We start from the raw sequence: 125,602 nt of genomic DNA, 5'->3' as shown, positions 1-125,602 counted from the left end.
TGGGGTTTGCTTTCTGCATCAAATTTGTTTCTGATTTTATATTTATCTTAATTTATTATTTAGAGCTTATTATCATTGGTAGATTTGTTTATTGATTTGGTTGTTCTCTTCCCTTTTTTTTAATATATATAAATGCATATATGTTTTTTCCTTTTCCTCTTTTTGTGAGTGTGTATGCATATGCTTCTTTGTGTGATTTTTGTCTGTATAGCTTTGCTTTTACCATTTGTCCTAGGGTTCTGTCTATCCTTTTTTTTTTTTTTTTTAGTATAGTTTTTAGTGCTTGTTATCATTGGTAGATTTGTTTTTTGGTTTGGTTGCCCTCTTCTTTTTTCTTTCTTTTTTTAAATTACTTTTCTATTTCTTTTAATCTTCAATAACATATATTTTAAAATTATGTTATTTTATTTATTTTTTTCTTTCTTTCTTTCTTTTTTTCTCCTTTTTCTTCAGAACTGTGTGGCTGACAGGGTCTTGGTGCTCCGGCCGGGTGTCAGGCCTGAGCCTCTTTGGTGGAAGACCCGAGTTCAGGACATTGGTCCACCAGAGACCTCCCGGCCCCACATAATATCAAATGGCAAGAGCTTTCCCGTAGATCCCCATCTCAACGCTAAGACCCAGCTCCACTCAACGACCAGCAAGCTACAGTGCTGGACACCCTATGTCAAACAACTAGTAAGACAGGAACACAACCCCATTCATTAGCAGAGAGGCTGCCTAAAATCATAGTAAGTTCACAAACACCCCATAACACACCACCGGACGTGGTCCTGCCCACCAGAAAGACAAGATCCAGCCTCATCGACCAGAACACAGGCACCAGTCCTCTCCACCAGGAAGCCTACACAACACAATGAAAAAACCTTACCCACTGGAGGCAGACACCAAAAATAACGGGAACTATGAACCTTCAGCCTGTGAAAAGGAGATCCCAGACACAGTAAGTTAAGCAAAATGAGAAGACAGAGAAATACACAGCAGATGAAGAAGCAAGGTAATAACCCACCAGAACAAACAAATGAAGAGGAAATAGGCAATCTACCTGAAAAATAATTCAGAGTAATGATAGTAAAGATGATCCAAAATCCTGGAAATAGAATGGAGAAAATACAAGACACGTTTAACACGGACCGAGAAGAACTAAAGAGCACACAAACAATGATGAACAACACAATAAATGAAATCAAAAATCTCTAGAAGGAAACAATAGCGGAATAACTGAGGCAGAGGAATGTATAAGTGACCTAGAAGATAAAATAGTAGAAATAACTACTGCAGAGCAGAATAAAGAAAAAAGAATGAAAAGAATTGAGGACAGTCTCAGAGACCTCTGGGACAACATTAAACGCACCAACATTCAAATTATAGGGGTCCCAGAAGAAGAAGAGGAAAAAAATAAGGGACTGAGAAAATATTTGAAGAGATTATAGTTGAAAACTTCCCTAATATGGGAAAGGAAATTGTCAATCAAGTCAGGAAGTGCAGAGAGTCCCATACAGGATAAATTCAAGGAGAAACATGCCAAGACAATTTTAATCAAACTATCAAAAATTAAAACAAAGAAAAAATATTAAAAGCAGTAGGGGAAAAGCAACAAATAATATACAAGGGAATCTCCATAGGGCTAACAGCTGATCTTTCAGCAGAAACTCTGCAAGCCAGAAGGGAGTGGCAGGACATATTTAAAGTGATGAAAGAGGAAAACCTACAACCAAGATTACTCTACCCAGCAAGGATCTCATTCAGATTCGAAGGAGAAATAAAAAGCTTTACAGACAAGCAAAAGCTGAGAGAATTCAGCACCACCAAAGCAGCTTTACAACAAATGCTAAAGGAGCTTCTCTAGGCAGGAAACACAAGAGAAGGAAAAGACCTTCAAAAACAAACCCAAAACAATTAAGAAAATGATAATAGGAACATACATATTGGTAACTACCTTAAATGTAAATGGATTAAATGCTCAAACCAAAAGACAAAGACTGGTAGAATGAATACAAAAACAAAACCCATATGTATACTGTGTACAACAGACCCACTTCAGACCTAGGGACACATACAGACTGAAAGTGAGAGGATGGAAAGATATATTCCATGCAAATGGAAATCAAAAGAAAGCTGGAGTAGCAATTCTCATATCAGAAAAAATAGACTTTAAAATAAAGACTATTACAAGAGGTGGGATGGGGAGGGTGGGAGGGAGACACAAGAGGGAGGAGATATGGGTATATATGTAAATGTATAGCTGATTCACTGTGTTATAAAGCAGAAACTAACAAACCATTGTAAAGCAATTATATTCCAATATAGATTTTAAAAAAAATAAAATTGAAGAAAGAAAAAAAGACTATTTCAAGAGACAAAGAAGGACATTACATAATGATCAAGGGATCAATCCAAGAAGAAGATATAACAATTTTAAATATTTATGCACCCAACATAGGAACACCTCAATACAGAAGGCAAAAGCTAACAGCCATAAAACGGGAAATCAACAGTAACACAATAATAGTAGGGGACTTTGACACCCCACTTTCACCTATGGACAGATCATCCAAAATGAAAATAAATAAGGAAACACAAGCTTTAAATGACACATTAAACAAGATGGACTTAATTGACAGGACATTCCATCCAAAAACAACAGAATACACTTTCTTCTCAAGGGCTCACGGAACTTTCTCCAGGATAGATCATATCCTGGGTGAAAAATCTAACCTTGGTAAATTTAAGAAAATTGAAATCATATCAAGTAACTTTTCTGACCACAACACTATGAGAGTAGATATCAATTACAGGAAAAAAACAGTAAAAAATACAAACAAATGGAGGCTAAACAATACACTACTAAATAAACAAGAGTTCACTGAAGAAATCAAACAGGAAATCAAAAAATACCTAGAAATAAATGACAATGAAAACACGATAGCCCAAAACCTATGGGATGCAGCAAAAGCAGTTCTAAGAGAAAGGTTTATAGCAATACAATCCTACCTCAAGAAACAAGAAACATCTCAAATAAACAACCTAACCTTACACCTAAAGCAATTAGAGAAAGAAGAACAAAAAAACCCCAAAGTTAGCAGAAGGAAAGAAATCATAAAAATCAGATCAGAAATAAATGAAAAAGAAATGAAGGAAACAATAGCAAAGATCAATAAAACCAAAAGCTGGTTCTTCGAGAAGATAAACAAAATTGATAAACCATAGCCAGACTCATCAAGAAAAAAAGGGTTAAGACTCAAATCAACAGAATTGGAAATCAAAAAGGAGGAGTAACAACTGACACTGCAGAAATACAAAGGATCATGAGAGATTACTATAAGCAACTATATGCCAATTAAATGGACAACCTGGAAAAAATGGAGAAATTCTTAGAAAAGCACAACCTGAACCAGGAAAAATACAAAATATAAACAGACCAATCACAAGTCATGAAATTGAAACTGTGATTAAAGATTTTCCAACGAACAAAAGCCCAGGACCAGATGGATTCACAGGCAAATTCTATCAAACATTTACAAAAGAGCTAACACCGATCCTTCTCAAAACTCTTCCAAAATATAGCAGAGGGAGGAACACTCCCCAACTCATTCTACAAGGCCACCATCACCCTAATACCAAAACCAGACAAAGATGTCACAAGGAAAGAAGACTACAAGCCAATATCACTGATGAACACAGATGCAAAAATCCTCAACAAAATACTAGCAAACAGAATCCAACAACACATTAAAAGGATCATACACCATGATCAAGTGGGGTTTATCCCAGGAATGCAAGGATTCTTCAATACATGCAATCAATCACTGTGATACAAAATATTAACAAATTGAAGGAGAAAAACCATATGATCATCTCAACAGATGCAGATAAAGCTTTCGACAAAATTCAACACCCATTTATGATAAAAACCCTCCAGAACGTAGGCATAAGGGAACTTACCTCAACATAATAAAGGCCATATATGACAAACCCACAGCCAACATCATTCTCAATGGTGAAAAACTGAAACCATTTCCACTAAGAACAGGAACAAGACAAGGTTGCCCACTCTCACCACTATTATTCAACATAGTTTTGGAAGTTTTAGCCACAGCAATCAGAGAAGAAAAAGAAATAAAAGGAATCCAAATCAGAAAAGAAGAAGTAAAACTGTCACTGTTTTCTGATGACATGATACTCTACATAGAGAATCCTAATGATGCTACCAGAAAATTACTAGGACTAATCAGTGAATTTGGTAAAGTAGCAGGATACAAAATTAATGCACAGAAATCTCTCACATTCCTATACACTCATTATGAAAAATCTGAAAGAGAAATTAAGGAAACACTCCCATTTACCATTGCAACAAAAAGAATCAAATACCTAGGAATAAACCTACCTAAGGAGACAAAAGATCTGTATGCAGAAAACTATGACACTGATGAAAACAATTAAAGATGATACAAATAGATGGAGAGATATACCATGTCCTTGGATTGGAAGAATCAACATTGTGAAAATGACTATACTACCCAAAGCAATCTACAGATTCAGTGCAATCCATCTCAAACTACCAATGGCATTTTTCACAAAACTAGAACAAAAAAATTCACAGTTCGTATGGAAACACAAAAGATTCCCAATAGCGAAAGCAATCTTGAGAAAGAAAAACAGAGCTGGAAAAATCATACTCTCTGGCTTCAGACAATACTACAAAGCTATAGTAATCAAGACAGTATGGTACTGGCACAAAAACAGAAATATAGATCAATGGAACAGGATAGAAAGCCCAGAGATAAACACACGCACATATGGTCACCTTATCTTTGATATAGGAGGCAAGCATATACAATGGAGAAAAGACAGCCTCTTCAATAAGTGGTGCTGGGAAAACTGGACAGGTACATGTAAAAGTATGAAATTAGAACACTCCCTAACACCATACACAAAAATAAACTCAAAATGGATTAAAGACCTAAATGTAAGGCCAGACATGATAAAACTCTTAGAGGAAAACATAGGCAGAACACTCTATGACATAAATCCCAGCAAGATCCTTTTTGACCCACCTCCTAGAGAAATGGAAATAAAAACAAAAATAAACAAATGGAACCTAATGAAACTTAAAATCTTTTGCACAGCAAAGGAAACCATAAGATGAAAAGACAACCCTCAGAATGGGAGAAAATATTTGTAAATGAAGCAACTGACAAGGGATTAATCTCCTAAATTTACAACCAGCTCATGCAGCTCAGTATCAAAAAAACAAACAACCCAATCCAAAAATGGGCAGAAGACCTAAATAGACATTTCTCCAAAGAAGATATACAGATTTCCAACAAACACATGAAAGGATGTTCAACATCACTAATCATTAGAGAAATACAAATCAAAACTGTAATGAGGTATCAACTCACACCAGTCAGAATGGCCATCAACAAAAAATCCACAAACAACAGATGCTGGAGAGGGTGTGGAGAAAAGGGAACACTCTTGCACTGTGGGTGGGAATGTAAATTGATACAACCACTATGGAGAACAGTATGGAGGTTCCTTAAAAAACTAAAAATATAACTACCATACTACCCAGCAATCCCACTACTGGGCATACACCCTGAGAAAACCATAATTCAAAAAGTGTCATGTACCTCAATATTCATTGTAGCTCTATTTTCAATAGCTAGGACATGGAAGCAACCTAAGTGTCCATCGACAGATGAATGGATAAAGAAGATGTGGCACATATGACTGTTACTCAGTCATAAAAAGAAACAAAGTTGAGTTATTTGTAGTGAGGTGGATGGACCTAGAGACTGTCATATAGAGTGAAGTCAGAAAGAGAAAAACAAATACCACATGTTAACACAGATGTATGGAATGTTAAAAAAAAAAAAAAGTTTCTGCAGAACCTAGGGGCAGGACAGGAATAAAGACGCAGACACAGAGAATGGACTTGAGGACATGGGGAGGGGGAACGGTAAGATGGGACATAGTGAGAGAGTGGCATGGACATATATACACTACCAAATGTAAGACAGATAACTAGTGGGAAGCAGTTGCGTAACACAGGGAGGGCTGAGATAGGGAGGGTGGGAGGGAGAGGCAAGAGGGAGGAGATATGGGGATGTATGTATATGTATAGCTGATTCACTTTGTTATACAGCAGAAACTAACATACCATTGTAAAGCAATTATACCCCAATAAAGATGTTAAAAAAAAAAATGAACCATGCTGACTACAGAAATGTATCAAGGCATTCTGCCCCTTGCAATTCTTTCTAATAGGAAAAGATTTAAAGGAAATGTTAAAGAAATACTTTCTTTCAAAAAAAAAAGACAAAAGTAATAAGGCTGTCAAAGTAATATCAAAAAGAATACTGAAGTACATTTTACATGGAATATGCAGGATATATTGAAACTACATTAGGGATTAAAAACTATGGGTGTCTTATGCCTTAATTATCAGTTAGTCTTAAATTGTTCTTTTTTGTTTCTTTTGTTTTGCTTTCTGGTTTGCTGCTTAGTTTATTTTTTTCAGTGGCATGATACCATGCAAGAGAAACTGTTTCTAGATTGTTAAAATTTTATAATACCTTACATGTAATTAAAAGTGGAAAATGTAAATAAAATTAATAGAGCAAAAACTAAAAAATGAAAAATAATATTTTATGGTTCGTGTTACACCGAAATTAATATTAACCGAAAACATCATAACCTAGCACTGTTAGCTAGCAGACTTATTAAGATTCAGGGCAGTAACTAGCCTAGAAAAAGTACTTACATTGGCTTTCCACAAAACTAAAGCAGGTCTACCTGATGTGTTAAGAATAGTAATGATATATTTTAGAATATTATAGCTTTAAATAAATTCTTCTCTTGTAATACAAGAAAAAAGTTTTTAGATGTATGAATTACAAAAGGTAAAGTATTGTGAAAAAAATTTGGCAAATCAACAGGCAGAAATCCATCTAATACTCAGAATACAGAGGCTAATTAAAAGTAAGTTCTTAAGAGACTGAATTCTTATAGTATTTTCACACAGAAAACAATGTTTCACAGTTACAGGCTGTAATGATAAGCATGAGCCGCCATCTCTTGAGTCACACAGTGGAAGAGATTTTAGAATGTGAATGATACCTCAACATAGGTGTATATTGCAGGCTATTCACAATTAAGTTTTAAAAACATTATTTTCAATAATTATAATTCACTAAAACCTTCAAAAATTGGTTTTTTCCCTCCATTTAGGGACTACTTTGAATAAAAATTTCCAACTGTTTTTGAACAAAATGTCATCAAAATTTAGAGGACTTGCTTATAAAAATGTTCAATAACAATGTAGGACAAACAGACTGATTTATAAAGTAATTCTTAAAGGACTCAAATGTTCATGAAATTCAATTAAGGAAAGGCAGCAAAGAGAGAAAGCTTTTAATGATATGCTGAAGTATTCTTTTTGTATTCAACATTAGTATTGTCTCAAAAACACTGTAATTCAGTTACATTAACTGTGCATATATAAAATTGTTTGAAACTGTGACAACTGCAGCTTCTGTTTGGTAAAATATAAAGCCTCTTTGGATGCAACTATGAAATATATGTAAACCACAACCAATTCCAGGTATATCTTGGCTACATAGGTGCATAATTTAGTAAGAACCCTGTTTTACCCATGATGCTATGATACATCAAATTTGTATTCATATTATTACTGCAGAAGTAATTTTATCTTTAATGTTCTTCAGTTCCATGTGTCAAATTACTGTCTGCAGCTATAATCGCCTTAAAATAACTACTATATCTGAAAGTAAATCCTGATGCTTTTCAGTAGGTTTGTGGCTTCAGATTTTCATGTGGTCAATGACATAACCATGAGAGATGATAAATGTTGGCACACATCTTGTACACAAGTTACAGATTCACATCAACTTAACTGAAAAACAAAATATCAGAACTTAATTTATCATTAAGTATTTATTTTTCTTTATTTGAGCTCCCTGCTGCCAAAAAGATTACAAAAGCATTACCAAAAAATAGAAAAAAAGAAAATAATTGTTGGCAAAACCACTATAGCAGCAACAGTCCTACTACTCTTTGTATGTTCTATCACAGGACTGAAAGGCCCCAATTCCTTATAGATATTTCACTGACACCTAATCTAAAATTTCCCAACCCCAACCATGGTGGCTGGACAAATCTCTCCGACCTTAGCATGCAATGGCACAACTAGCTGGTACAACAAGCAGCCAGCAAGGATAGCAGCATTAAATACTTCCCACCCAATGCAGCAAGTTAGTTGCCCCAAGCTGCTCATGTCCCAGCACACTTAATTTTATCAGCAAGTGCTGATAAAATAAACAGCAAGGTCCTACTGTATAGCACAGGAAACTATATTCAATATCCTATAATAAACCACAATGGAAAAGAATATGAAAAAGAATATGTGTGTGTATATATATGTGTGTAACTGAATCATCACTTTGCTGTACACCAGAAACTAACACAACATTGTAAATTAACTATACTTCAATTAAAAATTGATACAGCCACTATGGAGAACAGTATGGAGGTTCCTTAAAAAACTACAACTAGAACTACCATACGACCCAGCAATCCCACTACTGGGCATATACCCTGAGAAAACCATAGTTCAAAAAGAGTCATGCACCAAAATGTTCATTGCAGCTCTATTTACAATAGCCAGGACATGGAAGCAACCTAAATGTCCATCGACAGATGAATGGATAAAGAAGATGTGGCACATATATACAATGGAATATTACTCAGCCATAAAAAGAAATGAAATGGAGGTATTTGTAATGAGGTGGATGGAGTTAGAGTGTGTCATACAGAGTGAAGTAAGTCAGAAAGAGAAAAACAAATACAGTATGCTAACACATATATACGGAATCTAAGGGAAAAAAAAAAAATGGCCATGAAGAACCTAGTGGCAAGACGGGAATAAAGACACAGACCTACTAGAGAATGGACTTGAGGATATGGGGAGGGGGTGGGGTGAGATGTGACAGGGTGAGAGAGTGTCATGGACATATATACACTACCAAATGTAAAATAGATAGCTAGTGGGAAGCAGCCGCATAGCACAGGGAGATCAGCTCGGTGCTTTGTGACCACCTAGAGGGGTGGGATGGGGAGGGTGGGAGGGAGGGCGATGCAAGAGGGAAGAGATATGGGAACATATTGTATATGTATAACTGATTCACTTTGTTATAAAACAGAAGCTAACACACCATTGTAAGGCAATTATACTTCAATAAAGTTGTTTAAAAAAAAAATTTATGATGGACACATGCAAAAAAAAAAAATAATGAATGAGATAAAAATTTGTTAAATAAAATCTTTGACATGTATCTATTTAAAAAAAATAAAAAATAAAACCAAAACAAAACAAAAAAACTCCAAGACCAAAGCTGAACTGGGCATGCCACCAGGACCACAGGCATAAACCATGACTGTCCCAAGCAACTGAGATGATGTTCACTGTACATTTAAGTATTATCCCCATTTAACAGATGAAGAAAGAGTTGTATAGAGACAGAGGCTAATTTACTGTGAAGACAATTTATTGTAAAGCTTAAGCTTCAGGGCACTTCACCTGAATATGCATGCCCTTTCCAAGCCCTGTACATAATTTTGTAGTCACAATTTTGTATTCTTTTTCCATAAAGAGGGCTCCTTACAACGTGGATCTGCCCCTGTACAGAGGTTTAGTAATTAACCCAAATTCACATAGCCCACAGTACCTAAAATGAGTTAGCACTGGTATTGATTTGATTTGGAGAATATACAGTCATATCAGAAAATGAAAAATTAGTATTAGTTGTTTCCCCCCCCCTCCCCCAAGCAGAATCCTAACTAGTATTCCTATCTTGGAGTCTTTCCCTGCTATATCCCAACCTACACACCACTAATATCACAAATAGTCATAAAATACCACTTTCATTGCATTACTTCTAAATTTGAATGAGTCCTCAATAACAGATCAAATTTCAACTTCTCAGTCTGTCTTTCAACCTGTCAAGCAAATACCACACACATTTAAAAATATTTAAATATATAATCTTATCTCCAATTACTTATGTAATGTTTATTTTCTTCTTTGTCTTTCTCCATCTGAACTTTCTTTCATACTTGTTTCTGATTTGCCAAACCCTATCTAAAACTATCCTATGTTCTACTATTATTCACAGTATCTATTTTTTAAACCACATATTTTGGCCTCTGACCTTAAACATTTTCAAGCTTAATAGCATGTCATATTCCCCCTCCCCCCGATAAACTGTAAATCTATCAGAAAGAGACTAAATTTCGGTTATTTTGTACCTCGACCTGGCACAGCACCTGGTGCATAGCATTCAACAAATGTTTTGCACAGGTGAACATTTTAGGCCTACATTTACAAATGCAAACCTCTAGCTCACCTAAATTTAAACAAGATTTTAATCTGTGTCTTTCTTATGACACTGGTCACATACTTCAATCTAAGCTATAAAAAGGTGATCTCATTCTGAATAGCATATTCTGGCCCAAAGACTGGTTACATCTTTATATTCTACTTCCTCTCCTCTATCCTACCACCCTCATTTCTGAGGTGGCTATGAATTTGGTGAAACAAGTCACCAATCAATAAATAAGGAAAATAAAAGAGAACCTTTTCCAAATTTTAAAAAATCAGTGCTTATACCTGACCTCTCTCAAATTTACACCTTAACCTGACTAGGAAAATACAGGGTCTCAGCGGTGACTTGTAAAAAGTATAAAACAAAAATTAGAGTTCTAGGTCAATGATTCCCAAATAAAAATAATTTTTTTAATTGGTAAGACTGACAAATTACTGATATTTTAATTTTGTCAAGAGAGGACTTAAAGGGGGAGAGGCACTTTAAAATCAAAAAAAGTAAGAGGAATATAATTTCAGAACAGTCCTTAAATTGAAAAACCTGACATTATCACTGATTAGCAAGTTTCAGGGACAGTAGATTGGGAACTGCTATCAGAGATGTATAAATTAGTTTCAGCTTAGATCAAATATCTTTACCCTAAATGAGACTTTGTTTGAAATGAAATGTTATGACATCTTGCAAAGATGTCCACAAACCATAACACTAAAGGCAAACCAAGTTAAGTAATTTAAAAAGAAAAATAAGGGAAGCTTACTTCTTCCCTAGCCCTTTCCCTCACAAAAGACATTTTATGTATAACTGGTAGGGTCCCTAAACTGAAGAGCAGCAAAAATCAAATGCCAAGAAAAACTGTAGAGACCTTTGGAACTATAAAGATGCTCCTATTAGATGATTCTGTAATTAAACTTAACATACATCAGGTTCCTATAATATACAAGAATACTCTCCTTCAGTTTAATGTATACAATCAAGTTGTTATGACCGAAATGTAAACTTGCTATAGCCTGCTTCATTCATTCCCTTGACAAAAATGTATAGTCCCTTAAGTGTTTTCCTGTCCTTATGCAGACCCCCCCACCACACTGTCTGCAAAATAATCCTTTCAAGTTCTTTAATACCTCCCCTCCCAATCCATCTCTTCTAAGAACTCTTCCTAAAGGTTAGGTCTCCAACTTGATCAATTATTTATTTCACATCCTTTTCAACTTTTAAGAACCTGTATTTCATTGCTTCTCTGTGGTGTTTGTTCTGCTATCCTTCAAGGCTTAACATAATTTCCTGTTTCTCAATTCTCTAAATATCCGCAGCCCTTTATTTATCCACAGGCCACTTTCACAATACACGTTTCTATATAGCACTGTGTAGTGGTTAAGCACATTGTTCTCTAATCCTCTGTCACTGATTAGCTAGGTGACCTTGGGTGAGTCATTTAACGTTAATGGTTTCCCCACCAGTAAAATAGGGATAACATCTGTACATACCTCATAGGGTTCTTGTTAAGAGTAAATGAGCTAATAATATACAAAAAGCACTTAGAACAGTGAAACAGTGAAGCACTTAGAACAGTGCTTGTTATATATTAAGTGCTATTTATCTAGTATTATAGTCATTTACCTAATTCTAATCTCACCATTCTACCATATATTCTTTTTGTGGGCCAAAATTATATCTTTTTACTTCTGAATCCCCCCATACAGCTTAACAATGTCCTAAACATGTAGGCATGTAAAAACATACTTGTTGAATCCTTAATGTTGAATGTTATAAGGGAGCAGTTGTTCTGAGGGGACTCTGTAAATGTTCTCCAGTTATTTCACTTGTCTATATTTTAAGTTCCTAACAGTTCCCAAAATTTTCAACCACAAAACCATCCTAACATCAGAGGGGAAGAAACAAGTACTCCACCAGGATGGTCTGGGATAAGAATTAAATTTCTATTCTATAGTAGCTCCAATCAGCTGCTAGTGATTACTAAGCATTGTCTGGGATTCTGAGGCCCTTTAGGGTCTCATGATCAGATGCCATGATCAACTAATCTTGCCAACTGTTACAGTAGAAAGTGGAGGTACTCATCTTTTCATTACAAATCTGCAGTTTGACCCTAAGGAGCCCATTCACCCCCCTGCACCCCCACCATACACAAGAAAATTTATTTTAAATTACATATTGTATCTTAAAATTTCACAAGAGTTTTGTATTTTTCTCTATAATGTATCCATGTTAGTTTAAATTTTAAAATATATTTTTCTCTGATCTCCGAGGAGATCTGATGCTCCAAGGAGATGTGTCATGTTTCTTCTGTGGTTTCTTAAGCCCCCTGGTACCTAATACCTCCAGGTACAGCACTACCTCACTTTGAGAAACACAGTCTTTGACTACATGTTTCCTGTGGTTTACTGCTTTTACATCCTCCCAATAGCAACTAAAATATTACTCCCTGAATAACCAGAAGTTTGAGATATATAACAGAATAAGAATAGCACTTTTACATTTTCATGCTTAAAATGTAACACATTAAATGCTTAAGCATTTGTAAAATGACTTCATAACTCATTTAATATTCACATTTTAGAAAATATTATAATCAAATTGTATGAAATTATAATCATATATCAACTAAATCTTGTGAAGCCTGTAAATGAATTTTCACTTTTCTCCAAAGTGGAAGTTTGATGGTAGAACACTAGCCAGGAATAATCAAGATAAATTTCTAAAATAAAATGCTAACATATTCTTCAACAGGATAAATGTGCCTGCTAAAATTATTGGGCATAGTTACAATATTTGGTGAATACAAAAATTGTCTTTCCTCTTACAAATTCGTTAGAATTTAAATGTGTTATATTCTAACCATATACCACTCTCCTGGGTCTACTTGTGAAAAAAATTGTATTTAATGGCTTAGAGTTTCAATCAAAACAATTTTTTTCATCAAGGAATTTGATCAAATGAAATTACAGGCCCACATGATTTCCATCCTAATGGACTCCAAGGTCAATAGCAATGAATAGGTTATATAAAACTAAATTGCCAACCCATTATGTTTTATGTGATTACTCCTAAATACAAAGTACATTGTAAATTCTCTGTAAGTTATTAAAGTAAAAACTATTTATTTTACCTCACTTTAAAACAAACTATATTGGATTTTTATGGTTGATAGTGCCCACCCCCATCAATGTATTTAAGGGCCTCAAGGAATGTCCTCTTCCATAATACTTCGCAAATTCATGCAAAGATTATATATTGACCTAAAAGAAACCCCTCCCAAGAAAGAGGGGCAGGGCGGGAAGAAGGCAGAAAAGGGCTCAGGTGCTCATTAGAGGAGGACGCGGGACACACGGTGAGCAGAGAACCGTAGCATGGAAAGTAACCCCACCCGTGAAGCCTTTGGAAACACAGCGGGAAGAAGCTGGATTGCTTCTGGTTTAGGAATAGAGACTTGGTGCTAGGATCTCCCATCTTAGATAACGATTGAAAGACGCACTCCTGACAAGTTCTTTCCAGCTAAGTCTGTGCACTCCCCTCCAGGGCTAACGGAAGAGGCGCCATTACGGGAATGAATGTCCAGGGACTCAAATGCTACAGTCTCAGTCTCCAGCAGTACAACTCACCGGGATCCCCCGACCCAATTCATCTCCTCAAAACTTCGGAGCAAGAAGACACCGGGGTCGCGACAGGCTGTTGCTCTGACTTCTTTGTCTTGGGCTGAGCAACAGGTTCTTACGCCTCAGATGGCCCCTTCTCGGCTCCAGAGAGTATGACCCACCTCCCGACAGCCTCTGCGGCCTGGGGTAGGCTGCTTCCGGGCCTCCCGACAGCCTCTGCGGTTTCTGCGGAGAACGTATCCTGACAGAGCCGCAAGCGAAGCTCTGGGAAAGCAGTCAGCCCGCCTCAAGGAGAAAGAGCACAGATTTTACAGCTCAGGCAAGGGAAACCTAAGTAAATGAAATACCGGATTGTGGCCACAGGGTTAGTGTTTCAAACCACCTGCACCATAATTTTATTTAGTTCTGTATTGGTTTCAGCCTCTTCTTTCAGGTCAAAGACCAGACTTGGTGGAGAAAAAGGACAACGTTATAGATCTATAATCCTAAAGATAATATTTCCTTTCCCACTTACCACTCTTTCTCCAAATCCTTTAAAATCTTTCACTTGTAGTTTTAATATTCAGTAAACAGTTGTCTATTAGAAACATTGCACTATAGTAATTGATTATTCTGTATATTTTGTTATTTTTTGAGAGAACTTCATCAAAACTTAATTTAGCTGTAAAGGCCCAAAGACTTTAAACTTCTTACTGAAAAAAAACCTCAAAACAAAAATTGGGTTTTGCTGTTCATATCCGTGTTATGTTTGTATATCCTTACAAAAATTTATCTTACAAAGTGTTCTATGATATTTTGATTAGAAACTAGGAATCTCTTATCCCAAACAAATGCACAAAATACTTTTTTTTCCCCAATTGTCATTATTGTTTTCCACATTTTAACCTGGGGAATATCTCATAATTTCAAATATAATACATTTTCTGTTGTCATTAGGAAATAGTACCTAAAATAGGATTATGCCCCAGGATAGACATCTTGTGTAATCATATAAATACTGATTTTTATAACAAAAATTCAGTGAAGTACTAAAAAATTAGACTAGTTATTAGGTAGTTATTTGTAACAGCTGAAATGTTGACCTAAGATCTCATCATCAATGTTATGCCTCACATGAATAAGGCTAGCATGACTGATAGATAATAAGAGTCAAAGACTGAGCTGTTTTAGGGCCAGAGGGCAATTAGGTAACCTCTTGGGTCAGGAAACTGTTCAAGAAAGAAATACAGCACTGATAAAATATTATTTAGCATTTGTTGAAAAGGAAATCCATCCAAAATTCTTAAACCTTAATTTATCTTTATTACTAAAAATTATTTACTTTCTGGTGATTTACTATCTAAACACACAAGCTTATATTATCTACATGTTATATATTTTTATTTACATACCTGTATATGTAGATCTCTTTATTATAAAAAATTACTTACGTTTTATAGTTTATAAATCATATAGTTTTCCTAATATATGTAAATATATGTATATGTTCTCTAACATATATAAAATGTATTTAATCCTACTCTTCCATGGACATTGGTAGTATCCACTTTGACACAGACGTTGAGAGTATCTCACTTGAGAACAGAGTAATTTAATAATTATTGCTTATTTTTAATTTTTATTTACTTTCAATATCTTTGTCTAAGATTATTTCTCCCCTCTTAAGAAAATTTTAATACTTCCCCATATAAAAACATGTAAACTTGACAAGCTTGAGTGGAAATTAGACTGAACTATGTTTACTATAGTAAGCAGTGATTTTTTTTTTTCCACCTCCCTTTTCTCTAGTTTGGAACTCAAATTAACATTATCGTTGCTTTAATTGCATCATGCCAGTATAAAAAAATGAAAGAAGTACTTTGACATTCATAGTTTCTTATTTAAATGGCATATATTTCCAACTGGAATTACCTATCTGGTTTTCTATCGTCTCTGCCTTTCCTGAAGGCTTGAGCCTAGTCTCAGATGCTCAAATCAATCCTGACCCTTGGGGGCAGGGTGGGATGAAGGGTGGGAGTGGAATTTAAGTGCTGATAGTTAGGCCTGTACTTTAGTGGCTTAACAACAAGTTAAATCTTATATTGACCTTTTCCCTTGTTCTAGTAACTGGACTTCAACCTTCCTTCTTCCACATTTCTGGCAACCAAATTTCTCTTCTTGATCATTTTCTTTATACCCAGTTCCTCAGTCTAACAAGGCTTTCACTCCAGGCTTTAAAAGCTTTTTCCTGTACCCCAGCTTCATTACCAGTTGGTAAACTGACCTGCCTACATATTTAGGCCTGCATATTTAGGTCTCTAATTTTCTTTGCTTCTAGATTTCCCACTGCCCTGCTCCTCCCCTGATCTTGTTGTCCTATGCCAGTGATGCAGGCCACTTCCCTTGACTGCCAGCTGCTTTCTGACCCATGCATCCCTCTGTGTATCATGTTCTGCCAACTGAACATCCTCCTATCACCCCCAGTTAAGTTTATCCTGACCCTCCACATGTCCTATCATAGTCAGGAGATGTGACATAAAGAATTAAAATTTATACATGTAAGGCAGCCCTATTTTGACACATGAGAAGCATGAGATTAGGAACAAAAATTTTTTTGAAAATAACCACTATGACACTATGATCTCTATGTACAGACTTAGAAAGTCTTGATGGAATGATAGATTACTGTGCTAATACGGCCAGCTATCAAAGAATCTTGCATGAATTTGCTACTCATGTATTAGTAAATCTGCTGAATTGAATGCAAACAAATGAAAAGAGATCTGTGATGATTCTTGGAACTCATATAGGTACCTGGAAAAGAAGGAGTTTGGAAAGTTTAAGAATATGGTTACTAATTAAAGTGAGGGTAGTTCTTTATTCAACGTAAACTGAATAATGAAGATCACAACACTGAGGCAAGTTTTATATTCTAGCACAGGGTTTGGCAAACTTCTCCAGAGGCCAGATAATGAATACTTTGGGCTCTATTTCATCTACCCAGTTCTGCCACTGTGGCTTGAAAGCCAAGAAGTAAATAAATGGGTGTGGCTTGAAAGACAATAAGTAAATAAGTGGGTATGGCTGTGTTCCAATAAAACTTCATTTATGGACACTGAAATAAAAATTTCATATAATTTTCACATGTCACAAAATATTATTCTTCTTTTGATATATTTTCAGCCATATTTTGAATATAAAAACTATTCTTAGCTCATGGGCTATATAAAAATAGGTGGTGGGACAAATGTGGCCCACTGGTTGGGTTGTAATTTGCCAACCTCTGTTCTAGTTTAATGCATATCTTCCCAGGCTTCCAACTGACTAGAAATGTGTGTGTATGTTGTGTATGGGGGAACGGGGGCAGTGGAGAAACAAAAATGTTTTTGCATTTTTGAGAATAACTCATCTTTGCCTAAAAACATGCCTTTTACATTTTTTAAAATATAAAAATTTTGCTTGACTGTTTAGCAGTTAAATTCTCCATTAGGGATGTAGAGAATTTTTTTAAACACTTTTGATTTTTATCAAATAATCAAAATGGAAATGGGAAGTAGCCAGTAGATTATCTGTAAACCTAAACAAAACAAACAAAGCAAAAGCTTACAAAAGACAAGAAACTCTTGCAAAATGACGTAAGATCCTGAAGCTATTTCTACCATCTAACTCCTGTTTGATTCCCAAATGGTTAACTTTTGATTATAAAGTAACATACCTCCTAGTAACAACTCTAAAGGACACAAGGGGGTGGTAGAAGTGAAACACTGCTCTCATTTATTTAATAGTTACCTTGTAAATAATCACCAATGCATCAGATCTCTATTGCTAAAAATAGCAGTTATGGGGCTGGAAGGTTTTCATTATAAGGACAAGTAAACTTTGGAATGGACGCATAGCAAAGAATTATTTTCTATTATACAGAAGACTTATCTCCTATTTATTTACAAAAAAAATAGGCTCAACTTGTCTGATAGGTTCTGGGACTTCATGTGAAATTACAGAGAAGGAAAAAAAAATTTAATGGGGGAGGGAGGAGTGCCGAAAAACAGATCCAAGTACTTGATACTTTGTTTTTTTCCAGTGCCCCTCCCATTTGTCACTTTCATCTCTCTCCCTTTCAGATTCATTCCATACCCTTTTCATTATATGTTGATCTTCGTGTCCCTCTTCTCTCATCTCCCCAGTTCCTCCTCCCTCATTCGTTTTTTAGCTCTTAGAAATCTCACTTTCTTTTTGCTCTTCCTCTGTGGTATCTACTAAAACCTTAGAGAAGTGATGTATTTTCTGAAACTTCTGTGGGTTTCTAAGTGACGCTGAGCATGCTCAGTCGCTAGGGCAGGTTTTGTCGCCAGCAGCTGCCCTGATTCGACCTCTCCAAAAATAGACATTTAACTCTCTGAACTGTTTAAGGATGTAATTCGTTTTGCTCTCTCTTCATTTTCAAGGTTCAAAGGAAAGCAGCGAGGATTCCAGGGGTCCCGTCGCCCCTACAGCCAATGAGGGGCCTGAGAGGGAGGAGCTTGGGGCTGCTTGGTGCAGCTTGAGCTTCTGAGGGAATCATCCCCAGTAGACGCAGTGGAGTCTGTGCTGTGCTGCATGTCACACAACAAAATCTTAAAAAATAAAAACAAAAAACAGAAGAGGAGAAACGCTGCAGAGTATGGAACGCTGTAGAACTTCCTGAAACATTTGCTTGGGATTCCCGGGGAGCATGATCTTTTAAAACCAATTCTTTCTGAAGCCGGTTTGGGTAACTGGGAAAATGATACATATGCTAAATGCAGCAGCTGATCGAGTGAAATGGACCAGATCGAGGACTGCTAAAAGGGCTGCCTGCGTGGTGGCTGCAGCCTATGCTCTGAAAACCCTCTGTCCCATCATTGGCAAGCGTTTAAAGCAATCTGGCCACTGGAAGAAAAAAGAAGCTTACCCGGCTGCAGAGAACAGAGAAATACTGCATTGCACCGAGGCCACTTGTAAAAAACCTTCGCCTGGAGTGAATGCAGATTTTTTCAAACAGCTACTAGAACTTCGGAAAATTCTCTTCCCAAAACTTGTGACCACTGAGACAGGATGGCTCTGCCTCCACTCAGTAGCTCTAATCTCAAGAACCTTTCTGTCTATCTATGTAGCTGGTTTGGATGGAAAAATCGTGAAAAGCATTGTGGAAAAGAAGCCTCGGACTTTCATCATCAAATTAATCAAGTGGCTTATGATAGCCATCCCTGCCACCTTTGTCAACAGTGCAATAAGGTACCTAGAGGGCAAATTGGCCTTGGCCTTCAGAACTCGCCTAGTCGACCATGCCTATGAAACCTATTTTACAAATCAGACTTATTATAAGGTGATCAATATGGATGGGAGGCTGGCAAACCCTGACCAGTCTCTTACTGAGGATATTATGATGTTCTCTCAGTCTGTGGCTCACTTGTATTCCAATCTGACCAAACCTATTTTAGATGTAATCCTGACTTCCTATACACTCATCAAGACTGCTACATCCAGAGGAGCAAGCCCAATTGGGCCCACCCTTTTAGCAGGCCTTGTGGTATATGCCACTGCTAAAGTGTTAAAAGCCTGCTCTCCCAAATTTGGTAAATTGGTGGCTGAAGAAGCTCATAGGAAAGGCTATTTGCGGTATGTGCACTCCAGAATTATAGCCAATGTTGAAGAAATTGCCTTCTACAGAGGACATAAGGTAAGAAAGAAATTAAGGTGACGGGTGAAATGTGAGACTGTTCAAGCTGCCACTGCAGTGCTAGATACCATCTGTTGTACTGTTGATGGACCCACTTCTTTAGGGTTTTAGATTCTTATGACATTCAAACCTGTATTAAAATATATGCTTCATTACCCTTTTTAATCACAAGCTGTTAAAGAATTATATGTAGAGTGCAAACTTTTCTAAAGTTTCATGAAAATAACATTTTCAGCATTCTAAAAAAGTCTACTTAGTCTCAGTTATCCAAATATGCTCAGAATTATCTCTAAAGCATTTTCTTAAAACTGAAATCCTAAGTAGATGGTCCTAGAACATTGAAGAAAATATATGTTTGGAAACTAAGTAAACATACTTCCACTGAGATGGAAAATTTAGGATGGCATTGTTTGTTTGTTTGTTTTTCAAGGGAAAAAAAAGTGCTTTCGTATGAAAGACAGGTGTGACAATTTTGCATGCCTGGTCCATGATGGAGTTCCTCAGTTCTAAGAAGTGCAGGAGAGTGGCTTACAAATGGCATTTCCATTACTCTTAATGTTCAGTACCATATTTTGACACAAATAAAAAAAGGTAGTGAAATAAAATTTTGTCTAGCTTAGAGGGAAAAGCTAAGATTAGAGATGAAGAGGAAAAAAGGAGTTCCAGAATGTTATTTTTAAATATTAAAGATTTTCAACATTAAACAGGTCCCTTAAATAGTTAACCTGATTACATAAACTTGCAGTACATTAAAGACTTTTTAAGGTGATGCATCTGAAATCGTAATACAAATGACTTGGCAAATGAAATAGTAAGTTATTCTAAAGTTGAAATGGTATTATAATTACGAAGCAGAATTATTTAATTTTGAAACGTCATCAATAACAACAAAAAAAGAAATTTTATAGTAGTACCAATCTGAAAAAGAAAATTTAAAGCAAATTTAGGACTTCTATTCCCACTTGAAAATTGGCTTAATATGTTGTAGTAATCATATTTATGTCATTCTTGAATCACTGAGCTCAGTGATATAAATTATAGCATGTGGTAGGCTTCTTGCATTTAAGACAAAACCTAGTAAATTGAGTTAGTTCAAAAGTGGAGTCTAATTACACATATACATGTCATGTGTTTATTTTCAGATATTTTTGCTGTAATCAAAAAGGATAAGGTTCTGTTTATTCATGTCTTACGGAATATCATTTAATTTTAACATCTTATACATATAAATTTGAAAACATAAGTATAAATCACTTGTATATATGTATATTTAACATTATATTTACTGAATATCAGACATTTAAAAAATAATACAGGTGTGATTACAACTAAATAATGACTAATTCTGACATTAATCTGTATTTACTGATTGTTAGAATCACAGATAATAGTATACTAAGTAAAACAAAATAATATGTAATTATCTTTAAAGAAAGTTCTCAAGCATACGTTATTTATTTTTATAGTTCATACTAGGTTAATTCTTATCTCTTTTTCTCTCCATAGGTAGAAATGAAGCAACTCCAGAAAAGTTACAAAGCTTTAGCAAATCAGATGAACCTCATTTTATCCAAACGTTTGTGGTACATCATGATAGAGCAGTTCTTGATGAAGTATGTTTGGAGCAGCAGTGGACTAATTATGGTGGCTCTACCTATTATCACTGCAACTGGCTTTGCAGATGGTGGTAATGGCATTTATGCTTAATATTAAATATATGTTTCTGATTATTTCTCTTTAAGGTGTCACTGCTGGAGTTATGTCAGTGAATTGTGTAGCCATCATTCTGTAGTCCTTAATGGTCAGAAACAATGGCAGACTTTGCAACATCCAGTAATAAGACCAGCAGTATGAAAGAAGTGACTCAAAAGACCTTTCCAGTTCTGTGATATTTCAGAAATCTCTGATGTAGTGTTTTTGGGAGTTGATCGTGAGCAATTTTAATTATACTGCCTAATATAGAATGATTCTCTAGTTTACAGTTCAACTCAACACAAATTAATACCTTCAAAAAGAGTATAATAGAAAGTCTCCCCATGTGTTGTAAATTTCAGTTCTGCACATAGCATGCATTTAGTCTATAAATATTCTATAACTAGATCTGCCCTGATTTGTGATTTGAATAGTTGGTTGACTACATTAGACAATTAATAATACTGTTTCAGGGAGAGCTTCATGCCATGGAACAAGGTCTCCTCTACTTGTAGGTAATATAGAAAACCTCCTATTTGGTGGTATTGTGAGGATAGGGGTTGTAAAGTTGCAGGTGTCTAATTCTATCCTATCACTGTCCCAGTGGTTTTTTTTTATCAACATTTTTCATCCTTTGGAACAACTAAGAAAGATAAAGACAAGGAGGACAATATTAAAATGTTATGTAATACTTGAGATGGGAGTTTGGGTCTTAATTGGCAGGACAGAGGGGGATTAATTAAAAGAAGCAGCATTTTCCTCTCTTTTTCCGAAGTAAAATATTCCCCCTCCTCTTTAAAAACGACTTGACCAAAATTGGTCTTAGTGTTGAAGGAGCTAGACAAAAACATGGGCTTTGTGGTGAGACAGAGCTTTGCTCAACTCTGCTTTCCCTCTTTCTGTCTGTGTCCTTTTAGTCATGTTAATTAAACTGTCTAAATCTCAGTTTCCTCATCTGTAAAATGAGAATCAGAAAGGCTACTTCAGAGTGGGGTGGTGAGGATTTAGTAGAATAATGTATCAAGAGCATGTATCAAGAACATTGACATGGTGACAATTATTGCCTAGAAAACAAAAGGCAACACTAAGAAAAATGTAACAGAATTCACACTATTTTACGGTTATTTTTGGTGTAGAATTAAGTATTAATAGTTATTTGTTTGAAGTCATCCAATAAAAAGTAAAAAATTACCATATGCTTTAATATTTAAAACAGTGCTTTAATGCTTTACCAATTCTCACAAAAACACCTGTCAAATTTGAGTCATTCTTAACCTAAAATTGTTCATTTTGGCAAAGTAGGATTTGTCAATCCCTTGTGGTAAGTGCTATACATATACCAAATGTACTCTGCAGCTCAACTGTCTAATAGTGTATTTAGACCACTAGGAAAACTGAATTTTATCTGTTTATTTAATGTTTTCAAAATTCGTTTTAATCATTTTAAAAAGCTTCTATTGAAAAAGGCATTGTTAGTATTTTTAGATTTAATCCTTTCATAATGAAATAAAATAAATTGCTTTTTCAAAAGGGTATTAGAGAAAAAAAAGACAAAAATGTATGGTCTTAAGATTAGTTTTACTAAGAAATTTAACAAAATTGTCAGATATTCATAGTGAATATCTATCCATCAGTTTATGGATATTTTAAAAGTTTCATGTATAATGTATATTAGAAACTACCCCAATGACAAAATTATGGTGTTGTTCTGTTAGTCTTTGGAAGAACTGGTCTTATTAGAAAACCCTGGAGTATTCAACATAGAACAGAGAAAATGCAGCTATTAATGGTGACAAATTAACCCCACAGAGACCAGTAAGAAGTAAACAATGTATGCAAACAATCTAACAATCTTCTGTAGGTGATGTAATAAGATATTTAAAAATAAATCCTACAAATCTTGAAAATACAATAGTAAATTAAAGAAACAGCATTAAAATTTTAGATTGAAATTGTGCTAATAATCACATTGATGCAAGTGAAACAAAATAATTCTTAAAGCTTCTTTTCAAAAGAAAATTTTATAAAAAGAAAAGCAATATAAGAATTTCATAGAAGAATAAAATGAATTCATATGATAATATTAAGAGAGTATGCTTCAATATCTTCTGTAATTTCTAAGGTTACTGTGATGATGATGACATACCACATGAAAACATTAAGTTATCATTTTACTCAGACAAAATAATTGATTTTTTTTTTAGATAATGATATTATCTTTGAGGCTTTAGGTCTTGGAATTAAATACTATCTATCCTAATCTAGTCTTCAATCTTAATTTATACTTACGCCCTGAGTTGTCTCTTACATTAGAGATAAATTAAGCACATGATAGTACATATTTTAATGCAAAAATAGATGGAAAGAAATGGATGAGTAAGAGAGGGATGGCAAAGAGAAAAGGGAGAAAAAGCAGAAAAGAGGAAAGAAAGAGAAGAGTAAAGGAAGAAACAGGCCACTGTTCAAATCTTGACTCTGCTAGTTAGTAGTTATCCATCCTTAAGAAAGTTACAGAAACTTTATATGCCTCAGTTTTCCTTTCTTAACTATAGGAATATATATTCCTATATATACTATAGGAATGTATATATTTTACAGAATTTTACAGAATTGTTATGAAATTATAAATAATGTATTTAATGTGCCTTGAAACAGTCCATGGCAAATAGTAAGAATTTAGGTGGAAGCAACGGTTAATATTTATTACATTCTTACTATGTGGGCTCTGGTATCAGATTGCCTGGGTTCAAATGCTGACTCTTTTGCTTACTGGGCTGTGACTTTGGACAAATCATTTAACCTTTTTGTACTTCAGTTTCCCCATTTCCAAGATGGGGGAAATTATAGCAGGGTTGTTATGAAGATTAAGGAAGATCCCATGTGTAGAATTTAGAGCAATGCCTGCATCATAGGAAATGCTCAATAGATGTTTGCTGGCCTGATTATTGTTAAAAGACCAAGGCATTTGAAAGTGATTAGGAAGTTGGAGGTAAAGATGCAAATAGGAGGAATAGCCTACATAAATTGTTTGAATATTTGTTTGAATATTTATATTCAAGTTCACATTACAAAACTGCATATGGTATCATGTCATTTTCACGTCAGAAGAGGAGCTTACAGGTGATCTAGTCTGCAGCCCCAGGTCTGCCTAAGGTCACACAAATGGTTAGTGGAAGCACTAAGGATAGAAGACATTATGTAATTCCTTGTGCATTGCTTTTTTTCCCTTCACTATGCTGCCTCTATATTAGCTGTATTGGAACTTATTCTATAAGGGACTTAACTTATTTGAGACCAAGTAATCATGGGACCAAATGGTTGAAAAAGGTATTGAAATGGTTAATTTTGTATCATCTCTATTATCTTTATAGAGGACATTACCCCATTATTTGCTTCGTATTAAGAGAAAGACTGAAATTATGTGAAGAAAATAGTTACTTGGGAGCTATAATCTCAGTTGTTTAATGTTATAGGCCACTTCCACTTTTCTTCTCTTTATATCAAGAGCAGTTCTGGGCAAGGCCAGGGAAAGCTACTTATAGGTCTCTCCCGCCAGACCTTATTACAGACACCTAACGAGTAGGGAAGAGAGCAGCTAAGCCACTGGCACTGCCAGTGTTGGTAATCTGCTAGTGTGAGGTGGCACATCAGAAGTAGCAACTGAGTGATACTGTTCTTAGGAATAGAACTATATTCTACCCATCACCCTAGTAACATGGGTGATGTTTGTATTCTCAAAATGTACCTGCAACAAGATTAGATCCATAGCTCCTGCTGCATTAGTATGTCTCATATTCCAATGTCAAATTATTCAAATAAAATGTTATATTATAGGTCAGTTTAGATATGATTACTCTCCTGTCGACCAATAACAGTAATTATCAATATATATCAAAGACATACTTTTAGCTGTAAGTAGCTATGCATATATGTAGTTATGATTTTTAAAGTATAACACATATGTGAACAAGACACAATCATTAGTGCACCACTCAACCAATTGTCAGCAAGTTAAGACATATACATAATTACAACTCAGAAGAAATAGAACCTTACCTTCATCCCAGAAGCCTCCATACCCCTTCCCAGTCCTATCCTCATCATTAGCCCCCCACCCCAACTCCACTTACTCCTGCCCTTGCCATGCCACAGCAAAGATAATTATTTTACTGACCATTCATTAATATTTGCTGGTTTTTGAATCTTCTATAAATAGTATCGTATAGTACGCATGAGCATTCTAGTCGCTCCACATCTTTGTCAATGTTTGGCGTCAGTCTTTTTCGTTTAGGCATTTTTCATCTTAGGCATATGGTGAGTGTATAGTGGTACTTTACTGTGGTCTTAGTTTTCATTTCTTTGATGGCTAATGAGATTAAGCACTTTTTATTCAATTATTGGCCATTTGGATAGCTGTTCTTATGAAGTGCTGATAATTTTTTTGATTAATTTTAAATTAGCTTATCTTTTTTTTCTAATTGATTTGTGAGAGCTGTTGTGTATTCTGTAATAAGTCTTTTGTCAGACACACACACAAAAAATCTCAAATATCTTTTCCCACTTGATTCTTCCTTTTTCAGTCTCTTAACAGTGTCCAAGAGAAGTTATCATTTTAATATAGTTCAATTTATCAATCATTTTCTTTGTGGTTAATGGCTTTATGTCCTGTTTAAGAAACATTTGTCTAACCCAAGGTCATAAAGATACTCTCCAATTTTATCTTTTAGAAATTTATTGGTTTTTCATTTCACATTGATATCATCAATCTATTTAGAGTTGATATTTATATATGGTATGAAGTAGAGTAAGGCTATAGTTTTTGCTAAGATTTGTCAAGATGACAAAGGTAACATGTAAATGAAATTAAATAAACTCAGATTATAAAAGCAAAGGATAAAAGTACAAAAGAATAGCCTACTTTTTTTAACTTTTAAAAATTAATAGACTTAAACCTGAGTTATAAAATTCTTTCTCATCTTTTCAGTGAAATAGCAACGGATGTGACTATGTTTCAATACATACTTATTATTAGCAGTGATGAAAACTAGCAGTAAAATGAGCAGATATGTTAACTATTAAATCCTTAAATGTGGAACTTTTGAAAAAATATTTTAAATATTTGGTGAGGAAAATGAAATGTGTTTACCTAGGATACAAAATAGGCGAGTGCTTTAGGTCATGAATTTATATCTCTGACACTAAGGAATCTTGCCTTGTCATAGAAGTTATTTGCTAATGTGTGCATGACAAAATACTCTTGCACTGTTCTCAAACTACCTGCCAAAGAAAAACCAGTAGAATAAGTCAAATGAAGTCTTTCCAGAGCTATTTGTAATTTTGTTACAAATTCATAATTTTAAAAGCATGGAGAAAGCGCAGTAGATAATAATCTGCCAAAGCAACATAGAAGTTACCATGCCATACAGAACACCAGTCCATCTGTGCTAGTGTTATTTCTTTTTTTAAATTTTATTTTATTTATTTATTTTTATACAGCAGGTTCTTATTAGTTATCTGTTTTCTACATATTAGTGTATATATGTCAATCCCAATCTCCGAATTCATCCCACCACAACCCCTGGGCTTTCCCCCCATGGTGCCCATAAGTTTGTTCTCTACACCTGTGTCTATTTCTTCCTTGCAAACCGGTTCGTCTGTACCATTTTTCTAGATTCCACATACATACATTAATAGACGATATTTGTTTTTCTCTTTTTGACTTGCTTCACTGTGTATGACAGTCTCTAGGTTCATCCATGTCTCTACAAATGACCCATTTTCGTTCCTTTTGTGGCTGAGTAACATTCCATTGTATATGTGTACCACATCTTCTTTATTCATTCATCTATCAATGGGCATTTAGGTTGCTTCCATGACCTGGCTATTGTAAAGAGTGCTGCAATGAACACTGGGGTGCATGTGTCTTTTTGAATTATGGTTTTTTCTGGGTATATGCCCAGCAGTGGGATTGCTGGATCGTATGGTAGTTCTAGTTTTAGTTTTTTAAGGAACCTCCATACTGTTCTCCATAGTGGCTGTATCAATTTACGTTCCCACCAACAGTGCAAGCCGGTCCCCTTTTCTCAACACCCACTCCAGCATTTATCGTTTGGATTTTTTGACGATGGCCATTCTAACCAGTGTGAGGTTGATACCTCATTGTAGTTTTGATTTGCATTTCTCTAATAATTAGTGATGTTGAGCAGCTTTTCATGTGCCTCTTGGCCATCTGTATGTCTTCTTTAGAGAAATGTCTGTTTAGGTCTTCTGCCCACTTTTTGATTGTGTTGTTTCTCTTTTTAATATTGAGCTGCATGAGCTGTTTATATATTTTGGAGATTAATCCTTTGTCCATTGATTTGTTTGCAAATATATTCTCCCATTCTGAGGGTTGTCTTTTTGTCTTGTTTATAGTTTCCTTTTCTTTGCAAAAGCTTTTAAGTTTCAGTAGGTCTCACTTGTTTATTTTTGGGTTTTTTCCATTACTCTACGTGGTGGGTCAAAAAAGATCCTGCTGTGATTTATGTCAAAGAGTGTTCTTCCTATGTTTTCCTCTAAGAGTTCTCTAGCGTCTGGCTTTACATTTAGGTCTTTAATCCATTTTGACTTTATTTCTGTGTATGGTGTTAGGAGGTGTTCTAGTTTCATTCTTTTACATGTAGCTGTCCAGTTTTCCCAGCACCACTTATTAAAGAGACAGTCTTTTCTCCATTGTATATCCTTGCCTCCTTTGTCATAGATTAGTTGACCATATGTGCATGGGTTTATCTCTGGGCTTTCTATCCTTTTCTGATCTATATTTCTGTTTTTGTGCCAGTACCATACTGTCTTGATTACTGTAGCTTTGTAGTATAGTCTGAAGTCAGGGAGCCTGATTCCTCCAGCTCTGTTTTTCTTTCTCAAGATTGCTTTCACTATTGGGGATCTTTTGTGTTTCCATACAAATTGTGAAATTTTTTGTTCTAGTTCTGTGAAAAATGCCACTGGTAATTTGATAGGGATTGCATTGAATCTGTAGGTTGCTTTGGGTACTATAGTCATTTTCACGATATTGAGTCTTCCAGTCCAAGAACATGGTATATCTCTCCATCTGTTTGTGTCATCTTTTTTTTTTTAACACCTTTATTAGAGTATAATTGCTTTACAATGGTGTGTTAGTTTCTGCTTTATAACACAGTGAATCAGCTATACATATACATATGTCCCCATATCTCCTCCCTCTATGTCTACTTCCCACCCTCCCTATCCCACCCCTGTAGGTGGTCACAAAGCACCGAACTGATCTCCCTGTGCTATGCGGCTGCTTCCCACTAGCTATTTTACATTTGGTAGTGTATATATGTCCACTTTGATTTGTTTCATCAATGTTTTATAGTTTTCTGAGTACAGATCTTTAACTCCTTAGGTAGGTTTATTCCCAGGTATTTTATTCTTTTTGTTGCAATGGTGAATGGGATTGTTTCCTTAATTTCTCTTTCTGATCTTTCATTGTTAGTGTGTAAGAATGCAAGAGATTTCTGTGTGTTAATTTTGTATCCTGAAACTTTACCAAATTTATTGATTAGCTCTAGTAGTTTTCTGGTGGCATCTTTACGATTCTCTATGTATAGTATCATGTCATCTGCAAACAGTGACAGTTTTACTTCTTCTTTTCCAATTTGTATTTCTTTTATTTCTTTTTCTTCTCTGATTGCTGTGGCTAGGACTTCCAAAACTATGTTGAATAATAGTGGACATCCTTGTCTTTTTCCAGATCTTAGTGGAAATGCTTTCAGTTTTTCACCATTGAGAATGATGTTTGCTCTGGGTTTGTCATATACGGCCTTTGTTATGTTGAGGTAGGTTCCCTCTCAGCCCACTTTCTGTAGAGTTTTTATCATAAATGGGTGTTGAATTATGTCAAAAGCATTTTCTGCATCTATTGAAATGATCATATGGTGTTTATTCTTCAGTTTGTTAATATGGTGTATCACATTGATTGATTTGTGTATATTTAAGAATCCTTGCATTCCTGGGATAAATCCCACTTGATCATGGTGTATGATCCTTTTAATGTGTTTTTCTATTCTGTTTGATAGTATTTTGTTGAGGATATTTGCATCTATGTTCATCAGTGATATTGGTCTGTAATTTTCTTTTATTGTAGTGTCTTTGTCTGGTTTTGGTATCAGGGTGATTGTGGCCTCATAGAGTGAGTTTGGGAGTGTTCCTTCCTCTGCAATTTTTGGAAGAGTTTGAGAAGCATGGGTGTTACCTCTTCTCTAAATGTTTGATAGAATTCACCTGTGAAGCCATCGGGTCCTGGACTTTTGTTTGTTGGAAGATTTGTAATCATAGTTTCAATTTCATTACTTGTGATTGATCTGTTCATATTTTCTTTTCCTTCCTGGTTCAGTCTTGGAAGGTTATACCTTTCTAGGAGTTTGTCCATTTCTTCCAGGTTGTCCATTTTATTGGCATAGAGTTGCTTGTAGTAGTCTCTTAGGATGCTTTGTATTTCTGCAGTGTCCGTTGTAACTTCTCCTTTTACATTTTTAATTTTATTGATTTGAGTCCTCTCCCTCTTTTTCTTGATGAGTCTGGCTAAAGATTTATCAAGTGTGTTTATCTTCTCAAAGAACCAGCTTTTAGTTTTATTGATCTTTGCTATTGTTTTCTTTGTTTCTATTTCATTTATTTCTGATCTGATCTTTATGATTTCTTTCCTTCTACTAACTTTGGGTTTTGTTTGTTCTTTCTCTAGTTCCTTAGGTGTAAAGTTAGATTGTTTATTTGAGATTGTTCTTGTTTCCTGAGGTAGTCTTGTATTGCTATAAACTTCCCTCTTAGGGAAGTTGTAATTTGTCTCTAGGTAATTTTTGATTTCCTCTTTGATTTCTTCAGTGATCTCTTTGTCATTTAGTAACATATGGTTTGGCCTCCTTGTGTTTGTGTTTTTTACGTTTTTTTTCCCTGTAATTCATTTCTAATCTCATAGCATTGTGGTCAGAAAAGATGCTTGATATGATTTCAAATTTCTTAGATTTACCAAGGCTTGATTTGTGACCCAAAGTGTGATCTATCCTTGAGAATGTTCTGTGTGCACTTGAGAAGAAAGTGTAATCTGCTGTTTTTGGATGGAATGTCCTATAAATATCAATTAAAGCTATCTGGTCTATTGTGTCATTTAAAGCTTCTGTTTCCTTATTTATTTTCATTTTGGATGATCTGTCCTTTGGTGTAAGTAAGGTGTTAAAGTCCCCCACTATTATTGTGTTACTGTTGATTTCCTCTATTATAGTCATTAGCATTTGCCTTATGTATTGAAGTGCTCCTGTTTTGGGTGCATATATATTTATAATTGTTTTATCTTCTTCTTGGTTTGATCCCTTGATCATTATGTAGTGTCCTTCCTTGTCTCTTGTAACACTATTTTAAAGTCTATTTTATCTGATATGAGCATAGGTACTCCAACTTTCTTTTGATTACTATTTGCATGGACTATCTTTTTGCATCCCCTCACTTTCCATCTGTATGTGTCCCTAGGTCTGAAGTCGGTCTCTTGTAGACAGCATATATATGGGTCTTGTTTTTGTATCCATTCAGTGAGCCTGTGTCTTTTGGTTGGAACTTTAATCCATTCTCATTTAAGGTAATTATCAATATGTATGTTCCTATTACCATTTTCTTAATTATTTTGGGTGTGTTTTTGTAGGTCCTTTTCTTCTCTTGTGTTTTCTGCTTAGAGAAGTTTCTTTAGCATTTGTTGTAGAGCTGGTTTGGTGGTGCTGAATTCTCTTAGCTTTTGCGTGTCTGTAAAGCTTTTGCTTTCTCTGTCAAATCTGAATGAGATCCTTGCCAGGTAGAGTAGTCTTGGTTGTAGGTTCTTCCCTTTCATTACTTTAAATACATCATGCTACTCCCTTCTGGCTTGGAGAGTTTCTGCTGAGAAATCAGCTGTTAACCTTATGGGAGTTCCCTTGTATGTTAGTTGTCATTTTTCCCTTGTAGCTTTTAATAATTTTTCTTTGTCTTTAATTTTTTTCAATTTGGTGACTATGTGTTCAGCGTTTTTCTCCTTGGGGTTTTCCTGACTGAGACTGTCTATGCTTCCTGGACTCGGGTGGCTATTTCCTTTTCCATGTTAGGGAAGTTTTCAACTATAATCTCTTCAAATATTTTCTTGGGTCCTTTCTCTCTGTCTTCTCCTTCTGGTACCCCTATAATGCGACTGTTGTTGCGTTTAATGTTGTCCCAGAGGTCTCTTAGGTTGTCTTCATTTCTTTCCATTCTTTTTTCTTTTTTCTGTTCCGTGGCAGTTAATTTCAGCATTCTGTCTTCCAGGTCACTTATCCATTCTTCTGCCTCAGTTATTCTGCTATTGATTCCTTCTAGTGTATTTTTCATTTAAGTTATTGTACTATTCATCTCTGTTTGTTTGTTCTTTAGTTCTTCTAGGTGTTTGTTCTTTAATTCTTCTAGGTCTTTGTTAAACATTTCTTGTATCTTCTCGATCTTTGCCTCCATTCTTTTCCAAGGTCCTGGATCATCTTCACTGTCATTATTCTGAATTCTTTTTCTGGTAGGTTGCCTATCTCCACTTCATTTAGTTGTTTTTCTGGGGTTTTATCTTGTTCCTTCATCTGGTACATGGTCCTCTGCCTTTTCATTTTGTCTGTCTTTCTGTGAATGTGGTTTTTGTTTCGCAAGCTGCAGTATTGTAGTTCTTCTTGCTTATGATCAGTGTTATTTCTTCTTAACAGAGGCTATCAGTGAAAGCTATTATTCAAACCCCTTTTAACCCAAATTCATAAAATCCCATAATTATTTTAGATCATCAGCCAGATTCTCTGAGCCAAAACTATTCTTAGCACTTTAACTGATACCGCAATCACCATTTTGGTAGCTTGCTGAGAATCCTTTGTTAATTTTTTGTGGCTATCTAAATTTTTCACACATTTAAATGTGTTTAAGAATATCTACATTCTGTTCCCAGCCTATTTAGCCATTCAGGTCTTTCTCTCATCACTTATACTAACACTCAAAGCCTTTCTTTTTTCATTCTTCAAGGAAACAGACTAACTTCAAGGGAACTAAAGATAGTTCTCTGGAGCAGTACTTAACTCTCGAGCTAGGAGGTCCCCATGAACTCATGGTTTTTCTGATACTTGAGTAAAATCAGTGCTTAACACCAACCCATACTGTAACTTGACCAGGTTATTATTCAATTGGCATTGCTTGAAATTTCCCTTCTTTGAGACATTGCTTATGCTGTACTTGTGATCTTTTAAAATTGTATGCAGTCTTCAAGGCCTCACTCTCAGTCTACTCCTCCATGAAGCATTTCTTGTCTCTTGCAGCAAGAAATTATTTTTGCATCCTTCAAATGTGTCATATTAACTCTCCTCATAGGCTGCCCTGCATTGTTATTTGGGAACTTGTCTTCTTTCTCCTATCAAACTGTAAGCTTCCTAAGGAAAGAATCTGAAAATTACATTTAATCCTTGCATATCCGGTAACACCTTGCCTAATTTCTTGTAAATCCAGCTGTTCAGTAAATATCTGCTGAGTGAATTTTACCTTATATTATGCATGGATCCCTTTCAAACTCAGCTGAGCTGTCTATGAGCAAGTAAAGGTGAAAGTATCTGGTAGTTATAGCAGGGCACATGTTAAATATTTGCATGTCATGGAGAAAAAAAAAAAACCCTTTTCACTGAGATAAATCCAAGCAAAATAAATAGCAAAGTGGGCCCATGGCTATTTATATTATTCTAATTTCTTCATTAATTTGCAGCTTTCAATTTAGAATTTTGGTGATAGTCCATAGAAATACCGGATAGAGAATCAAATTGATGCCAAGATTAAAGTAATGACCTGGAGAGAATAATTTTGAAGAATAATACTAAATGGAGTAGATATGCAATAATAACAATAACACTTAGAGAAAATAATAACACCTAACATTTAAGAACAATTATTATAAACCATGGATTAGGCTAACACTTTGTTTGTATTTCCCCTTTAAATCTCACAACAACCCTCTGAGATAGAATTGTTTGAGATAGTACTATTATTTCCCTCATTTACACATGAGAAAGTAGCATGGAGAAGATTAGTGGCTTGCTCTACTAACCTTACTACTTGCCAATAAGTAGTAGAGTCTGGACTCTAACCTAGTCTGACTTCTGGCTCTTAACCATAATTCTGCATTGACAGCAATTTAGGATATTTATCTATCTATCCATCCATCCATTCAATACACAGTAAGGAGTACTGTGTTCTAGACACTCTGATGAGTACTAGGAATAATGAATAAAATACAGTCTTGCCCCTTAAAGAACTTATAGTCCACTGGAAAAGCCAGACAAGGGTTTCCAGGGAAACCTGTACTAAAGAGCTAACTCTTTAAGAAAGAGCTTGGCAAAAAAGAAAGTATATTAAGGTCAGAAAATATTATATATGCAAATACCAGAGAATAAGCAGAATATTGCATGGTTGGGGTGTTGCTAAACTGTAGGGTGAAAATTGAAACAGGTAGACAGAGCTAGTATGAGGGTCAGCTACTTTGCATTTCTATTAAAGAAATCACACTAGAAATATTTGCTTAGATTCTAGTTAATGGTATTTTATTGACTGAATCAGTAGTATTTTATTACCTAGCTCTAATAAGGGCAGGACGTTGACTTTGGTAAGGGTTGAAAGAATGCTAAATGAAAATAGTCTTAATTCTTATAGATTTAATTCTTCTAACTCTCCTTCTAGAAAAATAATAAGACAAAGGAAAATTTAAATAAAATCTGGTACAAACACTATTTTTTAAATAATTCATTAATTCCTAGGAAATTGCTGATACTAATGAAAAGTTTTCATACGGTTGTTTTAGTCACAGTCTCATAGTACAAAACAAAACACTTAGTTACTTAAAAAATTCCACAGTTTTGTAATTTGCTTTTAGATTTAGAGGATGATCGAAAGCAAGCTATGGTTAGTGAGCGGACAGAAGCGTTTACCACTGCTCGAAATTTATTGGCCTCTGGAGCTGATGCTATTGAAAGGATTATGTCTTCATACAAAGAGGTACTTGCATTTCTTGTTATCAATTTGATTAAAATAAGATATATGAAAATCACGCAAAAATGTAAATTACCACATATGTTTATTATTTTGGAAACATCTTTTCTCTACCAAAATTTGCTAAGAGTATAATCAAGATAAAGGACAATAACTCCCAAGTCTATTGCTGCTAATACCTTTCAATTTTTATACTCTCAATTGTCAACTCCTTTTCCTGTCTATAGTACGACATATTTGCTCTTAAATTTTACTAACAGGCCCTTTGGTATGGATTTTGGAGCCAGAGTGCCTAAATTTAAATTCTTGCTCCAGTATTTACAAATTATATGAACTTGACCTGTTTGTGTCTGTTTCTTGATCTGTAAAATGGGGATAATGATAGTGATGACTTTGTTGAGTTGTTGTGATCATAAGCACTTTAATAAGTGTTAGCCAATAATATTACTTATATACCTTGCAAACTTTTACTTATACTTCAGGACAAGTCAAGCCTTACCAACCACGTATAAAAAACCATCTTGTGATTCCACTTTCTTTCTGACTTCCCTGCAGAGTCTGGGTCTTCCTTCTCTGTGTTCATAGTACATCTGGTGCTTTACCACATTATAATTGTCTATCTTTTGCATAAGACCCTGAGTGGAAAGCAGGAACTATCTTATTCATCTTTACATTCCTAATATCTATTTTAATGCTTGGAACATTGTATATGGTCAGTAAATATTTGCTGAGAGAATGGTAATAAGACCTACAGATAGCACAGGGTTAATATTAAAAATCACTTTATTCAATTCAGATATTAAATAATATTCCCATGGACAGTCATTCTCACTATTAATTACTCTTGTGGCTTTTGCATCAATATAAATTGCCAGAGCATCATTATAAATTTAGCTACCTATTAAATTATCCTTGAATAAATTATATTAAATAGTTGCAAAGTTTGTGATTTGCTGACAAAACTTTTCAATCTCATTTAACAACTGATTTATTGAATTGGTTTTTTTTTTTAAAAGGTAAAACCAGTTGTTTAGGGCCACAAAGCAAGACAACTCAATTAAAACTTTTTTTTCAAATAGTAATTTTGATAATCTGGAGACACAGTTTTGGGGATAGCTTTTTCAGCTAATAAATTACTTATTATTAAAATTAAATGAGAAATCAAAATTTTATATATCTCACATTCAAACACTTTGCTATCTAAGTCACAGAGAGAATATCAGTTCTTTTTTCTAGATTGTCTCCAACACAAGAAATGATTGCATTTTGTTTTATTTTGCCTGTATGTGCATTGAATCATAGAACTTTCACTTCTAAAGAATCTTATTACTCCTGTGAAAGCACATGAAAGCATCATGGATTCTCCACTAGCTCTAGAGGGAACAAGGTTTCTTTTTAGACAAACCCCCTTGTCTTATATCCCAAAGTAATTTGTCCACAGTCACATTCTCATTTTTTTTTTTTTGACACTCTTTGCCCATTCATCCCTGCATCCTGGTCTACTAACTCAATGCCTCCTGCCTTTCTTTAATTGACCTCCACATTTGTTTCGGATTTTTTTAATGCAAACTATATTTACTTAGGTTTCTTTTGGATCCATATTTTGTTAATCCTTAGTTCTGTTTTCCTCTACTTGGGAACTCAAGAGATTCTTCTAGATAACATTTTAGAAATTATCCTATATAATAGCTATAACATTAATATATAGAAATGAAATACTAATCTAATTATAGACCTCTCACACAGTAGAGACATGTGGTAGAAGGCTTTTAACAATAATACCTGCTCATTCACTGTTTAAGTTTTGCACACACAAAAATCTTACACAGTGTTGGTAATGTATTAGTCCATAGTTTATTGTTTAAGAGACATTTATTAGTGACATGCCTTGCTTATTGATACCAATTTCCTACTAAACAGTTCTGTAAGAGAATGGTTTTTGTTGCTTCCTTTTCACTGAGAAAGATGGTCTTGACAGGACATGAGTCATCTTTCAGATGAGTCACCTTGATAACAAGGTGTTCTTTTAATAGAAAAGCAGCAGAGATTCAACCTAAATTGGACAACTGGCAGAATAGGAGCAAGATACCACTCTATTGAGCCTTTGAACTAAAGCAGAGATTTATCTCATCTTATAATCTCATCTAGAAAAAAAGTCATATTTAATATTTTTCTTTGGGCATATAAATCATGTTTGGCTTGAAAAGAAACTGAATTTTGTGGGATTTGGACTGAAAAGGATTTAAAGCTTTTCACTGAGCTCACGCCCAATATTGGTATCCACCTGCAGGGGTATTTTCTCTGTCCAAACTTAGGAATTGTGACAATCAGTTTGACTCAGAAATGTCATTTCATAATAAGAAAAATATGCATTTTTCTTCTATTTAAAATCTTCTATTTTTAATTGAAAAAAAGATATCAAAATAAAGAATCATTATTTCACTGAATGGATTTAAGCTTTTCACAAAACTTCTAATTTCTGGAAATCAAATTTTCATGCAAACAGGGGCCAAATCAGAAAATTGTTTGAAAGATTTTTAAGTCTCACTAATATTCTGAAGTCTTTACATTTCACTTTGAACCCTGACTTGAATGAATAATTTTTATGTGTTTTTTTAATTCCAATCAAACTTAAGCTGTTGGCTTGCTATGCTGCTTTCTTGGTAAGTTTTTTAGTGTTACTGGTTTTAGTTATCAGATGTACTATCTACTTTTCAGGTATAATAAAATAGGATCTTTAACATTAAATCAAGAAGCTTATATGATTGCATATTTGTTTAAAAGTCTGTCTCGAGTATACTATTTTTTCTCCCTATGTTGGTTTTAGATAACTGAATTAGCAGGCTATACTGCTCGAGTATACAACATGTTTTGGGTCTTTGATGAAGTAAAAAGAGGCATTTATAAGAGAACTGCTGTCTTGCAAGAGTCTGAAAACCATAGCAAGAGTGGAGCTAACGTAGAATTACCCCTCAGTGAGACACTGGAAATCAAAGGTATTAAACTCATATGTTTTTGTATTTTTTCTATATTTAAATGTTTATCAACAGAACCAAAGTTTTTTAGAAGATAGCTTTGAACAGATGTAAGGAACCAACATTTAGTTATTTAAACAGTTATTCCTAAAGTCAGTGCTGCATTTTGAGGAGTAGTGACTAATATTACCATAAGAAATATTATGCTACTTTTATTTAGGACAAAATGTCTAGAATTATTTTTAGAAACTGCACATATGGCAGAATGAATTGTTTGCATTTAAAATTCAAATAACAGAATTAGAGCTAATGTCATATTGTTCTCCATCATTCTATCATTTGGTTTGGTTATTATAGTTTTAAAAATTATAGTTCTATGTCTTAATTTCCTTTTTGCAACTGTGTTTTTTTTCTATAGGAAAGTTTAATTTAGAGAAATAAGTAGTTATAAACAGTGTGGCTGGGTTATACCAGATAGAGTTTAGCTTTGCTCTCATTATGATATTAACATCATATTATAGTAAAATAATATTTCTGAGATTTTCCAAATAGATATGTCAAAATGTGCAGATTTACATTAGACTTTGCTTTAGATATAGATATCTATATTTACATTTATTTCTATGATTCATTAATGTGAATTATCTTTATAGTGAATTTATCTGTTATGCTACATTATACTTTAAGTTATTTAATTAGCAATAACACATGATAGCTTTTGAAACTTAAACTCTTCCTTAACTTATAGGAAAAGTTATTGATGTGGATCATGGAATTATTTGTGAAAATGTTCCCATAATTACACCAACGGGAGAAGTGGTGGCTTCCAAGCTAAACTTCAAAGTAAGATGATATTCAAGAATCTTCTGATTGTTGCCAACACAATAATACAAAACAACTCAGAATTCATGTACCTTATATTAAATACTTGGAGGAGCATATGGAAAGGAGGGGAAATCAAGAAAGGTATGCATAGAGGCTCAATTACAGATGCAGTTACTTCCTCAGAAAGCAGAGAGAAAGAAAAATTTGATTTCTACTGCTTTATGGCCTGGTTGAAAATCAAAATTAGAGTACACTGAGAGCCTATACAAAGTAACTTTTGGGAACAATAGGAAATTTCTTCAGAAATTAATATCTGGAAATACATTTTATTTTTTTTCCTTATAGGAGTTACTCAAAAAATACAAGCCTATATTGTTATATATTTACTAAAATATGAGAGAAGAGGTCATCAGCAAGTTTACATTCTCTAAATTTAATTTATATTTTCAATAATCACATCTTCTATTAGGAAAAAATGATCAGAAGATTCATGAATTGGAATTTAGCTTTTAATTCCGTTGAGAATAATAGTTATTTGTTATTTAATACTCTGTCTTGATTACAAAAACTAAGGTAAAAAAAATAGCTAATAAATCTGAGACCCTGATTTAAAGTATTGTAAAATTCAAACACACATTTTGGAATTCAAGTACAAAATAATTTGCTGACAAGTGTAGTGATCTGTGCTTACTTCAAACAATGACATGATTGGACTTGAGAACAGAATTAGAAACATGACCATATATGTGCATTTAATGATTTTAATATGGACCTTAGTCTAGGTTTAATTATTAAAGATGTATTTGAAAGTGCATAAGCCTGCTGGAAGAGGATGAGAAGTACTGAACAGGGAGAAATTCTGTGTTAATAAACGTAAGAGAAATTGTGTTTTAACTACAATTTGGTTGGGATCTATTTTTCCATTTATGGACCTATAAAGTAGCACTAAGGTGCTAATGATGCATCATAATCTTAAGTAGATTTAAAATAAAGCCTTTGAAGAGGCCTACATGGGATATTTAACTATTTGCTAATACTTTAGCAATTTATAATGTATGACTTTGTATAGAGGTTTTTCATCAGGTTAGGTTTCATAATATCAATTCTTGTTGCTCCATTTATTAAATAGAGGGAGAGTCTTGAATTCTGCCACCTACTAACTAAATACATTATTGTGGACACATAACACTCTTTCTGTGAAAAAATTCAGAGATCAGTATATTTTTATATAAAATGAATTTTAAAATACTTAATCTAGTGAAAGTGTCATAAATTTTGAGGTTCTACAAAGGTATATGTTAATATAGTATACTTTTATGATAATTATTTATTTCTGAGTCAGACAGGGAGTTTTATTTAAAGTCTCAGGTCCCCAAAGTATAATAGAAAATTTTGTTTCCTCTGCATGGATTGATAAATAAACAGGTTTCTAGAGGAAAACATTCTTGTTCTTATGTTAACCTTTTGGAATTAAAAAACCATTTGGAGAAGAAAATTTCAGTAAATGTGGGAATTCTTTTGCCTCACACTCACTGTTTACTAAACATCAGAAAACTTATGATAAAAAATAATATGAACGTAGAAAAGTCTTCTATTACGACTCAAAATGTGTTAAATTTCTGAGAATTCCTAGTAGAGAATGACCCTATTAAATATTTTGTTTATATACCTTTTGCCATGGCACATACCTTTAAAAAATCATTTGAAAAGTGTTTATGCTTCTACAGAATTACACTTTCTTAATCCTCTCTCTACTGAAAGAGCAGAGCAAATCACAAAACCCTTTCTGGGTTCTTCCCAGGATTTTTTTTAAATTTTACTGTATCAAAATGGCATTTCAGTTTGCCTACAATTAGGGAGAAAAAAATATCTGTGATCAGATTTTATAGACTCAAGCTTGCTCCTGTCTTATGTCCTTGTGGTAGCTATCTTTATTGCCTGGAATGCTCTTCCACCAGATCTTACTTGTTGCTTCTTGTCACCAGGCTAAAGCAAAATGGTATCTCCTCAAAGAGGACTTTCCTGACCACCTAATCAAAAGAAGCCCCTTTCCCCTGCCAACCTCACGATGCCACCATCTTTCCCTAACACATCTTCCTTTTTTGCTATCATAATAGCATTTATGACTAGTTAATTTTTTGTTCATGTGTTTATTGCTGTCTTTGCCATTGAAATGTAAGCTCCACAAGAACAGGGACTTTGTCTTGAGCAGCACTGTATCTTCTGTGCCTAGAAGAATGTCAAGCACATTTAGATATTCAATCAATGTTTGCTGAGGAAATGACTAATTACTCAGAATATAAATCTGAACCATTTTTGCTTTACATTTATTTATTACATACATTCTTAGTTCTTGTATCTAACCTTCATATCAACCTTTTTTTCCTTCCCTTCCTCCCTTCCTCTCCCTACCACCTTCTTTCAGCAAAAAGATTTTAGCTTATGTTATACACAGCAAATGAGTAATGGATATACATGGATATGGTTCCTTATAGTGACATAATACAAGTAATGTAATGCTCTTTCACCTTTGAGTTTTCAACATAATGTATTCTACATCATGGACCTTAGATATTTGTATCTATACTGTACAAAGCTAAATATACAGACATACTGTAAATTTCTGCCTCTTGTACTTTCATACTATATTCATTTTTTAGTCACTGATTATAAAATATCATTTGTTCTTAGAAGTAAATCAGATTTTTAAATAATGTTCCTTTTTCTTGACCCTTACAATACCTTTTAAATAGCACATTGCCAACTTCCTGATCCTATTAGGTGGAATAAGAAGTCATAAAATATAACTGTTTAAATTTAAATGATAAATAAGCTGAAAGATTCTAAGAGAATCATCCAATCAACAATTGATAAATAACTTAATTCATCCCTAGACATAAGACTAAATTACAGTCTTCTTGCTTGTCTCTGTCTTAATTTCATAAATGTATTTTCTCCATCTGTGAATAAACCAAAATTAGAATCATTTTATGTCTCTCATTATGGGTTTTTGTGATTTCTGTAACATTTCAGACTACTGAATTAAACAACCCAGCTGACTCGTAGAACTCCAACTTACAAATACAACAAAGTTGTATCTTAATTGAAGTAAATTTAATCAAATATTAATATAAATAAAATAAATTTAATCTATTTTAATTTAAATTAAAATTTTACAATTTCTTATTTCCACGTGGTTATGTTCCTACGTATTTGTGTAGTATGTGATGGCAAGACCTCAATGAAAATTTTGGGAAGTCAGTGCTCATTCGAAGAAGATCCATTTCTTTGGAATTGGATTATTTTATGATGCTTTTAGCATCAGAGCATAGTCAAAAGCCAAATTTGATGGTCTCAATCCCGATATATTTTTCTTTGATTCCTTGCCCATCCTAGGTTATCATGTGTTTGAAAGTTTAAAAAAAAATCCCTTTTAAATGCTGCCAAATGAAACCATTTTTACATATTGTAATTTCTAATTTTATTTCTTACCTTAGGTAGAAGAAGGAATGCATCTTTTGATAACTGGTCCCAATGGTTGTGGGAAAAGTTCTCTCTTCAGAATTTTAAGTGGGCTCTGGCCTGTGTATGAAGGAATCCTATATAAACCACCTCCACAACATATGTTCTATATTCCACAAAGGTAGGTAAAGTTTTTTAAATCACAATGAACAATTTCCTTTTGCTTTTGAATTATCTTGATTCCTTAAACTCTTCTGTAGGTAATCTTTAAGCATGTTTTTATTGAGAGATACAATTAAGGAAATGAAAATTATCCTAAAAAGTTTTCTTACTGCTTTGATTATAATAGTTTCCAGGATAATAACAATTCTTTTCATTTTCACATCATTGTAATGAACACTCAAAGACTATAGATGTTAGTCTCAAGGAGTAACAGGCTAGTCCAAAGAGTAAGTATATTGCCTTAGATGTCAGATTATCTCTTCTCACAAAAAAATTAATAGTTCTTGGATAGTATACTAGTCTTTCCATCAAGCTGCATACATTCATATGTTCTAAAATTGTTCAATTATATTTTAAGAGCCTCTGTGAAATAATCTTTATCACAATTCTGTTATATAATTAATTAATGATTTGAAACTACCTTAATTAAAAATATTTTACTCTAATAATGAGTGTAAAAGTAAGCATAGAAATATTTAAAAGGAACATTTTTCTTCTGAAGTTTTTAACTATCTTCCTTCATAACAGTTTACAGATGTCTAAACAGAAAGTTATACTTGAAAATTTGGAATATTTATTGTGGGTGACAGAAAATTAAATTTAAAGAAAATTAAAATTAAATTCATCTGACCCAGTAATTTTTCCATCTGTCATCACCCTGGGTTAGGTCGACATCACAAAAGTACTCCTACTGTGTTAAAGGACTATTCTGTGGAACCTAATAGAGCACCTACGCTGAAATTATATTACAAGAGCAAATATAAAAGTTACATCAAGTATGATGCTATCACATCTCTCTTCCTCTTTTTCCTTTGTCAGAAATTGTTTGTACAGTCCTGCCCACTGGACTAATTTTTAGATCATATATTGTAGTTATGCAGATGAGGCTTTGTGTGGCTTTTTCTTTAAAGTAAGACCTATCAGAGTAGTAGGAAGCTATCTGAAGTGTAGAAGGATGAAGAACTGTATTGGCAGTAAAAAAATATTGGATGTGAGCAGTGCTATGAATACTTATATTTAACACAAAATAGATAACATCTGTGACAGCAGAATCATTGTCTCTTTGTCTGTGCTTTAGAATCCTTTTGGGAAATGTTCTGGATCTGAAAACTAAATATTACTGCCAAAGTTTAAGTTTCAGACATTAATGCATTAAGTAGACCGATTTTAATTTCTTATTTAGGTTTTAAAGCATAAAATCATGAGGAAAATATTCTGTTACATCATAGAATCTACTCTTTTAATGCAAATAAAATTATATACATAAATTTTTTATTTTTTGCTATTTTAGATTTCATTTATAATATAGATACAGTTATTGAATATAGCTATACACTGAGCAATGAAAAACATTTCTCAGACATAAGAAAGTGCATAATCAGCAAAGTTATCCTTCAGAAATGAAGGAGAAATATTTTCCCAGACAAAAGCTGAGGGAATTCATGTTCATTAGAGCTGCCTTACAAGAAATTCTGAAAGGAGTTCTTCAAATTGAAATGAAAGGCTGCTAATTAGTAACAGGAAAACATATGAAAATATACAACCCTGGTAAATGTAAATATATAGTCAGATTCATAATACTCTAATACTGTATTATGGTGGTGTGTTAACCATCTAACTCTTAGTATAAAGGTTAAAGGATGAGAGTATTAAAATAACTATAACTAGTACAATTTATTAATGAATACACAATATAAAAATTATGACATTAAAAACATAAAAGGGGGAGAGTAAAACTTGCAAGATGTTTTATATACGCCTCATAGGAACTAGAAAGCAAAAACCTAGAGTAGATTCACAATAGATAAAGAGAAGGAAATCAGAGCATACCACTACAGAAAATCACCAATTCACAAAGGAAGGCTACACGAGAGGAAGAAAGGAACAAGAGACAAAACAACCAGAAAACAGTAAGTTGGCATTAGTAAATCCTTACCTGTCAATAACTAGTCTAAATGTAAATATATTGACTTCTCCAACCAAAAGACATAGAATGGCTGGATGTATGAAAAAACAAGACCCAACTATATGCTGGCTATAAGAAGACACTCACTTCAGCTTTAAAGACACACATAGATTGAAAGTGAAGGGATGGAAAAAGTTATTCCATCTAAATGGAAACCAAAAGAGAGCAGGGATAGCTATACTTATATCAGAAAAATTAGATTTTAAGCCAAAATTGCTAAAAAGAGACAAAGAAGGTCATTATATAATGAAAATGGGGTCAATTCATCAAGAAGATATAACAGTTGTAATATATGTACACTCAACATCAGAGCATCTTAATATATTAAGCAAATACTAACAGATCTGAAGGGAGACAGACAGCAATAAATTAATAGTTAGGGACTTAAGTACCCCACTTTCAACAGTGGGTAGATCATCCAGACAGAAAATCAACAGGGAAATATTGGACTTGAACCAATATTTAGACCAAATGGACTTAGTAGACATATACAGACATTCCATCCAATGGCAGCAGAATACACTTCTTCTCAATCATGCACGGAACATTCTCTAGGAATGTTATATGATAGGACACAAAATAAGTCTTAGCAAATTTAAGAAGATTGAAATCATACCAACTATTTTTCCCATTATAACAACATGAAACTTGTAATCAATAACAGGAGGAAAGCTGAAAATTTTACGAATAGGTGGAAATTAAACAACACACTCTTGAGCAACCAGTGGATCAAAGAAGAAGTCAAAAAAGAAATTAAAATATCTTGAAAGAAATGAAAATGGAAACACAATATTTGAAAACCTGTGTGATGTGGCAACAGCAGTTCTCAGAGGGATATTTATAGCAATAAGTTAAGAAGAAAAGAGATCTCAAGTAAACCTAACTTTACATCTCAAAGGAACTAGAAAAAGAAGAAAAAATAAAGTCCAAAGATTGCAGAAGGAAGGAAATAATAAAGAGAAGAGCAGAAATAAATGAAATAGAAACCAGAAAACCAATAGAAAAGATCGATAAAACTAAGAACTGATTATTTATAAAGATAATATTGATGAGCCTTTAGCCTATCCCTGGGATGCAAAGATGGTTGAACATTGCAAATCAATAAATATGATACACCACATTAATAGAATGAAAAACAATTATCATATGATCATCTCAATAGATGCAGAAAAAGAATTGACAAAATGCAATATCCTTTCATAATATTAACTCTCAACAAACTGGATCTAGAAGGAACATACTTCAACATAATAATGGCCACATTTGACAAACTCAGAGTTAATATCACATTCAATGGTGAAAGAATGAAAGCTTTCCCTCTAAGATCAGGAACAAGACAAGGGTGCCCATCTGACCATTCTCATTCAACAAAGTACTGGAAATCTTAGATAGAGCAATCAGGCAAGACAAAGAAATAAATGCATTCAAACCAGAAGGGAAGAAGTAAAATTGTCTTTGCAGATAATATGATCTTTCATGTAGAAAATCCTAAAGACTTCACCAAAAACATTTAGAACAAATCAATGAATTCAGTAAAGTTGAAGGATACAAAATCAACATACAGAAATCAATTGTGTTTCTATACACTAACAACAAACTATCTGAAAAGAAATAAAGAAAAACTATTCCATTTACAATAGCATCAAAAACAATAAAGTACTTAGGAATAAATTTAACCAAGGAAGTGAAAGATCTATACACTGAAAACTATAAGACTTTGAGGAAAGAAACTAAAGAAGACACAAACAATTGGAAGGATATCCCATACTCATGGATTGAAATAATTAATATTATTAAAATGTCCATACTGCACTAAGCCATCTATAGATTCAATGCAATTCCTATCAAAATTCCAATGGCATTTTCCACAGAAATAGAAAAAACGATCCTAAAATTTTTGTGGAAGTACAAAAGACCCTGAATAGTCAAAGCAATCATGAGAAAGAAGAACATGGTTGGAGGCATCACACTTCCTGTTTTCAAACTCTGTTACAAAGCTATAGTCATCAAAACAGTATGGTACTAGTATAAAAATAGACATAAACCAATGGAAGAGAATAGAGGGCCCAGAAATAAATGCCTGCATATGGTCAATTAATATTTGCCAAGAGAGTCAAGACTACTCAAGGATAATCTCTTCAATAAATTGTATTGGCAAAATTGGATAACCACATGCAGAAAAATGAAATTGGACTTCTTTTGTCTTACACCACTCACAAAACTGAACTTGAAATGGATTAAAGACTTAAATGTAAGACCAGAAACCATAAAACTCTTAAGGCATAGGAAAAACTCCTTGACATTGGTCTGGGCAATGATTTTTTGGATATGACACCAAAAGCACAAACAATAAAAGCAAAAATCAGCAGGTGGAACTACATCAAACTAAAAATCTTCTACACAGTGAAGGAAACCATCAACAAAATGAAAAGCCAACCAATGGAATGGGAGGAAATATTTGCAAGTCTTATATCTGATAAGAGGTCAATATCCACAATATATAAGGAGCTCATACAACTCAATAGGAAAACAAACAAACAAGCAAACAGTACAGTTTAAAAATGGGCAGAGGATCTTAATAGACATTTTTCCAAAGAAGATATACAGATTGTCCAACAGGTACATGAAGAGGTGCTCAACATCACTAATCATCAGGGAAATGCAAGTCAAAACCACAATGAGGTATCACCTCACACCTGTCAGAGTGGTTAATCTCAAAAGATAAGAAATAACAGGTGTTGGCAAGGATGTAGAGAAAAGGGAACCCCTATGAACTCCTGGTGAGAATGTAAGTTGGTGGAGCCACTATGGAAAGCAGTATGGAGTTTCCTCAAAAAATTAAAAATAGAACTACTGTATGATCTAAACTCCCATGTTCATTGAGGCATGATTCACAATAGCCAAAATATGAAAACAACCTAAATGTCTGTCAACAGATGAATAGAAAGAGATGTGGAATGTATGTATACACAATGGAATATTCTTAAGCCATGAAAAAGGAAATCCTGACATTTGTGACAACATAAGTTAAATAAGTCTGACAGAGAAAGATAAATACTGTATTGATATCACCTATATGTGGAATCTAAAAAAGCTGAACTTGTAGAAACAGAGTAGAATGGTGGTTACCAGGAGCTGGAGAGTGGGGGGAATGGGGAGATGTTGGTCCAGAGTACAAACTTACAGTTAGAAGTTGAATAAGTTCAGGGAATTTAATACACACCATTGTGATTAGAGTTAAAAACACATTATATACTGGTAGTTGTTAAGAGAGTAGACCAATGTTCTCACCACAAAAAAAAAGTGGTAATTATGTGAGTAATATGTGTCAGGTAACAATACGGTGATAATTATTTTGCTATATGTAAGTATATCAAATCAACATGTTTATAATTTGAACTTACACCATGTTATATGTCAATTTTATCTCAGTAAACCTGGAAAAAATATCACTGAGCTGTACACTTAAGAATGGTTAATATGGTAAATTTTATTTTACATGTATTTTACCACAGTTTTTAAAAGTGGAAAAAAAAAGAAAAAAGAAGTGCAAAAATTCTAGTCTTTGCCCTCAGGAGACCTAACTATGTTATTTTGCAACAAACATAAATCACTAGGAAACTTTTTCTTAATTATGAAGTTTACTGTTGCCTAGGCAAAAGGTCAACTACACCTTAGTTAAGAAAAATGAGAATGAAAGTCTATTTTTTAAGGCTTAATTTTTTTTAATAATTAATGTTAAAAGTCATTTTATCTTGATTATAAAGCTTCTAGAAACATGAAAATTTGTATATGTTTAAAATCCTATAGGACCAATATCTTGCAAAAGAGCATAAAATTTATTTAAATGTATATGTAAACTAGGAGAGCCTAAATATAGTATTTACGTCTAGTATTCTAAAAGCTATTGATTTTTTCAAAAAAGTTTAAAAATAATCTTATGTGTCTTTATGATTTAAAAGAAAGCTGCTACATAGACGGGAGGGGAGTTTGGGGGAGAATGGATACATGTATATGTATGGCTGAGTCGCTTTGCTGTGCACCTGAAACTATCACAACATTGTTGATTGGCTATACTCCAATATAAAATAAAAAGTTTAAAAAAAAAAAAGAAAGTTGCTACAACCTATTTCAAAATATTTGTCAGTAGATAATCTTAAACTTTTCTTTTTAGGATATTCTTATTAATGAATATTATCTAGTATCTTATTGCATTAATTTATAGCAATAGAATATAGGTTAAGTACTAGTTTGGCAGAAAAAAACCTGTAAATTAAATATAGAATTGAGTCTTATGTGCCTACAGAATCAACTTCATAAGTCACAAACAGACCTTTATAAAAATCCCCCTGTTTTCACTTTTCGTGACTGAAAGACTTCTTGGTAGAGGATCAATCTCTTTATGCAATGATCAAATGTAAATTAATTGTTATTTTTATGGGGAAAAAAGGAGTGGGTTTTGTTAAAGTGGATTTCTAATAATGTCATGTAGTGTACAGAAAAAAAAGTAAACCGAGGGAAAAAATGTTCTGATTAAGTATATTGGGACTGCTGATTTTTTTAATAATTTAAATAATAATGAAATTTTTAATAATAATAAAATAATAATTTTTAATAATAATGAAATTTTCAGAGAATTTGAAGAGCTGCTATGGCTCAGTTTCAAGTTGGGAAACCTGAATTCCTGAGAAATTGTGAAATCACCTCAATATTTCCCCAGTTAATACCTTCTGATACTTCAGCAATGTTAATAATGAGAACCAGATAAAATAAAATCTGGGCCTTGGTTCAAGAATACAAATAAAAAGTTATTTGGGATGGTAGATGGTAAAATTCTTAGTTTTGCTCAGATAGTTCTTAAACTATTTTGGCTATCTTAGGCTGTTTGAGACTGAATTTCCTGAGCAATGTGACTATACTCTTTAAACTGATAGTTGAAACTCATTGTTCCCTACTGTATTAGCCATCTGACCCTCAGGAGAATTCTTACACTTGAATACAGATCCTGAATTTCTTTTGTCAGTTCTTGGTGCACTTTGTCTTAACCACTTAAAGGTTGATTTATGATCTCCTGCTCCAGCTTTCACTAATCCACAAATTTATGGCTCATTAGTCATTTAGTAATTCCCTAGTACATCTCTGTCTTCAGCCATTAAAGACTCTGAAGCCCAATCATTTTTTCTTTTTTTTCTTTTTTGGCTGCGTCTGGTCTTAGTTGTGGCGCGCGGGCTCTTTGTTGCTGTGCGCGGGCTACAGAGAGAGCATGAGCTCAGTAGTTGCAGCTTGGGGGCTTAGTTGTCCCGCGGCATGTGGGATTTTAATTCCCCGACCAGGGATCAAACTGGTGTCCCCTGCATTGCAAGATGGATTCTTAACCACTGGACCACCAGGGAATCCCTGAACCCCAATCTTTAATTTGTTTAGTTCACTTGCTAACAAAATACTATTGTATGCTAACACTTACCAAAATGGGAAATTGAAACATTTGGTGGGGGTTGGGGAAACAGAGCATGAAGGAGAGGAAGGGAAGTAGGGAAGAAGGAAAGAAAGAAGAAGGGGATGGAGGATGGAAGGGAGGGCAGGAAGCAAGACAGAAGATAATAGTTGTTTACTGACAAAAGGCAGCAAAATCTTGGGTTCCTTTGTGCTACTTTAAAAAAAAACTCTCCAGGGTATCAGTTGTATACATCACATATTTCTCCCCAGCAACGGTCTCCAGTTTGGCAACAGCCCACCATGTAATTCTGTTCCCAAAGCTCCTGCTGTCACTACCCTTTCTTGGTAGAAATATCTAGGGACAGAAATTTTAACCATGATCTTCTTACTACTGTAAACTTTATGCCCAAATACTTACACTAAGGCCAACAGATCTAAAATAGATTCAGACTTCCCACAAATTTGCATGAAAAGATAATTTGTACACATTTCTGCCCATACTTGACTTTGAAGTTTAAGAAGTAAAAGGTTAAGAAAGTGAAAGGATTATAAGGATTGAATTAAATTTGACTAAACATTTTTTAAAACAAAGAAAAAAATAAAAGAAAAAAATGGGGGTAGAATAGTAGGGATATTGTATTTCATATCTTGGGAAAATTACTGTACTTTATTCTTTGTCAATGCTCTACTCTTTTTTTTTTAAATCAGTGTTTATTAATGCCCTGCTAGAAGATGCTTTAGAGGATAGTGAATAAATAAAGACACAGTCACTCTCAATGTGTGTTTGTGTCTAATTTGTTATAAACAAAAACATGCAACTATGTCCTATAAAACCCAGAATAAATGCCTCAAGAAAGATAAGAAATGCTATAGAAATATTCAAAATGAGAAAAAATATTGTAGAACAGCATGTCACTTGACCTGGGTTTTGAAAGTTAGAATTTTAACAATTGTCATAAATTGGATGTTTCTCAAATGTCTAAGTAGAGCAGAAATGCCACCGATTCAAGTAAGCATGAGTCTTCTGTTTTTGTTTTTTGGATACTTCCTTCTAAGCAGGGCTGTTCTATCCACCCTCCTTCTAATACACCAAGCTGAGGAAAGCAATTATTTATTATTAATATTATGTCATTGGTACATACTGAAGGTAATAGCATCCATCCCCTAGGTCCTTAATCATTGCTAAGATGTTCTTTCAGCTGAAGTTCTTTGAATTACTTTTTAAAGTTCTGTAGTGCTTTGGGGGTCTGCCCTTTCCCTAGTATCCACCTAAGAAGCTCGTCTCCTCTTGTTGAATAAATGACATAGTCTTAACAGGTTAAATTTTAGTCTTAGTGCTTCTTGAAAAACATAGCAAAAGAAGACAGTAACTTGTTTCTACAACACTCATTTTTTTTTGGGTCAGAAGATATTCTGAAATTATAAATAACATATTAATTATCAGCTCAGTATTTATTTACTAGCTGCTTCATTCACAAGGTAGTATATTCAACTATCATGTTACTGAATCTTCTAGACTAAATGTAAATGCTGCTTAATAGATAAAGTAGTTATGAATCATAGTTTTAAATAAAATACAACATTAAAATCCTAAATTTGGTTGTACACAGGAATAATAGCATGACTAATTAGATTGTACAGAGAATTAAATATAGATAATATTACTTCTATCTTTTAACATATGAACAGTACCTATTGATTACTCTCTGCATGTCATGCTAAATAGATTATTTTAAATGATTAAATTTGAGTTCAAAGGGATTATAAAGTTTAATACTTAGAGTTGCACACCAGTTTAAAGCCAGGGTCAGAGTTCACCAAATCTTTGGGTACAAATCCTCTGTATTCACTGCCTCTTATTGCAGGTTAATAAAATAATCTTATTAAAAATATATACCTCAGGCAGAAAAAAAAAGCCCTACTGTTTGACCTTAAAATATTTTCTCAGACAGTCTTAATTAATCTTAATTAATAAAATAAAAAGATTCTCTAACACTGTCCCAAATTTATGGGGAATAACAAACTATCATTCTTTTATAGTTTGCATTCACTTCCAAAAATTTCTATATTCTTCAACTGTTTCTCTTAGAAGAGCTTATGACATGAAATCTCATCTTTTAGAAGTGCCAACATGTAATCCATTGTTTTCTTTGATGGCATTTCCACACATCCCTTTAATGATATAGGTTATGTGTTTCTTAAGTAAGGTGAATTAATATTGATTTTTATTTTGACAATCTTATGACCTCTTGAGATAATTGGTGGATCCTAGGGCATCTTGAGCAAGGGCTGAGCATCTCTGGTCTATTACTACTAACACAAGCAATTACTATGTATTAGTCACTGCTTACATATATTACATGTTTCTGATTTATCTGTATGACAACCCATAAAGTTGGTGTTAGTATCCCTATTTTATAGATGAGAAAACTTAGAGAGGTTGAAGTCATTCCACTGATAAATTTTGGAGCCAGCATTTGAACTTTGGTGTGTCTGAGTCTAAAGTCACTTTGTCTTGCTTACTGCTAGCAGCAGGGTACATGTTTCTGAAAAATTACTACTCTCCTGCCTGCCCTTGAAAGTGAGTATCACCAGTTAAGGTTATTTGCTTGGTATGCTGAATCTGTACTAATATCAAGCTATTGTTTGGAAGCAGAGGTCCTTATAATGCTTGGGGTACAGGGCAATCCAAGCCAATTTTAGCATAAAGTTTTGCACAGATACTTGGCTGTCATTCATTTATGTTAATGTGAAAGAAGCTATATTCTTGTGTAAAAGTGAAATTCATTTAAATTAAACTATGTTCAAATCACTTTCAAATTAGAATATGTTCTCTGTTCTTTCCTATTCTTCTAAAATCCATTTCTCTATAAAATATAAAATAATCTCTCAAAAATATACCTGTAGTTTTAAATCAGACTTCTTGAAGAAAAGTAAAATAAGCAAATCTTAATTTTCATGATGCATTATGGCATAAAAAATTATTATTTACCCTTTAAGTTGTCAAAAGAAGAGATTATCTTTTGCAACAAAGACTGTGTTTTGTGTTAGGAAGTTCAGCAGAATGGACAGAATACTTAAATAACACTAGTAACAGCAGCATTGCCACAACTGTACTGCATGCTAAGACATGCCTGTGTCAAATAAGTTCTGTAGATATTTTAAAATATGAACTTTCTTTTGAATTGTTTCTTTATGAATGCCTTCCAAATCCAGGATTTCCTCTTTGGAGGGATAAGAGAACTATGTTATATAACAGCATTGTTCAATCCACACATTTAAAACAAGATAATGCCTATTAAGGAACCAGAAAGCACATGAGACCAGAAAGGAGGTTAGAAGACCTAATTTGCCTCCTTTCTCCACGGAAGAGAGGGTGCCCTCATAGTCAGTAAAGAATTTTTGGTGTGATCCTTACTTTTCTTCTTTTTGCCTAAGATCTCAGATTAAAAAATGAGGGTGTGATCTGGAAAAGGACATACATAAGAATATGGGGTCGTGCTACTTTAGATATCTTGATGACTGTTTTCTATTGAGTCTCTAGCTTTCGGACTTTTTGATTCTTTTTGATGAATCTCTAGGTGCCAAAACAAGATAGGGAGAGCCTCTGAAGGACAAGGAGTATATTTACTTAAGTAAGATGCAGGCTAGCCTGAGTGGAATGTTGGTCTGAAAGGGCACTGTAGTAAAGGAAAAATGTAATATGGCTTAATCCAGGCATACTCTTGGAGCCCCATACCTAAAAGGTTATACATACACTGATCTTGTTGCCCCCAAATTAGACAAATCTGAACTTGAGGAGAGGGAGTTGTCACTGGAACAGATTTTGCCCTTTTTGAGTCACTGTTGAATAAATCTTTATAGAATATAAGCTAGAAAGGGCATGTCTCTGTATAGCACTCTGTACAGCACTGGGGGGTATTCTACTAAGTCTGTAGTATACCTATTGGCATATTGTAACTGTGCAATAAATGTCTGATGAATGATTTAATAAGTGAGTGAATGAACATCTCCACTGATTTGGTTTCTACTGCCAAATTGGTCTGGCTTCTTATACTAATTAGGAAGCAAACTATTTTCTTGCTTGCACTAGATATGTCACAAAATCTTTGTGATGGCAATAAATATTTGTCACTTAACATATCTTTTTTAAAAGAAATTATTTTAGCCATGAATAAGGCTCAGTAGTATTGCTATAGCTAATTCACTTCTATTCCTTTGCTTTCTGACTATTAGGTTCAAATCAAGTAAACTTTGCATAAATATCTTTGGGCAATTGGCTCAGAATGACCAACTATACATTTTAGTACCTCCTGTGTATTAATTGGTACAGTTCAGTTTTTAAAAATCTCTAAAAGATCTATAAATATAAAAACCATTTCCTGTAGCTTTTTATTTTTTGCTTTAATTTTTATTTATCGCTTGGAAAAATGTTAAGGATGCATTTTTTTCATATTTAACTCTTTTATAGGCTAATTGATAAAAATGATAATGGAAAAAATCTTCCTTTGCATATAAAAGTTTTCATTATTTTATGAGTCAATTATTAGGTTAAACCAAATAGAATTGCAATTTTTGTAGGTCAAAAGGTCAAATATCAGGAATTTCATACAGTAATCTAATATAATGATAAATACAACAAAGTTGACTTTTAAAAAGTTTGCATTCTTCCCAGTTTGGGAGTACTTTGATTATTACACTAACAGTATTTTTATTACTACTTGGAAATAAACACAGTCCCTGCTCTTAAAAGGCTGTGCACATATCTCCTTTGGTACCTAGAAATAGCCTATCTTAGAAATGTGATTTCAGTAATGGTAAGTATATCTTTTCAGTTGGGAATTTCTTTTTTGCTACATATTTATTTTAAGACTATTATGAATGACTTACACATTGAGGACTCAAATCTAGTTGTTGCTGTTCATGAAAAAATTCTGATGACATGATTGGTTCCAGAATGTACATTTATATAAATTATGAATAGCTAGATTTTATGGCTTTCAGATTGCTAACTTATTACTATGGTAACACAGCAATACTTAGCTGTACCTTATTCTTTTTTTTTTTTTTAAACATTTTTATTGAAGTATAATTGCTTTACAATGGTGTGTTAGTTTCTGCTTTAAAACAAAGTGAATCAGTTATACGTATACATATGTTCCCATATCTCTTCCCTCTTGCATCTCCCTCCCTCCCACCCTCTCTATCCCACGCCTCTAGGTGGTCACAAAGCACCGAGCTGATCTCCCTGCTATGCGGCTGCTTCCCACTAGCTATCTATTTTACATTTGGTAGTGTATATATGTCCATGACACTCTCTCACCCTGTCACATCTCACTCCTCCTCCTCCCCATATCCTCAAGTCCACTCTTCAGTAGGTCTGTGTCTTTATTCCCATCTTGCCACTAGGTTCTTCATGACCTTTTTTTTTTTTTCCCTTAGATTCCATATATGTGTTAGCATACTGTATTTGTTTTTCTCTTTCTGACTTACTTCACTCTGTATGACAGACTCTAACTCCATCCACCTCATTACAAATACCTCCATTTCATTTCTTTTTATGGCTGAATAATATTCCATTGTATATATGTGCCACATCTTCTTTATCCATTCATCCGATGATGGACACTTTGGTTGCTTCCATGTCCTGGCTATTGTAAATAGAGCTGCAATGAACATTTTGGTACATGACTCTTTTTGAATTATGGTTTTCTCAGTGTATATGCCCAGTAGTGGGATTGCTGGGTCGTATGGTAGTTCTATTTGTAGTTTTTTAAGGAACCTCCATACTGTACTCCATAGTGGCTGTATCAATTTACATTCCCACCCACAGTGCAAGAGGGTTCCCTTTTCTCCACACCCTGTCCAGCATTTATTGTTTCTAGATTTTTTGATGATGGCCATTCTGACTGGTGTGAGATGATACCTCATTGTAGTTTTGATTTGCATTTCTCTAATGATTAAGGATGTTGAGCATTCTTTCATGTGTCTGTTGGCCATCTGTATATCTTCTTTGGAGAAATGTCTATTTAGGTCTTCTGCCCATTTTTGGATTGGGTTGTTTGTTTTTTTGTTATTGAGCTGCATGAGCTGCTTGTAAATCTTGGGGATTAATCCTTTTCAGGTGCTTCATTTGCAAATATTTTCTCCCATTCTGAGGAGTGTCTTTTGGTCTTGTTTATGGTTTCCTTTGCTGTGCAAAAGCTTTTAAGTTTCATTAGGTTCCATTTGTTTATTTGTGTTTTTATTTCCATTTCTCTAGGAGCTGAGTAAAAAAGGATCTTGCTGCGATTTATGTCATAGAGTGTTCTGCCTATGTTTTCCTCTAAGAGTTTGATAGTGTCTGGCTTTACTCTTAGGTCTTTAATCCATTTTGCGTTTATTTTTGTGTCTGGTGTCAGGCAGTGTTCTAATTTCATACTTTTACATGTACCTGTCCAATTTTCCCAGCACCACTTATTGAAGAGACTGTCTTTTCTCCACTGTATATGCTTGCCTCCTTTATCAAAGATAAGGTGACCATATGTGCGTGGGTTTATCTCTGTGCTTTCTATCCTGTTCCATTGATCTATATTTCTGTTTTTGTGCCAGTACCAAACTGTCTTGATTACTGTAGCTTGTAATCTAGTCTGAAGTCAGGGAGCCTGATTCCTCCAGCTCCATTTTTCGTTCTCAAGATTGCTTTGGCTATTCGGAGTCTTTTTTGTCTCCATACAAATTGTGAAATTTTTTGTTCTAGTTCTGTGAAAAATGCCTGTGGTAGTTTGATACGGATTGCATTGAATCTGTAGATTGCTTTGGGTAGTAGAGTCATTTTCACAATGTTGATTCTTCCAATCCAAGAACATGGTATATCTCTCCATCTATTTGTATCATCTTTAATTTCTTTCATCAGTGTCCTATAATTTTCTGCATACAGGTCTTTTGTCTCCTTAGGTAGGTTTATTCCTAGATATTTTATTCTTTTTGTTGCAATGGTAAACGGGAGTGTTTTCTTAATTTCACTTTCAGATTTTTCATCATTAGTATATAGGAATGCAAGAGATTTCTGTGCATTAATTTTGTATCCTGCTACTTTATCAAATTCATTGATTAGCTCTAGTAGTTTTCTGGTGGCAGTTTTAGGATTCTCTATGTATAGTATCATGTCATCTGCAAACAGTGACAGCTTTACTTCTTCTTTTCCGATTTGGATTCCTTTTATTTCTTTTTCTTCTCTGATTGCTGTGGCTAACACTTCCAAAACTATGTTGAATAATAGTGGTGAGAGTGGGCAACCTTGTCTTGTTCCTGATCTTAGTGGAAATGGTTTCAGTTTTTCACCATTGAGGACAATGTTGGCTGTGGGTTTGTCATATATGGCCTTTATTATGTTGAGGAAAGTTCCTTCTATGTCTACTTTTTGGAGGGCTTTTATCATAAATGGGTGTTGAATTTTGTCAAAAGCTTTCTCTGCATCTATTGAGATGATCATATGGTTTTTCTCCTTCAATTTCTTAATATGATGTATCACGTTGATTGATTTGCGTATATTGAAGAATCCTTGCATTCCTGGAATAAACCCCACTTGATCATGGTGTATAATCCTTTTAATGTGCTGTTGGATTCTGTTTGCTAGTAATTTGTTGAGGATTTTTGCATCTATGTTCATCAGTGATATTGGCCTGTAGTTTTTTTTCTTTGTGATATCTTTGTCTGGTTTTGGTTTCAGGGTGATGGTGGCCTCGTAGAATGAGTTTGGGAGTGTTCCTCCCTCTGCAATATTTTGGAAGAGTTTGAGAAGGATAGGTGTTAGCTCTTCTCTAAATGTTTGATAGAATTCGCCAGTTAAGCCATCTGGTCCTGGGCTTTTGTTTGTTGGAAGATTTTTAATCACAGTTTCAATTTCAGTGCTTGTGATTGGTCTGTTCATATTTTCTATTTCTTCCTGGTTCAGTCTTGGTAGGTTGTGCATTTCTAAGAATCTGTCCATTTCTTCCACGTTTTCCATTTTATTGGCATAGAGTTGCTTGTAGTAATCTCTCATGATCGTTTGTATTTCTGCAGTGTCAGTAGTTACTTCTCCTTTTTCATTTCTAATTCTATTGATTTGAGTCTTCTCCCTTTTTCTCTTGATGAGTCTGGCTAATGGTTTATCAATTTTGTTTATCTTCTCGAAGAACCAGCTTTTAGTTTCATTGATTTTTACTCTTGTTTCCTTCATTTCTTTTTCATTTATTTCTGACCTGATCTTTATGATTTCTTTCCTTCTGCTAGCTTTGGGGTTTCTTTGCTCTTCTTTCTCTAATTGCTTTAGGTGCAAGGTTAGGTTGTTTATTCCAGATGTTTCCTGTTTCTTGAGGTAGGCTTGTATTGCTATAAACTTCCCTCTTAGAACTGCTTTTGCTGCATCCCATAGGTTTTGGATCATCGTGTCTCCATTGTCATTTGTTTCTAGGTACTTTTTGATTTCCCCTTTGATTTCTTCAGTGATCACTTCGTTTTTAAGTAGTGTATTGTGTAGCCTCCATGTGTTTGTATTTTTTACAGATCTTTTCCTGTAATTGATATCTAGTCTCATAGCGTTGTGGTCAGAAAAGATACTTGATACGATTTCAATTTTCTTAAATTTACCGAGGCTTGATTTGTGACCCAAGATATGATCTATCCTGGAGAATGTTCCATGAGCACTTGAGAAAAATGTGTATTCTGTTGTTTTTGGGTGGAATGTCCTATAAATATCAATTAAGTCCATCTTGTTTAATGTATCATTTATGTCTTGTGTTTCCTTATTTATTTTCATTTTGGAAGATCTGTCCATTGGTGAAAGTGGGGTGCTAAAATCCCCTACTATGATTGTGTTCCTTTCGATTTCCCCTTTTATGGCTGTTAGTATTTGCCTTATGTATTGAGGTGCTCCTATGTTGGATGCATAAATATTTACAATTGTTATAGCTTCCTCTTGGATCGATCCCTTGATCATTATATAGTGTCCTTCTTTGTCTCTTGTAATATTCTTTATTTTAAAGTCCATTTTGTCTGATATGAGAATTGCTACTCCAGCTTTCTTTTGATTTCCATTTGCATGGAATAACTTTTTCCATCCCCTCACTTTCAGTCTGTATGTGTCTCTAGGTCTGAAGTGGGTCTCTTGTAGACTGCATATATATGGGTCTTGTTTTTGTATCCATTCAGCCAGTCTGTGTCTTTTGGTGGGAGCATTTAATCCATTTACGTTTAAGGTAATTATTGATATGTATGTTCCTATTCCCATTTTCTTAAATGTTTTGTGTTTGTTATTGTAGGTGTTTTCCTTCTCTTGTGTTTCTTGCCTAGAGAAGTTCCTTTAGCGTTTGTTGTAAAGCTGGTTTGGTGGTGCTGAACTCTCTCAGCTTTTGCTTGTCTGTAAAGGTTTTAATTTCTCCATCAAATCTGAATGAGATCCTTGCTGGGTAGAGTAACCTTGGTTGTAGGTTTTTCTCCTTCATGACTTTAAGTATATCCTGCCACTGCCTTCTGGCTTGCAGAGTTTCTGCTGAAAGATCAGCTGTTAACCTTATGAGGATTCCCTTGTGTGTTATTTGTTGTTTTTCCCTTGCTGCTTTTAATATGTTTTCTTTATATTTAATTTTCGATAGTTTGATTAATATGTGTCTTGGCGTTTTTCTCCTTGGATTTATCCTGTATGGGACTCTCTTTCCTTCTAGGACTTGATTATTTCCTTTCCCATATTAGCGAAGTTTTCAACTATAATCTCTTCAAATATTTTCTCAGTCCCTTTCTTTTTCTCTTCTTCTTCTGGGACCCTTATAATTCGAATGTTGGTGTGTTTAATGTTGTCCCAGAGGTCTCTGAGACTGTCCTCAGTTCTTTTCATTCTTTTTTCTTTATTCTGCTCTGCAGTAGTTATTTCCACTATTTTATCTTCCAGGTCACTTATCCGTTCTTCTGCCTCAGTTATTCTGCTATTGATCCCGTCTAGAGTATTTTTAATTTCATTTATTGTGTTTTTCATCATTGCTTGGTTCCTCTTTAGTTCTTCTACATCCTTGTTAAATGTTTCTTGCATTTTGTCTATTCTATTTCCAAGATTTTGGATCATCTTTACTATCATTATTCTGAATTCTTTTTCAGGTAGACTGCCTATTTCCTCTTCATTTGTTAGGTCTGGTGTGTTTTGACCCTGCTCCTTCACCTGCTGTGTGTTTTTCTGTCGTCTCATTTTGCTTATCTTACTGTGTTTGGGGTCTCCTTTTCACAGGCTGCAGGTTCGTAGTTCCCGTTGTTTTGGTATCTGTCCCCAGTGGCTAAGGTTGGTTCAGTGGGTTGTGTAGGCTTCCTGGTGGAGGGAACTAGTGCCTGAGTTCTGGTGGATGAGGCTGGATCTTGTCTTTCTGGTGGGCAGGTCCATGTCTGGTGGTGTGTTTTGGGGTGTCTGTGCCCTTATTATGATTTTAGGCAGCCTCTCTGCTAATGGATGGGGCTGTGTTCCTGTCTTGCTAGTTGTTTGGCATAGGGTGTCCAGCACTGTAGCTTGCTGGTCGTTGAGTGAAGCTGGGTCTTGATGTTGAGATGGAGATCTCTGAGAGATTTTCGCCGTTTGGTATTACGTGGAGCTGGGAGGTCTCTTGTGGACCAGTGTCCTGAAGTTGGCTCTCCCACCTCAGAGGCACAGCCCTGATGCCTGGCTGGAGCACCAAGAGCCTTTCATCCACACAGCTCAGAATATAAGGGAGAAAAAATTAGAAAGAAAGAAAGAGGATAAAATAAAATAAAATAAAGCTATTATAATAAAAAATAAGAAAAAAAATTATTAAGAGTAAATGTATCAGAAAAAAATTGTTTTTAATTTTTAAAAAAAGATTTATTAATTTTTTATAATAAAAAATAAAAAAATTATTAAGAAAAAAATTTATTAAGAAAAAAAATTTTTTAATTTTTTAAAATAAAAAATATGAAAAAACTTACTAAAAATTATTTTTAATTTCTAAAAATAGAAAATAAGGAAAAAATTATTAAGAAAACATTTATTAGGAAAAAAAATGTTTTTAAGTAAAAAAAAAAAAACAAACAAAAACAACGGACAGACCTAACCCTAGGACTAATGGTGAAAGCAAAGCTATACAGACAAAATCTCACCCAGAAGCATACACATATACACTCACAAAAAAAGGAAAAGGGGAAAAATTAATATATCCTGTTCCCAAAGTCCACCTCTTGAATTTGGGATGATTCATTATCTATTCGGGTATTCAACAGATGCAGGCACATCAAGTTGTTTGTGGAGCTTTAATCCGCTGCTTCTGAGGCTGCTGCGAGAGATTTCCCTTTCTCTTCTTTGTTCGTACAGCTCCCGGGGTTCAGCTTTGGATTTGGACCCGCCTCTGCATGTAGGTCGCCTGAGGGCGTCCGTTCCCCGCCCAGACAGAACGGGGTTAAAGGAGCAGCTGTTTCGGGGGCTCTGGCTCACTCAGGCCAGGGGCAGTGAGGGGTACGGATGCGGGACGAGCCTGCGGCGGCAGAGGCCAGCGTGACGTTGCCGCAGCCTGAGGCACGCCGTGCGTTCTCCCGGGGAAGTTGTCCCCGGATCACGGGAGCCTGGCAGTGGCGAGCTGCACCGGCTCCCGGGAGGGGCGGTGTGGAGAGTGACCTGTGCTCGCACACAGGCTTCTTGGTGGCGGCAGCAGCAGCCTTAGCGTCTCCTGCCCGTCTCTGGGGTCTGCGCTGATAACCGTGGCTCGTGCCTGTCTCTGGGGTCCGCGCTGTTAGCCGCGGCTCACGCCCATCTCTGGAGTTCGTTTAGGCGGTGCTCTGAATCCCCTCTCCTTGTGCGCCTCGAAATAAAGAGGCAAGAAAAAGTCTCTTGCCTCTTCGGCGGCAGCAGACTTTTTCTCGGGCTCCCTCCAGGCTAGCTGTGGTGTGCTAACCCCTTCAGGCTGTGTTCATGCCGCCAGCCCTAGTCCTCTCCCTGCGATCCGACCGAAGCCCGAGCCTCGGCTCCCAGCCCCCGCCCACCCTGGCGGGTGAGCAGACAAGCCTCTCGGGCTGGTGAGTGCTGCTCGGCGCCAAGCCTCTGTGCGGGAATCTCTCCATTTTTCCCTCTTTGCCCCTGTTGCTGTGGGATCCGCGCTGATAGCCGCGGCTTGCGCCCGCCTCTGGGGTCCGCGCTGATAGCCGCGGCTTACGCCCGTCTCTGGAGTTCGTTAAGGCGGCGCTCTGAATCCCCTCTCCTTGCGCTGCGCAAAGCAAAGAGGCAAGAAAAAGTCTCTTGCCCCTTCGGCGGCTGCAGACTTTTCCCGGACTCCCTCCCGGCTAGCACCGAAGCCCGAGCCTCAGCTCCCAGCCCCCGCCCGCCCTGGCGGGTGAGCAGACAAGCCTCTCGGGCTGGCGAGTGCTACTCAGCACTGATCCTCCGTGCAGGAATCTCTCTGCTTTGCCTTCCGCACCCCTGTGGCTGCGCTCTCCACCTTGGCTCCGAAGCTTCCCCCCTCTGCCACCCGCAGTCTCTGCCCACGAAGTGGCTTCCTAGTGTGTGGAAACCTTTCCTCCTTCACAGCTCCCTCCCACTGGTGCATGTCCCGTCCCTATTCTTTTGTCTCTGTTATTTCTTTTTTCTTTTGCCCTACCCAAGTACATGGGGATTTTCTTGCCTTTTGGGAGGTCTGACGTCTTCTGCCAGTGTTCAGTGGGTGTTCTGTAGGAGCAGTTCCACGTGTAGATGTATTTCTACTGTATCTGTGGGAAGGAAGGTGATCTCCGCGTCTTACTCTTCTGCCATCTTGCCCCTACTCTCCTGTACCTTATTCTTAAACCTAACACATCTCATGCCTTAAATACATGAGTATTGCTATAAAATTTTTATCAATATTGTTCACAATTAAATTCTAGATGACTATGAAATATTTAGCATTTTGGGTGATCATTCCACAGACTTCAAGTATAGAGCTAACATTTCTCAATGCTTTCTTCTTCCTACTTTGTCTCTATTAAAGAGAAAAATAGAGAATAGTATAAACCCTAATAAATGTCAGTACATTTTGCCAAGAATCATATATTGTCAGATATTTAATATAGAAAAGTAGGCAGTATAATACAAATTATAGAAGTACCCTGAGACATTGTAATATAACTGTAAAAAGCCATAATCCCTGGGAGTGGATTTGATCTCTAATAATTTTACTTTAATTTTACTATTATAATTAACAGTTTTAAATATAGATGCATTCAAACTAATTTCAGATTACAAAGGAAATTTTGATAATTGCTTAAATAATGATAATCTAAATTATAGTATGATACCTATAGCTTTATTCCAATATCTTTTCCACAACAAATAGAGGTAATTCTGGATTTTACTTAGAGAAAGTAAATTTAAACTAGATAGTGTTTCTTTTTGATATCTACTAATTGTAAGCAATCTATTTCTTTTGTTGTTTGGACTACAAACAACAAAAGAATGGGCCAGAGCAAGTGACATGGTAATGGGCCAGAGCAAGTGACATGGTAATTGATCTACCTGAATTATTTAGAAGATAATCTGAATAGGCCTATATATCTAGAAAGGAAAGTTTAGTAAAGAGTACTTTAAGTGCTTATCAATTATGTATGACTGTGGTAGCACTAGAGAAACTTGAGCTAACTTAAAATGTTAAATTCCAGGCCTATGAGCAGGAAAAAGGATCACATGCAAACTAATCATATAAACATTGGCTATAGGGTCCTCCATTTTTTTGTGCTTTCAAATAGATTCAACATCAACCCAAATTTCCTTGATATAGCCTTTCCAGAGAATTCAGTTGTAACTTTATAGTAGTATTTTTAAATAATTATATTAATAAAATCTATTATTAGAGTATCCTTAGTTGCTATGTACCTCAATAAACACATATAGAATGTGTTATTTTTACCATTTCACATGATCATAAAACAATTGAGAAAAAAATGGAACTTTAATAAAGCAATATTTTTTGGGTCCTTAATGAATATATACTTTTATGAAATATTTGTGTATAATTTCATCAATATTCCCTTCACATAAATTTTCAAAATAGCAATTTTCATATTCTATTAAATCATTTTGAGTAACAGTAAATCAAATAACAAATTATGTAGACATTTAATTTAAATCTCATCCTGATTGAATTTTTTAAAACTTAGTAGCTAAGAGCGTCTTCTTTTTTTTTTTATTTTTTTAATTTTTTTATTTTATTTTTTTTATTTTTTAACTTTTTTTTTTAATTTTTATTTATTTTTTATTTACTTATGGCTGAGTTGGGTCTTCGTTTCTGTGCGAGGGCTTTCTCTAGTTGCGGCAAGTGGGGGCCACTCTTCATCGCAGTGTGCAGGCCCCCCATTATCGCGGCCTCTCTTGTTGCGGAGCACAGGCTCCAGACGCGCAGGCTCAGTAATTGTGGCTCACGGGCCTAGTTGCTCTGAGGCATGTGGGATCTTCCCAGACCAGGGCTCGAACCCGTGTCCCCTGCATTGGCAGGCAGATTCTCAACCACTGCGCCACCAGGGAAGCCCAGAGTGTCTTCTTTTAAGTTCTGTTTTTACTTTTTTTTAATTTTGAGAATGCATATTCAACATATTATTAGGCTTATAAACACAATAAGAAATTAAGCATTGCAAAACAAAATTATAATTAAGAGTTTTTATGAGATAAATTTTCATATCTGTTCATCAAAGAGAATTGACAGATTTCAGAAGTCATAAAGAAGGCATAAATAATATTAAATGAATCTTTTAAAGAAGTTACAAAGTTTTTAAAATAAATTTTATTTGTTTATTTATTTACTTAGTTACTTACTTAGTTACTTATTTATTTATTTTTGGCCGCGTTGGGTCTTCGCTGCTGTGTGTGGGCTTTCTCTAGTTGTGGCAAGTGGGGCTACTCTTTGTTGCGGTACACAGGCTTCTCGGTGTGGTGGCTTCTCTTGTTGCGGAGCATGGGCTCTAGGTGCACAGGCTTCAGTAGTTGTGTCACGCGGGCTTCAGTAGTCGTGACTCGCGGGCTCTAGAGCGCAGGCTCAGTAGTTGTGGCACACGGGCTTAGTTGCTCCGCGGCATGTGGGATCTTCCTGGACCAGGGCTGGAACCCCTGTCCCCTTCATTGGCAGGCGGATTCTTAACCACTGCACCACCAGGGAAGTCCCGAAGTTACAAAGTTTTTTTAATTAATTTTTATTGGAGTATAGTTGCTTTACAGTGTTGTGTTAGTTTCTACTGTACAGCAAAATGAATCAGCTATACATATACACATATCCCCTCTTTTTTGGATTCCCTTCCCATTTAGGTCATCACAGTGGATTAAATAGAGTTCCCTGTGCTATACAGTATGTTCTCATTAGTTGTATATTTTATACATAGTATCAATAGTGTATATGTGTCAATCCCAATCTCCCAATTAGAAGTTACAAAGTTTTGCTTCTTCAAATTCCTTTTACAAAGAAAACATTTGGCAGCCTTATGCATATTGATACCTTTGCTACATAAATTGCTACAGTGAACTAAGTGGTGCTCCAGTTACTAAATGAAATATTTCTGGGTAAATGAGATACTTACGTGTTTAACAGAATATACTCTCTAAAATCTAGGTAATTATGTATTTATTATTTATTAATCATGTTGAGAATAATAAAAATTTACTATGGGAATAAAACCACATGTCTTTTAGCTGGCTAAATAGAAATTCTTTTGTATCTGCTTATTTCTTTTTTTTTTAAAATTGAAGTATAGTTGAGCTACAATGTTATGTTAATTTCTGGTGTATAGCAAAGTGATTCAGTTACATATATATTCTTTTTCATATTCTTTTTTTAATTGACCTATAGTTGATTTACAATGTTAATTACTGCTGTACAGCAAAGTGATTCAGATATATATATGTATATATACATATACACACACATACACACACACACACACATTCATACATATCTATACATTCTTTTTATATTCTTTCCCATTATGGTTTTTCATAAGATATTGAATATAGTTCTCTGTGCTATACAGTAGGACCTTGTTGTTTATCCATTCTATATGTAAAAGCTTACATCTGCTAATCCCAACCTCCCACTCCATCCCTCCCCCAAACCCCTCCCCCTTGGCAACCACCAGTCTGTTATCTATGTCTGTGAGTCTGTTTCCATTTCATAGAGGGGTTCATTTGTGTCATATTTTAGATTCCACATATAAGTGACATCATATGGTATTTGTCTTTCTCTTTCTGACTTACTTCACTTAGTATGATAATCTCTAGTTGCATCCATGTTGCTGCAAATGGCATTATTTCATTATTTTTTTATGACTGAGTAGTATTCCATGGAATAAATACACCACATATTTATCCATTCATCTGTCAATGGACATTTAGGGTGTTTCCAAGTCTTGGCTATTGTGAATAGTGCTGCTATGAACATAGGGGTTCATGTATCTTTTTTTTTTTTTTTGAATTTTATTTTATTTTTTTATACAGCAGTTTCTTATTAGTTATCCATTTTATACATATTAATTTATATATGTCAATCTCAATCTCCCAGTTCATCACACCACCACCACCACCACGCCCCCCTGTGCCACTTTCCCCTGTTGGTGTCCATACGTTTGTCCTCCACATCTGTGTCTCTATTTCTGCCCTGCAAACCAGTTCATCTGTAGCATTTTTCTAGATTCCACATATATGCATTAATATATAATATTTGTTTTTCTCTTTCTGATTTACTTCACTCTGTATGACAGTCTCTAGATCCATCCACGTCTCTACAAATGACCCAATTTCGTTCCTTTTTATGGCTGAGTAATATTCCATTGTATATATGTACCACATCTTCTTTATCCATTCATCTGATGATGGACACTTAGGTTGCTTCCATGACCTGGCTATTGTAAACAGTGCTGCAATGAATATTGGGGTGCATGTGTCTTTTTGAATTATGGTTTTCTCTGGGTATGTGCCCAGTAGTGGGATTGCTGGGTCATATGGTAATTCTATTTTTAGTTTTTTAAGGAACCTCCATACTGTTTTCCACAGTGGCTGCACCAAATTACATTCTCACCAACTGTGTAGGTGGGTTCCCTTTTCTCCACATCCTCTTCAGCACTTGTTATTTGTAGACTTTTTAACGATGGCCATTCTGATTGGTGTGAGGGGGTAACCCATTGTAGTTTTGATTTGCAGTTCTCTAATAATTAGTGACTTTGAGCATCTTTTCATGTGCCTATTGGCCATCTGTATGTCTTCTTTGGAGAAATGTCTATTTACGTCTTCTGGCCATTTTTGGATAGGGTTTGTTTGGTTTTGTATTTGAGTTCAATGAACTGTTTGTATATTTTGGAAATTAAGCCTTTGTCAGTCACATCATTTGCAAATATTTTCTGCCATTCTGTTGGTTGTCTTTTCGTTTTGTTTATTGTTTCCTTTGCTATGCAAAAGCTTGTAAGTTTGATTAGGTCCCATTTGTTTATTTTTGTTTTAATTTTTATTGCCTTGGGAGACTGACGTAAGAAAACATTGGTACAGTTTATGTCAGAGAATGTTTTGCCTATGTTCTGTTTTAGGAGTTTTATGGTGTCATGTCTTATGTTTAAGTCTTTAAACCATTTTGAGTTTATTTTTGTGTACAGTGAGAGGATGTGTCCTAACTTCATTTATTTACATGTGGCTCTCCAACTTTCCCAATACGACTTGCTGAAAGACTGTCCTTTTCCCATTGTATATTCTTGCCTCCTTCATCGAAGATAAACTGACTGTAGGTGTGTGGCATATTCTTTTCCCGTATAGGTTATTACAAGATGTTGAATATAGTTCCCTGTACTGTATGGTAGGACCTTACTGTTTATCTATTTTATATATAGTAGCTTGTATCTGCTAATCCCAAACTCCTAATTTATCCCTCACTTTCCCCTTCCCCCTTTGGTAACCATAAGTTTGTTTCCAAATGAACTTATTTACAAAACACAAACAGACACACAGTCATAGAAAACAAACTTATGCTCTTTTTTAAGATATTGCCCTTTCACATAGGTAGATAACGTAAACCTAAGTTGAAATGAACTTTTTTGTCTCCATAATGGTTTATTGAATGCCTACTATGTGCCTGTAGTACTGTACTAAGTGCTCTACATTGCTTTATGAAAACCTACTGCTTCATTTAATCCTCATAACAAATGCAATAAAGTGAGTTACTTTACAAATGACGTAACTATAGCTCAGAATTTGGGTCACATTGCTAGTAAATGGTGAGATTGGGATTCCAGTCCAGAACCATCTCTCCAAAGCCCATTATCACAACCATGACTCTATACTGTCTTCCCCAAAATGTAGATATAAAATATAATTTCATCAAATATTTCCAGTTAATCAAGTCTTATGATGGAATCCTGTAGAAACACCATTGAAATGAATGTTCAGATGTATTTTAATTATTGCAGTCTCAGTTATGTATTGTGTCATGGCTGTTCTGTGGATTGAATTATATTTGGGGTTTATGCTAAGGATATCTAAACTTCTGATTTACATTAAGTTGGAACTGGCATCACTTTGTAAGTTAGCTAAAGTACTGACTCCCAATATTTCCTTGTATTTCTTCTTAGTAGTCTCAGAATACCGACTAAAAAATTGTTCACTGGTCCTGATGGTCAGTATCTATTTTATGCTACTGTTATTATTACCAGATATTAACTTAAGATAATACCACATTATATAAGTGCTTAAAATGATGGAAATAAACAAATAACTTTGTGTCCTAATTCTGTTTTTAAAAAATATATAGTTAGACTGGAGAGGGAAGGAAATCAGAGAGCAGGAGAAGACATACGGAACATGGTAGAAGAAAAATGCCTAGAAATGGTGCAGCCACTTGGGAAAACAATTGATCAGTTCCTCAAAAAGTTAAACAGAGTTACCATATGCCCCACTACTAGGTGTATGCCCACTATTCATAATAACCAAATAGTGGAAACAACTGAAATATCCAGATTAGCAAAATATGGTGTAACCATACAATGGAATTTAATTCAGATATTAAAAGGAATGAAATACTGCTACATGCTACAACATAGGTGAACCTGAAGATATTATGCTGACAGAAAGAAGACCACATATTGTGTGATTCCATACATATGAAAATATGTGAAATTTCCAGAATAGGCAAATCCACAGATACAGAAAGTAGATTAGTGATTGCCAGGGCTTGGGAGGAGGGAAGAACTAGGAGTGCCTGCTCTTAGGTATGGAGTTTCTTTTGGGGGTGAAGAAAATGTTCTGGAAATAGATACTGGTGATATTTACATGAGCTTGTAAATATACTGAAAATCATTGAATTTTATACTTTAAAAGGGTGAATTTTATAATGTGAATTATATCTCAATTTTAAAAATATGACTAGAGATTCCTTATGTTTGCAAAGACTCCATTGCAAACCTTATTACATGAATGCATATATGTATAATTGAAATATAAATATTTTGATTTTCAAATGTTAGTTAAATCTGTTATAAAATAAATTTTTGTGCTATCTATCCTTCAACTAAATCATTTGCATGTTATGGGAAAATAGATAGAGAATTAATCTACAAACACAGTTTGTATTTAAAACCTTTAATTGTCTCTCTCTCTACACACACACACCTTTTTTTTTTAAAGTAAGTTGCTGTAAATAAATCTTCACCCCTAACTTCTTTAGGGTGTACAGTTGACCCTTGAGCAATGCAGAGGTTAGAGGCACTGACCCCAGCACAGTTGAAAAATCCATGTATAATTTATAGTCGGCCCTTTATTTCTATGGTTCCACATCTGCAGATTCAACCAACCACAGACTGTGAAGTACTGTAATATTTCCTATTAAAAAAACCCCATGTATAAGTGGACCCATGCAGTTCAAACCCATGTTACTCAATGAGGAACAGTATTTTCAAAGAGCAAGAATAGTCTCTAACATAGACATAGTATGATGATCAAATTCATGAAAATTAACATTGATATAATATTATCTGAACATACTTTTGTTGGTTCTCAAACCGGCCCTTGTACACAGAGGGCAAGAAGAGACAGAAGAAAGAGGCAGACCACTCCAGATTGGTGGATGGCAGGTTTAATAAGCAAGGGAATTTACATTTGAGGCTTGTCATGGGCAGCCTCAAGATGAGCCTCTCCACTTCTATCCACCAGAATCTTAAAAGTTTATATAGAGGCTTTAATGGGGTTCCCTCATGTATACCATCCGTATGGTCTCAACACCACATTGCTCCCTCAAGTCTGTGTCCTTGAAAATAGTTGGCAGCTGTGGGAACTGTGGGTTGAGCATACATTCCAAGGTCAGGGAAGGGGGTTGGAGCGTCAGATTGCCTGGGTCCAGCTCACAGGTCAACTGGCAGTGAAGTCCTCTTGATTACCTCCTCCAACAACTTTCCACATTCAAATTTTTCCAATTGTCATAATACTATTCTTTATAATAACTTGTTTTTCTCAGTCCATCATCATACATTGTATTTTAGTTGCCATGTTGCTCTAGTTTCTTTTAATGTGAAAGAATTCCTTAGCCTTTCTTTGTTTTTTATGATATTGATATTTGTAATGAGTGCAGGACTGTTGTTGTTGTATATTCATAAAGTCCCACAATTTGGGTTTATCTGATAGTTTTCTAATGATACAATACAGTTTACACATTTTTTTGCAATAACACTACCTGCATTAGTTTCCGAGATCTACTGAAACCAAAAATTTGCTGGTCTGAAACAACAGAAATTTATTTTCTCACAGATCTAGAGGCCAGGAATCCAAAATCAAGGTGTTGGCAGGGTCACCCTCCTTCTGGAAGCTCAAGGGGAGAATTTTTTCTTACCTCTTCCAGCTTCCAGTGGTGCCCAGCATTCCTTGGCTTGTGACAGCATAACTCCAATCTCTGCCTCTGTCTTCACATGACTTTCCTCCCTGTGTTTTTCCTCTTCTTTAAAGGTATTTATTGGATTTAAGACCCATCTGGTTAATCCAGGATAATCTTATCTCAAGATCCTTAACTTAATTACATCTGCAAACACCTTTTTTTTTTTTCTAAATAAGGTCACATTCACAAATAATAGGGGTTAGGACTTGGACATATCTTTGAGGTCCACAATTCAACCCTCTATACTTCCTAAATGCTGTTGTGACCTTCTCAAAGGATAGTATCAGGATGCAGCAAATGTACACAGAACGAGGAAATAGATTTTTGTTCAAAAAATTATGAATTCATGCTGATACTCTAATTCAAATTAAACATTACAGTATATTTTTCTCCCCTTCCCACATTTCATATTTGTATCTTCCTTCTTCCACAGTGAGAACCTTACCTCCTAACGTTATTAAAATGTTTACTTACTTGGTCAATCCTACAACATAGTTTCAGAATTGCTACACCTATAGCAACAAGATACATGAACAATTAGTTTTAAGGTTTCTTTGTGGTTCTTTTGGTTTTCAACTGAAATTATGTAACCAAATTTGAAAGTTACTTGGATCAGTCCCTCCTCCCTGTTTTATGTGGTTATGTTATTCATTTGATAGACTTTTCAGTTAATTTGTTTCTGTTTGTATTCAATTTTAGGGTTTCTTCCTTCGTTTTACTGGTTAAATTTTTAAAAAAATAATAACACTTTAACATGATTCTAAGAGTAAAAACTATATAGAAAGTATTCTTAAAGAGGTCTTTCCCTCCCTTATCTATTCTGCCTTGTTCCTCCCATCTCCTATAGGTAACTGATTTCATTAGTTTCTGGTTTACTGTTTCCTTTTGTAAATATAAGCAGACAGATGTATATTTTCTTATTTTGCTTTCACTTTACATAGAAGTGGTATACTACATATTAGTGGTTCTATCAAATGGGGATGGTTTTGTCCCCTAAAGGGACAAAATAATATTTGGAGACTTTTTTTTTTTTTTTGTCACTGCTGCAGTGGATGCTAGTAGCATCTGGAGCATAGAGATCAAGTGTTCTGCTAAACATCCTGTAATACACAGGATATACCTCAGTGACAAAGAATTATCTGATTTAATATCTCCATAATACCACTGTTGAGAAACCCAGCTATATATCTACTTTGCACTTTGCTTTTCAACTTAACAATATATTATGTAAATCACCCTATATCAATTCATAGAGATCTTCCACATCCTGTTTTATAGCTGCACAGTGCAGGTTCTATAGTTTATTCAGTCAGTCTCCTTTGTATGCGCATTTAGGTTCTCAATATTTTGCAGTTACAAAGAATGCTGTAATGGATAACTTTACACATTTTTTTGTTGATGGTGGTGTATTTTTGGAAGTATATCTTTAAAATAAATTCCTAGAAGTGGGTCAAAGACCAGATGATATATTGGTTTGTAGAATCCTCTCCAAAGGGTTGTACCATTTTGCATTTTCACATTGTATGAAAGTACCTTGTGTCTCCATAGACTTGCCAATTGAGTGAGTTGTCAAGCTTTTAAACTTCTACCAATGTGCTAAGTAAGAAACTCAGTATAGTTTTAACTTGCATTTCTCTTATTGTGAATGATATTTTTTAAGTTTTGTTTGTTCACATTGCTGGGTCAAAACCTCAAATTTTATGTTTAACCCAAACAGTTTTAGATGAAATACAGAAGCAACAATTATAAAATACAACAGAACAAGTATGTATGTATTTCTGTGCTGAAAACATCCAAGTATTTCTTGTAGGAACTTTTCTTGTGGCTATGTCTCTATATGTTTTTACATGAATATAACAGCGTTTTATCCTGCCACGCCTGAGAAATACTCATCACCAGGTAATAAATATAATCCTAGAAATATGATATTTAAAGTCTGCTCTGGAGTTTTCAGACCACCAGGATGTCACACTGAGTAAACGAAACTGATTTTTTACTAAGATTCTTGTGTTCTTGGTGTTTTACAGGCCGTACATGTCTCTTGGAAGTCTTCGGGATCAAGTCATTTATCCAGATTCAGTGGATGACATGCATGATAAAGGCTATACAGACCACGATCTAGACTGTATCCTACATAATGTTCACCTCTACCATATAGTTCAAAGAGAAGGAGGTAAAGTCTATAATTTGTGTTTTTTTCATGTATTTAAATTAATTTTTAACAAATAAACTTGGGTTTAATTTGAATGTATGCTGTTGTTGGAACATAAGCACGCAAGTAAAGATGGCGTTTACAGCTTTTGTTGCTTTTCCATTATTAACATGCTCTTTTCTGCTTATGTTATATTTCATGCAGCACACTAAGCTTTTTACTAAATCTGCTGCTAGCATTTGAAAACAGTTTTTTTTTTTTTGGTCATATTTTAATGTACATGTGTCCCTGAGGCCATAGTCAATCTAAATGTATGTAAAGTTCATGACAGAAATATTCTCCTGTCAAGCTCTCAGCTTACATTAAATGTAATAATTTGAGAAGTAGGTATCACAGAACTTATTTATTTTCAGACCCACAGTCTTACCAATACATTTTTTTCTCTAAAGCAACAAATAGAGAATTAGATAAAATATAGAAACTTCTGTACTGTAGTATTTCAACATAAAACATACTTTTGAAAAAGTAGGAAAAACAGTTATACATATTAGTTCAAAAGAGAATTACTTTCAAAAAAACAAAATTACTTTCAAATAACTTGATAAAAATATAATTTGATAGCCTAGAAAAACTAAGGAAATAGCAAGCTAGAATTCTAGGTTAAATTTTGCATGGGTTTTATGTTTTATTGTTTAGCCCATTAACATTATCAAAAGAAGCAGGGTAGTACAGTAATTAGGAATGTAAGCTTCAAAGTCAGAGTTCTGGAATCAAGTCTTAAATAGCTGGGGGACCTTCAAGATGGCAGAGGAGTAAGACGTGGAGGTCACCTTCTTCCCCACAAATACATCAAAAATACATCTACATGTGGAACACCTCCTACAGAACACCTACTGAACGCTCACAGAAGACCTCAGACTTCCCAAAAGGCAAGAAACTCTCCACGTACCTGGCCGTGTGGCTGACAGGGTCTCAGTGCACCGGTTGGGTGTCACGCCTGAGCCTCTGAGGTGGGAGAGCCGAGTTCAGGACATTGGACCACCAGAGACCTCCCGGCCCCACTTAATATCAGTCAGTGAAAGCGCTCCCAGAAATCTCCATATAAACGCTAAGACCCAGCTCTACTCAAGGACCAGAAAGCTCCAGTGCTGGACACTGCATGCCAAATAACTAGCAAGACAGGAACACCAACCCACCCATTAGCAGAGAGGCTGCCTAAAATCATAAGTTCACAGGCACCCCAAAGCACACCACTGGACGCAGTCCTGCCCACCAGAAAGACAAGATGCAGCCTCATCACCAGAACACAGGCCTAGTCCCCTCCACCAGGAAGCCTACACAACCCACTGAACCAACCTTACCCACTGGGGGCAGACAACAAAAAACAATGGGAACTATGAACCTGCAGCCTGTGAAAAGGAGACCACAAACACAGTAAGTTAAGCAAAATGAGAAGACAGAGAAATATGCAGCAGATGAAGGAGCAAGGTAAAAAACCCACCAGAACAAACAAATGAAGAGGAAAAAGGGAGTCTACCTAAAAAAGAATTCAGAGTAATGATAGTAAAGATGATCCAAAATCTTGGAAATAGAATGGAGAAAATACAAGAAACGTTTAACAAGGACCTAGAAGAACTAAAGAGCGAACAAACAATGGCAAACAACACAATAAATGAAATTTAAAGTTCTCTAGAAGGAATCAATAGCAGAATAACTGAGGCAGAAGAATGGATAAGTGACTTGGAATATAAAATAGTGTAAATAACTACTGCAGAGGAGAATAAAGACAAAAGAATGAAAAGAATTAAGGACAGTCTCAGAGACCTCTGGGACAACATTATATGCACCAACATTCAAATTATATGTGCCCCAGAAGAAGAAGAGAAAAAGAGACAGAAAACATTTGAAGAGATTATAGTTGAAAACTTCCCTAATATGGGAAAGGAAATTGTCAATCAAGTCCAGGAAGTGCAGAGAGTCCCACACAGGATAAATCCAAGGAGAAACACACCAAGACACATATTAATCAAACTATCAAAAATTAAATACAAAGAAAAAATATTAAAAGCAGCAAGGGAAAAGCAACAAATAACATACAAGGGAATCCCCATAAGGTTAACAGCTGATCTTTCAGCAGAAGCTCTACAAGCCAGAAGGAAGTGGCAGGACATATTTAAAGTGATGAAAGGGAAAAACCTACAACCAAGATTACTTTACCCAGCATGGATCTCATTCAGATTCAACGGAGGAATTAAAAGCTTTACAGGCAAGCAAAAGCTAAGAGAATTCAGCACCACCAAACCAGCTATACAACAAATGCTAAAGGAAATTCTCTAGGCAGGAAACACAAGAGAAGGAAAAGACCTACAAAAACCAACCCAAAACAATTAAGAAAATGGTAATAGGAACATACATATCAATAGCTACCTTAAATGTAAATGGATTAAATGCTCCAACCAAAAGACATAGACTGGTTGAAAGGAAACCAAAACAAAACCCGTATATATGCTGTGTACAAGAGACCCACTTGAGACCTAGGGACACATACAGACTGAAACTGAGGGGACAGAAAGAGATATTCCATGCAAATGGAAACCAAAAGAAAGCTGGAGTAGCAATTCTCGTAACAGACAAAAAAGAGTTTAAAATAAAGACAAGAGAGAAAGAAGGACACCTCATAATGATCAAGGGATCAATCCAAGAAGAATATAACGATTGTAAATATTAATGCACCCAACATAGGAGTACCTCAATATATAAGGCAAATGCTAACAGCTATAAAAGGAGAAATTGACAGTAACACAATAATAGTAGGGGACTTTGATACCCCACTTTCACCTATGGACAGATCATCCAAAATGAAAATAAATAAGGAAACATAAGCTTTAAATGACACATTAAACAAGATGGACTTAATTGATATTTATAGGACATTCCATCCAAAACAACAGAATACACTTTCTTCTCAAGTGCTCATGGAACATTCTCCAGGATACATCATATCTTGGGTCACAAATCAAGCCTTGGTAAATTTAAGAAAATTGAAATCATAGCAAATATTTTTCTGACCACAACACTATGAGACTAGACATCAATTACAGGAAAAAAACTGTCAAAAATACAAACATATGGAGGCTAAACAATGCACTACTAAATAACCAAGAGGTCACTGAAGAAATCAAAGAGGAAATCAAAAAATACCTAGAAACAAATGACAATGAATACACGACGGCCCAAAAGCTATGGGCTGCAGCAAAAGCAGTTCTAAGAGGGAAGTTTATAGCAATACAATCCTACCTCAAGAAACAAGAAACATCTCAAATATACAACCTAATCTTACACCTAAAGCAATTAGAGAAAGAAGAAGAAATAAACCCAAAAGTTAGCAGAAGGAAAGAAATCATACACATCAGATCAGAAATAAATGAGAAAGAAATGAAAGAAACAGTATCAAAGATCAATAAAACTAAAAGCTGGTTCTTGGAGAAGATAAACAAAACTGATAAACCATTAGCCAGACTCATCAAGAAAAAGAGGGATAAGACTCAAATTAACAGAACTGGAAATGAAAAAAGAGAAGTAACAACTGACACTGCAGAAATACAATGGATCATGAGAGATTACTACAAGCAACTATATGCCAATAAAATGGACAACCTGGAAGAAATGGACAAATTCTTAGGAAATCACAACCTTCTGAGACTGAACCAGGAAGAAATAGAAAATATAAACAGACCAATCACAAGCACTGAAATTGAAATTGTGATTAAATATCTTCCAACACATATGGACACCACAGGGAGAAAGTGGTGGGTGGGGATGGTGTGTGAATTGGGAGATTGGGATTGACATACATACATTAATATGTATAAAATAGATAAATGATAAGAACCTGCTATATAAAAAAATAAATAAAATTAAATTAAAAAAAAAATCTTCCAACAAACAAAAGTCCAGGACCAGATGGCTTCACAGGTGAATTCTATCAAACACTTACAAAAGAGCTAACACCGATCCTTAAACTTTTCTAAGATATAGCAGAGGGAGGAATACTTCCAACTCATTCTATGAGGCCACTATCACCCTGATACCAAAACCAGACAAACATGTCACAAAAAAAGAAAACTACAGGCCAATATCACTGATGAACATAGATGCAAAATTCTCAGCAAGATACTAGCAAACAGAATCCAACAGCACATTAAAAGGATCATACACCATGATCAAGTGGGGTTTATTCCAGGAATGCAAGGATTCTTCAATATACGCAAATCAATCAACGTGATACACCATATTAACAAATTGAAGGAGAAAAACTATATGATCATCTCAATAGATGAAAAAAAAGATTTTCACAAAATTCAACACCCATTTATGATAAAAACCCTCCAAAAAGTAGACATAGAGGGAATTTACATCAACATAATAAAGGCCATATATGACAAACCCACAGCAAACATCATTCCCAATGGTGAAAAACTGAAACCATTTGCACTAAGATCAGGAACAAGACAAGGTTGCCCACTCTCACCACTATTATTCAGAATAGTTTTAGAAGTTTTAGCCACAGCAATCAGAGAAGAAAAAGAAATAAAAGGAATCCAAATCGGAAAAGAAGAAGTAAAACTGTCACTGTTTGCAGATGACATGATACTATACATAGAGAATCCTAAAGATGCTACCAGAAAACCACTAGGACTTATCAATGAATTTGGTAAAGTAGCAGGATACAAAATTAATGCACAGAAATCTCTTGCATTCCTATATACTAATGATGAAAAATCTGAAAGAGAAATTAAGGAAACACTCCCATTTACCACTGCAACAAATAGAATAAAATACCTAGGAATAAACCTACCTAAGGAGACAAAAGACCTGTATGCAAAAAACTATAAGACACTGAGGAAAGAAATTAAAGATGATACAAACAGGTGGAGAGATACACCATGTTCTTGGTTTGGAAGAATCAACATTGTGAGAATGACTATACTACCGAGATACACCATGTTCTTGGTTTGGAAGAATCAACATTGTGAAAATGACTATACTACCCAAAGCAATCTACAGATTCAATGCAGTCCCTATCAAATTACCAATGGCATTTTTTACAGAACTAGAACAAAAAAATTCACAATTTTATGGAAACACAAAAGACCCCAAATAGCCAAAGCAATCGTGAGAAAGAAAAATGGAGCTGGGGGAATCAGGCTCCCTGATTTTAGACTATACTACAAATCTACAGTAATCAAGACAGTATGGTGCTGGCAGAAAAATAGAAATATAGATTAATGGAACAGGATAGAAAGCCCAGAGATAAACCCACACTCATATGGTCACCTTATCTTTGATAAAGGAGGCAAGAATATCCAATGGAGAAAAGACAGCCTCTTCAATAAGTGGTGCTGGGAAAATTGGACAGGTACATGTAAAAGAATGAAATTAGAACACTCCCTAACACCATGCACAAAAATAAACTCAAAATGGATTAAAGACCTAAATGTAAGACCAGACACTATGAAACTCTTAGAGGTAAACATAGGCAGAACTCTCTATGACATAAATCACAGCAAGATTTTTTTGACCCACCTCCTAGAGAAATGGAAATAAAAACAAAAATAAATAAATGGGACCTAATGAAACTTAAAAGCTTTTGCACAGCAAAGGAAACCATAAACATGACGAAAAGACAACCCTCAGAATGGGAGAAAATATTTGCAAATGAAGCAACTGACAAAGGATTAATCTCCAAAATATACAAGCAGCTCATGCAGTCAATATCAAAAATAAACAACCCAATCCAAAAATGGGCAGAATACCCAAATAGACATTTCTCTAAAGAAGACATACAGTTTGCCAACAAACACATGAATAGATGCTCAACATCACTAATCATTAGATAAATGCAAATCAAAACTCCAATGAGGTATCACCTCACACTCGTCAGAATGGCCATCATCAAAAAATCTATAAACAGTAAATGCTGGAGAGGGTGTGGAGAAAAGGGAACCCTCTTGCACTGTTGGTGGGAATGTAACTTGATACAGCCACTATGGAGAACAGTATGTAGGTTCCTTAAAAAACTAAAAATAGAGCTACCATATGACCCAGCAATCCCACTACTGGGCATATACCCTGAGAAAACCATAATTCAGAAAGAGTCATGTACCACAACGTTCATAGCATCACTATTTATGATAGCCAGGACATGGAAGCAACCTAATTGTCCATCAACAGATGAATGGATAAAGAAGATGTGACACATATATACAATGGAATATTACTCAGCCATAAAAAGAAACGAAATTGAGTTATTTGTAGTGAGGTGGATAGACCTACAAACTGTCATACATAGTGAAGTAAGTCAGAAAGAGAAAAACAAATACCATATGCTAACACATATATAAATTGGTTCTGAAGAACCTAGGGGCCAGACAGGAATAAAGACGCAGACGTAGAGAATGGACTTGAGGACACGGGGAGGGGGAAGGGTAAGCTGGGATGAAGTTAGAGAGTGGCATGGACATATATACACTACCAAATGTAAAATAGATAGCTAGTGAGAAGTAGCCACATAGCCCAGTGAGATCAGCTCACTGCTTTGTGTCCATCTAGAGGGGTGGGATAGGGAGGCTGGGAGGGAGACACAAGAAGGAGGAGATATGGAGATATATGTATACGTATAGCTGATTCACTTTCTTAAACAGCAGAAACTAACACATTGTAAAGCAATTATACTCTAATAAAGATGTTGAAAAAAAAAATCTTAAATAGCTCTGTTCTCTGTATCTTCACCTGTAAAGTGGGGATAAATATCTACCTTATAAAGATTCTGTGAAGATTAAGTTAGACTATATGTAAAGTATTTAAAACAGTGGCACATAGTAAATGTGCAAGAATCAGTTGCTAAAGGTAATAGAACTAGTTGATATTGATACCATGATATTTTGTCTTTGTGTGATGGTACTTGATATTTTATATAGAAAGTTCACATGTATTATTTTATTGATCCTTACAATAAGCAAATGAGTTAGGCAAAAGAGGCATTATTCTATTTATTTTATTGTGTTTATAATATCATAATTCATAAGTGCTATAAATATGGAAAGCAGGTTTTCTTTTTGTTTCATATGGTGAACTTTTCCCCAGTTTTAAAACACTGTGGCTGAATAATAGCTGCCTGTTAATTTTGGGTAAGTTTGAAATCGAACAATCTGAATAGAAATTTATAATAAACATGAGATATTCTATCCTTTTAGAAGTCAAAAGAAATTCTGGAACTGTTTTTCAGAATTTTCCTTAATAATGTAATAGTAATTGTTATGGTTTATTGAGTACTTACTCTGCAGAATATAACATATTAAGCAATTTACAGTGTCATCCTGTTTAATATTTGTGACTGCCTGATGATGTGGGTTTTACCAACTCCCTTTTACAGATGAAATTCAGAAGTTTAGTAGTTTCCCCAGGGCCCTCAGCAAGTCGTGGGACAGGGATTCAAACACAGATGGGACTTGAAAGTCAATATTCTATATTAAGCTATGCCACTGCTCTATGCTATCTTAGCTTCTTAGATGCTAATAAGACTTGCTATATCCTTACACATAAAAAAAAAAATGCTAAGGAAACCCACTTTACTTGCCTAGTCCTTAAAACATGAAACGTGTTTTAAAGCAAAGCAGGAAAGCATTTAAATTTGCAAGGACATCACTTACTCTGGAAGAAGCCTGCTGAAGTTCTAGTAAGATTAGCTAATACTTTGCTTAGAGATATTCTTGGCTTTAGTAAAAGATGGATTTTAAAACTATGTTTTATTCCATCAAATAGATTACAAAATAGAAAGGAGTAGAAGTGTTAATGAATAGACGTGAACTAAAGCAGTTTGTTCATCTTTAGGAAGCAGGAAAACTGTTCACTTTTTAGCTAATTTATTCTCACTATTTCAACATCAGAGATGATATTATGACTCAGAGTTTTGATTTATATGTTCTCTGATCATGAAATATTGCCTACTAATACTTTTGGGTTTAGTGGAACAAAGGACATGATTTATTTAAATACATAATATTAAAGCTTCCTTTGACCCAAATACTTTTGTCTTGTGCATTCTCAGTTGAGGGGGGAAATTTTTTTAAGCCCAGAATTTTTCTCCACTGTGTAGCAACCTGAACCTATTTGTCAAATCCTCACTTATGTTTCATAAATGCTATAAAGTTAAGTCATAGAGAAAATTTTCTTTCAACAGTTTTCACTAGAAGCAAGAACTTTGAACCACATGGCATTTAGAGATTTTTTCCTAATATAAAATTATGTTTTTAAATAGATAGAAAATTCCTGGAAGTTTGCCCAAGAATGAACACTGGTCCCTACTGGGGAGTATCATTGGGAAACAGGGAAAATCTTATTTTCAATCCAGGGCACAAGAAACAATGAAACTCTACTTCTTATTTCCTTTCCCTTTGACCAAGTTTATTTAGAAATTTTAATAAAGATGAAAATTCAGCTGAGGAAGAATAAAGAAAGCAAAGAGCCTGGATTTTTTTCCAAATGGAAAAATTAAGCCTTGAATACTTTGGGATTTGGAAATGTCGTGTGTGTGTGTGTGGTGTGTATGTGAAGTTTTGACAGTCATTTTCCTCTTTGAAAATCAGGCTTTGCCTAGTCTGCTCCATTTTATGATATTCCCACTTTAGAAAAATACTTGATATGGCTGTCTTCCTAATAGGCCGCATGGTTTTGTTTCTAAGTAACGTTTTTTTCTTATTACAAAATTAAGAAAAGCCATAAAAATAATTTTAAAATAATAAAATTTTCAAATATTATAAAAATGTATAGCTTAGAAAGTAAAAGTCTCATAATTCTATTCCCAGAGAGGTTGTGTATGTGTGTTTATTTACAGAAATGCAATCATAATTTATATATGTATATGTGTTCTTGCTTCTAGTGAAAATTGTAGAAAGAAAATTTTCTCTATGACTTAATTGTATAGCATTTATGAAACATAAGTGAGGATTTGAAAAATAGATTCAGATTGCTATACAGTAGAGAAGTGTTCTGGGCTTAAAAAATTTTCCCCCTGCCAACTGAGAAGGCAAAAGAGAAAAGTATTTGAGTCAAAGGAAACTTTAATTTTACATATTTAAATAAATCATGTCCTTTGTTCCACTAAACTCAAAAGTTTTAGCAGGCAATCGAAAAATCTGCAATCAAAAATCTGCATATAACTTATAGTAGGCTGTCTCTAACCAAGGTTCCTCCATATCTGCCGTTCTGCATTTGCGGATTAAACCAACTGCAAATTGTATAGTACTGTAGTATTTACTATTGAAAAAAATACATGTTTAAGTATTTCACAGTTCAGTCTGTGTTGTTCAAGGGTCAACTGTATACAAACACACACAAAATTCTGCAATTTGGTTTTCCATGTAAAAAATATTCTAGGTACGTTTCTATATCAGTATGTATTGACCTAACCTATTTTTTTAAAAAATAGAAGGCTTGCTTTTTGAATAAATAGCCAACAGGAAGTCCTGCATATAAATAAACCTGCATATAAATCCTAACTCTAATATATAGCTGTGTAAAATTTGATATATCAATTTCTCCATGAATTTCAGCTTATGGACCTATAAAATAAAACTAATAATAGCTACCTAATAAGGTTGTGAAATATATAATGAGAAAACTCATATAAAGTGCCAGGCAGATGGAAACCATTTAAGTTAGCTCCTGTCATACCCTTTGTAGACTTTGCAATAAGCCTATGCAAATCTGTTGATCTTTTCTCCCACCACTCTCCAAATTAAGTCTATCAACTCTTTGGAGATATTCAGAAACAAACACATTTTCAGAGTGTCAGTATTTGGAATTCTTAGAAGACGTTTTGTCAATGTAAGTAATTATTACTGGTAAAAAATATCAAATCTAAAATAAAATGATTAAAAATAAGGCTCTCTATCTTATCCAAGCATTTCTGAGAAATATCAGGTTCTTTGTGTTAATAACTTAAACTTGCTAGGAATCACTTGTCTAGATAAAAACTGTAAAATATGCTCTCTTTAGTTAAAAGATGCCTTATAAAATATATACTTATATATATTTTAAAGGATGGGATGCTGTTATGGACTGGAAAGATGTCCTGTCAGGAGGGGAAAAGCAAAGAATGGGCATGGCTCGCATGTTTTATCATAGGTAAGTATATTATACTCAAGTAATGACTATTCCATTGTTGTAACCAAAAAATGTTTGGCTAGGATTCCGTGCCCTCATCTTTAGCCTGAAAATATTTTTCTGAAAAACTAGTGCTTAGAATTTACAGTTTTTTAATTTCCTAAGTTATTTTTTTAATGTGACAGAAATCTCCAAGTATTTTTAAAATTTTTTTTATGTTGAGTAATGTTAGATGACAAAATTAAATTTTTATATGTCCTAAGTTTGAAAGTAGGATTATTACTAATTTTAAAATGTGAAGAATACATAACCACTGTTATACTGTTGTGAACACAGGAGGTAGACATTCAGTAATACTTCTCAATTAAATTATTAAATTCAAACTAAATTAACTTTCTAACCACTCAGTAGCCTATAAAACTTAGTAGTGCTCTCCTCCTTGAAAATCAGAGGCATATCCAATGGAAAAAGGAACCAGCCAGCCTAAGTCTAATGGAGTCAGAAATAAAGAGATGCAGGAAAAAATTTCTCTTGATAAAACTTTTCTATTTGCAACCAGCTTCATAGCCTTTTGAATTCAAGGTACCAAACATAAGACATTGGAAAGAAATATTAAAGCTATTCTGATTTGTTTCTCTTTTTTGTCCTATTCTTCTGTGAAAAATAAATTCCCTTTTTTTTTACGTTAAGCCTCTGGCAATGAGAACCTGAGTTGTTACTCACTTTTAATACTTATATCTTGGGCAAAAAAGCCCAAGAGTTATGTGCATGAATGCCTGAACAGACCATAAGCTGGGGCATATGCCATACTCTTGAAGAAGCTGCAGTGGAAGCAATAATACCTTCATAGGGAACTTTTAAAAGCTGATAAAGACCACACACAAAAAAATTATCAAGTAAGCCTCATTAAACACTTAGCAACAAGTTGGCTACCAATTTTTAAAAAATCTTTTATTATGGAAAAACCAGTAAAATTTCATCTAAGAGAGAAAATTGTAAGATGAACCCCATATTCTTATCACACTGATTTAATACAGCACTTGATTTATCTATTTTTTATTTATGAAGCATTTTAAAGCAAATCCAAAATCATGGAATTTTTTCATTAAATACTTTGGCATTAATCTCTGAAATATTAGGATATTTTCTTACATAATATATCATAATCATAACTAAAAATTTGATAATAATCATTTAAAATCATGTAATACCTGGTTCATATTCATTTTCCCTGATTGTCTCAAAAATATCTTTTTATGCTTGGTTTGTTCAAACCAAGATCCAAACAAATTTTATATACTGAATTTTGTTGTTATATATCTCTTAATTATTTTTTAATTTAAAGAGTCTCTTCTTCTCCCTGCCTCTGTCCCCTTCCCCCATCTTTTATGCCATTGACTTGTTAAAGAAACTGGGTCAGTTGTCCTGTAAGAATGTTGTCCTTTCTAGATTGATCTGATTGCTTCCTCATGAGATCCCTTTACCTCTTTCCTCAGTCTCCTATTTGTCTTGTAAACTGGAAATTAGAGCTAAAAGCTTGATTATATTTAGGTTCAGCCTTTTTGGTGAGAATATAACACAAAATATTTATCATTAAAAAAATAATTTAAACAACTTTATTAAATATAATTATATGTTTATATTATAAAAGTAGAAAATTAGATAAGTAAAAATAAGAAAAAATCTGTTGTCTCACTACCTGTAACATAAAATTTTGGTATAATTTTTTTCTCTATTTTGGTATACAAAAGTTGGTTGTTATTTTTTAATGTAACTACTTTCATAAAGTATATTGCAGTTTATATATCCCTCTTCTTTTTTTTTGGCCACACCACACGGCTCGAAGGATCTTAGTTCCCTGACCAAGGATCGAATCCAGGCCCGTGGCAGTGAAAGCACAGAGTCCTAACCACTGGACTGCCAGGGAATTCCCTATATCCCTCTTTTTATTTTGTATGCTATTATGTGTACTATTATGTAATAGCTAGCCAGGGTTTATTTATTAGTATTATCATTAGTGTTATTATTATTATAAATTTATGTACCACATACATAAATGTATTTAAGTATACAATTCTATGACTTTTGACAAATGTATATACATTATGTAACCAATATCCCAATTAACATAAAGAATGTTTCCATCACCATAGAAAGTCTCTCATGCCCCTTTCCAGTCAAATCTCTCCATAGACAATTTCTGTTCTGATTTCTATCCTGATAAATTACTTCTCCTGTTCTACAATTTCATATAAATTAAATCATACAAATATGTATTATTTTTGTGTTATACCTGGATTTTATTAATGAAAAAATATTGTGTAATAACATGGTATTTGTAATAATGACACGGTTAGTTCAAGAATATGGCAAGCTAAAGAAGTATGAACCAAAATTTGTGAACTCAGAATTTTTAGTGAAGTGCATTTTGGAATGACCTTTTTGAGATGATTTGGTGAGATTCGAGAGTAAACTTTACAGTGTGACGTTTATGACCAGCTGTTACCCACTATTACCCTGAATCTGTTTGAGCCTCGTCCATAAATACTCAGTAATATGATCCCTAGCATAATTGGTGAAATGTAATATGATGTAATGTAAGGTATGATCATAAATTTCTCACTATGTCAGTGTGTTAATAAGATAAGCTCTGTAAGAAAAAACAACAGGCATTAATAAAAGATGCTAACCTAAAGAGATTTTAAGTACATATACCTTAAACTAAATACTTGAAACTTTTGTATCTAAAATATTTTGGATATAATGTGATACTGAATAAAAATAAAGTTATAACAGTGGAAAGAATTTAGTGCTCCACAGAAAGATGAGGGAAGATGAGCAAGTTGAAAAGCAGAATTTATTGGAAAAAAAATAAAATGAAATAGAAATGCTAAATCCAGTGAAGGACCTGCACTGTTGGTGGGAATGTAAGTTGGTGCAGCCACTGTGGAAAACAGTATGGAGGTTCCTCAGAAAACTAAAAATAGAATTACCATATGATTCAGCAATCCCACTCCTGGGCATATATCTGGACAAAACTATAATTCAAAAAGATACATGAGCCCCTATGTTCATAGCAGCACTATTCACAATAGCCAAGACATGGAAACAACCTAAATGTCCATCAACAGATGAATGGATTAAGAAGATGTGGTACATATATACAATGGACTACTACTCAGCCATAATAAAGAATGAAATAATGCCATTCACAGCGACATGGATGCAACTAGAGATTACCATACTAAGGGAAGTAAGTCAGAAAGAGAAAGACAAATACCATATGATGTCTTTATATGTGAAATCTAAAATATCACACAAATGAACTCCTCTATGAAATGGAAACAGACTCATAGACAGAAAGAACAGACTGGTAGTTGCCAAGGGGGAGGGGCTTGGGGGAGGGATGGAGTGGGAAGTTGGGGTTAGAAGATGTGAGCTTTATATATAGAATGGATAAACAATAAGTTCCTACTATATAGTACAGAGAACTATATTCAATATCCTGTGATAAACCATAATGAAAAAGAATATCAAAAAAGAATGTATAGGGACTTCCCTGGCAGTCCAGTGGTTAAGACTCCACGCTTCCAATGCAGGGGGTGCAGGTTCAATCCCTGGTCAAGGAACTAAGATGCCACATGCTACGCAGCATGGCTGAGGAGGGGGAAAAAAAAATGTGTGTGTGTGTGTGTGTGTGTGTGTGTGTATATATATATCTGAATGACTTTGCTGTACAGCAATGATCAACACAACATTGAAAATCAACTATACTTCAACAAAAAGTAAAAAAATAGGGCTTCCCTGGTGGCACAGTGGTTAAGAATCCACCTGCCAATGCAGGGAACACAGGTTCGAGCCCTGGTGTGGGAAGATCCCACATGCTGTGGAGCAACTAAGCCCGTGCACTACAACTACTGAGCCTGCCCTCTAGAGCCTGCAAGCCACAACTACTGAGCCCACCTGCCACAACTACTGAATCCTGCATGCCTAGAGCCTGTGCTCCACAACGAAAGAAGCCACTGCAATGAGAAGCCCGCACACCGCAACGAAGAGTAGCCCCAGGTCGCCACAACGAGAGAAAGCCCACACACAGCAACAAACACCCAATGCACCCAAAAATAAATAAATAAAATAAATAAATTTTTTTAAAAAGTAAAATTTTTTAAAAATCGAGTGAAGGAAACGTATAATAATGAGAAAGTGCCTCCCCTCATTCTCAAAGGATTAATAACAAGATTTGAGTTGTAACGTGGAGCACTTGTGCTAACTAAAATGGAGAACTTTGGCAAGGAGTATTAAGTATCAAAATTGTATACTCTTTTTGAGAGGATTTTAATTTTTTTGAAAGGATTACTATTTTTATTATTTTTATTTTGGGGGGGTACTTTTTCTTTTTTTTTAACAACTTTATTGGAGTATAATTCTTTATAATGTTGTGCTAGTTTCTGCTGTATAACAAAGTGAATCAGTTATATGTATACATATATCCCCATATCCCCTCTCTCTTGCATCTCCTTCCCACCCTCCCTATCCCACCTCTCTAGGTGGACACAAAGCACCGAGCTGATCTCCCTGTGCTATGTGGCTTCTTCCCACTAGCTAGCTATTTTACAGTTGGTAGTGTATATATGTCCATACCACTCACTCACTTCGTCCCAGCTTACCCTTCCCCTTGCCTGTGTCCTCAAGTCCATTCTCTACATCTGCATCTTTATTCCTGTCCTGCCCTTAGGTATGTCAGAACCTTTTTTTTTTTTTAGACTCCATATATATGTGTTAGCATACAGTACTTGTTTTTCTCTTTGTGACTTACTTCACTCTGTATGACAGACTCTAGGTCCATCCACCTTGCTACAAATAACTCAATTTCATTTCTTTTTATGGCTGAGTAATATTCCATTGTATATATGTGGTACATCTTCTTTAACCATTCATCTGTCAATGGACACTTAGATTGCTTCCATGTCATGGCTATTGTAAATAGTGCTGCAATGAACATTGTGGTACATAACTCTTTTTGAATTATGGTTTTCTCAGGGTATATGCCCAGTAGTGGTATTGCAGGGTCTTATGGTAGTACTATTTTTAGTTTTTTAAGGAACTCCATACTGTTCTCCATAGTGGCTGTATCAATTTACATTCCCACCAAAAGTGCAAGAGGGTTCCCTTTTCTCCATACCCTCTCCAGCACTTATTGTTTGTAGATTTTTTGATGATGGCCGTTCTGACCGTCATAAGGTGATACATCATTGTAATTTTGATTTTGCATTTCCCTAATGATTAGTGATGGTGAGCATTCTTTCATGTGTTTGCTAGCAATCTGTATATCTTCTTTGGAGAAATGTCTATTTAGGTCTTCTGCCTATTTTTGGATGGGGTTGTTTGTTGTTTTGATATTGAGCTGCATTAGCTGCTTGTATATTTTGGAGATTAATCCTTTGTCAGTTGCTTTGTTTGCAAATATTTTCTCCCATTCTGAGGGTTGTCTTTTTGTCATGTTTATGCTTTCCTTCGCTATGCAAAAGCTTTTAAGTTTACTTAGGTCCCATTTGTTTATTTTTGTTTTTATTTCCATTTCTCTAGGAGGTGGGTCAAAAAGGATCTTGCTGTGATTTATGTCATAGAGTGTTCTGCCTATGTTTTCCTCTCAGAGTTTTACAGTGTCTTGCCTTACATTTAGGTCTTTAATCCATTTTGAATTTATTTTTGTGTATGGTGTTACGGAGTGTTCTAATTTCATTCTTTTACATTTGGTTTTCCAGTTTTCCCAGCACCACTTATTGAAGAGGCTGTCTTTTCTCCATTTTATATTCTTGCCTCTTTTCTCAAAGATAAGGTGACCATATGTGCGTGTGTTTATCTCTGGGCTTTCTATCCTGTTCCATAGATCTATAGTTCTATTTTTGTGCCAGTACCATACTGTTTTGATTACTGTAGCTTTGTAGTATAGTCTGAAGTCAGAGAGCCTGATTCCTTCAGCTCTGTTTTTCTTTCTCAAGATTGCTTTGGCTATTTGGGGTCTTTTGTGTTTCCGTACAAATTGTGAAACTTTTTGTTCTAGTTCTGTGAAAAATGCCATTGGTAGTTCGATAGGGATTGCATTGAATCTGTAGATTGCTTTGGGTAGTAGAGTCATTTTCACAATGTTGATTCCTCCAGTCCAAGAACATGGTATATCTCTCCATCTGTTTGTATCATCTTTTATTTCTTTCATCAGTGTCTTATAGTTTTCTGCATACAGGTCTTTTGTCTCCTTAGGTAGGTTTATTCCTAGGTATTTTATTCTTTTTGTTGCAATGGTAAATGGGACTGTTTCCTTAATTTCTCTTTCAGATTTTTCATCATTAGTGTATAGGAATGCAAGAGATTTCTGTGCATTAATTTGTATCCTGCTATTTTACCAAATTCACTGATTACTCCTTCTAGTTTTCTGGTGTCATCTTTAGGATTCTCTATGTATAGTATCATGTCATCTGCAAACAGTGACAGTTTTACTTCTTCTTTACCAATTTGGATTCCTTTTATTTCTTTTTCTTCTCTGATTGCTGTAGCTAATACTTCCAAAACTATGTTGAATAATAATGGTGAGAGTGGGCATATTTTCTTGTTCCTGATCTTAGTGGAAATGGTTTCAGTTTTTCACCATTGGGAATGATGTTTGCTGTGGGTTTGTCATATATGGCCTTTATTATGTTGAGGTAAGTTCCCTGTATGCCTACGTTCTGAAGGGTTTTTATCATAAATGGGTATTGAATTTTGTCAAAAGCTTTTTCTGCATCTATTGGGAAGATCATATGATTTTTCTCCTTCAGTTTGTTAATATGTTTTATCACATTGATTGATTTGTGTATATTGAAGAATCCTTGCATTCCTGTGATAACCCCCCCTTGAACGTGGTGTGTGATACTTTTAATGTGCTGTTGGATTCTGTTTGCTAGTATTTTGTTGAAGATTTTTGCATCTATGTTCATCAGTGATGTTGGCCTATAGTTTTCTTTTTTTGTGACATCTTTGTCTGGTATCGATATCAGGGTGATGTTGGCCTCGTTGAATGAGTTTGAGAGTGTTCCTCCCTCTGCTATATTTTGGCAGAGTTTGAGGAGGATAGGTGTTAGCTCTTCTCTAAATGTTTGATAGAATTCGCCTGTGAAGCCATCTGGTCCTGGGCTTTTGTTTGTTGGAAGATTTTTAATCACAGTTTCATTTTCAGTGCTTGTGATTGGTCTGTTTATATTTTCTATTTCTTCCTGGTTCAGTCTCAGAAGGTTCTTATTTCCTAAGAACTTGCCCATTTCTTCCAGGTTGTCCATTTTATTGGCATATAGTTGCTTGTAGTAATCTCTCATGATCTTTTTTATTTCTGCAGTGTCAGTTGTTACTTCTCTGTTTCATTTCCAATTCTGTTGATTTGAGTCTTATCCCTCTTTTTCTTCATGAGTCTGGCTAATGGTTTATCAATTTTCTTTATCTTCTCCAAGAACCAGCTTTTGGTTTTATTGATCTTTGCTACTGTTTCCTTCATTTCTTTTTCATTTATTTCTGACCTGATGTGTATGATTTCTTTCCTTCTGCTAACTTTTGGGTTTATTTCTTCTTCTTTCTCTAATTGCTTTAGGTGTAAGATTAGGTTGTATATTTGAGATGTTTCTTGTTTCTTGAGGTAAGATTGTATTGCTATAAACTTCCCTCTTAGAACTGCTTTTGCTGCAGCCCATAGCTTTTGGGCCGTCGTGTATTCATTGTCATTTGTTTCTAGGTATTTTTTGATTTCCTCTTTGATTTCTTCAGTGACCTCTTGGTTATTTAGTAGTGCATTGTTTAGCCTCCATATGTTTGTATTTTTGACAGTTTTTTTCCTGTAATTGATGTCTAGTCTCATAGTGTTGTGGTCAGAAAAATATTTGCTATGATTTCAATTTTCTTAAATTTACCAAGGCTTGATTTGTGACCCAAGATATGATGTATCCTGGAGAATGTTCCATGAGCACTTGAGAAGAAAGTGTATTCTGTTGTTTTGGATGGAATGTCCTATAAATATCAATTAAGTCCATCTTGTTTAATGTGTCATTTAAAGCTTATGTTTCCTTATTTATTTTCATTTTGGATGATCTGTCCATAGGTGAAAGTGGGGTATCAAAGTCCCCTACTATTATTGTGTTACTGTCAATTTCTCCTTTTATAGCTGTTAGCATTTGCCTTATATATTGAGGTACTCCTATGTTGGGTGCATTAATATTTACAATCGTTATATTCTTCTTGGATTGATCCCTTGATCATTATGAGGTGTCCTTCTTTCTCTCTTGTCTTTATTTTAAACTCTTTTTTGTCTGTTACGAGAATTGCTACTCCAGCTTTCTTTTGGTTTCCATTTGCATGGAATATCTCTTTCTGTCCCCTCAGTTTCAGTCTGTATGTGTCCCTAGGTCTCAAGTGGGTCTCTTGTACACAGCATATATACGGGTTTTGTTTCGGTTTCCTTTCAACCAGTCTATGTCTTTTGGTTGGAGCATTTAATCCATTTACATTTAAGGTAGCTATTGATATGTATGTTCCTATTACCATTTTCTTAATTGTTTTCGGTTGGTTTTTGTAGGTCTTTTCCTTCTCTTGTGTTTCCTGCCTAGAGAATTTCCTTTAGCATTTGTTGTATAGCTGGTTTGGTGGTGCTGAATTCTCTTAGCTTTTGCTTGCCTGCAAAGCTTTTAATTCCTCCGTCGAACCTGAATGAGATCCATGCTGGGTAAAGTAATCTTGGTTGTAGGTTTTTCCCTTTCATCACTTTAAATATGTCCTGCCACTCCCTTCTGGCTTGAAGAGTTTCTGCTGAAAGATCAGCTGTTAACCTTATGGGGATTCCCTTTATGTTATTTGTTGCTTTTCCCTTGCTGCTTTTAATATTTTTTCTTTGTATTTAATTTTTGATAGTTTGATTCGTTTGTGTCTTGGCGTGTTTCTCATTGGATTTATCCTGTATGGGACTCTCTGCACTTCCTGGACTTGATTGACAATTTCCTTTCCCATATTAGGGAAGTTTTCAACTATAATCTCTTCAAATGTTTTCTGTCTCTTTTTCTCTTCTTCTTCTGGGACACATATAATTCGAATGTTGGTGCATTTAATGTTGTTCCAGAGGTCTCTGAGACTGTCCTTAATTCTTTTCATTCTTTTGTCTTTATTCTGCTTTGCGATAGTTATTTCCACTATTTTATCTTCCAGGTCATTTATCCGTTCTTCTGCCTCAGTTATTCTGCTATTGATTCCTTCTAGAGAATTTTAAATTTCATTTATTGTGTTGTTTGCCATTGTTTGTTCGCTCTTTAGTTCTTCTTGGTCCTTGTTAAACGTTTCTTGTAATTTCTCCATTCTATTTCCAAGATTTTGGATCATCTTTACTATCATTACTCTGAATTCTTTTTTAGGTAGACTCCCTATTTCCTCTTCATTGTTTGGTCTGGTGGGTTTTTACCTTGCTCCTTCATCTGCTGCGTATTTCTCTGTCTTCTCATTTTGCTTAACTTACTGTGTTTGGGGTCTCCTTTTCATAGGCTGCAGGTTCGTAGTTCCCGTTGTTTTTGGTGTCTGCCCCCAGTGGGTAAGGTTGGTTCAGTGGGTTGTGTAGGCTTCCTGGTGGAGGGGACTGGTGCCTGTGTTCTGGTGGATGAGGCTGGATCTTGTCTTTCTGGTGGGCAGGACCGCGTCCAGTGATGTGTTTTGGGATGTCTGTGAAGTTATTATGATTTTAGGCCGCCTCTCTGCTAATGAGTGGTGTTGTGTTCCTGTCTTGCTATTTATTTGGCATGTGGTGTCCAGCACTGGAGCTTGCTGGTCCTTGAGTGGAGCTCGGTCTTAGCGTTTATATGGAGATCTCTGGGAGTGCTTTCACCAACTGATATTATGTGGGGCCTGGGGGTCTCTGGTGGTTCAATGTCCTGAACTCGGCTCTCCCACCTCAGACTCTCAGGCCTGACACCCAGCCGGAGCACCAAGACCGTGTGAGCCACATGGTTGTGCCAAGCCAGACTCTGGTCCAACAGGCCTTGACCGAGAGGATTTTAATTTTAATGGTTAAAGACTCACCAGAAAAGTCCCTTCTTATGGGTAATAGACTAGATCCTTCTCAAGGCTCACTCTTCTGATGATGCACCAAAAGAGAATGGAAGGAAAATCTGAGAAACAATGTTACCTAATGTTTTACTTCGTTATATCAGTTTCAGCATACAGCCATTGCTTAATATACTTACATATGTGTACACACAGACACACACACACACAACCCGTCCCACCAAGAAAACAAAGTTTTTGATACATCTTACGTCTGATAGGCTAGGGTTTGCTATGACAACGGATGGTAAGAAATATACTATTTTTCTAATTCTAAAATTGCATCTCTTCTGTTTAGCTCAATGTACTCTAAAAAATAAGACAGAATACGATAAGTAAATTAATTACTGAAAAGAGATTTATAGAAAAAGGAAAATTTTACTACAAACCTCTCTGTTTTATACTTCCTTTTCTTCTCCCTCGTTTCCACTTAAGAAAATCATCCACAAACAGAAATCAACTCTGAGACAAAGAAATAAAGCTTAATACTTAAACCACAACAGTAACCAAAACTAACCAGCAAAACTATTTCTGTTGTCAAGGGGAACCTGCAGTGATCTTTTAATTCTTTGCATAGAGAGTTGATATTAAAGTCAAATGGAGTGTTAAAGTTGGCTTTGACTCCTGTATCTATTATCCCTGACTATACCTGCCCCCCCAGTAGGTAACAGGACCTTATTGATAAGCAAGTCCATCATAGAAAAACAGTTTGCAGGGCTAAATAATTATTTATGCTGAATGAGAAATTAATACTTGTTTCAATTTATATCTTTTCATTGTCATTTATTTTATTTTTTACAATGTACTTTTTATTGAAGTATAGTTGATTTACAATGTTGTGTTAATTATTCCTGTACAGCAAAGTAATTTGGTTATAAATATATAACATATATATATATATATATATATACATACACACACACACATTCTTTTTTAAAAAATTCCTCTCCTATGGTTTGTCATAGGATACTGAACATAGTTCTCTGTGCTATACAGTAGGATCTTTTTGTTTATCCATTCCATATATAATAGCTTACATCTGCTAACCCCAACCTCCCCCTCCCCCTTGGCAACCATAAGTCTGTTCTGTATGTCCATGAGTCTGTTTGTTTCACAGATAGGTTCATTTGTGTCATATTTTAGATTCCACATATATCCATATGATATCTCTAGTTGCATCCATGTTGCTGCCAATGGCCTTGTTTCAGCCTTTTTTATGGCTGTGTGTGTGTGTGTGTGTGTATACTCATTTTTATACATTCATCTGTCTATGGACATTTAGGTTTCTTCCATGTCTTGGCTATTGTAAATAGTGCTGCTATGAATATAGGAGTGCATGTATCTTTGCAAATTATAGCTTTATCTGGGTATATGCCCAGGAGTGGGATTGCTGGATCATATGGCAACTCTATTTTTAGTTTTTTTGAGGAACCTTAATACTGTTTTCCATAGTGGCTGTAACAATTTACATTCTTACCAACAGTGTAAAATGGTTCCCTTTTCTTCACAACCTCTCCAGCATTTATTATTTATAGACTTTTTGATGATGGCCATTCTGACTGGTGCGAGGTGGTACCACATTATAGTTTTGATTTGCATTTCTCTAATTGTTAGGAATGATGAGCATCTTTCCATGTGCCCTTTGGCTATATGTGTGTTTTATTTGGAGAATTGTCTATGTAGGTCTTCTGCCCATTTTTCAATTGGGTTTTTTTTTTTATTGTTGCTGTTATTGAATTGTAGGAGCTGTTTGTATATTTTGCAAATTAAGCCCTTGTCAGTCACATCATTTTCAAATAGTTTCTCCCAGTCTATAGGTTGTCTTTTCGTTTTGCTTATGGTTTCCTTTGCTGTGCAAAAGCTTACAAGTTTGATTAGGTCCCATTTGTTTATTTTTGCTTTTATTTCTATTGCCTTGGGACATTGACCTAAGAAAACATTGGTACGATTTATGTCAGAGAATGTTTTGCCTGCATTATCTTTTAGGAGTTTTATGGTGTCTTGCCTTATATTTAAGTTTTTAAGCCATTTTGAGTTTATTTTTGTGTATGGTGTGAGGGTGTGTTCTAACTTCATTTATTTACATGCAGCTGTCCAACTTTCCCAATACCACTTGCTGAAGAGATTGTCTTTTGCCCATTGTGTATTCTTGCCTCCTTTGTCAAAGATTAATTGTCCATAGGCGTGTGGGTTTATTTCTGGGCTCTCTGTTCCATTGATCCATATGTCTGTTTTTGTGCCAATACCACATTGTTTTGATTACCGTAGCTTTGTAATATTGTCTGAAGTCTGGGAGGGTTATGCCTCCTGCTCTGTTCTTCTTCCTCAGGATTGTTTGGCAATTCTGGGTCTTCCATGGTTCCATATAAAGTTTAGAATTATTTGATCTAGTTCTGTGAAAAATGTCTTGGGTAATTTGTTAGGGATCACATTAAATCTTGTAGATTGCTTTGTGTACTATGGTCATTTTAACAGTATTAATTCTTCCAATCCAAGAACGTGGGATACCTTTCCATTTCTTTGAATTATCTTCAATTTCCTTTATTAATGTTTTGTAGTTCTCAGCATATAAGTCTTTCACCTCCTGGTGAAGTTTATTCCTGAGTATTTTATTTTATTTTTTGATATGATTTTGAAAGGGATTGTTTGTTTGCATTCCCTTTCTGATATTTCATTGTTAGTGTAAAAAATACAACCCATTTCTGTATATTAATCTTGTAATCTGCTGCCTTGCTGAATTCATTTCAGTTCTTCTCTTCCAATTTGGATACCTTTTATTTCTTTTTCTTGCCTGCTTGCTATGGCTAGGACTTCCAATACTATATTGAATAGAAGAGGGAGAGTGGGCATCCTTATCTTGTTCCAGATTTTCGTGGGAAGGCTTTCAGCTTTGCACTGTTCTGTTGAGTATTATATTGGCTGTGGGTTTGTCATAAATAGCTTCTATTATGTGGAGATATGTTCCCTCTTTACCCACTGTGGTAAGAGTTTTTATCATCAGTGGATGTTGAATTTTGTCAAATGCTTTTTCTGCATTTTTCAAGATGATCATGTGGTTTTATCTTTTCTTTTGCTGATGTGGTGTATCTCATTGATTGATTTGCTTATGTTGAACCATCCTTGTGAACTTGGAATGAATCCCACTTGGTTGTGGTGTATGATCTTTTTTATGTGTTGTATTTGGTTTGCTAACTTTTTTGAGAATTTTTGTGTCTACATTCACCAAAGTTGTTGGCCTGTAATTTTCTTTTTTGGTGGTGTCTTTGTCTGCTTTTGGTATCACGGTGATGGTGGCTTCATTAGAATGTCTTTGGGAGTGTTCTCTCCTCTTCAACTTTTTGGAAGAGTTTGGGATGGATCAGTGTAAGTTCTTCATTGTATGTTTGGTAGAATTCTCCTGTGAAGCCATCTGGTCCTGGACTTTCATTGTCACTTATTCTAAAATATCAGAATTTCTTCAGAGGAAGTTGTCCTGGTAAATACTTGGTACTGATTTTCAACCCTGAAATAAACAATAAATGACAGTGCATGAGTTGACCTTTGGTCCCATTAACAAAACTAAGTCATGCTACTGAGTACCAAATAAGTCTAGACAGGCTTGAAAGAAGACAGAGAAAGGGGAAAAAAGATAAAGTCCTGTGAGGTGAAAATGAAAGGGAGAGAGTTATCAGAAGGAAATGGTGGCAAATGGTAGGTGCCTCTGATAGTAGTAGACAGTCATTTCCAGAGTAAAAATTGAGCTAGGAAAAAAAATTATTGAGTACAATCAGAAAACTATTTACTGATTTTTTTCCTTAAGAAAATGGTCTCAAAGTTACTAGGTTAAATGCCTACTCTAAATTTGTCAGATTAAGCATACTTACTTTTGCAGGGTCTTGGATCAATGAAATTCCATTAATTGTGATTAGGTACTCACATTGTTGATAAAATTATCTTCTCAATAAATGTTTGCCAACAGGGTTGTGACCTGTTTGATAGTTAGCTACTATGTGTAATGTATTTTTCATGTTAATTAGTCAGAACCTTGTCACCAAGAATGAAGCTGCATGCTCCAGGAAAGCGCATTCAGTAAGCTGTCTCATTTTTCCTCTGCCTCATATTCATGATTCACCCATCTGCAATAAAGCATATTGTATTATGAGCAGGTATCAAAAAATCTATTTTAAAATCTAAGAAGAGATGTAGAGAACAAATATATGGACACCAAGGGGGAAAAGGGGGATGGGATAAATTGGGAGATTGGGATTGACATATATACATTATTGATACTATGTATAAAATAGATAACTAATGAGAACCTACTGTATCGCTCAAGAAACTCTGCTCAGTGCTCTGTGGTGACCTAAATGGGAAGGAGATCCAAAAAAGAGGAGATATATATATACATATGGCTGATTCACTTTGCTGTACAGCAGAAACTAACACAACATTGTAAAGCAACTATACTCCAATAAAAATTAATTTAAAAAGTAAAATCTAAGAAGAATATGAAATTCTAGTCCAAAGAGGGGTAATGACTGCTTTTTTGCTTTATTATTTATCACCTTTAATCTTGTCATTATTCTCTTTTGCTCCTTTAAAATTGTTAACATTGCAGCTCATATTACCCAAAGAAAGAATTATAATTCAAAATGAAAAATTTTAATGTATTTGTGCTTATTTTTAAGACCAAAATATGCATTGCTGGATGAATGCACCAGCGCTGTCAGCATTGATGTTGAAGGAAAGATATTTCAGGCTGCGAAAGGGACTGGAATTTCCTTACTTTCTATAACACACAGACCTTCTCTTTGGTAAGTGTTTCCAATGCTCATTTATGATAGATGATTTTTCTTTATATTTCTGAAAGAATAACTTTGCCAAACTTTTTACTATAGAGCATAAGACATATCAGTTATTTTCTGCCTGTATTTCTGTTAACGTTAAACTATGTCTAAAAGAGTAAAATCGCTCTGAAGCTAAAGGATGAAGTTCATGTATTTGATAGCATATGACAGAGATTAGTGATCTTTTCTGTATACTTTTGAGTAACTATCTTTAGGGTTTTAAGGTTTCCAAAAATTTGACTGCCCAATGGGTGGGGCCTGACCAAAATTAAATTGAAAGCAATGTATTTCTGTGTCAAGGGAAAAATTGAAATGAGAAAACACTGCTATTAAAATATGAGAACTAATGTAACACTAATGGAAGAACAAAAGGTACCCCAAACCTAACATTATAACAATGAATTTTTTAAAAATTATCATCACATTCCAATATTTCTGAAAAGAAGTAGAAAACTCCAGTGAGTTTTTTAAACTGAAACAGTCATTATTCCATAGCATACACTGGGAAAGAATGTATTTATATAATTTACATCATCTTTTTAGTTCTTTTTTAAAAATCCAGGAAAAAGAAATATCACAACTTGATATCCCTCCATATGATTAAGTTGGAGAAAGCACAGGAAAGAAAAAGCTTTTTTTTTTTTTGCTTTGTTTTCAGGAAAAATGAACAAAAATGTTTTATAAATAATATTTCATAAAACCTAATGGGCCCTCCCATCAGGAAACTTGCACAAGCCTCTTAGATAGCCTCATCCACCAGAGGGCAGACAGCAGAAGCAAGAAGAACTACAATCCTGCAGCCTGTGGAACAAAAACCACATTCACAGAAAGATAGACAAGATGAAAAGCAGAGGGCTATGTACCAGATGAAGGAACAAGATAAAACCCCAGAAAAACAACTACATGAAGTGGAGATAGGCAACCTTCCAGAAAAAGAATTCAGAATAATGATAGTGAAGATGATCCAGGACCTTGGAAAAAGAATGGAGGCAAAGATCGAGAAGATGCAAGAAATGTTTAACAAAGACCTAGAAGAATTAAAGAACAAACAAACAGAGATGAACAGTACAATAACTGAAATAAAAACTACACTAGAAGGAATCAATAGCAGAATAACTGAGGCAGAAGAACGGATAAGTGACCTGGAAGACAGAATGGTGCAATTAACTGCTGCAGAACAGAATAAAGAAAAAAGAGTGAAAAGAAATGAAGACAGCCTGAGGCCTCTGGGACAACATTAAACACAACAATATTCGCATTATGGGGGTCCCAGAAGGAGAAGAGAGAGTGAAAGGACGCGAGAAAGTATTTGAAGAGATTATAGTCGAAAACTTCCCTAACATGGGAAAGGAAATAGCCACCCAAGTCCAGGAAGCGGAGAGAGTCCCATACAGGATAAACCCAAGGAGAAACACTCTAAGACACATAGTAATCAAATTGGCAAAAATTAAAGACAAAGAAAAATTATTGAAAGCAGCAAGGGAAGAACGACATATAACATACAGGGGAACTCCCATAAGTTTAACAGCTGATTTCTCAACAGAAACTCTACAAGCCAGAAGGGAGTGGCTTGACATATTTAAAGTGATGAAAGGGAATAACCTACAACCAAGATTACTCTACCCAGCAAGGATCTCATTCAGATTCGATGGAGAAATCAAAAGCTTTTCAGACGAGCAAAAGCTAAGAGAATTCAACACCACCAAACCAACTCTACAACAAATGCTAAAGGAACTTCTCTAAGTGGGAAACACAAGAGAAGAAAAGGACCTACAAAAACAACCCAAAACAATTAAGAAAATGGTAATAGGAATTTACATATCAATAATTACCTTAAACATGAATGGATTAAGTGCTCCAACCAAAAGCCACAGGCTCACTGAATGGATACAAAAAAAAGACCCACATATATGCTATCTACAAGAGACCCACTTCAGACCTAGGGACATGTACAGACTGAAAGAGAGGGGATGGAAAAAGATATTCCATACAAATGGAAATCAAAAGAAATCTGGAGTAGCAATACTCATATCAGATAAAATAGACTTTAAAATAAAGAATGTTACAAGAGACAAGGAAGGACACTACATAATGATCAAGGGATCAATCCAAGAAGAAGATAAAACAATTATAAACGTATATGCACCCAACATAGGAGCACCTCAATACATAAGGCAACTGCTAACAGCTGTAAAAGAGGAAATCGACAGTAACACAAAAATAGTGGGGGACTTTAACACCTCACACCAATGGACAGATCATCGAAACAGAAAATAAGGGAATACAAGCTTTAAATGACACAAAAGACCAGATAGATTTAATTGATATTTATAGGACATTCCATCCCAAAACAGCTGATTACAGTTTCTTCTCAAGTGCGCACAAACATTCTCCAGGATAGATCACATCTTGGGTCACAAATCAAGCCTCAGTAAATTTAAGAAAATTGAAATCATATCTAGCATCTTTTCTGACCACAACGCTATGAGATTAGAAATGAATTACATGAAAAAAACCATAAAAAACGCAAACACATGGAGGCTAAACAATACGATACTAAATAACCAAGAGATCACTGAAGAAATCAAAGAGGAAATCAAAAAATACCTAGAGACAAATGACAATGAAAACACGACAATCCAAAACCTATGGGATGCAGCAAAAGCAGTTCTAAGAGGGAAGTTTACAGCAATACAATCCTACCTCAAGAAACAACAAACATCTCAAATAAACAACCTAACCTTACACCTAAAGGAACTAGAGAAAGAAGAACAAACAAAACCAAAAGTTAGTAGAAGGAAAGACATCATAAAGATCAGAGCAGAAATAAATGAAATAGAAACAAAGACAATAGCAAAAATCAATAAAACTAAAATCTGGTGCCTTGAGAAGATAAACAAAATAGATAAACCATTAGCCAGACTCATCAAGAAAAAGAGGGAGAGGACTCAAATCAATAAAATTAGAAATGAAACAGGAGAAGTTACAACTGACACTGCAGAAATACAAAGCATCCCAAGAGACTACTACAAGCAACTCTATGCCAATAAAATGGACGACCTGGAAGAAACAGACAAATTCTTAGAAAGGTATAAGCTTCCAAGACTGAACCAGGAAGAAATAGAAAATATGAACCGACCAATCACAAGCACTGAACTAGAACAAAAAAATCTTAAAATTTGTGTGGAGACACAAAAGACCCCAAATAGCCAAAACGGTCTTGAGAGGAAAAACGGAGCTGGAGGAATCAGACTCCCTGACTTCAGACTATACTACAAAGCTACAGTAATCAAGACAATATGGTACTGGCAGAAAAACAGAAATACAGATCAACGGAACAGGATAGAAAGCCCAGAGATAAACCCACGCACCTATGGTCAACTAATCTATGACAAAGGAGGCAAGGATATACAATGGAGAAAAGACTGTCTCTTCAATAAGTGGTGCTGGGAAAACTGGACAGCTACATGGAAAAGAATGAAATTAGAACACTCCCTAACACCATACACAAAAATAAACTCTAAATGGAGTCGAGACCTAAATGTAAGACCAGACACTGTAAAACTCTTAGAGGAAAACATAGGAAGAGCGCTCTTTGACATAAATCACAGCAAGATCTTTTTTGATCCACCTCCTAGAGTAATGGAAATAAAAACAAAAATTAACAAATGGGACCTAATGAAACTTAAAAGCTTTTGCAAACCAAAGGAAACTACAAACAAGACGAAAATACAACCCTCAGAATGGGAGAAGAAATTTGCAAACGAATCAATGGACAAAGGATTAATCTCCAAAATATATAAACAGCTCATGCAGCTCAATATTAAAAAAACAAACAACCCAATCCAAAAATGGGCAGAAGAAAAAAAAAAAAGCCTAATGGGGTTTTCCCTTTTTAAAAAATTACAATACCATTTTTATCATTCCCCTACTCTTTTATTGATTCATCATCATAATAATAGTTGCTAATGCAGATTCAGCACCTATTCTATTCCAGGCTCATTTTATTTAAGCCTAATAACAACGCTATAGAGTACAGGTAGTCTAATTTTTCCCCTTATACAGATGAAGAAACTGAGAGCTAGAAAAATGAGAAAAATAATTTACTATGATCATACTCCCTATACTCTACTATATTGCTCTACGTATTATAAGGAACTCAAAATGTATCTCATGCATAAATCATAAAAACACTTTTTCATTCACACTACATTCTACTCTCTACATTCGCATTTCTATTTCATAAATCAAAATCTTTTCCTTTGACATGTTAGTAACTATATAATGGACTCTATATGCTTTGGCCTCCTATTTCCCAAGGGACAGGAAGGATTCTTCCTCTCTCTCTGACTGGAGCATTTTTTGGCATGTGGCTGATCACATTTATGCCAAAGCTGTCATTATATACACAACTTCATACCTAGACTAAGTAGCAAGCTTTATTTGAGTTAAAGCCTTTGGGTCTTTGAAGCCTTTCCAGACCCTTTACCTTATAGAAATGTTTACTTTAAAATTGTGAGTAAGCTGAGCATTCCGTGCAGATCAGGCTTTAATTGTTCAAACTTCTTTGACTGAATTCTACTTCTATAGAGAAGATAATAATCTATTTCACACTTTATTTAAACATTCAGATTTTTCATATTTTTCTTTCCTCAGATAATTTACCTGAAAATAGAGAATTTCATGAAGTGACCCTTTCTATGGAATTTTGTAGTTTGTCTCTCTGTTGTTAAAGAATTAATTAGCATCTGGAGTGTTAGGACCCTGATTTGCCAGTCTCCCCAGAGGCAGTCTGGATCTAGTCCAGGATGAGGTAGAATCCATGTCAATGAGTGTGATTGCTCTGATTTCCCCTTGGATAAAACCAACAGGAACTGGTTTAAGACAGTTATGACATATGCCTGTGGAACCAGGCCAGAAGAACTCTTGAGTCCTTTCTGGCTCTTAGTCCTGGTGTTTTTCTGACTTCTATCAATGGGTTTATTATGCCTTCCTGTCATTTAGTTCCTATTCAAGTAGCCTAAAGAGACATTGGAAGCATATTCAGCCATTTTTTTTCTTAATTTAAGAACAAAGAGGTTTTTGTTGTTGTTATTGTTGTTTTTAAGACTTTTTTTTAGTTTTAGGTTCACAGAAAAATTGAAAGGAACAGAAATATGCCTATACTCTCTGCCCACACATGCATAGCCTCCCCCATTATCAACATCCCCCACCAGAGTGGTATAATTGTTACAATTGATGAACCTATACTGACACATCATTATCATCCAAAGTCCATAATTTACATTAGGGTACACTTAGTGTTGTGCAGTCTATGGGTTTGGACAAATTTATAATTACATGTATCTATCATTATAGTATTATATAGAATATTTTCACTGCTCTAAAAATCCTCTGTGCTCTGCTTATTTATCCCTCCCTCCCCAACACCTAGAAACCACTCATCTTTAATGTTTCCACAGTTTTTCCTTTTCCAGAATGTCATATACCTGAAACCATGCAGTATGTGGCCTTTTCAAATTGGTTTCTTTAACTTGGTGATGATAGTCATTTAATTTTCTTCCATGTCTTTTCACAGCTTGCTAGCTCATTTCTTTTTAGTGCTGAATAATATTCCACTGTTTTGATGTACACAGTTTGTTTATCCATTCACCTACTGAAGGACATTTGGTTGCCTCCAAGTTTTAGCAATTATGAATAAAGCTGTTATAAACATTCATATGCAGGTTTTTGTGTGTACATGAGTTCTCTCAAGTCCTTTGGGTAAATATCAAGGCGTTCAGTTACTGGATCGTACTGTTAAATGTATGATTAGTTTTGTAAGAAACTGCAAAACTGTCTTCCAAAGTAGCTCTACCATTTTTCATTACAACCAGCAATGAAAGAGAGTTCCTATTGGTCCACAGCTTTACATTTGGTGTTGTCAGTATTCTGGATTTTGGCCATTCAAATAGGTGGGTAGTGGACAATTTTTTAAACAAATAATAAAATCTAATTTTATACTTTCTAACAAGAAAAACATGTTTTTAATTGCAGCTACCCATAGTATATTTCCCCATAAACTGAAAAGTGCATTAGTTCTGCTTTATGAACTGGTTTAGTTATTTTAGGTTGTAGAAATCTATTATTTCTGATTATCCTTTCTTCCTACATGAAATTCTTATTTTCCCTGAAAAGATTTCAGAAGAGGAAAAATATGTATTATATTTTCCTCCATAACAGCAAATGGGTAATTGTTGATTGTAAAGATGAAAATCAATACCAGTATCTGAAGAGGTCAAAAATTATAGAAGCTTATTAAATTATGTGATTCTTGCATAGAATTACAATTTTATAATTATCACTATCCAGTGCTTTATCTTATTTGTGTAGAATGTCTGCAGATTATTTCCAAAGAGCCTCTGTTAAAAGAGTGGTTTCTTTTAAATTCCTCTGACTAAGATAAACTCTGAAATATTATTTTAGCCCATAATATAGCACACACCTTTGAATATCAGGTCATGAAACACCTATACAGTTTCTTCCCCCATGTAAAAACCAAATAATGTTGTAGGACCAGAGTGATGAGCCAAACCTCCAATATAAATTGAAGATGGAAGTTGCTCCAGATCTGAACTACTGTGTTTGAAAATTGCTCCTGGTTGTAGATCCAAGGTTAGGAAAGGCCAAGAGAAGTTGAGAATGAAATAAACAAAATGATTTTTTTTTACTATTTCTTCTCTTTCTTGTATCACCATCCTTCTTTTGTTTTTCCATTACTTTTGTTTTAGCTCTCATATTTTAATAGCACTTTTGTCACATTTAAATTTTTTCCCTTGATGTAGGCATACATTGTTTTCAACTTAATTTTTGTCAGGTCCCACCCATTGTGAGGTCAAATTTTTGGAAAACTTAAAACCCTAAAGATAGTTACTCAAAAGCATATGGAAAAGATTAATCTCTGTCATATGTTATCAAACACATGAACTTCAGCCTTCAGCTTGAGAGTGATATTTACTCTTTTAGACATAGTTTAACTTAGTTTAGTTTCCCCATCTTACAGCATGTTAAAACCATCCAGACAAAATGGGATGAAACCCAAATTTCTATAAATTGGTGAATGGATAAAATGTGTAATACAATGGAATATTATTCAGCCATAAAAATGAATTAAGTACTAACACTACAACTAGATGAACTTTGAAGTCATTTTGTTGGGTGGAAGAAGTCAGTCACAAAAAGCCACATTTTGTATGAGTCCATATATATGAAATGTCCAGAACAGAAAAATCCATGGAGACATAAAGGAGATTGGTGGTTGGCAGGGGCTGAGCAGAAGGAGAAGTTGAGAGGGACTGCTAATGTGTATGAGGTTTCTTTTTGGGGTGAAGAAAATATTCTGCAATTGGATAGTGCTGATGGTTGCATGAGCTTGTAAATATACCAAAAATCATTGAATTTTACATTTTAAAAGGATGAATTTATGGTATATGAATCATATCTCAGTTTAAAAATGGAGGTAAAAGCTACTTGATATTCCCCCACTGATCATAGTAAATAATGACTGATGACAGCTTAAAAAAGAGCAGGAAGTGAGAAAAACTGTAAGAGAAAGACAAAAACTGAGGACACATAAGAACATGTGCCTCTTCAGCATAGTGACAAAATGCAGTGGCTCAGCCATGCAAGGACAGCTCTGCCAGATTACCCTCTTTACACACACCCTACAATTCCCAGAGACTGGTGTCCTTAGCCTTCATTTAGGAGAAGGTGAATTGCCTTCTGTCTCATCAATAAAGTCATCTCCATGCCTCTCTGAAGTTCCTAATTATGAACTTGAGCCATGAGAAAAGAGATTAAGTTATTTGAAAGCATGGGAGTATTGATAGCTGAAGATTTCTATCAGTTCATTTTTTTTTTTTAATGTTTTAAAACTTTAATTTTTGAGAAATTTTTACTTGACTAACTCATTCCCAAAGGATAGTGTACTAATGAATTGGTATTGTATTTCCTTTATTTTTCATAGTTATATTTTTAATAGCCTTTTAAATTTTTACTTTCTTCCCTCTGCTTCCTTTCCTTATTCCCATTCTAAGTATGCTTTGATATTTATTCATACTGGACTATGAATATAAATAGATGCAACAGTATGTCTTCCTTTGCAATTCACGTATACTCAGAATATAAAACAAATTTAATACAAGCAATAGAATTTCCTAGAGGCTAGACTAATGACTTCTGGAGTAAAAAAAAAATCACAAAACTTTACCTTTTGAGGGATTCTTGAAAATCAAATGTAAAATAGGCACCTTACTTAAAATTTGCCTTTGGATATCAATTAGAATGATAAATCTATAACTAAAATGGCTTTTTGTAATTATTGCTAATAATATTATTTCATTTTGATTATGCAGGAAATACCACACTCATTTATTACAGTTTGATGGTGAAGGAGGTTGGCGCTTTGAACAATTGGACACTGCTATTCGTTTAACACTAAGTGAAGAAAAACAAAAGCTAGAATCTCAGCTAGCTGGAATTCCCAAAATGCAGCAGAGACTCAATGAACTATGTAAAATTTTGGGAGAAGACTCGGTGCTGAAAACAATAAAAAATGAAGATGAGACATCCTAACTTATTTTGACATGTTTTAAAAGTTAATTTTTAGTTAAAGGCTCAGAGACACTGTTATAGGGCATGCATTGTGTTAAGCTAAGCAGAGAGGAAAAAAAGACAGCAAGAAATGTTTTATAAGATTTTAGCATCAAGGAAGTATAAGATCTGACTTTTCAGAAGAAAATAAACAAATGCATTATGTAAGATTAGTCATTATGGCTTATACTAATTCCTAGTGAAAGCCTAATTCACATGTAAAACAGGATTTTCTAGGTAAATTCATGATGAATACTAGATTTGCTAATGTGTATGTGTTGTGTCTGAAATTCTTAACAAACATGGGACATATCTTGAGAATGGACAACTTAAGAGCAGTGTTTGGGTTGAAACAAGGTGCAGAAAATTAGAAGTTTGAGTAACATTTCTGTCCATTTATGGTTTTTAGATTTAACAGCTAGAATTCATGTTCCTTTATTGCTAGTGGTCAACTAAAACCTGTGTACAAAACCGCTAACAGTTTGATAGATAATTTCAATACGAAAGAAATTCTTTTAATGGCAGGGGTTGAAAGAAAAAAGCATGGCTATACTTCTTTTATATGTATAAAAATATCCTATTTTTAATTTTAGATTTTGAGCATCTCGTGGGCACATAAATTCATTTTAATGAGACTCTTACATATTTGTTAATAAACTTTCATTTTAAAAAGAGAATTGCCAATACAGAAAAGGAGTATCCAAACAATGTTTGTCTCAGCCTGTTACTTTACTTGGAAGGATTATTTATTGCAAATTCTGTCCAGAAATACTTAGCTTGTTTTTGTCCCCAAAGGAGGAGTCCACCACATTTTGAAAATAGCAGTGCTATAATAGAATAGAGGGATTTTCAAAATGATAGTAGTAATAACATACATTGGAATAGTACTTTATAATTTACAATCCTCACTTACATCAATTAATTTTAATCCTGTGGCAAACTTTTGAGGCAAATATTTTTTTTCCTAGTTTGCTTTTGAGAAAATTGACACTCAGATTTGCCCGAATCATGCAGTTTATTTAGGGGCAGATCCAGGGGTCAAATGAATTTCCCCTGTTTCCCTGGTTCAGTGCTATTTTCATTATTATCCTTGAAATTCAACTGGGCTATAATAGCAATAAAAGTTAGATGAGATGTTGAAAAGAGAATAAATTTAGTAATGTTAGTGTTATTGTTATTTGATTATTGTTTACAAGGTATGGAAATTTAAGTACAAAATGGAAAGGTTGTTGATCTGTGGTTTAAAATAGGGCAGGAAAGTTAGCAAATCTTTCAGCAGCTATGCACTTATACGCAATAATAATGTACCCCTACAACCAGCATTCAGAAGAGGAATTGCGTTATAAATCAATTTAATATTTATTGAACATAATGAGAAAGAATCTATATGGAATAGTCATATGAAATAAATCTTATATATTCAATTGCCTTGGAGTTGGAAGTATGAAAGCCAGGACTACCATTTTAATCTCCTACTGCCTATGCCACCATGTTGATAGGCCAGGGAAAATGGGAATGCTGTTATTAGTGGTTTAGGATTTTATTTGCATATTTAGACACAGCCATAATAGATGCTAAGTCAGTGATTCTCAGACTTTTTCAGCTGGTAGAGTACCTGGATGTCATTCATGATGCCTGTAATAGAACATGTAATAGAATCATGACATTTTCATATTTTCAATTCTTCCATGCTAAGACATTTTTTAATTATCAATAAATGTAACCACCTTATGTGAAGGAATGTAATATAAAATCAAAACCAGTACATCTAAGTTTTTCTGTTAGTATCATTAGCTGTTCATTTATTCATTTGTCAGTTACTACTACTTCCTATTAGAAAAGTGAGGCAGACATCAAAGGTTTAAAAAAAAAATTCATGGAACCAAAACTTAAACTTGATAAAAATTATTCATTAATCTAAGTTCTATATTAGCAGTTATTCAGTTTATATGGCTGTAGGGAAAATTCTGGGGCAAGTAGCTTAAGTTAATTTTTAAAGTTATAAGAAGAAAATGAAAAGTCTTCATTTGAAATATGTACATAATTTTTATGCCTTAATTTTCTTAATTTGAAAAATAAAGCATTTAGGAACCAATATATTGTGTTTTGAAACTTTGAAAAGAATGCCAAAACAAATATTAGAGTTTTAATTAGCCCTTATTTAATATATCCTACCAACTGGCTGAAGTAAAGAACTCATTATTTATAATGTACAGGATTCAAGGATGTTTAAAATTCTGTATTAAAAGCTATACACACTGCAGTTTAAATGTTAAAGTTCTAAGAGAAACATGTTTTGCATGTGTTTATTTGTGCCTGTTTTTTTTTTGTTTTTTTTTTTTTCTGAATTTTCTTCCATGACCAATATCCTCTAACTTGCAGGGGGAAAAAATCTTTAATTTGAATTTGTATTTATGTTTCATTTAACTGTTTATAAAATGGTCCAATGAGTATACCATATTTTACTATTTTTATAGTTATATTTTGTGAAAAATGTGAACAAGATTGAGAAATGAAGTAGCCATCTTTGAATATAGATGAGGAAAGGAAAAAGAAAGAATATTTCAATTTTCAAACAAGTTTTACCATGTTATCTATTTGCCCCAATTATTTTGACTTCCGTTTGTTTTGTTTTGGTCAAAAAAGCTGTAAGTTTATAGAGCTCGATTTTTAAATGTGCTTTTTTTTGTTAACTTATAAACTTGGAAAATAAGTTGCATTCTATGAAAATGTTGCGTTACATTTCTACAGCATATAATGCCAAGCATGAGTCTAAATAGTGTGCATTCTTGTCGACAAGATAATGTGTAAAAATCTTTCTCCATTAATCTCAAAGAGAGTGATATATCTTGAAATTCAACCCGAGTTTACATTTGTTTCCAATGGGAATGGTTTTCCCTTGATAGTAATTTAGTTTTTGTGTCAAATTTTGTTCTTCCAGTAAAGGTATAAATGAACATGTTAGTTTTTTTTGAGACTTTGATTCCAAATATAATTTCATATATGGCAATAGTTTTAGCTTATTAAAACCAGTTTGGAATAGTTTTTGGATTCCATAAGCCTAGAAAAATTTGTTACACATTGGAACACCAATCCAGAGAATGTTACACACTTCTGAGATACGCATAAAATGGTAATGGTTATTAAACTATCGATTAAAAGAGATGTCTTTGATATAACTACTTTATGGGCAAAATTATTTTCATTTAGAAGTGTAAAGTACTTTCACATAACCCAGAGTATTTACAGGTCTGATGATTTACATTTAGGTATGATTAAGAGTTGTAATGTTTGCCACATGAGAACTTTCAGGTGGATGTATAAAATATTTTTATTAAAAGCATCCCTTCTTCATTGCTGGTGCCTTTCCTGATTACCAAGTACAAAACGGCTTTACAGTTTTTATTGTGAAATTTTCAAAACCAATTATCTATACTTTTAAGCAGGGGTTGAGTAGTAGTTGTATTAATGAAAGCAAATGAGAAAAATGTCCTTAATGGTAAAAATCACTATGTGACTAAGCTACAATGTGGTTATGGTGTGAATACATTATAATATAGTCTCCATCCAGTATGCAGTTATTTGAGCTCAGCATTACTTGTGAGTTCCTAAATCATCATGAAAAAAACTTGATTAATCAAAGGAATTACAGATTATTCCAGTGATAGAAAATATCCTCTTTCTATATTTTAAATGATTCTGTTGGGTGTCTACATACAACTCAGTTACAAGTTGTATCATGCACAATTTTGTCAAGTACTGTGCACAGTAGTCACCAAATAGTTGTTTAAATATTTATTTTCTTTATTAATTCAACACATTTATTTATTAAGTACCAACTTATGCCAGACACTGTGCTATGTTCTAGGAATGAATAAAATATGGTCCCTCTCCCAAGAAGCTTACGGTCCACTGAAAATTAGGAAAATGAGTACCTTCATTCAGAGAAAAATTCAATAGCTGCTATTTATTATTTACCAAGTAGGCACAAAGCATTGCATATACATTGACTCATTAAATCTTCACAAAACTCTAATAAAAAAGGAAAGTGAGAACAGAGAAGTTAAGCAATTCATCCAACCTAATGCAGCTACTAAGCTATGGAGCTGAAATTTGAACCTAGAAATATTCGATTACAAAGCCTTTGCAACTCCCCATCACCTTCCTTTTAATTAGTTTAGGTCATTTTTCATTATTGCAGTTTTTAACTCTAAAGTTGTAGTATATTTTTTAACTGGCTCAGGGTTTCTGGTTAACCAAAAAGAAGCATTTTTTTTTTCATCTAAAAAAGAAATTTATCACACAAATTATATTTTTCCTTGTTTTTATTATAAACGATGGATATGGTCCTATGGGAGAAGGAGAACAGAAGGCAAATTTTCAGATATTTTGAGGAAGAAATTCCAAATCGGTTAACATTTATTAATTCAGTAAATATTTATTGACACATTCAAGGTACCAGTTACCATGCTAGGGATTCAGAAGTGAAGGAGACAAACCTTATCTCAGCCCTCATGAAACCTTTTAGTACCTCAGTACTAAACAATTTTATGCCTGTTAGATATTGTGGTCCCATCTAAATGGTATATTTGTTTTATAGTGTCTTCTCAGTTCTTGTATTTCTTGCCTAAGACCACTCTCTTGCAATATTTAAGCAATAAACATTTTTTGGCAGCAGAATTCCCTTGATTATACACTTAAGGGCTTCATAAGCCTCATGCCCTCCAACTTGGTCTAATTTACAAGGTCCAATAAAAACAGTCTGTAGGACTATATCATCCTTCACCAGTAGGTGCTCCCATACATTTAGCATGTTGTCTTGAAACCTGAGAAATATGAGCTTCTCAAGTTCAGATCATGTAAAGTGAGCCAGTTTTGTACAACGAAAAGCATCTCTCTCGTGTTAACACAAAATGAAGATAACTACAGCAGAAAAGTTCTAAAAAGCAAAACACAAAGCAAAACAAAAACAACCAAAAAATCCCCAATAATTATAAAAGTAAATAGACAAGGGTTCCAGAGTTAAACATATTTAAAATTATATGCTTTATTTCTGTACTTGTGTTCTAATGTAGGTGATATGATGATTAAGTATTCACCTTATGTATTTTTATGTAATTTAATGCCTATAAAATAGGTAAGGCATCAATGAGGCAATAAAGTATTAAACACTAAATGATATTCACTTGGATCTATCATTTAATTACAGTTTGATCTGTATAAAAGAGGAGACAACCTTATATATCAAATATATTATTTAATTTTTACATATTGAATATATTAAACTTAATACTTAAAAAGTATTGGGTCTAGACATTATGCAGATGTATAAAGTTAGACAAATTTACACTAGAAATGTGTCAGAACTCACACAGGGTGAGGCAAAAGAAGTCCTATAATCAGATGACATTTTGTTGGGAAACTAATGTAATGGGAACTTTTGCAACACAGATATTGATAATTCAAGAGTAATAAAAACTGTTGAAACAATAATCAAAGTCCCCTTGTTTAGGACAGCTTGTTGCTCAATATGGGAAAAGTTTCCAAGATCCATGTAAGTGGGGTTTAGATAAATGAGGTTAATGTAGATCCAAACAGATACATATATTTTCCTGCAACTTAACACACACACACACACCTTAGAAGTTTAATAGTTTAATACAAAAGCAGCATAACGATTTTGAGAGCTAAAGTAACTGAAGAATTATTTTTATTGTGATAAAAAAACATAAAGTTTAAAGTTTACCATCTTAACCATTTTCAAGTGTATTTTTCAGTAGAGTTAACTACATTCACATTGTTGTGAAACAGATTTCTAGTATTTTTTATCTTATAAATCTGAAATTTTATCAATAACTCCTCTTTCCCCCTCCCCCCAGCCCCTGGTAACCATTATTCTACTTTCATGAATTTGCCAATGTTAGATACATCATCTAAGTAGAATCATACAGAATTTGTCTTTTTTAAACTGGCTCATTTCATTTAGCATAACGTCCTCAAGTTTAATCCATATTGTGGCTTGTGAAAAGATTTCCTTCCTTTTGAAGGCTGAATAATATTCCATTGTATGTATTACCACCTTTCGTTTATCTTTTCATCTGTTGAAAGAATAGGTTGCTTATTCCTCTTGGATATTGTGTATAGTGCTGCTATGAACATGGGTGTGCAAATATCTCAAGACCTTGCTTTCAGTTATTTTGAATACATATCCAGGTATGGGATTGTTGGTTCATATGGTAGTTCTGTTTTTAATTTTTGAGAAACCTCCATTCTATTTTCCATGATGGCTGTACCCATTTACATTCCCTCCAACAATGCACAGGGATTCTCTTTCTCCACATCCTAACCAGCACTTGTTGGTTATCACTTGTCTTTTTGATGATAGTCATTCCAACAGATGTGAGGTTATGTGTCATTGTGGTTTTGATTTGCATCTCTCTGATTATTAGTAATGTTGAGCATTTTTTCACATGCTTCTTTGTCATTTGTATATCCTCTTTGGAGAAATGTCTATTCAAGTCCTTTGCCTGAAGAATTTTTTAATTAAAACTTGTTTCATGATGTTTAGGACTGCAGTCTGTTTCCTTTGCTTCCAAAAGCTGTCTCCCCTTACCCCTCATCCATCCTTCTGCACCTCATTCCTTTGGCTGTACATGGCAGGTGTTCCCTTTTATTTCCTCCTTTATTCATTTTCTTTCTCAAATCAGGAATGTCTTTTTTCCACCAACTTCATCTATCAAAACTCTATCTAGCTTTAAGGATGTCTTAAATTATTTCCAGTTAAACAAAACTCTTTCTTTTTTAATGCTTACAGAGCACTTTATTTAAAATCCTGTCATCACATTTATCACATGCTACCTTTTATTCAATTTTATTCATTTGTCACATAATCTAAAATAACCCCTCAACAAGTTTCTCTCTATCACATCAGTTTTATTTATGAAACTCATTTCTCCATTTATCTTATTCATTAATTTCTTAGTTGTTTCTCTCTGTCTACTACCTATGCCCTCCATAGACTGTGAACTCTGGACCAGGAATTTGCTTGTATTATTTATGACAATATCTATAGCACCTAGAACAATACATGGCAGTTGGAGGACATTTAAAAAGTATTTGTTCAATAGGTGCATAAATGGATGAGTAAACAAATGAATAAAAATAGTGCAAAAGAACAAAAATGAATGAATGAAAGAATGAAAATGAATTAATGAGAATGAGTGAAATCACTGAGGAAGAGATATAAAAAGAAGTGCATTCTCTCCTTCATATCCGCATAAACTAAACCCATACTTCTAGGTAAAACTATAATGTGTATTTTTTTTCTTTTCTGCTGAAAAAACTTGAACATCGTGGGATTTCATACTATTTGTTTCATCCACCTTCTTTCCTTTTCTCTAGAATAAGTTAAGAAGTAATACACTGGTCTCAGTCTTCCCAACAGGATGCTGATTATAAAAGTTCCACATAATTTGCTGATTCAGTAGAAATTAGATATCACATTAACTGTCTAATTGGATCACCTAGCTCCATGTTTTCTTTCTTTCTGAGATCCCACAAGTGTATATCCTTCTTCTTTCTACTTCTCTGGGTAGGTGTCAACACCCCTCAAGTCAGCTAGAATAGGCCTAGGAATTCGTAGATCCTATACCCTCATTATTATCAATCCCAATGACCATAAAGAGGTCTTTCTCCAAATTAGAGACATGAATAGACTTTTGCTTTCTTTAATGTTTACATAAAATTCAATAACAACTGAACAACTTCAACCTAACGACCACTAGACTCCTGATGGTAAGAACAAAAGGGTGAATTCAAAGGCTAAAGCGATTCAATTCCAACCCATAACAGAGTCTACTAGAATGCAGCACTTCTTCTCGCCTCACAACAAGCCTCAGGTGTAGGCTATGTTGGGCAGTGATTTGTGAAATGCAGCAGGACCCTGTGGGGTCCTCCCAGGTATAAAATCTTTCCGTGTCCCCTGTTTCTTTTTTGTAGGAAATAAGGTTCGTTCAGCCTCCCTGACCTTCCCTGAGTTCCAAAGGGCAGATTCAAACAGCTGCTTATCAGAGAAGGGAGGGAATGCAGAAACAAAGAGGAGCAGTCAAGAAACAGTAGTGCAGCCATGGGGCAGGGTCCTGGTTTCTCCTCAAGGAATATATATAACAGAATACCTTTGAATTCTTCTGAAGGAGAAAAGGCCCCCAACCAGGTGGAGGATGATAACTTCAGACTGAGCACAAGGGTCCTGGAACACTGCCCTGGTTACCTCACCACCAACCAATCAGAAGAAAATCTGCACACAGTGGAACGTAACAATGGCTCTGACCCCCTCCCCAGATGATTCTCCCTTTAAAAACTTTCATGGCTGAGCAGAATATTTGGAGGTGGTTTTTGGACATGAGTGCACATTCTCCCCAGGTTTCTGGCTTCCTGAAAAAAAGTAGCTTTTTCCTTTTCCCTTTCATCTCTTGAGTATTGGTTTTCAAGTGGCGAGCAGCTGAACCTGAGCAGTGACATTAGGAAAACAGACTTTGGAGAAAGACTGTTTTGTTGAATCCTGCCTCTGCCACCTCCCTGATGACCATGTTACTTAATCTCTCCATCCCTTGGGTTTCTCATTTTTAAAATAGAGATAGAGATTAACCAAGATGGCAGAGTAGAAGGACGTGCTCTCACTCCCACTTGCGAGAGCACCAGAATCACAACTGGCTGCTGGACAATCATCAACAGGAAGACACTGGACCTCACCAAGGAGGATACCCCACGTCCAAGGACAGAGGAGAAGCTACAGTGAGATGGTAGGAGGGGTGCAATCAGAGTAAAATCAAATCCCATAACTCCTGGGTGGGTGACTCATAGACTGGCGAAAACTTATACCACAGAAGTCCACCCACTGGAGTGAAGGTTCTGAGCCCCACGTCAGGCTTCCCAACCTGGGGGTCAGGCAACGGGGAGAGGAATTCATAGAGAATCATACTTTGAAGGCTAGTGGGAATTGATTGCAGGACTTCGACAGGACTGGGGGAAACAGAGACCCCACTCTTGCAGGGTGCACATGGAATAGTGTGTGCATTGGGACCTGGGGGAAGAAGCAGTGACCCTGGGGGAGACTGAACCAGACCTACCTGCTAGTGTTGGAGGGTCTCCTGCAGAGACGGGGGCTGGCTCTGTTTCACCGTGGGGACAAGGACACTGGCAGCAGAGGTTCTGGGAAGTATTCCTTGGCGTGAGCCCTCCCAGAGTCTGCCATTAGCCTCACCAAAGAGCCCAGGTAGGCTCCAGTGCTGGGTTGCCTCAGGCAAAACAATCAACAAGGAGGGAGCCCAGCCCCACCCATCAACAGTCAAGTGGATTAAAGTTTTACGGAGCTCTGACCTCCACAGCAACAGTCAGCTCTACCCACCACCAGAGCCTCCCATCAAGCCTCTTAGATAGCCTCAACCACCAGAGGGCAGACAGCAGAAGCAAGAAAAACTACAATCCTGCAGCCTGTGGAACAAAAACCACATTTACAGAAAGATAGACAAGATGAAAAGGCAGAGGGCTATATACCAGATGAAGGAACAAGAAAAAAACCCAGAAAAACAACTAAATGAAGTGGAGATAGGCAACCTTCCAGAAAAAGAATTCAGAATAATGATAGTGAAGATGATGCAGGATCTCGGAATAAGAATGGAGGCAAAGATTGAGAAGATGCAAGAAATGATTAACAAAGACCTAGAAGAATTAAAGAACAAACAAACAGAGATGACCAATACAATAACTGAAATGAAAACTACACTAGAAGGAATCAATAGCAGAATAACTGAGGCAGAAGAACGGATAAGTGACGTGGAAGACAGAATCATGGAATTCACTACTGCGGAACAGACTAAAGTAAAAAGAATGAACAGAAATGAAGACAGCCTAAGAGACCTCTGGGACAACATTTAACACAACGACATTAGCATTATAGGGGTCCCAGAAGGAGAAGAGAGAGAGAAAGGACCAGAGAAAATATTTGAAGAGATTATAGTCGAAAACTTCCCTAACATGGGAAAGGAAATAGCCACCCAAGTCCAGGAAGCACAGAGAGTCCCATACAGGATAAACCCAAGGAGAAACATGCCGAGACACATAGTAATCAAAGTGGCAAAAATTAAAAACAAAGAAAAATTATTGAAAGCAGCAAGGGAAAAATGACAAATAACATACAAGGGAACTCCCATAAGGTTAACACCTGAATTCTCAGCAGAAATTCTACAAGCCAGAAGGGAGTGGCATGATATACTTAAAGAGATGAAAGGGAAGAACCTACAACCAAGATTACTCTACCCGGCAAGGATCTCATTTAGATTTGATAGAGAAATCAAAAGCTTTACAGACAAGCAAAAGCTAAGAGAATTCAGCACCACCAAACCAGCTCTACAACAAATGCTAAAGGAACTTCTCTAAGTGGGAAACACAAGAGAAGAAAAGGATCTCCAAAAACAAACCCAAAACAATTAAAAAAATGGTCATAGGAACATACAAATCAATAATTACCTTCAACGTGAATGGATTAAATGCTCCAACCAAAAGACACAGGCTTGCTGAATGGATACAAAAATAAGACCCATATATATGCTGTGTACAAGAGACCCACTTCAGACCTAGGGACACATACAGACTGAAAGTGAGGGAATGGAAAAAGATATTCCATGCAAATGGAAATCAAAAGAAAGCTGGAGTAGCTATACTCATATCAGATAAAATAGACTTTAAAATAAAGAATGTTACAAGAGACAAGGAAGGACACTACATAATGATCAAGGGATCAATCCAAGAAGAAGATATAACAGTTATAAATATGTATACACCCAACATAGGAGCACCTCAATACATAAGGAAACTGCTAACAGCTATAAAAGAGGAAATCGACAGTAACACAAAAATAGTGGGGGACCTTAACACCTCACTTACACCAAAGGACAGATCATCCAAAATGAAAATAAATAAGGAAACAGAAGCTTTAAATGACACAATAGACCAGATAGATTTAATTGATATTTACAGGACATTCCATCCAAAAACAGCAGATTACACGTTCTTCTCAAGTGTGCATGGAACATTCTCCAGGATAGATCACATCTTGGGTCACAAATCAAGCCTCAGTAAATTTAAGAAAATTGAAATCGTATCAAGCATCTTTTCTGACCACAATGCTATGAGATTAGAAATGAATTACAGGGGAAAAAAACGTAGAAAACACAAACACATGGAGGCTAAACAATACGTTACTAAATAACCAAGAGATCACTGAAGAAATCAAAGAGGAAATCAAAAAATACCTAGAGAAAAAATGACAATGAAAACACGATGACCCAAAACCTATGGGATGGAGCAAAAGCAGTTCTAAGAGGGAAGTTTATAGCTATACAAGCCTACCTAAAGAATCAAGAAAAATCTCAAGTAAACAATCTAACCTTACACCTGAAGAAACTAGAGAAAGAAGAACAAACAAAACCCAAAGTTAGCAGAAGGAAAGAAATCATAAAGATCAGAGTGGAAATAAATGAAATAGAAACAAGGAAAACAATAGCAAAGATCAATAAAACTAAAAGCTGGTTCTTTGAGAAGATAAACAAAATTGATAAGCCATTAACCAGACTCATCAAGAAAAAGAGGGAGAGGACTCAAATCAATAAAATTAGAAATGAAAAAGGAGAAGTTACAACAGACACCGCAGAAATACAAAGCATCCTAAGAGACTACTACAAGCAACTCTATGCCAATAAAATAGACAACCTGGAAGAAATGGACAAATTCTTAGAAAGGTATAACCTTCCACGACTGAACCAGGAAGAAACAGAAAATATGAACAGACAAATCACAAGTAATGAAATTGAAACTGTGATTAAAAATCTTCCAACAAACAAAAGTCCAGGACCAGATGGCTTCACAGGTGAATTCTATCAAACATTTAGAGAAGAGCTAACACCTATCCTTCTCAAACTCTTCCAAAAAATTGCAGAGGAAGGAACACTCCCAAACTCATTCTATGAGGCCACCATCACCCTGATACCAAAACCAGACAAAGACACTACAAAAAAAGAAAATTACAGACCAATATCACTGATGAATATAGATGCAAAAATCCTCCACAAAATACTAGCAAACAGAATCCAACAACACATTAAAAGGATCATACACCACGATCAAGTGGGGTTTATCCCAGGGATGCAAGGATTCTTCAATATATGCAAATCAATCAATGTGATACACCATATTAACAAATTGAAGAATAAAAACCATATGATCATCTCAATAGATGCAGAAAAAGCTTTTGACATAATTCAACACCCATTTATGATAAAAACTCTCCAGACAGTGGGCATAGAGGGAACCTACCTCAACATAATAAAGGCCATATATGACAAACCCACAGCAAACATCATTCTCAATGGTGAAAAACTGAAAGCATTTCCTCTAAGATCAGGAACGAGACAAGGATGTCCACTCTCACCACTATTATTCAACATAGTTCTGGAAGTCCTAGCCACGGCAATCAGAGAAGAAAAAGAAATAAAAGGAATACATATTTGAAAAGAAAAGTAAAACTGTCACTTTTTGCAGAAGACATGATACTATACATAGAGAATCCTAAAACTGCCACCAGAAAACTGCTAGAGCTAATTAATGAATATGGTAAAGTTGCAGGATACAAAATTAATGCACAGAAATCTCTTGCATTCCTATACACTAATAATGAAAAATCTGAAAGAGAAATTATAGAAACAATCCCATTTACCATTGCAACAAAAAGAATAAAATACCTAGGAATAAACCTACCTAGGGAGACAAAAGACCTTTATGCAGAAAACTATAAGACACTGATGAAAGAAATTAAAGATGATACCAACAGATGGAGAGATACACCATGTTTTTGGATTGGAAGAATCAACATTGTGAAAATGACTCTACTACCCAAAGCAATCTACAGATTCAATGCAATCCCTATCAAGTTACCAATGGCAGTTTTTATGGAGCTAGAACAAATCATCTTAAAATTTGTATGGAGACACAAAAGACCCCGAATAGCCAAAGCAGTCTTGAGGGAAAAAAACGGAGCTGGAGGAATCAGACTCCCTGACTTCAGACTATACTACAAAGCTACAGTAATCAAGACAATATGGTACTGACACAAAAACAGAAACATAGATCAATGGAACAAGATAGAAAGCCCAGAGATAAACCCACGCACCTATGGTCAACTAATCTATGACAAAGGAGGCAAAGATATACAATGGAGAAAAGACAGTCTCTTCAATAAGTGGTGCTGGGAAAACTGGACAGCTGCATGTAAAAGAATGAAATTAGAACACTCCCTAACACCATACACAAAAATAAACTCAAAGTGGATTAGAGACCTAAATGTAAGACTGGACACTGTAAAACTCTTAGAGGAAAACATAGGAAGAACACTCTTTGACATAAATCACAGCAAGATCTTTTTTGATCCACCTCCTAGAGTAATGGAAATAAAAACAAAAATAAACAAATGGGACCTAATGAAACTTCAAAGCTTTTGCACAGCAAAGGAAACCATAAACAAGACGAAAAGACAACCCTCAGAATGGGAGAAAATATTTGCAAACGAATCAACGGACAAAGGATTAATCTCCAAAATATATAAACAGCTCATTCAGCTCAATATTAAAGAAACAAACACCCCAATCCAAAAATGGGCAGAAGACCTAAATAGACATTTCTCCAAAGAAGACATACAGGTGGCCACGAAGCACATGAAAAGATGCTCAACATCACTAATTATTAGAGAAATGCAAATCAAAACTACAGTGAGGTATCACCTCACACCAGTTAGAATGGGCATCATGCTAAAGTCTACAAACATCAAATGCTGGAGAGGGTGTGGAGAAAAGGGAACCCTCCTGCACTGTTTGTGGGAATGTAAATTGATACAGCCACTATGGAGAACAATATAGAGGTTCCTTAAAAAACTAAAAATAGAATTACCATACGACCCAGCAATCCCACTACTGGGCATATACCCAGAGAAATCCGTAATCCCAAAAGACACATGCACCCCAATGTTCATTGCAGCACTATTTACAATAGCCAGGTCATGGAAGCAACCTAAATGCCCATCGACAGATGAATGGATAAAGAAGTCGTGGCACATATATACAATGGAATATTACTCAGCCATAAAAAGGAACGAAGTTGAGTCACTTGTTGAGACGTGGAGGGATCTAGAGGCTGTCATACAGAGTGAAGTAAGTCAGAAAGAGAAAAATAAATATCGTATATTAACACATGTATGTGGAACCTAGAAAAATGGTACAGATGAGCCGGTTTGCAGGGCAGAAGTTGAGACACAGATGTAGAGAACAGACATATGGACACCAAGGGGGGAAAACTGCGGTGGGGTGGGGATGGTGGTGTGCTGAATTGGGCGATTGGGATTGACATGTATACACTGATGTGTATAAAATTGATGACTAATAAGAACCTGCAGTATAATAAAACAAACAAACAAAACAACTAATACTAAACTTTCATTGGGTTATTTGTATGGAAATATGTTAATATAAGTCTTTCAGACATTACATGAAATTTCTAAGAATCTTATATGTTCTGGTATAATGTTATAAGTCACAATCCTAGTTATTACTTTAAAATGTATATCTCAGAAATAACTAATTTTCTTGTCAACTGTATTATTATGAACTATCATCAAATCTTTAACCGTGGTCATTTTTAAGTCTTTTTCATTTACAGACAGTTCTGGGTGTACTCTGATGCTTTTGCAAATATGTTCCTATAAAAGGGTTTCATCTTCAAGAAATTCATGGAAAAGACTCTCACAAGTACAGGTTTCTGGTAACTGACTGTACTGCTGAACTGAATGAATAAGCATTTTCAGAACTCTAGTGAAAAACTGATGAACTCATAAAAGTGCTAACAAAAGATCAAGATGGAAAAAAAAATTAATTACATGGGACTGAGTGAACTGATGAGGATGAGTATAATTTTTGTGACTTTCTGTTTAAATTAAAAAAAAAAGTCCCACAAGGACTCAGAGGCAAAGAATATACAAATCAATTTTCACTGCAAAGTAAAGGAACTGTTACAGTGGAGGATTACTGGACTGAATGTCAGTATTATGACATAGTATGAGTGGGCTTCATGTTTGGTAATTGCAATCATTGTTGCTTTTGTTGTGGTCATCCACGTACAATGCTTGGTGTCAGTCTATTTATCTCTTGTAAAAATAAAATACAGTGTGTGTGTGTGAAAAAAAATAAAAATAAAATAAAATAGAGATAATAATACTACTTACCTCATAGTATGTTGTGAAGATTAAATGTATTCATACTTATAAAGTGCTCAGGAGAGAGCCTGGCATATGCTTATAGTTATTACCATTTATGCATATACTTGTATGAGTTATCTAAATAAAAATCTAATCAGCATCCCTCAGGAAATGGTTGGTTTTGATTGAGTCATGGAAAAGAGAGGGCTAATTTAGGAGGGAGGGGTGGTCCTTTTGGATTAAGAGACCCCCCCCCAGGTCTGACTTGTTAGAAGACAACTAGCTTAGTGTCTGATATATTACTATACATCAGTAGTTACTCAATATGTTTGTGGAATAAATGACTGAATAACTGAATGAATAAATTAGCTATTGGCAAAAGAAAAAGGGAGATAGGCACACAAAAAAAGGTAAAAATGCTTTCTTTTGCAATTTTGCCTAGTGTCCAAATGCTAGTTGGCATATCACTTAAATCGTATAGACTTTGCATTGGGTCTTTGCAATGGGTCCACTGGTTACTAAAGCCTAAAATTATGTATAAACTGATGTGTCCCAAAAGTTAAAACACTAATCTTCCTCTCAACTTAGTTTCTCCAGTCCCAAGTCTGCCAGCGTCCCAACACAATTTTGGCAGATCCACTTCTTTTATTTCTTCCATACAATCCCCTAAAGGGAAGAGGACATGAGGAAGAGAAAGGGACTTGTAGAAAAAGAACAATAAAGAGAAAGATAAGAAGGAAAAACAGTAATATGTGACTGTGGTTGTAGTGACAATGGAAGGTATGTTTAGAGAGGAGAGGAATAGTAATTCTGGAGACCTATGACCTTCATCACACTGGCTTCCCTCATCTCTGTTACCTTCTCAAGTGAATTTCCATATTCCCAGGGAACACTTGAATAGATGCTCATTGAAAATTCTCTTTCATTATGATGAGGATGGAAAGTTGGAATGTACCCCAACCTCTTACTGATTTATTTTGACTTATCATATTACCTGAAAACAATATTGATCACACCCATCCAGCAAAACTCCAATCATATGTGATCCTAATCACTGGTTCTCTTCATGCCTGGACAGGAACAGCTGAGTGTTGATGGAGCAAGTCACCCTTCACAGTAAAATGTTCACTAGAAAGTTATGATGATTCCGTAGCACTCTGCAATCCTATCATATTTCTTTAGATCATTCACTCTCTCAGTCTCCACAACTCTGTCTCTGCTCTCTGAACAAATGCAACCCTACCTCCTTCTCCTTTTCTCACAGCTCATTTGTTCTACCCCTTGTCCCTTCTCACAAACAGAGGACTGCTTCTTTTGTTTCCAAAATCAGTTGCTCCAAGGAATACTCCTTGTTAGTTCCTCATTCCTCACAGTCCATATCTAATTCAGCACCAAATTCTATTCATTTTGCCGCCTAAATAATAACTCTCAAATAAGTCTCCTTTCCATCTTCACATTAGCAATGTTCAAGGAGAAATCATTTCTCTCACTTGGATTACTGCCATTGCTTCCCAACCAATCTCATAGTATCCATTCAATAACTCTTAATAATTCAATCTATTCTTTTAAAAAGTTTAAAAATGTTTTTTCCAGTGCAATATTGTACATATACTGAAAATTGCACGAAGTGTGAATATACGGTGAAATACATTGTCACAAATCCAACACCTGTTTAACCACCACCTAATAAATAGGGCATTGCCAGCACTGAAGCCCACCTAATGCTCCCTTCTAATAACTATTCCCTCCTTCACCACTCGTAGTATAACTACTATCCTAACTTCTAGCACCACACATTAGTCTTGCCTGCTTTTAATTTTATGCAAATAGAATGACACTGTATGTATCTTTCTGTGTCTGGCTTTTATCTAACATTATGTGCTTGAAGTTCATCCACATAGTAGTGTTCAGTCTTAGTCTGTTCATTCCCATTTTACATAGAAATCCATTGTATACATAAGTGACAATTTACTTATTCGTTCTACTCTTGATGAACATTTGGTCTGTTTCTAGTTTACGGCCGTTAAGAACAGTAAACTGCTATGAACATTTTTCTACATGTGTCATGCTACACATGGGCACACATTTCTCTTGGGCCCATCCACTCTAGTCACAATAGTCAGAGTGATTTTCCTAATGCAACTCTAATCCTATTGTTCTTCTCTCAATGACTTTCAGTAACTCTTGGGAAAAACTAAAATCTTAATTTGGCCTATAAAACCCTGCACAATCTGGATTCTCTCCTTCCAGAGCCTCTTCTTGAACAATGCCTTCTTTGCTCCAAGTTCTTCTTTCATTCCCTGAAATGGGAAACATACCTTCTTGTCACAGGGTCTTTCACATCTTCTTTATCCATACATCAATTGATGGACACTTAGGTTGTTTCCATATCCTAACTATTGTAAACAATACTGCAATGAACAAAAGGGGTGCACATATCCTTTTGAATTCGTGTTTTTGTTTTCTTTAGATATATACCCAGAAGTGAAATTGCTGGATCACGTAGTAGTTCTATTTTTAACTTTTTAAAGAAACTCCATAATGTTTTCCATAATAGCTGCACCCCAACAGGGCACAAGGATTCCCTTTCTCTACGTCTTTGCCATTACTTACTATTTCTTATCTACTTGACAATGGCAATTCTGACACGTGTGAGGTGATATTTCATTGTGGTATTGATTTGCATTTCCCTAATGGTTAGTGACATTGAGCATCTTTTCATGTGCCTGATGGCCAACTGTATGTTTTCTTTAGAAATATGTTTATTCCTCTGCCCCTTTTTAAATTGGATTGTTTTTTCATTGTTGAATTGTATAAATTTTAAAATATATTTTGGATATTAACCTCTTCTCAAATATCTAATTGCAAAAATATTTTCTCCCATTCTGCCTTTTAATTTTGTTGATGGTTTTATTTCCTGTGCAGAAACTTTTTAGTTTGATGTAATCCTACTATTTACTTTTGCTTTTGTTACCTTTACTTTTGGAGTCAGATCCCCTAAAAAACGTTGCCAAGATTGATGCCAAGGTGTTTACCACCTATGTATTCCTCTAGGACTTTTATGGTTTCAGGTTTTATATTCAAGTCCTTAATCAATTTGGAGTGATCTTTTGTGTATGGTGTAAGACAGTAGTCTAATTTTATTCTTTGTATGTGGCTGTCCAGTTTTACCAACACCATTTAGTAAAGAGACTATCCTTTCACCATTACACAATCTGCACTCCTTTGTCATAAATTAATTGACTATATATCCGTGGGTTTCTTTCTGGGTTCTCTATTTTATTCCATTGGTCTATATATCTGTTTTTATATCAATACCATACTGTTTGATGACTATAGCTTTGTAAAGTCATGAAATCAAGAAGTGTAATGCCTCCATCTTTGTTCTGCCTCAAGACTACTTTGGCTATTTGGAGTCATTTGCGGTTTCGTACAAATTTTAGGAGTGTTTTTTAATGGTTCTGTGAAAAAGGACATTGGAATTTTGATAGGGGTTGCATTGAATCTGCAGATTTCTTTGAGAAGTATGGCTATTTTAATGATACCAATTCTTCCAATCCATAAACACAGAATAGCTTTCCGTTTATTTGTGTCTTCTTTAATTCCTTTCATCAATGTCTTATAAATTTTAGTGTACAGGTCTTTTACCTCCTTTGTTAAAATTATTGGTTAATGTTTTGATGCAATTATAAATGGGATTGTTTTCTTAATTCTCTTTCTGATAGTTTGCTGTTAGTGTATAGAAGTGGAACAAATTTTTGTATATTGATTTTGCACCCTGAAACTCTACTGAGTTTGTTCATTTGTTATAAGTTTTTTTTTGGTGGGGTCTTTAAGGTTTTCTATATGTAAAATAATGTCATCTGCAAACAGTGACAGTTTTACTTCTTACTTTCTAATTTGGATGTTTTTATTTCTTTTTCTTGTTTGATTGCTGTGGCCAGGACTTCCAATACTATGTGGAGTGAAAGTGGTAAAAGTGGACATCCTTGTCTTCTTCCTAATCTTACAGGAAATCCTTCCAGTTTTTCCCTATTGAGTATGATGTTAGCTATAGACTTGTCATACATGGCCTTTATGATGTAGTTTTGTTCCCTCTAAGCCAACATTGTTGAGAATTTTTATTGTAAATGGGTGTTGAATTTTGCCAAAAAAATTTTCTGCATCTATTGAGATGATAATATGATTTTTATTCTTCAGTTTTTTAATATGTGTCACATTGATTGATTTGCAGA

General features: G+C 34.8%; 1 protein-coding gene across 4 annotated transcripts; it reads left to right on the top strand.

Moving 5' to 3' along the window:
• Window positions 1-18,758: 18,758 nt before the first annotated feature.
• Window positions 18,759-106,051, top strand: ABCD2 (ATP binding cassette subfamily D member 2). Of its 4 annotated transcripts, none has more exons than XM_068561062.1 (10): window positions 18,759-19,694; window positions 21,201-21,381; window positions 34,330-34,445; window positions 37,267-37,435; window positions 38,163-38,257; window positions 41,737-41,882; window positions 72,217-72,362; window positions 82,445-82,529; window positions 97,280-97,405; window positions 105,832-106,051. In XM_068561062.1, exons 1-10 carry the CDS (start codon window positions 18,759-18,761, stop codon window positions 106,049-106,051), a joined length of 2,220 nt encoding a protein of 739 aa, XP_068417163.1. The 4 variants fall into 4 exon arrangements, with proteins under 4 accessions (XP_068417163.1, XP_068417162.1, XP_068417164.1 ...); XM_068561061.1 differs by having other exon boundaries at window positions 34,324-34,445; XM_068561063.1 differs by lacking the exon at window positions 97,280-97,405.
• Window positions 106,052-125,602: the final 19,551 nt, after the last annotated feature.

This window comes from Eschrichtius robustus, chromosome 13 (assembly GCF_028021215.1).
Source record: "Eschrichtius robustus isolate mEscRob2 chromosome 13, mEscRob2.pri, whole genome shotgun sequence".
NCBI lineage: Eukaryota > Metazoa > Chordata > Mammalia > Artiodactyla > Eschrichtiidae > Eschrichtius > Eschrichtius robustus.
The sequence above is the reverse complement of the archived record's forward strand: the minus strand, read 5'-3'. Positions and strand labels throughout refer to the sequence as shown.

Bases quoted from the DNA above. Each gene is read 5' to 3' on its own strand.
- ABCD2 (XM_068561061.1), top strand. From the start codon at position 18,759: ATGATACATATGCTAAATGCAGCAGCTGATCGAGTGAAATGGACCAGA. The intron at 37,436-38,162 runs GTATTAAACTCA...CTTAACTTATAG, and splicing joins TGAGACACTGGAAATCAAAG to GAAAAGTTATTGATGTGGAT. The intron at 41,883-72,216 runs GTAGGTAAAGTT...GGTGTTTTACAG, and splicing joins ATGTTCTATATTCCACAAAG to GCCGTACATGTCTCTTGGAA.